Source organism: Balaenoptera ricei, chromosome 2 (genome assembly GCF_028023285.1).
Source record: "Balaenoptera ricei isolate mBalRic1 chromosome 2, mBalRic1.hap2, whole genome shotgun sequence".
Taxonomy (NCBI): Eukaryota; Metazoa; Chordata; class Mammalia; order Artiodactyla; family Balaenopteridae; genus Balaenoptera; species Balaenoptera ricei.
The window spans coordinates 180,059,579-180,203,757 of record NC_082640.1 but is presented as its reverse complement, the minus strand read 5'-3'; the positions used below and the strand labels follow the sequence as shown (position 1 = coordinate 180,203,757).

Genomic DNA, 144,179 nt, shown 5'->3' with positions numbered 1-144,179 from the left:
ACAGGAGTTTCACCATCTGGAACATTCTGCCTCTTCAGTCACCACGGTGAAGGGAAAGAGAGGAGAGAATCCCACGTGGGCTTTCCCCCGGCTGGAAGTCACACGCGCTGCTTCTGTCCACAGTCCTTGGGATAGAACGAGTCACATGACCGTGCCTACCCGCACGGGGGCTGGGACACGTGGAAAGAGAAATGGAATAGCAGAGGCTTTACCACCTCTGCCATATCCTACCTGTGACGACAGAATAAGGTCACTCTTCCATTAAATGCCCACTGTATCATGGCAAAAGATGAGAGACAGCCGAAGTGTCCTTCAGTAGGAAACTGATTAAATGAATCTTACACCCATCAATAGAATATATTTTAATTAGAAAAAAAGAGAAGCACTGTGTACCAATAGGAAATAATCTCAAATATATTCTGAGGTAAAGAAGTTAAAATGCAGAACAGAATGTACGGAATTGTGCCATTAGGTAGAAGGGGGAGATATACAGCTAACTGCATATGGATAAAAAGTCTCTGACACAGGAAGCTGGTAACATTGGCTGTCTTTAGGCTGAGAAACAGGCAGGTAGGACAATTTTCCCAGCTCCCCTTTCCTACCTTTTGAATGTTGAGCCATGTAAATGCATGACCTACTCACAAAATTCCTAAATCATTTTGTAAAGACCTTCATTGAAATTGACTTCCAGCATCCCCTACTCCTGCAAGAACTTGGACACACACACAGCCCATGAGCACAGCCCGGCACTATGAGAGGCTCCGGGCTGCCGTCTCATGCCTCTGTGGGTCGCATGTGCAGCCACCACGTCGCAGCTGCCAAGAGCCCTAAGGAGGTCACTCTCCTCTGAGCCCCTTACCCACGTGGTCACTGCTCACTTGCCCTGCCCTCCGGCCTTGGGGTGGAGCTGCTGCCTTGATTCCATCTGACACAGCCGATTCCAGGCTTTCGGCTATTTCAAGATGTCGGGGAAGCCTTGGGCGTAACAGAGAGAACTGAGCATCTGCTTCTAGATTTGGGGGCCTCGGGGACCACAGACGCTGCCGAACGCTGCGCCCACCTCCACACCCAGGAGCCGCTCAGCCCACACCACGGGGGTGCACCCCGCACCATTGCACCACCAAGTCCAGGCCTGGCCTCCGAGGAAGCCCAGAGAGGGAACTCCTCAGTGGGCAGCCCACCTCTCCAGCCCTCACTTCCTCCCCAAGGTGGGCGTCTCCACTGGATGACTGACCATGGGTTTAGCCACTCCCTCTGGTGGTGTGGCTTTGCCCTCCGGTCCCAGTAGGCCAGGAGCCCTGTGTGTCTGTCAGGTGTGCAAATGCGCGAAGACTTACCTAGGAGGCTCTCCCCGACTCAGAGGAAGTGTGGCAAAGAGTGGGCAGACGCACGTGACAGACCAGGGCAGCAGGAGAAACCTTGGGACTCTTGCTGTAGGCTTGCCAAACCCAGCCCTGGCAGGGGTGAGATTCCCACCGAGAGAGCGGCTCTCGAAGGCTCTGGTCCACCAAATTAATTTCGAGTGTTTGGGGAAATCAGAGAAAATTTGCTGAAGACAAATCCCAGACCTCCCATTGGGCAACTGCTGCCCTTACTCATTTCCCCCTTAAGTCTAGTTCTGATGCAAATGCACCCCCTGCCAGCCCCTCTCCTCCTGCCGGGCCCCCCAACCCCGTGCTCAATCTCCCCCCATCCCCTGCCAGGAGCATCCCGTGGAGGAGGTCTCCGCTGCCAGGCCTCAGACATGAAAAGCATGGCGGCCCCAGGCTGCCACCCTCCCCACGGGCAACAAGTGAGTTCCCGTATGTCCGTGGTGTGACCAGGTGTGGGATGGGTGTCCTTGGCCTGCGTGACTGCAGGGGTCCCCGCTAGGGGAGGCAAATACTGACTGCGTGCTGGGCACTGGGAAAAGGGCAGTGAACAGGACAAAACCCTCCCCCGTCATGGGGCTGGAAGAGGAGACACACCACAGAAAACAAGCGAACAAGCAAGACCGACGAAGAGAATAATGACAAACCGTAATTCACCGAACCCTGGAGTCGCTCAAGAGGAGGCAGAGGAGGGCATGGGCCAGAGCCGGGTCGGGTGGTGTCAGCAGAGGGGTGCTTCTGGGAGGAGGTGACCTGAGGGCAGAGGGCAGAGGGCAGAGGGAAGGGAGGGTATACACAGGTCGGAGATGAAAATGAGCTGGAATGTTCCAGAAACTGGAACAAGCCAGAGTGCCTGAGGCAGAGTGAGCCAGGAGAGGAGCCCAAGAGGCTGGAGAGGTAGGGAGGGGCCAGGGTGGGATTGTGCCCTGATGGCAGTGGGGAGCCTGTGCAGGGGGGTTAGCCCAGGGACAACCTGGCCATCGGGGCAAGTGTGGGTAGAGGGAACCCAGACGGCATTCGAACTTAAAATTTCCAGTCATCAAAAATGTGAAAAGACAGACCACAGATATCTGCATGCACATAACCAGCCAAGGCAGGGAAGGATATACAAAGAAGGTCTACAAATCAGTCAAAAATAAGAAAAAACAAAACAACAGAAACAATCCAAAGAAAAGACTGTGAACAGGCTTTTCACAGAGGAAGAGACACCAAGAGACCACAAACATATACAAAGATGTTCTGCCTTGCAAATAACTGGGAGATGCAAATTTGATGCCCATGGGTTCCAGAAGTTGTGCAGGGCCTAAAGGAAGCACACATCCCATTAGCAATCAATTGCGGTTATTTAAGAATAAAATCAGAATATATTTTTTCAATTTGTATGTATTATTTCTTTCAGATGGCTACTAAGACGTTAGGACATAAATACGCATTAGGTCATCTGGTCCTAATACTTAATAAACAGAACTGTGAGGTGTTTCTTTTGGTTGAGAGGTGTGTGAGAAATTCCTGAGACACTAAGGGTGCCCTGAGCTGAGAAAGTACGGGGGGCTCTGGGTTAGAGAAGGTGGGCTTTCCTGGAAAAAGGCCACGAGGCTGCCCCCCCAGGTAAAGAGAAGGCAGGACTCTGTGAGTCAGGGAGAGGGTCCTGCTAGGGGGTGTGATGGGAAAATTCCTTGGGGGCCGTAATAGTTCCTCTAACGATTCCTGCAAATGGCATCCCGCCCCTTCTTCAGGAGGGTGCAGGCACAGTGTGACTGGAGGCCTGACAGGCTCAGAGGCAATGGTCCAAGTCCTGTGTAGTGAGTTGCACGAAGTCCCCCCAAAAGATATGTCCCAGTCCTAACTTCCAGAACCTATGAATGGGACCTTACTTAGAATTAGGGGTCTTCACAGATAGAATTAAGTTGAGAATCTCCATATAAGATCATCCTGGGTTTAGGGTGGGCCCTAAAAGGCAGAAGGAGATCGAAGGCCCAGAGAGGCCCAGGGGAGACGGATGATGTGCCGACCGAGATTAGAGTGATGCTGCCACAAGCCAAGGAACGCCAGGAGCCGCCATTCACTGGACGAGGCAAGGAAGGTCCTCCCCGAGAGCCTTCCGAGGCAACGCAGGCTTGATGACACCTTGATTTAGGACTTCTGGCCCCCAGAACTGGGAGAAAACAAATTCCCATTGTTTTAAGCCACACAGCTGGTGGTAATTTACTGTGGCAGCCCCGGGGAAATTAACCCACCCTGTTGGGACACTGCAGAGGGTCAGCCAACACAGGACCCACCTACCAGCCAAAACTGGGGAATTCAGGATGGAGCTGTTGCATCATAACTACCAGCAAACCAACCAAGCGGGTCCAGGCACATCTCACGTACCATTAGCAACTCCGGCCTTGGCATAGCGGCCTTCCAGTGTGGGCTCACTTTATTATGATTATTATTATTATTATCATTATTATTATTATTATTATTACACACAGCCTTCCTAGGTATAAGGAGACAAAGAGCAGCAGGAGGGAGCCCTGTGCTGGTTCCCATCCTACCTTCACCATTCTGTGCTGGGTGGTCACGGATCTGTCGTTTCCCTCACTGGGTGCCCATTGGCCCATGTGCCGGTGGCCTTGCAGAGAAATGAGTTAGCAATTAGACCCGTAAAATCCATCTGCGAAGGACCCTAGTATGTGCCTGTTAGCCACAGACCACCCTGAGTCTTGTTGCCATGGTGATGGCATCTCATCCCTGGGGGAGGCAGGGTGGTTCCAGCGTGTATCAGTCAGCTAGGGCTATTGTGTTGGCCAGAAAGTTCGTTTGGGTTTTTCCATAAGATGTTATACCAAAAGCCAAATGAACTTTTTGGCCAACCCAATACCGCTCATTGAAGTAAACCAAGATGCATTGTCTCACAGCTCTGGAGGCCAGAGTCTGAGATCAAGGTGTCGGCAGTGTTGGTTCCTTCCGAGGATGTGAGGGAAAATCTGTTTCTGCTTCTCTCCCAGCTTCTGGAAGCTTCAAGTGTTCCTTGGCTTATAGATGGTTTTCTCCCTGGGTCTTCACATCGTTTTCCTCCTATGGGTGTCTCTGTGTCCAGATTTCCCCCTTTATATCAGGATGAGGGGACCACCCTAAGGACCTCATTTTAACTCAGTTACCTCTGTAATGACTATCTCGAAAGAAGGTCACACTCTGAGATACTGGGGGTTAGGACTTCAACCTGTCTTTTTAGGGGTGGGGGGGGAACAAGAGCCAGCCCATAACCCTGGGACAGCAACAACAGCAATGAGAAAATGTGTTGATCTAGCTCCTTCTCACATCTAACCAACTAGAGGGTGCGGACCCTTCCAGAGCTCAGTCCACCATTTACCATGGCGGGTGGGACCGGAGTAAAGAGGAATCAAGGGTGGTATTTGTCGGATCATCATGATAAGCGGTCAAGTGCACGGCCACACTGCCTGGGTTTGAATTCCAAGCTTCGTCCCTAAATAGCTCGGTGAACACAGGCAACTTTCCTAAACTCTGTGAGCCTCGGTTCCTTCTTCTGCCACGTGAGAATTAGAGCTGTGGTCCCCGTCCTATAGGGTGACTATGAGAATCTAGAGAACGCTCTAAGCGCTCAGTGCAGCGCCAGCACATGGGGCCTCCGGATGAACCGGAACTGTTATTACTGTTTGTGTCCCCAGTTTCTGGCATACTGGGGGGTTCCATTCGTGTGTGGGGATTGCAAGAATCAGAGAATATATAAGTGTAAACCAATATGTTGGCATAATTGTTTAAATTAATTTTTATTGGCGTATAGTTGCTTTACAATGTTGTGTTAGTTTCTGCTGTACAGCAAAGTGAATCGAATCAGCTATACGTATACATATATCCCCTCTTGCAGAGACACGGATGGACCTAGAGACTGTCATACAGAGTGAAGTAAGTCAGAAAGAGAAAAACAAATATCGTATAATATTGCTTATATGTGGAATCTAGAAAAATGATACAGATGAACTTATTTCCAAAGCAGAAATAGAGACATTGGCATAATTTTTACAGGCTTAGAAATGACCACTTACCTTGCTGATGGAAATAACAAATGTGCCTGGTGAGCTGGAAAGATCGCCAGTTGCCGGTGTGGGTTTCCACCAGGGGCGTCTTCCGAGGGAGACGCAGCTCCACGTTTCTCCCACTGTAGAGACTGGTAAATGTTTTATACTTATTTACAAGGCAGAGCAATTATGTATAATTATTCCATAATGCAAACACATTATGAATACTTACAGCGCCCCTTTTCCCCCTCCTCCTAAGGAATCTGGCTGAACTATGTGTGAAAGATATTTTGTGTAATTGAAATTTGGAACAGGTGTAGGAAGGAAAAAAAGAGCCTTCCTGATGGAGGTGAAGGGAACTGCAATAAGATCTCTCGTTAAAATCAGAAAGCTATAGTAGGAAGGATTGGGGAGGGGCTCTGTCATGGAGGAATCCCACATATGAGAGCATCAAACACGATGGGCAGAGAAGTCTCGAGAGCTCCAAGGAAGATGTCCTCACAGCCCCGGGCACAGCATGGTCACTCCTGAAAGTATCTTCATTTGCTCCCTTGTCCGTGGCCTACCTGCCCCACTGGAAGGGGAGAATTAGGGGTCTTGTTCACCAGTGTGTCCCTATAGCCACAACACCCCAAAGAGGGCCGGGTACATAGTAGGCACTCAATAAATGCCTGTTAAATAAGCAAGGAAGCAATGAATACGTCACTCGCTGGAGGGAAGCGGAAGGGGGAAGGAATTAGCATTAAATGAGCACTTACTGTGTGGGGCAGTCGCATGATCGGGTTCGTTCCTCACACACACACTTGGGGTTTGGGGTTTGACTCCCAGTGCACAGGGGAGGATCCTGGGGCTGGGAAACACTAAGATCACACAGGTACAAAGCCGTGGAGACGAGAGTCTCCCTCAGGCCTGGGCTCCGTCCGCTGCACCCCGGACCTGTCTCCTACAGCTAATACCAACACCCTGAATAAAGGGGGCGTGATGTCTGGGCGCCCAGAACATCATAAATCCCCCAAAAGAACAGCACCGCCGTGATCAAAGGAGCAGTCAGAAACAAAAGCTGTTTTCAAAAAAGAAAAGGGGATCCGAGTAGCCAGGGGAGGCCGTTCATCAGGGGAGCTCATTTTCCCGACAGCTGCATGGAAACTTGAACTTTGGCCTCTCAACCTGAACTTCGACTTGGCCTAATTCTATATCAAGCAACAACAGTTTGCCATCTGTCCTGGGTCTGGCCGGCAGAGGACCTCAAAGGGCAGATTTCATCTCCCCTCGCTTGGCCTTGACATTCAAACCCTGTCTGTTCTTACTTAAGAAACAATAAATGCATTTATGTCCCAGCCCCTCACAGATGGCTGGACAACCACCTGCTCCCTCGTCTGCCCTCCATCTGAGAGAGTCGGGAAGGGACGGGCACTTTCAACTGAGGATGAAGCCAACAAAAGCCCTCGTAGACAGAGAGCGTTTTAATTAGGATGTGACAGATGAAACTCATGCACCTTTGCCCTAAGCGTCAACTGGAGAAGCCCCATGGAGAGAACATGGACTTGGGAATCAGACTATTGTTGGACCCTGGCTCCCTCCGTACTAGCTGTGTGACCCTGGACAAGATAATTTACTTCTCTGTTCAGCTGTCTTAGCTACAAAAATAACCCCTTCCCTGGAGTTACTGAAGATTTAATTTAATAGGATAATGTATGTAAATCACCTCGGATCTGACACAGAAGGAGCTTCTTAAACAGTAGGTATTATTGTTCGTAGATTACTTAGGCTCTCAGCAAATGTGTCTTAAGCCAAGGAAGTCTCCAGGAACGCAGCTGCAAATCATTTTCTTTGTTGAACTAAGCTCTTCCCAGAACTTGTCCAGAAAGTCAGTTCATCACAGGGTTGTGAGAGACCTTAGAAGCCATTTGATCTGCCCACTTTACAGACAGGGAAACCAAGGACCAGAGAAAAGTGTTGGCCAGGGCCACCCAGTGAGACAATGGCAGAGCCAGGAGTGGAACCCCAGATCCCTGAGTTTTCCATCTTCACTTCCCCAGCTCTTTACATTCTGTATCAGTTACTGTTGCTGCATAACAAATATCCCCCAAATTTAGTGACTTAAAACAACAACAACTGTGTTCTTATCTGTATTCATTTGCTGGGCTGCCAAAGCAAAATGCCACAGACTGGGTGGCTTAAATGACAGAGATTTATTTTCTCATAGTTCTGGAAGATGGAAGTCCAAGATCAAGGTGTCAACAAGTTTGTTTTCTCCTGAGGCCTCTCTCCTTGTCTTGCAGACGGCCACCTTCTCGCTGTGTCCCCTTGTGTTCTTTCCTCTGTGCACACACAGCCCTGGTGTCTCTTCCTCTTCTTATTAGGACACCAGTCATATTGGAATTAGGGCCCCACCCTTATGACCTCATTTAACCTGAATCACCTCTTTAAAGGCCTGATCTCCAAATACAATCACATTCTAAGGTACTGGGGGTTAGGACTGTAGCATATAATTTGGAGGAGGTGGACACGATTTAGCCCATGGCAGTATCTCTCACTGTTTCTGTGGGTCAGGAGTTTGGGAGGGCCCAGAGGGTAGTTCTGCTAAGGGTTTCTCATGCTATAGCTGTCAGATGGTGGCTGAGATAGAATGTTGGAGACTGGAGCATGTGGGGACTGGCGGGCATTCCTTTCTCTTCATGTAGTCTCAGGGATTCTCCAGGGGGTCTCTCCAGGGGGACTAGTTTGGGTTTCCCCAGGTGGCAGGATGGTTTACATGGCAGCACAGGGCTCTGACCCAAGTGACCAGCCAACAAGCTGGCAGGTGTGCAGTCAGGCAGGGCATCACTTCTGCCCCCTTCTGTGGGTCACACGTCATGAGCTGTACCGGGCTGGAGAGTGTCGTCTCAAATCCATGTATGCCCAGAGCCTCAGCATGTCACTTTATTTGGACATAGGGTCTTTGCAGATGGTTAAAATGAGGTCCTACTGGAGTAGGGTGGGCTGTCAGTCCAGTATGATGGGTATCTTTATAAGGAGAGGGGGATTCATATCCAGAAACATGGAGGAGACTCAAGGGGAAAAGACCACGTGAAGACAGAGGCAGAGACTGGAAGGATACAGCCCCAAGGAACGCCAAGGATGGCCGGCCGCCACCAGAAACTAGGAAGAGGCAAAGAAGGAGTCTCCCCTAGAGCCTTCAGAGGGAGCGTGGCCCTGCCAACACCTTGAGCATTGATGTTCCTGAATAAACAACAGGAGAATAAATTCTTGTTGTTTTAAGTCACCCAGTTTGGGTAATTTGTTACGGCAGCCCCAGGAAACCAAAGACACAAGCCCACCCAGATTCAAAGGGAAAGGAATCAGACTCCACCTCTGGAGGGAAAGTAGTGAAGTTCTAGAAGATCACAGAACTTGCAGTGATCACCTTTCAACAGTACAATCTGCCCCAGACTCTGAGTCGATTAGATGACTGTGACTTAAGTCACAGGCCTCCAGACCCACCTGAGCCAATCCAAGCTCTCTGGGGTGGACCACCCCCAGCCTAGGGAGCTCCTGAACCATTAACATGGTGGCAAGAATAGAGGCTGGCTCAGGCGGGCAGAGAAGCTGGGGAGGAATGGCCTCTGGACCAGCACGAAACAAGCCAACTCCCCTTGAAGCCTGAAAAGGGACTTTCACCAGGCGACGCCAGGAGTCTGTCTGAGCTTAAGGAAGATCTCATCTGTCCAGGGCTGGCTGGGGCTAAAGAGGAGGGTCCTTTTGATTCTAGAGGTGCTCTGCCCACCTGGAGCTGTTCCAGGCTGCCAGCCCAAGCTGCTGTCCTGCCCTCTTACCACCACACACTTCACTGGGGCCAGCAGGACCTGCATTTTGATCTCAAATGCCAACCTTTAGGTTTCGGGGTGGGGAGGGAGACCTCCAGCTTCCTAGGGCTATGTGCTGAGACCAGTGCCCAGAGGTCTCAGCAGTAAATCCCAACCATTCAATCAGTTGGGATGCTGAGGGCTGCAATAAACCAAAGCTCTCCCTTGAGCTGCCTCGATCTCAAAGGAAATGTTTCACTTCCTAAAAGTGTAAGACCAGAAGTGGGGCAAACTTCAGGCATACTGTATTCGTTAAGGAAACCCTAGTGCAAGCAAAAGCAAACTCACAAGTGATTAATGGCTCCAGGTACCATAGAGGTTTATTTCTTATTCATGTAAAGCCCAAAGCAGGATTCTGACTGGCAGGTGTCTCTTCTTCAAGGTGTGATTCAGGGACCCAGGGTCCTTCCATCCCCTGGTTTCTGTATCTTCAACATGTGGCCTCCATTATCACCACGCTCGACTGCATCACTCTTGCAGAAAGGGAAAAAGCATAAATGATAAATGATGAGCTCAAGGGTAGGGAGTTGCTTACTTCCTGTCTCCCCAACAAGAATGCAGGCTCCATGAGGGCAGAAAGTTGAGTCTGTTTTATGCTCTAATGTGTCACCAGTGCCATGCAGTGCTTGGAACATTGCAGACCATCAATAAGTCTGTGTTGGACAAATGAATAAAAGGGCTACTAGGGCAATCAGGACTGCATGTCTCCTGACTCACACCCAGCAGGACAAGGAGAAGGGATTTAAAAAATAATGTTCCTCCAGCCATGAAATATAGGTTTTCCTTTTCTGGCTCTTGAATCTGGCCAGGCCAGTTTAGAAGGCATGCTAGCCCAAAACTAGGATCCACCACCCTCAGTGAGTTGGCTCTTGTTTTCAAGCTGGTCCCTCATGGTTGCAAGATGGCTGCCATAGCCCCAAGCATTACAACTTCACACTATAGCATCCAAAGAAGGAAATAAAAAGGAGGACTCTAGCAAAAGGAGCTCCCCATATACACCTCTCTTTTCTTGTCAGAGAAGAAAATCTTTCCCAGAAGCTTTCCTGTGCACCTCATAATCTAGAATAGGAAGACATGACCTTCCCTAGTGGCAAGGGAGCTGGGCAAAGGGAATATCAGGATTTTTGAGCCTCCAGCATGGAATGTGGGCAAGGGTGAGGGGTAGACAGCCAGTAGGGTTTGCCACACAGCCTTACGCAAGACCAGCTCAAAGTGGGGCCCTGTAGAAGCTGCATGGAGGAGGTATCCAGGCTATCCTGGGAGAGGTGTCAGGCCAGGTCAGAACCAGCACAAGCCACACAACATTCCTAGTTAATTAACTGGGGCAGAGATGGGTTCTCTGCCCGAGTCTCCACCGCCCAGCCCAGCATCCTCCCCCTAGCTCCGGTAAGCCCCACTCCATGGGAAGCGAGCAGGAAGGTCCTGGGAACAGCTCACGAGCAGGCTCAGAGGTACACCCCTCCCATAAGAAGAAGCACAAGGATGGAGATAAAGCACTTTGCTGCTTCTGATCAAACCCTGCGCACTGTAAGGGCTCCAAGGCAGAAACGCCAGACATCACTGTTCACACACCTCACGGAGTCCCTATGTCCTCCTGAAGCTGTTTTCCTCCGATTTAATTTCTCCCTCTTGGGGCCCCTACAATATACAGTACAATATATTTTTTCCTGGAAAGGACAGCTATTCTGTCAGCATTACAAAGGCACCTTCAATTCGAATTCAACTTGTAACCACAGCTGAGGACGATCTCACTTTTAGTCACTATTATGTGGAATGTTATTCATTACTTCTTCTTACTTCCAGCAATATATTTTCTATTAATGTATATCTTTTGCGACTCTTTTTCTTTTAACACGATTGAATTCTTCTCTACCGCACTATTATGTGAGGAGAACACACGTGCTGAACTCCAGAGTGTCTTTGACTTCTTGGGAGAGAAAAAGCAAAACGGAATTGAATTCAGGCTCTTTTCCCCGGGCCCACCCTCAGGACTTGCCGAGACCCCGCTTCCTCCACCCCCCGACCTGCCTAATGAGTACGGGGCTCTGAGGGGCCACAGGGCAGGGTCGGTCTTCTGGATCGTCCCGAGCTTTGGGGCTCAGTGGGCCATGCAAGTACAAGTCTAAGACAGAGAGGAGTTTGGTGACCCCGGACACACCCCCATCGGAGGGATAGCCTGCTCTGGCCAAGGGAGCAGTTACAAGTGATGACAAGTGGAAGCTGCCTTGGCATGTGGGAGAGTCAGGCTGGGAGCAGAGCAAGAAAGCCACTGAGCCCAGGGAGCCCCCATGAGCCTCAGTGCTGGTCTCCTCAACGTGGGCTCATCCCCCAGGGCAGTGGCAGGGTCGCAGTCTCCCCTGGTCACCGTGCGTGGTCACCTCTGAAGGGCAGGACTCTCTACCTGGGAGTCTTGGCTGGTCTTCAGAAGAAGAAGAACCTGCCAACAGGGGACGCTGCTCTCAGGAACTGACAGTTTGGGAAGGAAGAAAGGCAAGAAATGCCTCCTAACCTCAAGGCCTGTCCAATGCCACTTTCTCCAGGAAGCCTTCCTGATCCCTCCATCCCATCCCTGTTGCTCCTATCACATTATGCACTGGGGGGTCTGTGCATCTCTGCCACACCCAAGCTTTTCTCATTCATCAGTGAAAGCCCAGAGCCTAATTTCTACTCAATGCTCAGAAAATACTAGCTGACTTGATTGAGACAGCCAGGGATGAAGACACAGGTAAACGTAAAGTTCATCAGCGTTGGCCTTGGCAGCAGCAAGTGGATCTGGTGAGGGCTCCCTCAATACACAGCTCCTTGAAGAACTGATTTAGTGATTTAGAGGAAGGCAAGGCACATCAAGGGCCAGGTCATGGCCAAGGGGTCATTTGGAAAGCTGAATCCCATCATTTCCGCATCACATGGAGAGCCTGTAATTAACCAGCTCCTGGAAGGCACCTTGTCATTTACAAAGAGCTCTGGGGGACAGGAAGGAAAAATACATTTGAAATGCCTATGCCAGCATTGGTTTAGTATCTAGAATGGGTACGAAACTCCTGCAAATCAGTAAGAAAAGGAGAGCAGACCTAATAGAAAAATGGACAAAAGAAAAGCACCTGCAACATACAGAGGAAGAAAACGAAAGAACCAACAAGTAGGTGAAGAGGTGCTCAGGCACGTGAGTTTCAGGGAGATGCTGCTTAAAACAAATCTCGCACGGCACACACAGTAGACTGGAAACAGCCAGAAAGCCGAGTTATGCCAAGTGTTGGCGATGATGTGGGCAATGGCAACAATTATTCAATTTAGATTTCTGAGACTCAAACAATCCCACTTCCGGGTTTACAGCCCCAAGGAATTCTTACCCTGACCCAGAAGGGACCTTGAGGGCGTTCACTGCAGCATTACAATGTTATTACAATGTTTCACTGAAACAAAGGCTCACTGCACTTTGAGAAGCACCAGTGTTTTATGTACATCCAAGAAAGGGAAAAAAATCTGCCTGTTAAACAATGACAAAATGCTTTCTTATCACTTAGAATTTTTATACTCATGAAAAGGGCTCTTTTTAGACTTGTTTAGACATAACTCTTCTTAAAAATTATTTCTCACTCTTAGGCACACATAAAAAGGAAAATATACATGAAACTAATTGAATGAAGTCTTCCTAGCCTCCTTCGTGTCCAGAGCTCACTTATGACTCAGAGTTCTCGGTACCCATCTTTTTCCAAACTGCGTTGCTTTCAGAGAACTGATTGTGAAGCGTTTCTTAAATGAGTGCTCTGCTATTTTCTCCTGACTCTCTTCAGGCTTCAGTCGCCCTTGCACAAGCTCCAGCTCTGGTCCTGAGGATGTCTGTGAGGGGTGGGCAGTGGCAACTACATCACACCGGCCGATAGCGAGCGCAAGAGACTGCCCGATTTCAGAGACTTTAAACTAACTAAAAACGTGCATCTGAGAATCCCTGAAACTTGGTATCTGTGGACTTGGCGGTCATCTGGGAATGATGGGAGAGATGAGGTGGAGACCAGGCAGTGGCTAGAAGCACCAGGCAGGATGCACACACACGACTGTTTGTGTAAATCAAAACAATAATTCTCACTAAACCTGTTGGGATGGTCGTCTACTGGAGGGAAAGATAAAGAAAGAGGGGCGTGGGGAGAAAGTGGAGGAAGTAACTAAGTAATTAACAACAGGAACAACAGTGACAGAAACAAGAGAGGGGTCTTGAAAATATCAAAGGAGGTCATGTGTTCTGTTCATTTAATCCTCACAACTCTGACCACCTCCAGCTGGTGAAACTGAGGTTCTCAGAGAGTGGGATGGAGAACCAGGTCCAGGAAGAGGGAAACTCCCATTTATTGAGCACCTATTATATGCCAGGTGCTCATTTAGTCTCCTAACCATCTGCCCAGGTAGGCATGAATGTCCACACTCTATAGATGCAGAAACTGAGGTTCAGAGAGGGAAGCTTTCTTGCTTTGGGACATACAGCTCATAAGGACCAGGCTGAGATTTGAGCCTGGAGATGAGACTTATGTCTCTCCGCAAGTTGCCTATTTCACTGCATGCCCATTAAAGGCTCAGGGCAGGAGAGAGAGGCAGAAAAAATTCCGAGGAATTGGAGCCCAAAGCCACGTCTGCAGAGAGTAGAAGAGCTCTGTACATTGGAAGAGGATGGGGATGGGGAGCTCCAGCCAGCGGAGACCAATCGCACATCACACCGTGAAACTACAAGGTCAGATGGCTTCACTCACAGGGGGTTAACGTGCAGACAAATACGTGTGGCCGTAGCCACAGAGCAGGCTTGGTGGACAGACCACCGTGGGCGTCTCTGCCACATCCACACTCTGCCCGGAACTCCAGGCAAGTCTGAGTATCTGAGCCCTATGCATCCTTCCTTCCAGCCACCTTACACACACTTTTGTGCCCAGTCTTGGAGGCAGGTGGGGAGACTGGCGCCCAAGGGATGGTTCCGATACAACGGGGCTAGTATTAAATTATATGCAAGTTGAAAGTCAGGGGGGCTTCTTGGAAGAAGCGATCTTTGAGCTGGTGGGAAAGAAGAGTGACAGCAGCCCGCCAAGGGATGTTGACAGAGAGTGAACACCAAACCCAAAGGGCTGTGCCAGCATTGTCCTCGCACAGCCTCCCTGTGCCACAGGGAAGGCGTTGCCTGCATTGCACTGATGAGAGATTTGAGTCTCAGAGACACACAAGGACACACTCTGTGTACCTCTAAACCCTGCGCCCTTCCTGCTGTATCCCAACGCCCTGCAGATATTCGAGGTAAAATAACCACTGGGGCACAGGTGCCCGTCAAAAGGGAAGCAAGCTGGGGGGACCTCAAACAGTTGTCCGTAACTGGAGCTGAAGGCTCCAGTGGAGACACTGGTCATGAGACAGGTGGGGGGTGGGCAGGAGGCTTTGTTCAAAGCTCTGACAAGTCCTCCCCGACCCCCGCACATAAAATGCAGCCCCCACCCCCATCCTAGCATCCTCATTCCATTTCCAGCCAGGGAGGTAGACAAATCCCAGCTCACACCATGCAATCACATGCCAGTCAGGCAGCTTCACTGGCCCTTGGCCTTTCTTTCCTTCCAACGTACTAGCTATTTTACTTATTTACTTGCACTGTTTCTCTCGCAGGAGAAGGGATTTGGGTCTGCTCTCTTCTTTGCCACATCTCCTGGATCTAGAACAATGTTTGCATATAGGCAGCCTCAGTAAAAGCTTTATTGAATGAATGAAATCATGCCCGTCTTACACACATGCTAAGGTATTACGTAGTAGCTCCTTTCCCGAGGCCCCAGAGTGGCCAGTGGAGGGTCTGAGCAGGGCTGGGACATGCTCAGATCTGCAGGAGTGGGCAATGGTTAGCAGCCAGGCTGCCAGGGTGTGACTCTTACCCCTGCAACAGGCCAGCCTTGTAATTTTGTGCAGGTCACTGAATCTTAGCTTCCTCGTGTGCAAAACGGGGATGAAAATAATATGTCCTTCAGGGTGTTTTGTGAGCAAGAAATGAGTTAATACACGTGATGTTCACAACAGTGCCTGGCACTTAGTAAATGTTATAGAAGTGTTAGCTGTGTATCAGTTAGTGTTTGCTGTGTAACAAACTACCCAAAGTAGTGACTTAAAACGGCAATCATTTATTTAACGCACGATTCTGTCCTGTGGCAATTTGGATGTTCCTCAACTGCAAGGTCCTTCTGCTGGCCTGACTGGGCTCACTGGTGTATGTGCTGGCCATCAGTGACCTCACTCACATGTTGTTTAAAGGGGGACCTTGGTGTGTGTCTCATCTTCTGGCAGGCTTTTCCACGTGGTGTCTCAGGCTTTTTCATGTGGTGGCAGCCGTGGTGTTTCCAAGCTCCTGTTTGCATCATTTTGCTAATATCCTATTGGCCAAAATATAGTCACCCCAGCTTCAAGGAGTAGAGGAAGAGACTGTACCTCTTGATGAGAGGGCAGGAATTTGTGGCTGTTGTTGAAACCCACTGCTGCCCTTACTTGTTCAGACAGGCCAAAGGCATCTAAAGGGAACTCAGAAAACCTTTGCCAACGGCCAGATTTGATAGAAGACTGGGGGCCCTCTGGGGTGTGAGAAATGGGAAAGCAGCCTGTCCTACTCCTTAATCTTACTTCCCAGTCCTCTGTCATCAAAACCAGTTATTTTTAGGGGTAAGTGAGCTAATGCCAGAAATTGATTTCTGCTCTGTCTCAAATGGTCCTTAAACTTTGGGGGATGGAGATGGGGATGGGGATGGGGATGGAGTGCAGGTTCAGAGCAGACCCTCTTGCAGGGGGTGGTCCGCCTCTGCCTGAGCCATCCTTCTGAGGGCAGCGCTCTCATCCTCAGTCTACACGATCCAAGCTGTAAAAGCCCAATCTCAGCGCCTTCTCAAACAATAATTTGAAATCAATGAATTCTGCTCTAACGTACTCCCCCATGATTACTGAGCTCTAGACATGGGGAAACAGACATTTCTCCACTGAGCCCTCGGTCCGTGATTACCATTATTGCATAATTGGGGACATCAGAGGCAACAGAGGGCTGCAAGCTGCCAGGCCCAAGCTCCCGCTCAAATGACACCCTGAGTTCAGCTGCTGGGAGACAGGGAAATGTTGGTAATTGAGACTAAAGACTGTTCTGTGTCGCTTTCTAATTTTCTGCAGTTAGTTCTTTTTCATTCTGCAGTGGGATCCTTTCGGTAACTGACTTTCATATACTACTGGTTATGTATCGCACTTAAACGGGAGTGTTTCTGGCAGGGCTGAGCTGCATGATGGATCTAGAAGTGAATTTCATTAGGAGAGCCAGCTCTGCAGATCTGGCCACCCCCAACAGTGCCCGCCCCACGCCAGTGCTCAAAAAACATGAGCCACCAGATACGTTCACACAATTATCAGTGGGCAGAAATCATGGCATGATCCACGTGTGCGCAAAGCAACCATGCACATGATCACAGAATCCTCACGTCTTTTCTCTCACTTTACAAGATCTGGTGAGCTTAGAAGGACAAGAGATAAGTGAGGAAACTGAGGCTCAGTTTCAAAGTTGGATCAGTCCTTCCCAATGCACTTTCTTGCACACCTACTGTATGTCAAGCAGGAAATACAGACACGAATAAGGAAAGGTGTTCACAGCATGGGGGTGGGGGTGGAGAGAGAGAACAAGCAAACAAATTGTAGTAATGCATTGGGAAAGTCTACATGACAGAGATTCATAGAAATGCAAGATGGGGCAGAGAGGAGAGTAACTCTCCATGGGCACTGGGGAGGTAGAAGTCAAGTTAAGACTTGAAGGATATCTAGGAATCAAGCTGGTGGAGAGGGGGTTAAGGCACCCCAGTTAGAGCAGCAAACAAGTGTGCTGCCTATTTCAGGGAAGGGAAGAAATTCCCCAGGATGCATGTGCCACGAGCATGGCAGAGTGGACTGATCTCAAGTCCCTGGCCTTGCTTGACAACATCCACAGTTTTTGTGGGCGTGTGCTATCCAACTGTTTTGCAAATATGTCGCCCACTTCCGTGTTTACATGGAACCTTTCATGACACCCTCTTGGGAAGCCACCTACTCATTTCATTGGGGCTGTCATCACTCCAACCTCATTTGGAGTCTTATTTTAGAATTGCCACTGGAGTCCATTTGTAAGCCATATAACAATTTTGTTTATAGAGCAATACAATGTTTTTGATCCCAAGTGCTATATTCCTCAGCTCAACTATCCACTTTTTGCTAGATTTGGCTCCAAAGAATTCGGAACTATCTCCAAACATGAAATCCAGCCTCAAAAGTCGAGCATGGCCTCTGAACTGTGCACGCTCAAAGAAACGGGCAGAGGACCTGGTGCCCAAAGGCTGATGACTCTGAGTGTCCGTAAGTGTCTACATCATTCTGTGGGATTATTAAGCTGGCCCTGTCCCCACTCCCAACTTATTCACCCTTATCTAAACACACCCACTTTCACTTCCAATTCTTGTAGCTCAAGGTCAGCCAGAGGAGCCAAAGACCCCAAGATTTGGATTGGGGGTTAAAGAGCTATAAGAGGCTATGCTTACTTTAGGAGACAACATACCTATTAAGATACAAACAATACAGAATGTTTGTTTCCAAAAGTCTGATGAGTAATTAAAAGCTACACCTCGTATGCAGACAATGCTGGGGAGGGTAGCAAAGCATTTTCCATTAAAAACGTTAGCAAAATCTTTTTCAAGGGCACACAATCCTGAACCCAGATGCATGAAGCCAGAGCCGTTTCTAGACCAACGTGAGAGTCGCAAGATTCCCCTCCTGTTGTCATGCACGGGGGCGCCTCCCCACACCAGGCTGGTGTGTGAGCCCCCAGCCCAGAACCACCACCCCAGGAGCATACAGCAGTTCTAGGACGCCCACCTTGGCTCTCGGAATTACATGCTGTGGACTATTGAAAATAAAACCCTGGGACCACACAGAGCATCAGAGAGAAGGACTGGCATTTCCAGGCTGGGAATTCCAGATCGAGGCGCCTGGGTGGGGCCTGTGGTCCCCGTTCCTGAGGGCAACCGGGGCGGCTGGCTGCTCTGCTTTCCACGGGTGCTGACGAGCAGGATGACACCGTCATTCACCAGGAAAAGTTCACTTCCCAAAATACCACACGCTGTAGGTAAACGGAAGAAAGGTCAGGGTGATGTAGGTGTGCGTGTTATAAACCATCTCGTACACAAAAATTGCCTAATTACTGGGAAGATATGGAAGAGCACATACTACTCTGAGCAGCGAACCCTCGGGGCTGTGCAGGAGGGGAGAGCATCTCGGGATGCTGAGAACTTTAGATTTCCTCCAGCTGCAGAGAAGATGCCAAAATTCTTTAGGCCCCCACCCCACTCCCACATTATTACATAGAAAGCAACCTCTACAAATAGCAGGGAAACGTCATATATATTTGAATCTTTTGTATTCATTTCATACTTAAGTAATGTGACTAATCATTGCTTCTTACTCTTTGCTCTTGGATTTTCATTATGAAGATTCAAAAGGTATACATTTCATATATTAGGTTTGGAAGCATGCATAGCATGATACTTGAATGAATTACATTTTTTTGACTTCTGTCTATTTCAATCAGATTTTGAAATAAAATGTGTGAACATAGTGTTCCCCATCTCCTTTTATTTTGCTGGGTACCCAATCTCTCTGTGACCCAACTCAGCAAATATGGGTTCTTTACCATTCAAAGATCAAATCCCTTCTGAAGCAATACAATTCTTCTTTTAAAAATAAATTCATAATTCATTTATCCCACCAAAAAATCATTTATTAAGTGTCTCTTACGTTCTAGACATTGGGCTTCGTTCCAGTATTTCTGTGAGCTTTTTGAAAAAAGACAACATATAGATATGTAATTACAAAAATAGTTGTTTATAAATGTAAAGCAGGGAGCAAATAGGAGGGACATCTAAGCCAGGTTGATGGGATCAGGGAAGGCTTCCTGGAGGAAGTGAAGCCAGACTCTTATTAAAGAATTAATAGGAATCAGTTAATTGCAAAAGAGGAGAAAGGGCTTTGGGTGCAGCAGGAGTGTCCCATGCAAAGACACGGAGGTTAATGGCCAAGTAGAAGGACGTACTCTCACTCCCTCTTGTGACAACACCAGAATCACAGCTAGCTGGTGGACAGTCATCGACAGGAAGACACTGGAACTCACCAAAAAAGATACCCCACATCCAAAGACAAAGGAGAAGCTGAAATGAGACGGTAGGAGGGGTGCAATCACAATACAATCAAATCCCATAACTGCTGGGTGGGTGACTCACAGACTGGAGAACACTTACACCACAGAAGTCCACCCACTGGAGTGAAGGTTCTCAGCCCCATGTCAGGCTTCCCAACCTGAGGGTCTGGCAATGGGAGGAGGACTTCCTAGAGAATCAGGCTTTGAAGCCTAGTGGGATTTGATTGCAGGACTTCAACAGGACTGGGGGAAAGAGAGACTCCACTCTTGGAGGGCACACACAAAGTAGTGTGCACATCAGGACCCAGGGGAAGGAGCAGTGACCCCAGGGGAGACTGAATCAGACCTACCTGCTAGTGTTGGAGGGTCTCCTGCAGAGGCAGGGGGTGGCTGTGGCTCACTGTGGGCACAAGGACACTGGCAGCAGAAGTTCTGGGAAGTACTCCTTGGCATGAGCCCTCCCAGAGTCCACCATAAGCCCCACCAAAGAGCCTGTAGGCTCCAGTGCTGGGTCGCCTCAGGCCAAACAAACAACAGGGAGGGAACCCAGCCCCACCCATCAGCAGTCAAGCAGATTAAAGTTTTACTGAGCTCTGCCCACCAGAGCAACAGTCAGCTCTACCCACCACCAGTCCCTCCCATCAGGAAACTTGCACAAGCCTCTTAGATAGCCTCATCCACCAGAGGGCAGACAGAAGAAGCAAGAAGAACTACAATCCTGCAGCCTGTGGAACAAAAACCACATTCACAGAAAGATAGACAAGATGAAAAGGCAGAGGGCTATGTACCAGATGAAGGAACAAGATAAAACCCCAGAAAAACAACTAAATGAAGTGGAGATAGGCAACCTTCCAGAAAAAGAATTCAGAATAATGATAGTGAAGATGATCCAGGACCTCGGAAAAAGAATGGAGGCAAAGATCGAGAAGATGCAAGAAATGTTTAACAAAGACCTAGAAGAATTAAAGAACAAACAAACAGAGATAAACAATACAATAACTGAAATGAAAACTACACTAGAAGGAATCAATAGCAGAATAACTGAGGCAGAAGAACGGATAAGTGACCTGGAAGACAGAATGGTGGAATTCACTGCTGCAGAACAGAATAAAGAAAAAAGAATGAAAAGAAATGAAGACAGCCTAAGAGACCTCTGGGACAACATTAAACACAACAACATTCACATTATAGGGGTCCCAGAAGGAGAAGAGAGAGAGAAAGAACCCGAGAAAATATTTGAAGAGATTATAGTCGAAAACTTCCCTAACATGGGAAAGGAAATAGCCACCCAAGTCCAGGAAGTGCAGCGAGTCCCATACAGGATAAACCCAAGGAGAAACACGCCGAGACACATAGTAATCAAATTGGCAAAAATTAAAGACAAAGAAAAATTATTGAAGGCAGCAAGGGAAAAATGACAAATGACATACAAGGGAACTCCCATAAGGTTAACAGCTGATTTCTCAGCAGAAACTCTACAAGCCAGAAGGGAGTGGCATGATATACTTAAAGTGATGAAACAGAAGAACATACAACCAAGATGACTCTACCCGGCAAGGATCTCATTCAGATTCGATGGAGAAATCAAAAGCTTTACAGACAAGCAAAAGCTAAGAGAATTCAGCACCACCAAACCAGCTCTATAACAAATGTTAAAGGAACTTCTCTAAGTGGGAAACACAAGAGAAGAAAAGGACCTACAAAAACAAACCCAAAACAATTAAGAAAATGGTCATAGGAACATACATATCCATAATTACCTTAAACGTGAATGGATTAAATGCTCCAACCAAAAGACACAGGCTTGCTGAATGGATACAAAAACAAGACCCATATATATGCTGTCTATAAGAGACCCACTTCAGACCTAGGGACACATACAGACTGAAAGTGAGGGGATGGAAAAAGATATTCCATGCAAATGGAAATCAAAAGAAAGCTGGAGTAGCAATACTCATATCAGGTAAAATAGACTTTAAAATAAAGAATGTTACAAGAGACAAGGAAGGACACTACATAATGATCAAGGGATCGATCCAAGAAGAAGATATAACAATTATAAATATATATGCACCCAACATAGGAGCACCTCGATACATAAGGCAACTGCTAACAGCTATAAAAGAGGAAATCGACAGTAACACAATAATAGTGGGGGACTTTAACACCTCACTTACACCAATGGACAGATCATCCAAAATGAAAATAAATAAGGAAACAGAAGCTTTAAATGACACAATAGACCAGATAGATTTAACTGATATGTAAAGGACATTCCACCCAAAAACAGCAGATCACACTTTCTTCTCAAGTGCGCATGGAACATTCTCCAGGATAGATCACATCTTGGGTCACAGATCAAGCCTCAGTAAATTCAAGAAAATTGAAATCATATCAAGCATCTTTTCTGACCACAACGCTATGAGATTAGAAATGAATTACTGGGAAAAAAACGTAAAAAACACAAACACATGGAGGCTAAACAATACACTACTTAATAACCAAGAGATCACTGAAGAAATCAAAGAGGAAATCAAAAAATACCTAGAGACAAATGACAATGAAAACACAATGATCCAAAACCTATGGGATGTGGCAAAAGCAGTTCTAAGAGGGAAGTTTATAGCTATACAAGCCTACCTCGAGAAACAAGAAAAATCTCAAATAAACAATCTAACCTTACACCTAAAGGAACTAGAGAAAGAAGAACAAACAAAACCCAAAGTTAGCAGAAGGAAAGAAATCATAAAGAGCAAAGCAGAAATAAATGAAATAGAAACAAAGAAAACAATAGCAAAGATCAATAAAACTAAAAGCTGGTTCTTTGAGAAGATAAACAAAATTGATAAACCATTAGCCAGACTCATCAAGAAAAAGAGGGAGAGGACTCAAATCAATAAAATTAGAAATGAAAAAGGAGAAGTTACAACAGACATGGAAGAAATACAAAGCATCCTAAGAGACTACTCCAAGCAACTCTATGCCAATAAAATGGACAACCTGGAAGAAATGGACAAATTCTTAGAAAGGTATAACCTTCCAAGGCTGAACCAGGCAGAAATAGAAAATATGAACAGACCAATCACAAGTAATGAAATTGAAACTGTGATTAAAAATCTTCCAACAAACAAAAGTCCAGGACCAGATGGCTTCACAGGTGAATTCTATCAAACATTTAGAGAAGAGCTAACACCCATCCTTCTCAAACTCTTCCAAAAAATTGCAGAGGAAGGAACACTCCCAAACTCATTCTATGAGGCCACCATCACCCTGATACCAAAACCAGACAAAGATACTACAAAAAAAGAAAATTACAGACCAATATCACTGATGAATATAGATGCAAAATCCTCAACAAAATACTAGTAAACAGAATCCAACAACACATTAAAAGGATCATACACCATGATCAAGTGGGATTTATCCCAGGGATGCAAGGATTCTTCAATATATGCAAATCAATCAATGTGATAGACCATATTAACAAATTGAAGAATAAAAGCCATATGATCATCTCAATAGATGCAGAAAAAGCGTTTAACAAAATTCAACACCCATTTATGATAAAAACTATCCATAATGTGGGCATAGAGGGAAACTACCTCAACATAATAAAGCCCATATATGACAAACCCACAGCAAACATCATTATCAATGGTGAAAAACTGAAACCATTTCCTCTAAGATCAGGAACAAGACAAGGATGTCCACTCTCAACACTATTATTCAACATAGTTTTGGAAGTCCTAGCCACGGCAATCAGAGAAGAAAAAGAAATAAAAGGAATAAAAATTGGAAAAGAAGAAGTAAAACTGTAACTGTTTGCAGATGACATGATGCTATACATAGAGAATCCTAAAAATGCCACCAGAAAACTACTAGAGCTAATCAATGAATTTGGTAAAGTTGCAGGATACAAAATTAATTCACAGAAATCTCTTGTATTCCTATACACTAATGATGAAAAATCTGAGAGAGAAATTAAGGAAACACTCCCATTTACCACTGCAACAAAAAGAATAAAATACCTAGGAATAAACCTACCTAGGGAGACAAAAGACCTGTATTCAGAAAACTATAAGACACTGATGAAAGAAATTAAAGATGATACCAACAGATGGAGAGATATACCATGTTCTTGGATTGGAAGAACCAATATTGTGAAAATGACTATACTACCCAAAGCAATCTACAGATTCAATGCAATCCCTATCAAATTACCAATGGCATTTTTTATGGAACTAGAACAAAAAATCTTAAAATTTGTATGGAGACACAAAAGACCCGGAATAGCCAAAGCAGTCTTGTGGGGAAAAAAAGGAGCTGGAGGAATCAGACTCCCTGACTTCAGACTATACTACAAAGCTACAGTAATCAAGACAATATGGTACTGGCACAAAAACAGAAACATAGATCAATGGAACAAGATAGAAAGCCCAGAGATAAACCCACGCACCTATGGTCAACTAATCTATGACAAAGGAGGCAAGGATATACAACAGAGAAAAGACAGTCTCTTCAATAAGTGGTGCTGGGAAAACTGGACAGCTACATGCAAAAGAATGAAATTAGAACACTCCCTAACACCATACACAAAAATAAACTCAAAATGGATTCAAGACCTAAATTTAAGACCGGACACTATAAAACTCTTAGAGGAAAACATAGGAAGAACACTCTTTGACATAAATCACAGCAAGATCTTTTTTGATCCACCTCCTAGAGTAATGGAAATAAAAACAAAAATAAACAAATGGGACCTAATTAAACTTCAAAGCTTTTGCACAGCAAAGGAAACCATAAACAAGACAAAAAGACAACCCTCAGAGTGGGAGAAAATACTTGCAAATGAATCAACAGACAAAGGATTAATCTCCAAAATATATAAACAGCTCATGCAGCTCAGTATTAAAGAAACAAACAACCCAATCCAAAAATGGGCAGAAGACCTAAATAGACATTTCCCCAAAGAAGACATACAGATGGCCAAGAAGCACATGAAAAGCTGCTCAACATCACTAATTATTAGAGAAATGCAAATCAAAACTACAATGAGGTATCACCTCACACCAGTTAGAATGGGCATCATCAGAAAATCTACAAACAACAAATGCTGGAGAGGGTGTGGAGAAAAGGGAACCCTCTTGCACTGTTGGTGGGAATGTAAATTGATACAGCCACTATGGAGAACAGTATGGAGGTTCCTTAAAAAAACCAAAAATAGAATTACCATATGACCCAGCAATCCCACTACTGGGCATATACCCAGAGAAAACCATAATTCAAAAAGACACATGCACCCCAATGTTCATTGTAGCACTATTTACAGTAGCCAGGTCATGGAAGCAACCTAAATGTCCATTGACAGACGAATGGATAAAGAAGATGTGGTACATATATACAGTGAAATATTACTCAGCCATAAAAGGGAACAAAACTGGGTCATTTGTAGAGACGTGGATGGACCTAGAGACTGTCATACAGAGGGAAGTAAGTCAGAAAGAGAAAAACAAATATCGTATATTAACGCATGTATGTGGAACCTAGAAAAATGGTACAGATGAACCAGTTTGCAGGGCAGAAGTTGAGTCAAAGATGTAGAGAACAAACCTATGGACACCAAGGGGGAAAAGCTGCGGGGGGGGGGGGGGATGGTGGTGTGATGAATTAGGAGATTGGGATTGACATGTATACACTGATGTGTATAAAATTCATGACTAATAAGAACCTGTTGTATAAAAAAAAATAAAACAAAATTCGAAAAAAAAAAAAAGACACAGAAGTTAGATGGAGCAGCTCATTTGAAGAACTGCCAGCCATTTAAGACGCATGACATCACAGTGAACTATGAGTGGCAAGCCCTTTCTTTCCGGTTAGTTTTTCCTGTGCAATAAATAAAGCTCCTTCTTGAGTCTTTTTTCTTCTTCCCCTCAGGGTGTGATGATGAATCAGTGTCAAAAGTCTATACCTTTTTTTAGGAAATAGCCACTATTAGAGAGAATACATAAGCTAGGGTAACAGAGATTTCTAGGGAGATGGATGGGAGTTAGAGGACAGAGGGAACAGGGAAGCTCTTGGAAGAAGGGCTGGTGAAACGAGAATCCAGAGGCCACAGGAAGCGACCCCCTGACCATCACAGGAAAAATGGCAGATGCAAAATCAACCATGAAAACGGGCTGGGTTCTGCAATCCCATCTCCCCAACATGTGTGAACACACACACACACACATCTAGGGGTCATCTGGGATGGCTCTTGGGTCATTTGTTCAGGTAGAGGGTTGATTAGACCAGCAAAAGTGATTGCGTGCTTGGGAAAGGAACCCCAGAAATGAGGGCTACTCCATCAGAAAGGAACATTTGCAGAGCAGAGACTGAGCTGTGTACATGCCAGGACTCACCAGGATCCTAGTCACAGTATCAAGGGTATCCCCAAGATCCTATCTGTCCACTCAGGAATGAAAGTGTCGTGGCTATGGGTGAAGGGGACGACTTGACCTCTTGAGGACTTCCGGAAATGTTGACTCTATGTGATGCCCACCCACAGACCATGTCGTGCAAATATCATCCAAGGCTTTCTACTCACTGGAACTCCTTAACCTGGTGGTGACTTTGAGCTGTTTTCTTTTATTTTTTTAAATAAATTAATTTATTTTATTTTTATTTATTTTTGGCTGTGTTGGGTCTTTGTTGCTGCGCACGGGCTTTCTCTAGTTGCGGCGAGCGGGGGCTACTTTTTGTTGCAGTGCGTGGGCTTCTCATTGCGGTGGCTTCTCTTGTTGCAGAGCACAGGCTCTAGAGCGCAGGCTCAGTAGTTGTGGCGCAGGGGCTTAGTTGCTCCACAGCATGTGGGATCTTCCCTGACCAGGGCTCGAACCCGTGTCCCCTGCATTGGCAGACGGATTCTTAACCACTGCACCACCAGGGAAGCCCTGAACTTTTTTCTTAGTTTCTAATATTCCCATTTACCCAAAGCAAAGGGAAGTATCGCAACCAGAACTCTTCTGAAAGGTCAATCTAGCCAAGGGAATTTCCTTATCAAATGTTATCAATTATGCCTACACCCCACTCAACCCACCTCTCTCAATGGTGAGTGCTGGCGACGCTGCCGGCTGTGTGGATCACAGGAGGAACAGAGGGCCTGGGTCTGGTGCAAAGGAACTCATCATCCCGGGTGGGGAAAAGGGCTTTCACATAGGAAACAGCAACACACAACACAGTGCGGACAAGAGCCTGAGACGTGTGCTGAACTGGAGCTGTGGTCATCAGACCTTTAAAGTTCACTTGATCACTGGTTCATTCAACTCTGCATTATCTGATGTTTGCCAAGCATCTTCCAGGTACCAAGAACCGTGGGGGATGCAAGGGTGAGGCGGAGTGAACTGCTTCTTGCTGATGAGGAGCAACAAGTGAGAAGACTTGACCACCCCGCAGGATGGGGGCTTAGGAGGGCTGCACCCCCCATGCTGTGGAAACTTAGAGGAAGGAGAGCACCAGCCCGCCCTCACCCCAGGCAACCGACGTCTAATGACAGGGTGACACGGGGAAGGGCGTACAGGGGAGCACAAAGGTTCGGGCCTCACCCCCTGTTTGGGACTACCCTGCAGGATAGGCCAGCTTCCCCGGGGCTGCTGGGGCCTTCGTGTGACCGCAGCATGGCCTAACCTTACCCTCTGCCTCGCCTGGTTCCTTCACTCCCCACGCGCGCTGATGTGCTGGGGCCGATCCTGAGCACCTCTTCCCAAGTCTGCATCCAGTCACGTCAGGGCAACAGCTGGAAATCGGCCATGGGGGGAAATTTACACCATGGAAATTAGCAAACTGCAGATCAGGATTCCTCCCCACCAGAAAGTTGTGGTTAAACTTGTACCTGCACATGTGCCCAACTGTCAGTCCCCACTCTGAACTTCCTGCAGCAAGACCCCAGTTCAGCTCAGGATCCCTTCCCCAGAGACCCAGCTTAAGTCACCAGGTGACCTTAGGTGGGGCAGCTGTGCACCCCAAACCTGACTCAACACAGGGACGTCAGGCATTTCACCTAATCACATTGAGCCTTCTTTCTGCTTCTCCAATGAGAGGCTCGGCCTCGATGGGTGCGTTTTAGGCTGTGTTACATGGAGCACAGGATGCCCAGGGTGTCTGCAAGGTGGTGGAAAGGACACCTAATCCCAGCGAGGCCTGCCCCTAAGTCCCAAGGTCCCCATCTAGTAAACGGGGACGAGTCCCTCGGGTTGTTACAACAAATGGAGAAGACCAGCGCCCAGCCCAGGAGCGTCTCTGCACAGGAATGAAAGGCTCCCGGACAGTGCTCCCATGAGGATGGAATTCGTTATTCTCCCAGAACCCAGAGGCTCAAAAACTTGCCAAGTAAGTAGATGAAATAGCCGAGGCCCCTTCTCTGCAGTGCAGCCCACAGCATAGAGAGAAACGGTAACCAATCAATCCGAACGCAAGATTTTCTCTCCCATCTTTTTCTTCTCTGTTGCCGCTGTATGCAGAAGACAGAATTCTAGGAGAGGCTTTTAATGGCCAAAGAGGTCAATAAAACCACCTCTTTAGAACCACTCTGTTTTGCTTCTCACTGTCAGGCCACTGGCTAGTGCAGTGGAAAGGCCTGCCTTGGGCTTTGGCATCACACTCTTGCTTCAGAGAGGGGATTAGTTTTACCCCCATTTATCCACATCCAGCTACAGTTGAGGGTTCATTGTTACCTTGCAGCGTGTTTGCTGCTGTGGTTCTCTCCTTGTGGAGGGTAATCAAGAGGATTCCTAGTAACCCAAGACGCAGTATCAGGCCTTTCTTGGAAGCAGATGAAAGCCATTTGTCTTTGGCATTCCGTTGTGCACCTGATTCCCAAATGATGTGTTTGGGAAGATGGTCTGAGATGTTGCTTCCGTGCGGCTATTTGGCAGTGTGCCTTCCCAAGCTCTGTCTCACATAATTTGAAAATTAGCAGCAGTTGCATTTCAGGTGGGGTGTAGCAGAAACACAAGACCCCCAGTTTCACTGGAACTTCAGATAAATAATGAATCATGTTTTTAGGAGAAGCACATCCCAGGCAGTATTGGGGAGATATTTACACTAAGAAGTTATGTGTTATCTGAAATTCAAATATAACTGGGCATCTTGTATTTTATCTGGAAACCCTCATGTTAGGGAACTTTCAGAAGTCAAAAAGAGTTAAGAGAAATCTGTGAGGTTCAACTTGACACAGCTGCAGCCAGTTTTCTGACTCCAGGTTATGGAAGATGTGCTTCATGTCCATTGTCTCCCCTGGCCAACACTAACTCCTTGTATGCAGTAGCTAGAGGAGGGCCATCTATGAGAGAAGGTGGAGCATGGCAAAATTCTCATGACCTGAAATGAGAACCTCCTAGCTTAGAAACATCATGAACTTTAGAGGTATTGCTGGAGTAGTAGGGAGAAAGCAGAGGAAAGAGTCCTCCAGACTCCACACACGTTGAACATGGCTTTGGCCATCTGGAATGTCTTCTAAGTGATTTTAATTACTGCCCTGTGAGCAATTCCCGCCACTTTGTCCACCATTGCCATGTTCTTCTGGAAACAGAGGGGAGCTATGAGTTAAGAACCTCTGCCCTTTTCAAAGTTGGTTTATTTCTGGATTTGGTGCTTGATTTCCAAACAAGGACAGTGTACCACGTTATACCTGAGAAGTCAGCAGTGGGATAGGGGGTGGGGGGAAGGGGTAGAGGAGACTGAGAGCCAGAGCTAGAGAGATGGAGAGAGAGGGAAAGAGAGACAGAGGGGGGAGTGCAGAGAGAGATCTGAAACTGTGTGTAGCACAGGACTTGCCCTCAGCTATAGACAGAAGATGCTTGACGGATTCCCACCTGTATTCCTGGACCAACTACCAGAAGAGATGGCGGGGGGGGCATCCAAAAGCTTCTACACTTCTGTTGTCTATAGAAGGAGTGCTATCATGGCTCACTTCTGCCACCAAGCCTTGCACCCAAGGGAGCTAATGACTGAGGCCGTTCTTGCAGCCCATTGGTAATTATAAAATAACAAGATCACTTTCCATAAGCTACAAGGAAATTCAAGTCTCATTACTTAACATTGTTACCATTTAGGTCATGATCTGACACCAATAATTTATTGTTATTTTCAACTTCCTCCTGCTTAGGTATGAAAGCCATTCATGTTCCTCACCAAGTATTCCCAGTTCTTCTTCCCATTGCAACCTGGGTCATGGAAGCTGGAAAAGAACAACAACAAAACTGTGGTTTTTAAGCCACTGAGATTTTAGAATTGTTTAGAGTTGTTTGTTACCTGGCCAACACTAACTGATACAATCAGGGTTGAAAATATTTTGGAGGTGTGAGGGCCAGGTTGCAATGGCTGAGCACAGCACCGAGTTACCCTCAGAGACTGTGGCCACGGGGGACAGTGGCAAAAAGGGTGGCTCGGGAGGCAGACAAGTTTGGGCTCATATCACGTTGTATAACTCATTAACTGTGTGACTTTAGGCAAGTCATTTGACCTCCTCTAAGCATCAGATTCCTGGAAAATCAGAGCAGCCTGATTTTCACTATGGTCACTTGTCACAAGGTCACTATGAAGATGAAATGAGATAATACATATAAAAGAGCACCATGCCTGGAACATAGTAAGCACTCAATAAATTAATATTAATAGTAAAATTTTATATTTATTATTACAAGATGGAGGCTCTAGGATAAGAACCCCACAACGATATTATTTAACAATCTTTCCCTCTCTCTCTTTTTCTGGCTGCAACACACGGCTTGTGGGATCTTAGTTCCCTGACGAGGGATCTAACCCAGGCCCCCCGAAGTGAAAGCGCCAAGTTCTAACCACTGGACCGCCGGGGAAGTCCCATATTTAGCAATCTCTGCTTGAAGCTTCCAGAAGTGAGGCGTTTACTGCCTCATTAGGGCTGCTGGTTCCCTTTGGATTTGAGAGCTATCAGTCACTTCTCTGCGTGGTGCCGTCTCCCTTTAACTTCCACCTCATCAGGCCTGGTTCTGCCTTCTCCAGGGACTGCAGTGACTCTTACTCTTCTTTCACATGACAGATTTTCAAATATTTTAGACACCAACCTTCTCCACCACACTCCCCATGACCACTTCTGTCCTCTTCTCCAAAATAAATCATCCCAGTTTTTTCAGTGTTTCCTGGTGTGACATGGTTTCTTAACCATTCTCCATCCTTCCCATCCTCTTTGGAAGCACCTCACTTTGTCCAGGTCCATGCAAATGGGGCACCAAGATGTGGTCTGTTGTGTGCAGAGTGAATCAGCCAAGCAGCCTCGGTGTGGACATCACCTTCCGTTGACCTGGCCCAGAAGATGGTCATCAGCTCAAGCCTCCTTCCTTTCCCCATGACCTGCTGCTGGGCCATGTCTTCTTCACCCTATTCTTGGGTAACTGATTTTTTTTTTTTTCCTGAATATTAACACTTGGCAGATTAATTTCATTTCCCAGTTTTCCTCATCTTCCAGCCAGTCATTCATTCATTCAGCAAATATTTATCCCACATCAACCATATGCCAGATGCTGCGTTTACTACTGAGGCTCAAAGACCAAGACAAGAGGTTCACAGGCTGCTAAGGGAGACTGACTGATAATCAGAAAGACATCCAGACTCTTCTGACTCTTGATATCATCCAAAGTATAAGCTGCTATTGCTAGTAAATTATTTCATCTGCAGACATGATAAGCAGGTTTCTATGTCTTTATATAAAAGACAATGGCAATGTGGACAGAAGGACTCAGCATGACAGGACAGAAGGGACTCGTCTGGGGGACCTCTGCCAGCCAGCTATGACTCCACCTGAGGATACAATGCCCACCTTTCTTTTCTTTTTTTTTAAACAGGAACATAAACATTTAATCATATATATACTACAGAGCTTTTTAGAATACCCATATATACAAATATTTACTTCAAATGTACCCTTTTCTTTTGCGAGTGTGAATAGGTAACACATTTCTTCTTCTTATATATGGCATGTACATATTTTTATGAATAACTAAACATATTCATAATCTTAGACCTAAATTGTATATATATTTCTTTAATTTTTAAATTTTATTTATTTTTTATACAGCAGGTTCTTCTTAGTCATCCATTTTATACACATCAGTGTATACATGTCAATCCCAATCGCCCAGTTCATCATACCACCATCCCCACCCCCCCCGCGGCTTTCCCCTTGGTGTCCATACGTTTGTTCTCTACATCTGTGTCTTAACTTCTGCCCTGCCAACGGTTCATCTGTACCACTTTTCTAGGTTCCACATATATGCGTTAATATACGATACTTGTTTTTCTCTTTCTGACTTACTTCACTCTGTATGACAGTCTCTAGATCCAACCATGTCTCAACAAATGACCCAATTTTGTTCCTTTTTATGGCTGAGTAATATTCCATTGTATATATGTACCACATCTTCTTTATCCATTCGTCTGTCGATGGACATTTAGGTTGCTTCCATGACCTGGCTATTGTAAATAGTGCTACAATGAACATTGGGGTGCAAGTGTCTTTTTGAATTATGGTTTTCTCTGGGTATATGCCCAGTAGTGGGATTGCTGGATCATATGGTAATTCTATTTTTAGTTTTTTAAGGAACCTCCATACTGTTCTCCATAGCGGCTGTATCAACTTTCATTCCCACCAACAGTGCAAGAGGGTTCCCTTTTCTCCACACCCTCTCCAGCATTTGTTGTTTGTAGATTTTCTGATGATGCCCATGCTAACTGGTGTGAGGTGATACCTCATTGTAGTTTTGATTTGCATTTCTCTAATAATTAGTGATGTTGAGCAGCTTTTCATGTGCTTCTTGAATGCCCACATTTCTGTACATTCTCCAGGACCCTTTGCCTTGCTAAAATAAAGTTTCACTCTTTTTATTCCTCCTAACTATTGGCAAAGTAAATATACCAGGGAGGGAGGGAGGGAGGGGGAAAGAAGGAAGGAAGGGAGGGAGAGGGGGGAAAAGAAGAAAGGAAGGAAGGAAGGGGGGGGGAGGGAGGGAAGGGAGGAGGAAGGAGGAAGGAAGGAAAACTCAAAAATTAAAAAAAAAAAAGACTTAGGTTAGCATCATTTGTTTAAATAACTAAATCCAGAATATGGTGTGACAATGACATTTGAAGATTTGCCCATTCCCAGTCACTGGCATTTTTAACTTTTTCCATGATTACTCAAAAATCACCATGTTTCCACCACCATATGCCAGCACATTCTGGCTGTCCCCTAGGGTGCAGGAGGTCAGTGCTTGGACACCTGGATTCATAGGCCATGTACAACTATTCCTCCCAACTCCACACTTCTCTTGAGCTTTGAGCATCCCTTAGAGAAGTATTTTTCCTTTAATAGTTCTGCTTGTCTTTTCATCTGCCAACATTTACACAGTGCCTGGCAGACAGTGGGTACCCACTGACCTAGCAGAGCAGAGGAAGCCCCTGAAGGGCTTCCCTGAGCAGCACAGGACTCCAGGTTCCTCAGGGAACTGGAGAGAGAGCCGCAGGGGCTGAAAACGAGGTAGCCCACTTGGACCCTAGCCTTCCTTCCCCACTCAGCATGACCTAAAACATTTAAAATCATCTCTAAAAATGTTTAAGGATAAAATGAAGGAAACATCCCCAAAACTGGGATGAAAGACATAGAGAAAAAACAGGAGAGTTCCAACAAGTAACTGCTAGGAAGTCCAAAAACATAAAACAGAGAAATTGGAGGGAAGGAAATTATCAAAGAATACTTCTCAGAACTGAGAAACAAAGTCTTCTGGTAGGAAAGGGGCACAGAGTCCAAGCCACATCATGTGAAAATCTGAAACAGCTTCCTCAGTGGTCACCGCTGGTTTCTACTCCTGTTCCTCTGCAGCCTGTTCTCCCAGAACAGCTCAGCTGGTCTTTTAAAAGGGGAAAGTGGAGCCTATCACTCCTCTGCGTGTAACTTTCCAAGCGTTTTTCATTTCAAGTAGAATAAAATCCAGACTCTTTTCCATAGTCCTATGTGATGTGATATGCCTTCTGCTGAACTGTCCAACTTCATTTTTGCCAGTCTTTTGTCCACCACTCCAACCACACTCTAACCCCTGCACCTCAAACGCACTGAGCTCAGGACCTTTACTCTTCCATTTGCCTCTATCTAGAACCGTCTTCTCCAGGTGGCCCCCTCCTTCTTGCCCTCCATGTCTCAGTTCTGACATCATCTCGTCAGAGGGATCTTCCCTGGTCACCCTGACTAACATAGCACCTGCTGTCCAACAGACTTTCTCCAAATTCATTTTTCTCTTTTATATTCTTCACTGTACTGTCATAATCTGAAATTATTATCATTATTTGTATATTTCTTATCTTTTTTTGCCTACGAGATTATAAACTCTGGAAAACCTCATCTGTCTTATTCATGCAGAGCCTTCAGAGTTTTGAACAGTGCCTGGAACAAACTGAATGTTCAATATTTGACAAATAATTGAGTTCCCAGTACAGCAAATGACAAGAAGCCTCGCCAAGGTTTGAAATATTATAACAGCAAGGGTAAAGAGAAGATCCTAAGAGTCTGAGAGAGAAAAGGGAATCAGAATTCATTGGAATTCCCCTAAGCAACACTAAATGCCAGGAGACAGCAGTGCAACATTTTAAAATATTGAAGGAAAAGACCTTTCAAACTAGGCTTCTATACCTAGCCAAACTATCAGATGGGAAGAGAGATTAAAGATATATTTTTTCAGACGTGCAAGGATTAAAAAAATTAATAACCTCCAACACATGTTTATAAAGAAGCTTCTGGAGGATGTACTAGTGCAAAGTAAGAGAGAAAATCAAGAAAGAAGCTATAGAAACCAGGAACAAGAGATTCAATACAACAAAGTGGTAAAGAAGTTCAGTATTACAATGAGGGGGAGCCCTAGGTGAAGAGCTCTGCAGGAACTCGGGGACTAACTGGTATTCAATGGAGCAAGAAGGAAGGCTCCAGGAGGGAGGCCTCGAATTAGAAAAAGAAAGAATTTGATAGATTTTTTTGATATGATTGAAATAAACAATACCTACCTAATTGAAATAATATAAACACTGACTACCAATTTATCTAAAAATATATAATTTTATTGAGATGATAGGAAAGAGTAGAAGAGAGCAAAGATCTCTCATTTTTTTTAACAAGAACACAATACTTGAGTTTTAAAATTGATAACTAGTAAGTTCATTGATGTCACAAGATTCAAGATCAACACAAAAAACTTAAATACATTTCTTTATACTAACAATGAACCTGTGGAAACCAAAATTAAAAACACAACACCATTTACAATTGCTCCAGAGGAAATGAAATACTTAGGTATACACTTAACAAAATAAGTAAAGGATCTGCATACTGAAACTTAAATACTGATGAAAGAAATCAAAGACCTAAATAAATGGAGAGACATACTGTGTTCACAGGTAGGACGACTCAACATAGTAAACATGTTGATCTTCCCAAAATTAATCAAAGTTTTAATGTCACTTCTATTAAAATTCCAGCAAATTTTTTTCATAGACATGAGTTTATTCTAAAATTTATTATAGAAAGGCAAAGGTTCTAGAATAATTAAAACAGTCTTAAAAATGCACAAAGTGGGAGTAATCATTCTACCTAACATTAAGGCTTACTATATCTTACAATAATCAAAACAGCACACTGTATTGACAGAAGGATGAACATAGAGATCAATGGAACAGAAAAGAAAATCCACAGATACACCCACTTACAAATATGTCCAACTAATTTTTGACAAAGGTGCAAAAGCAATTCAACAGAGGAGGGACAGTCTTTTCAAGAAATGGTTCTGGAACAACTGGATATCTATAGGCAAAATAACTGAATCTTGACTTAAAACTCAGACTTTAAACAAAAATTAACTCAGAATGGATGACAGACAAACGTGAAACACAAAACTAAAACTTTGGGGAAATATAGAAAATCTAGGGCTAGGCTGAGTTCTTAGACTTGATACCAAAAGCACAATCCATACAAGGCAAAATCCACAGTGGATGGGTGTTATAGAATGTTTGTGTTCCCCCAAATTCATTATGTTCAATTCATACCCTCAATATGATGGCATTAGGAGGTGGGACCTTGGGAAGGTAGTTAGGATTAGATGAAGTCATGAGGATGGAGCCCTCATAAATGGGATTAGTGCCCTTATAAGAGTCCAAGAAAACTCACTTCCCCTCTCTGCTCTCCTCAATGTGAGGATAGAAGCAGCTGGTAGTCTGCAACCCAGAAGAGGGCCTTCATCAGAACCAGACCATGCTGGCACTCTGATCTCAGACTTCTAATCTATTTCTCCGGAACTCTGAGAAATAAGCCACCCACTCTATGGTATCTTTGTTATAAGCAGCCCAAGCTAAGACAAGGGAGATCTCTTAACTTTAGCATTCGTAATTCAACTCTCTGGGCAACAGAAACTTCTCTATGGAAATGGAGTAGTCCAAGCAGAAAAAACCTTAGGATAATTACATGGTAGTGCATCGCTTCAAATCCTCTCTCATTCCAGCCCAAGCTGCAGTGACAGACTCCACACAGGCTTCCACCAGCTCCTGAGTGTAACCTGATGGCCCCTCTTATATTTCCTTCTTTGGGATTTGTATTGGAGATGCCTGCCAGGAATAGTGGACCTTCCACATGTGCAACTCAGAAGTGTGGGAAACTCCACACCCAAAGGAAGAGAGATGGGTTGGAGATTGTGAGATGCATTTCATTGGGCTCTTTGGAAGGTCCTGCAGGATGTGAGTGTCAGTCACTCTCAGGCGTAGCCAACTCAACGATGCATCCCTGTAACTGTGCTCCCTCCTTCCCTGTTTCCATTCCCTTGTCCCTCACCTCTGCTCCCTGTGACCACATTCACAAATAAATGACCTGCACATAAGCCTTCATCTCAGGTGCAGTTTTCTGAAGGTCTCAGGGTAAGGATGGGGTTCTTCTAAAAATGGCCAATTCAAGTCGCTCTCCATGGAAGCCCCAAAATGCCAGCTCTAAGCCCTTCCCCCTCACACACACAGACTCAGAACTTCCATTCACCTTTTAATGGCTTGCACTTATATATAAATAGACAGCCAAGGAAGTGCCAGACATTTGAGGAAACCATCTAAAATAAAGTACAGGGACTTCCCTGGTGGCGCAGTGGTTGAGAATCCGCCTGCAAATGCAGGGGACACGGGTTCGAGACCTGGTCCAGGAAGATCCTACATGCTGCCGAGCAACTAAGCCCATGTGCCACAACTACTGAGCCTGCACTCTAGAGCCCATGAGCCACAACTACTGAGCCTGAGTGCCACAACTACTGAAGCCTGCGTGCCTAGAGCCCGAGCTCTGCAACAAGAGAAGCCACCGCTATGAGAAACCCACACACCACAAGGAAGAGTAAGTTGCGCTCACCGCAACTAGAGAAAGTCCTTGCGCAGCAACAAAGACCCAACAACAAAGACCCAATGTAGCCATAAATTAATTAATTAAATAGATAAAATAAAATAAAATAAAGGACAAAGATCCAAACAAGATGGGGGAGTGGGAATGCAATTTGTAGAAACAGAGACTATGTAGGGACAAGAAAGCTTCCAAATACTATAATGAAAATCCTCAGAGATATAAGGAAATCCTGCACGCACGAGAGAGGACATTTGGAGAACAAAAAGCTCTTGGAAATTAAAAACATGACAGCAGAAATTGTAAAAAATCCTAAGAGTTAGAAGAAAATATTGAGGAAACCTCCCAGGAAGTAGAGGGAAAAAGACAAAAGAGACAGAAAGTAGGTGGGGGGAGAAGGGAAAAAGCTTAGAAGATCAGCCTATGATTCCCAATATCTGAACGGAAGCTCCAGAGAGAACAGAGTAGCTTCAAGTGTGCTCAACAGCAACTCTGGAACTAGAAGGTATCAGAGTAATGCCTTCGAAACATTGAAGAATTATTTCCAATCCATAATTCTGTACAAGTCAAACGATCAGCCAAGAGGAAAGGTAGAACAAAGACATCCTCAGACATGCAAGAATTCAAAAAACTTACCTCCCACACACCTTTTTCTCAGGGAACTAATGGAGGATGTGCTCCTCCCAATAAGAGGGGTAAACCAAGGAGAAACGCACTGGGCCAGGTAACAGGTGATCCAACATGGAAGAGATGCAAAGAGGAAACCCCAGGGTCTGGGGGAAGAAGCGACCCAGGAAGACTGCTGCGCAGGTGGGTGAGGCTTTGAAAACCTGTGCCCCAGGCCTGCACTGGGTTCTAGAGCCAGCCACTTGCCTCCAGCATAGACAGGCAAAACTGCAGTCTCTTCTACTGATGGAATCACTAAGAGATCTTCAAAGATGATAATATAAAACCGACTGAATGATGAGATGATACACGCCCAAACATTGTGAGCAGTTACATTAAAACAGGTGTTTGACCTCATAGCTTGGCTACAGCCTTTATCCCAATAAATTGCAATATAGAAAAAATAAGAGTTTGCATTTTTTTTTCCCCTTCCCCCCCACCCCCATAAATGGATATGCAGATTGTGGCTTTGGAAGGCTATCCAAACCTGTAACAGTTTTTATTTCTGGGGAGGGAACCTAGGGCTATGGAAAAGGAAAGGTTCTTAATTTTTTTGTCATGGATTCTTTCAGTTTTTCATGAAACAAAAACAGGATTATCTTCTATCCAGATTCCTCAGTGGTCCATAATCTTAAATTTAAGACTTCACCATTTACCTTTTTTTAATGAAAGTATTTTTATATATTCTTGATGCTGAAAGTTAATTTTTAGCATATATATTTAATATATATAATAGGTTCCCAAATGTGATATGCTATTTTAAAATTTCTGCCAATTACTTTCTTTTTTTTCCCATCATCCTCTCTATATAGTTTTTTTTTTTTTTGCAGTTGATGTAAAATACTATATGAGTTACAGGTGTACAATATAATCACTATTTACCTTTGTTCCTACTGATTTTTATATCATGTACCATACATGTATTACCTATGAGTATCTCCTAAAAATTAGTTTAAAATAAAGTATGGGTAGGTGACGTCTAACATATATTATAGACATTCACTTAAAGCCCACAAAGGCCATCCATCAACAGCTAGAGGGTCCCCTGAAAAACCACGGTAGGGCTGTTCCTGCCTTAAGTCTTCATGGGAGAAACCACCAACCCTGACCTCTTAGAGAGTTTGTGACCCGATTTTCAAAGCCAGTTCCATCTTTATAAAAGGCCAATTCGTTACCTATACATTTTAATAGTATATTAATTTCACTGCATATCATCTAACACTGGATAAAATGATCTTGACCTCTTCCATCAGCTTCTGACAGAGGACAAAAACCACCAGAGAGGCCCTCCGGTATTTCTGGTCCTTTGTTAAGACAGGTGAAGCTCTTCACCTCTGTCAAGGAGGCCACACTCTCACTGATGGCAACCCAGCCATTTAGCCAAAGGCTAGAGAAGCAAATCCACACAAAAGATCATATGTGAATGTGAGCTACTAAACATACTTAAAATGGAAATATAATTATAACGAACGCTTGGGTTTCACTAGAATTTGTCTGCCAGGTGGCCTTCGGTAGGGAGGACAGCACCACCAAAGCTACAGCTTGACAGCAGTTCTGAGTAAGAGAAAAGCTAATCAGAAGAATGGCCAGACACTGGGGAGTGCAAAGTATTCCAACCCGCTTACTGCTTTAAAAATTAAGATGAAACTACAATTCCTAATATCTTCTGAATGGGGAAATAGATAAAGCCACCATTTGAAGCTTAAGAAAAAAAAAAAAAAAAGCCTGTATATTTTTGAGGTGGATAAACTATTCATTTCAAAATAGGACATTGGCAAATTCGACAGGCTGGGGGTGGAGACGTTCTTCAGAGGCACTCAGCTGAGTCAGGGTGACAGGACCTATTTGCCGAGTACTCTCTCTCCACGTCTTCATTCCCAGGGTCCTGATGATTCAGAGAAAAAACGTCAACCGAATGTGCCTGCACTAGTCTAATTTCTTTTGACAGCCTGCTTCACAAATTCTAAAAAATTTTGAAATTAAGGATCTTTGAAAATGGAAAACAGACCCACTGTCCCAATATGGAGGGAGAGGTCACTCAATGTAGAAAGTAAAACCTTGGCAAACCAATTTGCGAAGGGTTGGGGTGCGTGTGCGTGTCAGTGTTAGAAATGATCTGAATTAAAAACCACGAACAATGGGGACGATCAGTTAGGCACGAGGGCTCTGAGCCTATGTGCTGGCTCGTCTACAATTTTTTTTTTTAACGTCTGGCAGAATGTTTTACAGACTAAACCCAGCAAGACTACAATTCTACCAGAAGGTGCCTCAGATGGTTTTGCTAATAATTTTGATCAGCTGAAATGGAGAAAAACATCATTTCAATTATTCACTTTTCAAACCCGTCAACTTTAAGTTGGAATATTAAATGCCCCTCTTCCTCCCTGTACCGCCATCAACCAAATAAAACCAAACCCCAAAGAACCCTCACGGAGAGGAAAAGGAGGCTGGCAGTGACAGTTTTGGATATGTTCATGTACTAAAAATCTTGTTGATGTTAATTTCTTGCCCCTCAGGAAGTTGAGTTCAGCTTACGTGTAACTTTGGGGAGAGAAAGTTCCTTTAGAGAACTAGGGGGGAGGCTGGCATTGCTCCTACTGCAAAGATGCAAGTGCGAACACCATATATTGGCTTTTGTTTTAATAGCCTTTTAACCAACTTTGTTAATGGACTGAGTGCAATTTAGATATGGAACTTGGCTAAAACGTAGCTTCAACTGGCTATTAAAATTTAAGAGCCAACTAAGATAGCTAATTACAAAAAAGCTCCAGTGATAATGCTAAGCAGAATTAGTAATAGCAAATGACAGTCTGTCTGGTCTTATTCCCATAGGGAAAGAAACTCTTAACTGAAGTCAACCAGACACTGTGCAGCCAACCTAATTGCATTACTGGTATTATGGGATACAAATCCGGCAGCTCGCTGGGACAAAACAGGGAGGGAAGTCTGTCAGACTCGAGGCAGAAAGCAACTGACCCTCTTTTCCATACCAGTTACAGCAGGTTCCGGGAAATTTTATTTTTATTCACAGTTGATGGGGAAGTGTTCTTTCCTGAGGAAACTCCCTCTAAAACCCTAGGGAGGAGTGAGGACGACAGGAAACAGACTCCAAAAAGCAGTTCAAAAGGAAAAAAGATCCTTCCCCGACACAGGATGAGATTCTCCCGTTAGATATTTAGGTCTGAAAAAGACAACAATAAATATCTGACTGCTAAAAAGTTGAGCTTGTTGGGGAGAAAATGTTTCACTTCTTTGCTTCATTACAGATACCCTCATTACGGCATCAGTGGAAGTGCAGACTAGCTCTCCTGTGAAGATTTATCATGTGTGGTGGCCACTTTGAATCGGAGGTGCCGCAGTCTTTAACATTCCCTAGTCAAGTGTCTCCCCGCTGTGCCTGTAAATGTCAGTCCAGTTCTTTCACGGCTGTGTGCACAGATTAGAAACAGCGGGGGAGCTGGAGAGGAGGACTACAATACCAGTCAGGACACTTGTCTTCGCGACACCGCTCAACTGATTCTTGGAATGCAGGACCCTGCTGTTTTCTAATATTTACACACAACTGGAGTCATCAAGAGCAGTAAATGCAGTCTAAAGGCAGCTTGCTTCTTTTGTTAGGGACTTTACATTCAAATAGGGATATCAACAATAATACCAAAAGAAAAAAAAAAAAAAAACACCCGCGGTTTAAAAAAGTTTCATATTCCTCCCCCCACCCCCAATTTTGCTGCTAAAAGACCAACCAGGTATTATCATGACTGTTCGTTTAGCTCGACCCCTCCCTTCTGAACATCTTCTGTGCGCATCACACAGTTCATTGGGAACAGCAGGGGTTCCGGATTCTTGACCTCGAATTGTGATTCTGCAGGCTGTGGCTCCTCTGACCTCGACAGGAACAGACAGGGTCTTAGGAACCATTTTGATATAATTTCAGCCACCTTTGCTTTCTGAACACTTTGCATGACAAATCAAAGACTTATTTTGGGCCTGTAGCACCTGGAACACAGATGACTTCTTTTTCAAAAGCATAGTTAGGAAGTTTAACAAAAGGTGTGTCGGGGGGAAGCCCACCGTGAGTGCATCTCACGTGTGTATCTTAAGAAATGTCTAAATGATCCTTCTTTAAATTATAAATTATAGGGTAAGTTACATATTCGTCTTAAGCTCTTAAACATCTGCCAAGGATTTTTACAGGAGAAATTTGAGGGGTGCTATTCACCTTATTAAACTTACACAGTGATGTTTGTCAATTATTTCTCAATAAAACTGGAAAAAAAAAAAAAAGAACTTCAGGGGGCTGGTAGGAGGCGATGGGGTGTTACACAGGGACCACATCACACACCTTTGCAACCAGTGTTAAGCAGGTCAGGATGTGCACAACACTTCTCCGGCTGGACTGACTCATGCATGCATCAGCACCAGAATGTTCTACAAGAGTTAACGAAATAAAGGAAGACAAAAAAACAAAAGCTCTTTTTTGGGGGGTTGTGGGGGGAGAACTAAAACGCTTGGAACATGAAAGTCTTCTTAAGGATCTTAAAGGCACATTTCTCTATCTAGAAAAGTTCAAGACGGAAACCATGACTCTCTTGGCCAGGCAATCTAACAGAATCAACATGTACTTCCAATTGTAACCTGCCCTGGATACATACTGCCCTAGAACTTCCCAGTGTTCAGGCTTAGCAGACCCTTCAGTCGCTTTACTCTTTTAAGTTCATATCCAACCCCTTCTAAGGAAAGTTTGAGGTATCTCTCACATCTGAGAATTATACCGAGAAGGCGCAACATGAACTTCTGTACTGTGCTTTTTATGTCAAGGTCAGAAAAAATATTAAATACAGTAATTTTTTAGTTATTAAACAACCTGTAGTCCAGGTGTTATAAGGTCTTCATTTACATAACTGTGATCACTTTTCACTTGCTTGTAAAAGATACCAGAAGCAGAAAGACAACCTACAGAAAAATGGAAACAGATTTCAGACTACTGTCCCACTTCCTCCCCAGCCCCCCACCCAAGGCGGGATCCGTGCCTTTAATATTCCTTCCTGCCTCCGTACTCCAGGCACAAGGATTATCTTATAGACCAACTCCACTGATAACTCAGACCCCTAAAAAACGGTTGACTTAACCAAGCCAAAAAGAGGAAAGAGTTTTTTGAAGATCCTTTGCGGTGGTTCATAAATAAAACTGTACTTGCTTAATGGAGAAATTTTACAGGTAACTTCACGACGAGCCAAAATTACAAAAATTCAGGAACACTACTCATAAGTTGCAAAATACTACTGCTATAATAAAACTCACCAATATATGAATAACACATCCTTAGTACAGTGAAAATAGTAAGCATTTTATTTGTAAAGTAACACCCAAGTGATAAAGAGAGCTGCCTAAACCATCTGGTCAGCAGTATACTGCAGAGAATCACTTCTTCAGTGTGTCTTGTATTCTTTATACCAGTAGAGCTTAATGAATCAGGGGTATATATAGAATAAACTGTGGAACTTTAAAAGACACACACACGCAAAACTTCACCAATGCAACTATTACAACTAGGAAAAATTATGTAAGCATGAAACAGGACTGAAAAAAAACACAGCCAAAGGACAAGCGTTTGATTTTTGTGGTGGTGGTGAGATCATAAATGAATTTTTTCTTTCATTTTGATTTCTGTTAATGTGGTTTGGGCAGTAAATAAGAATTAATAAGTAAAATGGCACTAATTAAATCAGTGTGGTGCTGGCATAAGAACAGACAGACAGATCAATGAAATTGAACTGACAGTCAGAAACAGACCCTGGTATAAGAACTTAATCTGTAATAAAACAGGCAACACAAACCAGGATGGAAAGGGGGTGAGGAAGAGAATTTATTTAACAAATGGTAGTGGAGCTACTGGTTAGCTATTTGGAAAAAAATCCATTGTGGTCCTTACTTCATGGCATACATACACCACATTAAATTTCATATGGATTAAAAATTCAGAAGCATTAAAACACAAATCCTAGAAAAAGCCCTGGTAAATATTTCTGATATCAGGATGGGAAATATTTTAAAACAGTAGCAGAAATTACAGTGGAAAAGATCAACAGATTAAAGAGATAAAAATTAAATCGTCAACAAAAAATAAACTGGAAAAAGTCAGCAACAAACATGACAGAGGTTAAGATCATTACTATACAAACAGTACAAACACACACATCAAAAAGCAAATAGAATGATTAGTTTAAAAATAAAAAATTGCTCAGGTTCACTAGCAATTAAAAAAATTTACCTTATCAAATTATAAAAATTAGTAGCACTCAAGGTTGACAAAAATGTAAGTTGAGCACTGATTTCTGGGCAAAGTGTTAACTGATGGAGTTTTGCAAAGCAAGTTGATAACGTGCACCAATAACCTTCCATTTTCATAGTCTTTCACCCAATGGTTCCCTTTTGCAAATCTAAGGAAATATTTGTACATGTAGACAAAGACTTATGCCCAATTTTATTCAAGAATATTGTTTATAATATCCGAATACTGAAAACCACTTAAACCTCCAACATTAGGGAAATGGTCATGAAAGTATCACGAATCCATAAGAAAAAATATTATAGAAACATAAAAACTATATTTAGGAAGTATTTGTAATAACATGGAAAGTATTTAAGGTTCACTTTAAAGAGCAGAAGATAAAGCTTTTATAAAGTATGATATTTAAAGATAAAAATGCATAGAGAAGGCTGGAAAAAAATGTGTCAAAATATTAACAGTGGTTGTCTGTGGGTGGTAGTAATATGGCTAGTTTGTCTTTTGACACTTTTCTGTATATGGTAAATTTTCTACAATGATCAAGTACTATTAATACACTTTGATGACCAGATGAATATAGTTTTAAAGGATAAACAAGCATACACACACACGCACACAAATACATATAATGTATTTATATTTCCACCACTAATTTATTGCTATGCAACTTAGCTCTTGATATGCACATTTAAGTTAGTAATTCAAAGAAATAATTGGGGTTTTGTTGCCCTGGCCTATTAGTGTTTGATTTGTCTTAAAAGATCACTATTGAAGAACACCCAGAAGATATTTTACATCAGGGCTTAGATGGTTATCAAAGATTTACCAGCTGCTGTCTAGAAAATATAGCGCACATGTAGCTCCCATTGTCTGAAGGACAAGAGCCTGCACAGGTGTGGGTCCTCAACAGACTAGAAACCCTCAGCTCACTAAGGACCTAAAAAAATGGCAGAGAAGGCAGGACACATGGGGCCAGGAACACGTCCATACGGACGTTGGATTGTGAAGGGAGGATAAAGAAAGGCAAACCCACTGGATGCAGGGATTGGAAAGACAACAAAAACAACACAAGATAAAAAACAGAGTGTATGGAACTGAAAAAGGCAAGGGAAAAAGCATAACTCTGACTGACAAGGAGGTTATTAAACCACTTCTTTTAAATAAGGGGGGGGGGTAAGGAAAACCAGAGTAAGGTAGGGAACAGAACAGCAGAACAAGGGGATGCAGCCGATGAATCAAACTGGCTACTACGGCTACTAGTTTTTCATTTCTGCAGCCCTGCCAATAGAGCAACATTTGAGAAAATGCCAGCACTTATTAAAAACAATATGTGAGGAAATGTTTGTTTTCTTAATATTTAACCAACAGGTTTTGCTATGTTTTTGTGTTCTGAAAAATAAAAAAGGCTAAGGCACATACACAAAAACACACCACACACATTTTATCCTATTTTAAGCGTCAATGTGTTTGAAACAGAACTTGAGAGTTGATTTAGATGTTACCAATAAACCTGGGACCATAACACTGATGAGGACTAAAATCCAACATTCTACAGGAACCAGGAGGAGGCTCTGCCCAAAATCTAGTTCTCTATTCTGTAAAGTCACAGGGCCCTAGAACTTCAGGAGGCATTTAAAAGATTAACCTTCAAAGGAAAGTCGGCAGATCTGCTTTGCGTTTTTCAGTATCCGACCACTGCAGTGATAAATGCTTCGTGTGACAACTGAATACCACATCAGAGAGCCAAAAGGTAAAGTCTTTGTGTTGGTTCAGAGTTGCTCAAAATTGGTACAACCCTGACAGTTTCTGACATGTCTACATCCACCTGTACTATTATTTACTTAATATTTTCTTCAAATCAACTTGCTTTTTTAAAAATTGACATACCTACTTTAGGCCTGTCCTAAGCAATAGAGAAATCACCAGTTTAATGTGCTATTTATATTCTAAATACATATTAAATAAATGCTTACATATTTAAATAAAAGTGTACCTATACACCATCTAAAAACATTGTACAGGCTACAAGTGGTAAGGTGTACCACCCCTAGAAAATCCAATCCAATCCCAATTTCTCTAACAAAGTACATCTTGAAATTGTTCATGTTGAAATTCCAAGCTTTTGTTCCCAAGGCAACTATAAAGTCTATATTTTAAAATTTCTAATCACTAAAACTCTAAAGTGCTTGGTTTACTGTACAATATCATACCATACAAAAAAAAAAAACTTGGAAGAAAAATAATCTCCTGTGAATGAATGAACAATAAGCCAAACATATATATATATATATATATATATATATATATATATATATTTGACAGTATTTCCTTAAAGGAAGCCAGTCTAAAAAAATCTTTGATCCGTCCGCCACTTGATAATTGCCTGTTTTCTTATCATACAGCTTGCATACTTACATAATTCTCATGTAATCTTTCAAATACATGTATTTCATCTCTCACAGATATACTTACTACTCCATTTTTTATTTCATAATCTTTTCTCTTCTTTGTACCTCTCATTTCCTAGAGCAGGTGCTTAATAAATGCTTGTGGAACTGAGCAAGATCAATACAAAACAAATCTTATGCCCACAACAAATTGTGTATTTGTATCAAGCAAAAAGAGACGTTTATTTTAAGTTGTGTATTTCCTTAAAAGTAAGGATTTTGCCAAACATTTTATACACTCTAGGAAATATACAACGATTAGAAAAGTGCATGTCATAGTAATATTTCTTATATGTACCCCAGAACCTCAAACACACAGCATGGGACAGCTTAAGGGGTATAACTTTAATACTGTGAAATTTTATAAATTAGGCTTTAGTAAATTCTACAAAGTATTTAAAAAAAAAGTCTGCTTTTCAAAGACATAGGTACTTCATTGTTTCCCCCACTCCACAAGACTCACATGAAAATAAAACACTTAATACAGAAAAAGAGGAAAGAGTCAAATGAAAGGAAAAGAAAAACTGGTTCACAGTATTTGATTTACTTCTGGACTCTCTTCCTGGTTTTCGAACCTTGAAGAGAAAACAAAGAGATTTAAATCACTAGCCATTAACTTACAAAAGCAAAAGAACAGAAATATAAGTATTTCCATATATGGTTATTAATATTTAAAAATCTAATTGACTAGGATGATTTGTGGAGATGAAATTGATACACAAAGTTATAACTGTTAATACCCTAAAAATCTTAGGAAATTGTGTTAATTTTTTAGTGTGTCAAAAAATATGCTAACAAAGCCTACCTTCTAGTTTGAAGTTATACAGAATGCATCCACTGGTAAAAACATACCCCATTTACACTGGTCCTGAACTTTCTCCCCCAAATTTTTATTGTACAATTAAAAACATTAACTCCTAATGTAAACTATAGCAACAAGATAGGTATTCCATAAGCAACACGGACCTACTGTATAGCACAGGGAAGTGTGCTCAATATTATGGGAAAAATATTTGAAAAAGAATAGATATCTGTATATGTATATATACAGATCACTTTTCTGTACACCTGAAACTAACACAACGTTGTTAATCAATTACACTCCAATATAAAATAAAAAGTTAAAAAAAAAAAAAGATAGGTATTCCTTGCGGGGAAGCACTGAGGTTATGCCTATTATGAAAAGCAAGGCATCTTTTCTAAATGTGTTGCTTTCTAAAGCCTGATGCCTCTACTCTTCAGGCAGGAGAGCACTGGGCTAATCCAAAGTGCAAAGTCTTGTCCGCTAGGAATTAAAGAGATCCCAACTGAGTCGCCTTCTAGAAAAGTATCACATCTGATACTGGCCTAAGTGCCTTATGACAGTTCCTCTCCAACTATTCCCTGCGCTGGAAGAATGCAGTGCTTCTCTACCAGGGGCACGTGGATCCGCCTCCCCAAGGAGACTTGGTCTCCCACCCCACCCCAGGCCACCTCCACCGCGAGCACAGCAGAGTCAGAAGGACAAGCTTAGGCCCGGTCACAACTGCCTGTGCTGGCAAGAGGAGTGCGCCTTCCACAGCCTCAGGCTTCCCTCTGCCAGGAGAGAGAGACGGTACCAGGGTGAGGGCAGCGTGGGGCCCACAATCAATCAATGAACACACTGAACAGCAAAGAAATCAGTACTTCTCTTCTGAAACATACAAAACATTCTTTGCATCTAGGACAAAATATCTACCACACATGTCTAATCATAAACAGTTTCTAAAGGCTTTCTGACTACAGGTTTATTTAGGTACTTAACTGGAAGATCAGTTTGCTTGTTATTTTTCCAAGTTCTAGTTTTTATTCAATTGCCATACATTTCAATTCATGCAAACTGCAAAGTTATATGAGTATCTTTTTTTCTCTGCCACTCATAGTGCATGGCCTATACTATGGTGGGTTTAAACTTTTGAGTTTTTTCTTCAATTTTTGTGATATAGCCTTCTTTTACAAATATCCCATGGTAAATTTTTAGGTTTTTACTTCAACAATTTTGAAATTAATTTTCCATAGAAAACTGAGAATGCTGTGATTGTCTGAAATTGGAATAACAGGATATCGCAAAATCAAGGTCCATAATCAATACTATAGTATATCTCCCTTTCAATAAAATTTGAATCTACAGTCACATTAAAAAGGACACTAAAGTCAACGATTATCGCTATATTCTCATTAATGTCCTAATTTGACATTTTACTCTTAGAGTAAATACCATTGCTGCTTATCCCCATTCAATCTAGATTTAAAGTTTTTTACTGCAACTAAGAATGCCATCACCACCGCAACTTATGATATAATCATATTATGCAACTTAGTGACTTTATCAGTTCAGTATTTTTCCCAATAATCAATTCTGACTGTTGCAGAAAAAAATCTATTTCTCCTCCCGTCCCATATATACTCATTTTCATAATACTTTACTAGTGGTAAAATATATACTCATTTTCATAATAGTTTACTAGTGGTAAAAGGCCCAATCATAAGACTAATGTGTAAAACTTAATATTTGAAAAATAATATGAATATACAAGGTTGGGATACTCTTCTATGATTTTATAATGCAGAAGGAAAAAAACAAGTGGGAAATTTCTTTGTAGGGTGCCTTAAAAATACCTCTTTCTTGACTAGACCGTAACTGTTCAAGGAGTAAACATAAGTCATGCTTTCCTCAAAGAACCCTCAAGAATGGTCCAAAATCCAAGGTACTTCAAAAACAACACCAAGAGTAGGCTGTTGAGTTCTGTCTATTGTATGAACGGTAGGGACAAAGTATACTGGCCATAAATATCATGGCTGTATTAACTAATTTTTAGTACAATTCTGAAATATTGGCATGGTTTTGAAATGCCAGAATATGTGTGGTTTTTAAAGGTTTATCATTTTGTGGGGAAAAAATTACTTGCAGCAAATTACCAAATTTTCTCAATTGGTAAAAATTATGCCTTGCATAAAAATAAAAGGATTAGAGGTCTCTGTTGTTCTTGAAAACCACCCCGTCACCCCATCTCTTTCTTTGAGAAAACCTACACAATACACATTTTGAGAGCTTTCAGAATGTGTTCTTACACAATAGACCCCCAGCTAGTCAAAATGAGTTTAGGTGTATCAAGAAAATTATACCCGTTTTTTAAATGGTCTAAATAGATATTAAAGGAAAGTTGCTCCCATTTTGCTAGGCACAGCATTCTGAGAGATCACACGGTGAGAAAAATCTCTTACCATATGTAAACCATAAATCGTGTTTGAAAATAAAATTGTTAATGAAGAAACTGACATTTCTAAAGCAGCTGTTAGAGGTAACCATTCTTGAAACATGTTTCTGACACAAAATCTTAAAGCTCTAAAACACAGAATTCACTGAATTATATTTCTTTAAAAAACTTCAAATGTAATAATGTGCCTTCTCATTCAAGTTACTTTAAATTGATGAATACAAATACATACATTTTCATGAACCCTTGGATTGCTTTAGTTTTCTTTGCTAGAAGCAATAACATTTTACTATCTCAGGTAATATTTCTCTCATTTATGAATATTTAGATAGTAAAATACCTTAACTAGCCTTATACTTGAGGGGGGAGAAAAGAATTACAATTGGAAAATAACAGTATTTAATTAAAGCAATTTAGAGTTTATATGAATAAAAGAGAATTTGATTATTTTTTAATCTTCATTTTTTAATATCAAAAAGAAATCTGGATTATTCTCCTTAAATTAGTGATGGGGTCTACTCTCTTCTTTTGTCATTAATAAATAAAACAAAAATACTAATATATTTTCTCACAGTAAAAACCATCAGTATAAGGACCTTAAATTAAAATTTTAGGTATAAGAAACATTTTTCGTAATTACAGTCAAATTTAAAATCACGTATGTATCAAAACAAATACCTCTGATGCTCATTAAGCAAAGTTCAGATAACAAATGACCTCCGGGCATGAAGGGACGCATGAGTCTTCCCTATGCACAGCTGGGAACTGGCTTTGGTCTAAATGGGCATCAACCTTACTATAACAATGTAGGCCCTTTCCTAAACTAAAATCTCCCGTTTTAAAATGTAAGGGATTTTCTTAAGTAAGACTATTACTCTATCTTTATAAATGCTCCTTAATTTTGCTCCCACTCACTGTCATAGCTGCTGCTGCTAGCCTCTGGCTGAGACATGCTTTGATGTACTGCTCCCGGGGACTCCTCACCTCCAGATAACGGAATGAACGAGACAGGGGAGGAAGGGGAAAAACAACAAAAACAGGAAGGAATGGAAGACCGGCAGCAGAAAAGTAAGAGGGACTATTTCAAAACCTTTAGCTTCCAGAGTGACGTTATACACTCGCTCTTCAGCTATCCCAAGGATTCTCTTGGGTAAATTCAGATAAACCTAAGGACGTACTATCCATAATATATAATGAAGAAAATGTTAATAAAATCAGGGTGAAGATGATTCTCTTTGAAAGTCAATTTTTGCCTTCCGCAAACATGCATGGCTACCACTGTCAAAGGGAAGGTAAAAATACATCACTGGCCTAACTCTACTGGGCACTTACACTTTGATGAAATTTTTACCAAAAATAAGCCTTTTCTATTAGAAATCAGAAATATTTCAGGACCAATAAACTAAGAAATAAACAAAAGGCAGACAGACAGAAGAGCTCTCTGGCCGGGGGCGGAAATGGTACTGCAGCCAGCTCTGAATCTCTCCTCACTGAGGCAAGTAAACCATCTCTCATGAAACCTGGAACACATTTTCCCATCTTCTGAGCCCCACAGGTGTGCCTACACACCACAGACTGGCCATTTATTAACCAGACCAAAGTCCAACCTAGTCTTGCCCTTTGCAGATGCGGCCTTTGCTAATGTCTCTCCTGGAACTACTCCATACTAGAAGTGCCTTCAGCACCAGTACATGAGCCATTGAAGAAATGACTTTATACCTTGCTTTTTGCTTCAAGACCTTTGGGAAGTGATGATTCGAGGTTTTAATTCCTTGCATCCCAACTTGCTGAGAGAAAAGAAGAGTTGGCGGACTCTGCAGTAAGCCATGTACTAACCACCTGCCTCGTGACGTTCCCTCTCACGCCCAGAGTTCGGTGGTAAGTGCGGGGAACCGGAGAGATAGTAGCCTGAGAGGTAAGAGTTCTGGTCTCTACGTCTAACCCTTTCACAACAGTTCTGTCACTTAAATGCTCTGTGTCTTGGGCTCCATATCTGCAAAATGAGAGTAACTCCTGGTCTCAACTTCATGATTATTGCGAACATGATTATAGTAAATAACACAATGTGAACAAAGGACATTGTGATACATACTGTATAAATATAAGATCTTCTCCTATATTTTTTTAATTATAAAATGAGAATGTTATAACCCAAATAGTTAACCCCTTATTCAGTGGGAGGAAATGAAATGTGTGTTTATTATATATAAGAATAGAGCTAATAGGCAAGACTGTTCAACTTACGGGTTTGTGGGGCCTCGAATGTCTGTGTATCTGAGCATTCCATATCTTCAACACCAGGTTCTGTGCTCCGCTCTATTTCTTTCTTTCTCTTCTTACATATAAAAATTAAAAAAAAAAAAAAGAAAGAAAGAAAGAAAGAAAGATGTGGCATGATGGTCAATTAAGAAAATACACAAACTTATCAGATATTAGCATATATATATGAATCCATACACGTGTGGGTGTGTCAAAACATACAGGAAGAATACACACAACTTCATGGTGGGGGTCACTAAGGAAAGGGGTGGGGGATGAAAGAAAAGGGGATTAAGGGAAACTTCAACTATACAGTTAGTCTGGAAGTGGGTATATTTCTTATATCCACCTCTAACTTTTTATGCCTCATATAATTTATTATTGAAAGCCATGTTTTAACCATCAGGACTGATCATACAGAAACTCTCTTTGAAAGCTGATACTTGCTCAGGCCAATGATACTTATTTTCCCCATTTTACGCTGCATGTGTGGGGTGGGGTAAATGTACTTGATAAACAGGAAAGTATGTGCCTGGCCCATGTACTGCATCAGTGGTTATGCCCTCTAAACTGATGGGGAAATTCTGTGGATCAATAATGGCAAACTTCCAATAAATGTTTTATAATTTAAAGTTTAAGAGGGCCATAAACCTTACTGTAAAAGAAGAGTCTTAAAAGTAAAAAGCTCTCCTAAAATCTCAAAAACAGGTTGGATTTTCCACCACTCTCTCAGGCCTTTCCCATTTTCTACATATTTTTCTAGTTGAGTGTTACTTAGGAGTTAATGCCTACGTTCTGTCACCATCCATTCTTCCCAAATGTTCATACAATTTCTTTTTCTTACTTTCTATCACTACAACATTTCCTAACTAGCTCAGTCCTGTGTAAAGTTTTAAAATACTTAACATCTCTATATGTAGGTATAACTATAGAAGGACATTAGTAAGGAATTGAAAACTTTGCACTTTTCATACAACTTTATGCCATGTAATCTCAAATCTAAATGTGTTAAAATCTACATCAGAATTCATTACTTCTCTAGGTTGCCTAAAATAAGTCTGTAGCATTTAGGAAATCATCTGATACTTCCCAAATTTCACAGATTCACGACACATCAGAATGTCCTCATTTATATCTTCCTAACAATATTAAGTTAAACTTTGCCTAAGAATTTTCCTCACTTCGGGCCATTTTGTGTACAGCTATAAAAGGGTATAATGTCTGCTGACAGGACATTGTTCTTTTGCCTAATGCTAACCATGGGTTCTGTTCCAAAGAGAACTACATGGGAAAGCACAAGTCTACTCAAGCCCCGTTATGTTAAAACCTCTGAATGGTCAGAACTGTTATTATCTATGTATTACAGTTAATCCCACTGTTTCAAAATATTCTTACGGTGGCTGTGGAAAGATTAAACCTCAGAGATTCCCATCATGGTCCTGAAGAAAATGCTTCACATATATAAACATAACATCTTGACTAAACCTTAAGAAACTTTCAAAGGCATTCATTTAGCAGATTTGTACATGGAGGTATTACTTCTCAAAAATAGCTGGAAAAGTGGCTGTAACTTCATATAACTGATGAGAGAAGGGGAGAGTGCCTTACATCTTTCTTTTCCAAAGTGTTGCTTCATGATTACTATCTAAACCCTGCTGGGCTGAACAGATTGGTTCGATAATTACATACAATAACTGCAGTGGGCAGGTAACCCTCAGCTGGCACAGGGCAGCTCCCCTGTGAGAACTTCCATATGCAAACTGCACTGATGGAGTGCATTAGGTACATCTTTCCTGCCGGTGCACAGGCCTGATTAACGCCAGCCAAGACTCCAAGGTTAGCATGTCAGCAGATTTGTGATGCATTAGGCAGGAATAAACACAGACACTTTTGTTCGTTCGGACCAAAATTAAGGAGGAATATTTCAGTACTATATTGCTTTCCATACAGGAGAGAATGCATTTTCCAGTTTTAGGAGGGCAGATTTTTAAATGCTCATTATAAAGGGAGCTATCCAATATGTTCTACCTAAGAACCTAGTGCATTCATCTTGTTTTCAAGCTTATTTAATAAAAAGGAGCTTTCTTAATCTCCGTGCAGGTAAATTACATAGGAATGAAAATCAGACAGTATTCAACCAACAAAAGAAACACCTGTATTTCAGCAGTATGTACTGGGGAAAGCACTGAATTTCATTAATCCACACTTCAGTTGGGTATCTCTTGCCCAACTTTTCTGACAATGTATATATCAATAGTTTGGATAGAAAGGACCAACAGTCTACAGACTAAGACCAATTAACAACAACCTTCAAGTTAAAGAATATCTAAGTCTGTTATTCATTGCATAAGGTGATGAGTAAAATTCCAAACAATTTGCTGCCAGCTTCTTTCTACTGATATCACCAAATGCTTCATTTTGTTATTTGACAACATTTTAGGCTTCAAATAGTGCATAGTTTGGTTCTCTTTAAACAGAAAATGGCTTCACAAAGCGCACTAATCTCTGATTTTGTCATATGCCATACCAGGTCTCACAGGTGCCTTTATTTACATTTATAAATGAAATCAAAATATTGCATGACACACAAGAATAATTCATCAAGTTAGGATAGAGTTTTCTTTTAATTCAGCATGGCTAAAATATCTTTAAAAACTAGGTTTATTTTAAAGGGCATTAGTGTATATATTACACATTGTATTTTTGCAGTGCTCAGATATGCTAGGCTAAAACTTAGTTAATTAGCAGCTTCTCACTTCCAATTTAGAAACAGGAAGACAAATCAGCTAGATGCATCGGACTGATAATTTACTAACAATCTAAACACTGACTGGAGACTAGTTATAGACTTAAAGCTGTTTTAATGGAAAAGAGAATAAAAGTCTTCAGAGACAAAAACCAAAGACAATTCTTCGCATCCCAACTCAAACATCCAAAGATAACCTCTAAATGCTTTCAACAGCATCTAAGAGAAGCCAATCAGATTCATGCTTGTATCAAAGGAGATGAGTACTGAAGAACTGTTGTTGGGTTTTTTCCCCCTTATTACAAAAGTCATGAATGTTCATTATAGAAACTTAGAAGGTACAGCCTAAAATGTTTAAATGGTACTGCACATGTGTGTGTCGAAGAACAAAGAACAAAGAACTCTAAACACAAACATGAGACTGCAATACACAGTTAATCTTACTGGACTTATTTGATTAAGGCCACTGAAATCATCATGCAAATGTATACCCTTTACAAATTACTAATACGTTCCTTAATAGTAACCAAAAATAGAATATTTGTTACTCAGTGGCAACTAAAAAGGACATATCTTCTATGAAGGTAAAGAAACGCATGTGCTACACCACAATATTTACAAAACCAGTGGATTTTAGTTAAACTTCCCTATCTAGACAGAAAAAACTGAGGCTGGGGACAAAAGAAAGCTGGGAGAAGCTGCTCCGTGTTTCCAGCTGCTGGTGGTGAGAAGACAAGAGCTAAGGGCTCTTGGTTCTTATTAGAACTTCTTTCCACAGAACCACGCTGCCCCCCATGGGACTTTTCGGTGTGAAGTGGCAGTTGCCAGCCGTGGTGCTTTCGTTGTAACGGATCCCCTCCTAGAGAGCTAGCGCGCACACACATACTTGTGTACTTGGCAAGCCCAGGGCCACACTCTCCTTTCCTTCTCTCCTACCCTGGACACTCCTGGAGGGCAAGGACCGGGGTTTCCCCACGTGCTATCATGCACCTCAGACACACACAGATATCTAGGGCTCTGCACCTGCTGAGGAACTAGTCCATTACTACTGTAGTAATAAAGAGCTGACTGCGTGTTCTACCAAAAGCCCCTCAAAAACTGTGAAATGTTTAAATGGACATTAAGTAATTACAGAAATGTTTTGAGAAAAAGCAGGAAAAGGTCAGACACGACTGAAAAGGGAACAGATGAAAAGATGGGAAGTGGGTCAGGAAATGAGTAAGTGACTTAAATGAGGGATGAATTTGAAGAATGGTCTAAAAAACTGTTAACGATACACTGAAGTGATTTATTATTTTAAACAAGTTTCCATGGTAAAGGTTGTGATAAGAATAACGCACACTACAATTTCCTTCCACAGTAACCCTGATTCTATCGGAACAGAGGTAGGAATCCCATCATGTATTTTCTAAGCACCTAGTGTGTGCTGGGCACTGTTTCAGGCTTCATTCTCATGGAGAAAAACAGACACTAACAAATCATTAAAGCAAAAGAGTAATTTTAGCTTTTATAAAAACATTAAGCACACACAAGTTAAATTTCTAAAACTGTTTGCATTTATGTAAGCCCTATAAGAAGTCATTTGAGAGTTCCTTAAATGAGTCTTTTTGAGTAAGTGACCAATGTAATCCCACACACATGGGATTTCACTCTGTGAAATATCAATCCATCTGTAAATGTAACACAGGCATGAGTGTATGGCCAAACCCTGATTTTGTTTTTTGTTTAAACTTAGATATCTCTCCTGTCCACACTTTTAATTATCTATTTTGAAGGTAGTTAATAATTAACATATTACTCAAGTAATTTTATCATTTATTAGCAGGTCTGGGGGTTTAGCAAAAAAAAAAAAAAGCATGACTAACAAAATGTGGAATATCTACGTCCTTCACTAGTTCAAGCTATCCCACTCTTATGCCACGAAGAATGAAGAATTTGCTGTAATTATCTGAAAATGGTGCACCAAAGATTATTGCTAACTCATGAGTTAGCAAATGATACCGATGCATTTGTAGACTCTGTCAGAATAAATAAACAAATGAAAAAACTGCATCTAGGTGGCAAGCAGAATTGACTGCTTGCTCCATGGGCAGCACACTTTTTAGCAAAAGCACTGCTTTCACAAAGTAGGCATATTTGTCTACTTGCTTATCTGGAGCGAATGTGTGTCCCTTCTGAAGTTGGGCCTACTGAGGATCTAGAAACAAGCTGCTTAACAGCCTTACTGTCACCCATCCTCCTAGAAAAAACATAGCCACTGAGGAGATAATGAGCTGAAAAAAAAGTTGAACCTGATCACATGATCTTCAGGAGTACTACATGACTGAGAACTTACTCTCATCGAATTTTCATATAATAATGGCAATCAGAGACTGGAAAGGTCTCCCAACAGCACTTCTGAAAACAGTAAATCCATCTTCCAAAGTTGGCAACAATGGCCTTTCGTGACTCTAATATCATTCATCTCACAAGGACCACGAAACTTCCAATACGATCAAACCTGTAGTCACTTAACAACTGAGAGATGTTTTCAGAGATTCAATAAACAAAGGTCTAAAGGCTAATGTGTCACTGTATTCTCTTCTATGTTGGAATTAATATGACACTTCTTCATGCTTATTTTCCTCTGAGGGTTCCATGACCTGCACCGTTAATGTCAAACTTTTTAGCAAAGTTAAGGTATTTCAAGGGCCAACTTATGGGGAGAGGCAAATGGGTAGCTAGTTATGGTTTAATTGTCTTTAATATTTATACCTAAAATCACTAGGAGATTTTTAGGGGCCTTGAGCTCCTCTGAGGAAAAAAAGCTATGTAAATGCATAATAATAATTAATGGTTGCATGGCCCTGGACAAGTCATCTAACCTCTTCTGAATTTCACTTTCATCATTTGTAAGCAGATGTATCTCATATCAGTGCTGTAAAGTATATGTAAAATAATTTAATATTGACAGACTACAGAATACTATCAATCCATAAATGTTCAATGATAACCTAAAGTTTAAAGGGTTGATATCCTATTACCAGCACCGAGCACCATCAAGTCCCCTGGAGAATTGTCAAACTTAAGAATTAAAAGCACAAGACTCTGAAGCTATAACACTGCAAACTAAAGAGGTCAATATTTATAAAGATACATATTTCAATGAAAACCAAACCCTATGTATGTACTAGTGGGGAATTAAATGCTCTCAAGCCACACTTGAGCAAGTTTCTTACAAAATAAACCAGGCTACATTAGAGTTCCTATTAAAAACAGTCTGCCTCACCTCCCCCCAATAAGGCTATGTCCACAAAATACATAATTCCTAAACACATAGGTAGAAAACAGCGAACATAGAATTCTCTGGCACTCAGAAGTCCTCTGCTTTATGTCCACTACCTATGGTCCTTTAGTATCAATCAACAGCTTCAAGGAAAAAAGTTAACTTCAAACTCATTAATGTGATTTATCCATTTTTAATATGAGTAACTTATGGAGCTGCATTTTGGAACCTTTATTTCACAGTAATTACCATCTTGTCTTTGTTGCAAAATCAACTTTTACCAATTCCCCATCATTTACTATTCAAAACAATCCATTTGAACACACATACTCACCAAGTGAATGTAAGCCAGTCTTCATTCACATCTGCCCAATATACTCTATTTCATAAACTGAATTTTTAAGGATGTATGACCTTAGTTCAAAAGATTCAAATGAAAATGTTCTGCTATTTTCTTGACATCAAGAAACCAGAAAGACGTGAGAAAATGTAAAGTCAGTGAAACAACAGCATTAACAATAATATTGCAGTTAACATTTACTGATTACTTATTATGTGTTCAGCACTGTTCTAAGCACTTTCTGAATCTCATTTAACCCACACAACAATCTTATGAGCAAGACAGATAACATTATTTCCACAGAAAGACAGCTTTAAAAAAATGTATCCCTTATTAAAAAGAAACTCACACAAATGTTTAACATAATTCCTAAAAACTAGTCATGATATCAAAGAAAAAGGGAATCCTGCTCTAATACTGTCCTTTGTGATCTAAGTTTTGAACATATCTTATAAGCATATCTTTTTGTTATGTCAAAAAATAAATCCCCCTGGGTACCATTCAAGGCATTTATATGATGCCAAATTTCCTTCTCTATCTCTTACAATAAAGATCACAACATGGCATGTGTGAATAATTGCCTACATACATACATTGGTCATGTGGCTGATAAGTACTATTATTTAAAGTCTTTTAGACTTAAATGCCCAATATCTGCTTTCCCTATTTGCAAAAGGGTTGTTTTCTACATAGAAGCTAGAATTCCAAGGTAACTCAAATTTTGGTTTGCAGTGGTTCTCATCTATGTCTGCACAATGTAATCACCTAAAAATCCTGAGGCTCAGGTCCACCCCCAAAGCTTTTGATTTAATTGGTCTGGGGTGCAATCCAGACAATGGGATTTATAAAAGCTCCCAGGTGATTTTAATATGCAGCCAAGGATGCCACCCCTGCCTTTCACCTACATTAGAATCACCTGAGGCACTTGTGGTACGGTGCCCTCCCAGGTCACAACATGCAAAAAACAGCTGAAGACTCCACTCTGAAAGAAAACACAGTCCTCCCCTCAAAAAGAAAATTTTATAAAATGCATTGGAGGCTTAAAAAAAAGATTTAAAAAATTGAGGAAATGAGAAATGATAATTTTGAAAAACCCAGAGATAAACAAGGAAACTGCATAGCTAATAAATAGAAAAATAATCATTATAGAACTTATAAGTATATTAGAAACATTGAAAAACAGCAGACTGAGCTGACAACTAAATGACATGAAGGAAAGGTTTGGGATGATTACAGATGATAAAAAGCAATAGACTAAGAATTAAGCAGTTAGACATGGAAGATGTATATGATCTCTATATAGTCAGAGACAACTACAAACATCACTGAGATAAATGAAAGAACCTAAATAAATATAGGGGTATACCATATTCATGGAACAGAAAAGAATACTGTGAACATGTCAGTTTTTCCCAAAACGACAGTCAGTGCAATCTCAATCAAAATCCCAGAAGAATTTCTGTGGAAATTAATAAGCTGATTCTAAAATGTATATGTCAAGTCAAAGGGCCAAAAACAGCAAAGACAATCTTAAAGAAGAATAAAGTTGGAGAACTTATACTATCAAATATCATTATGAAGCCAGTAGTTCAAACAGTGTGGCACTGACCCAAATACAGATAAGCAGGCCAATGGCACAGAACAGAGTGTCCAGAAACAGACCCAAACACATATGGTTACCTGAAAACCAGCTACGTGCTGTGGGGACATTATAATCTTTTCAATAAATAGTTCAGATCAACTAGATATCCACAGGGGGTAAATAAACACCGACTCACACCATGCGCAAAATCAATTTCTGTTAAACTGTAGACCTAAATGAAAAAGATAAAATTTCTTGACAAAAGATTGTCTTCATGATCTTGAGGTAGACAAAATTTTCCTAAAATAGAATACACAAAGCACTAGCCATAAACAAACAAAAACCTGATAAATTACGCTTAATTAAAGTGAAGAACTTCTGTTCATCAAAAGATACCGTATTAAGAGAGTGAAAAGATAAACCACAGACTGTAAAAAAAAATATGTGCAATACATATATTGTATATATATACAAAGTGCTTAACTCTGCAAATCAAAGGAAAGCAGACAACCCCAATTTTTTTTAATGGACAAGACTTGAAATGCACCTCACAAAAAAAGGATAATCAAGACTGACAGGCTATGAAAAGGTGTTCAAAATCAATATTCTCAAGTAGATCAAATTAAAACCATAGAGAAATATTAGTAAACATCTACCAAAATAGATAAAATTAAACATAATGCAATAGCTAGTGTCAGTGAGCAACTGGAACTCTCATAAGCTGCTGTGGGAGAGTAAACTGGGCAAATTGCTTGGCGGTATCTACTAAAGCTACTAAGCATATGTAAACCCTATGCCCCAGGAATTCTACTATGTATACACCAAACTTGAAATAATTATATATGTTTCCCAAAAGAATTTATAAGAGTGTTCTTAACAGTATTATTGCAATCACCAAAAACTGGAAACAATGCAAACATCCACCAAGAGCAGAAGGGATAAATGAACCATGATATAGTCATATAATGGAGTACTACACAGGAATAAAAAAACAAAAGACTTTTGTTACTTGTGACAGCATGGAAATTCAGAAATGCAAGGCAGAAATAGAGACACAGATGTAGAGAAGAAACGTATGGACACCAAGGGGGGGAAGCGGTGGGGGAGGGGGTGGTGGAGTGATGAATTGGGAGATTGGGATTGACATGTATACATCAATATTTATAAAATAGATAACTAATAAGAACCTCCTGTATAAAAAAATAAATAAAAAAAATTCAAAAAGAAAAATAAAGAAATACAAATGAATGAAAGACAGACACAAAAGTGTACAAAACGTATGGTGCTACTACTATGTTTTTCTTTAATAGCAAAACTAATTTATGGTGTTAGAAGTCATAAAATTGGTTACTCTTACTGAAGGGGTAATGGCTGGGAGTAGGGCATGAGAAAGGTTTCTTGGGTTCTTGCAATGATCCATATTTTGATTTGGGTGACATCTAAATGCATACGTTCACTTTGTGAAGTTCAAATTCCACAATTATTTGTGCACGTTTCTGTACATATGTCATAATCTCACTCAAAAATTTAGGGAAAAAAATACTTGACAAAATTCAACCAAATAAGACAAGATTCAAAATAAAGAACTCAATAATGGGGTATCTAAGGAAAGGAATTCTTAGTAAACACTGAATCCACTTAGATACAGAACTAAGGCTAAACTACCATTAAAAAACAGAAAGAAATGTATCAACTGCAACAATCTAAATTTACATAATTAAAATACAGTTTCTATCATTCTATCACGCAAAAACAGCTAGATAGATCTTCACCAAATTTAGATGGTATATTTGGGGCAATCTGACCTTAACTATAGGCTACATGGTATAAATTTAATACTACATTAGGTGTGATCATCTCAAAGAGATAGGAAGTTGTCCACCAGAGGAGCTGCAGGCCACTGATGTGCATTGGAAGACCTTTCTCTGCTCTTGTTCAACTCTTTGTACCATGTTCCAGGCTGAATGCCAGCAGGAATTTATTTATTATTTACTTAACAATGATTTTTAAGGGCATGGTGATACTTAGTGTCTTTCCACTTCAGATTTATGTCATCCCCAAATTCTGTGCTTTAAATAATACTCTTAGGTTATTGAGACTAAAAACAGTTCAAAGTGGATACATTCATATTTCACTATAGTTTCCGAATTTACTATACCATAATCAAGCATGGCTGTAAAAAAATGGATAGAAGGCTTGCTTCATTCCACTATCGATCAATTCTTATAGGTTTTTTACCTTATCTCTTAGGAATATAAAGAGAAATATACATTGAATTGATTAAACTTATCCCTTTCAGAGATATGAGTGTCCTAAATACAAAGAACACATACTTTTTTTTTAAAGTTTTAAAAAATTATGACAGAGGAAAAGAAGGAGCAAGTATGCAATTATAAGGATTAATACAGTTTCTAGGATGAAGCATTATATTCAGCTCTGAACTTCCTAGTAACCAGAGCAAAAGAAAGAATCTCAACTATATACTCCTTCCTAAAAAAGAGAAGGAATACTAATGTCTCAAGGAGGAGAGTTTTCTCTTGTTGGGAGCCTCCAGACTGAAAAGTTGGATGGAGCTCTGCTCTTATCTGTTTTAGATGTGGCGTATTTACAATTTATTTGAAGAAAATGTTCTGATGCTTTAAAAAGAAAAAGAAAGAAAGCTTAAAAAAAAAAAACTGCTCTGGTCCAACTCTTTCACTTTACAAACAAAAAACAAAAGGCCAACAAAATTAACAACTCACCTACAGTTACATGGTTATCAAGGAGCTTCATGATCTTACCTAATCTTAACTTTTATTAATTTCTTTTTAATACAAAAACAGTCCTATATCAGTTCTGAGGGGAAAAAAAGCAGCAAACTAATGAAGGAAATCTAACAGTTTAGCTTTTTATTCATTTTCTCCCCCTAAATGAAGCTTTATACATGTAGGGGATGATCTAACAAGAAATTTCCAGCTTTCTGAACTACCCAAGGACACAAGAGAATTATAAGGTCACAGATGTTAGCTCTGCAGCAGACTGACCTATTCAGCTGTAAAGTCAGCCAACCCGCAGAAACCAAATTTTCTCTAGCATGTAGGTACAAACAACAGCGACTTGCAAAGGAAAGGGGAATGGTACTAGACAAGTTCTTACCTCAACAGAGATCTTTACTTTTCAATCAGCAAAATTTTAGAGAAAAACACTACAGAAGCCAGCTATAAATATTAACGTACAAAAATCTGTCCTGAGCAAGAAGATGCATGTTGTATGTTTATATGTGTACGCAAACTGTAAGTTTACCACCTTACTGAAAAATTCCACTCAGCCTTCCACTTGTCCTCTTCACTTAAAGCTGGATATGGCTTTCCACACGGTTGTTGACCACAAAAATGGAGCAGGTGCAATTAAGACAAAACTTATGAAAGCAAAAACGATGTATATATAGATGCATATGTATAATTTCAGATTCTGTGATGAAATTACAAAGAGACGTACTATTAGCCCAAAAAGTCAAATTCATGATCCAATGTCAAAATTCCTATCTTCTTTGTAAGTTCTTTTAATATGCTGCTTCTTATTTTAAAGGGAGAAAATCTGTTTTTAACTCTTTATCTCATAGTTTGGAATCTAAGATTTCCAAAGGAATCTACTGGAGTTTACAGAGTTGACAATTAAAACAGTCAATAACGTAAAAAAATTTTTTTCTTCTAAAAGCAGTTTTCCTTTCCCATGTAAAAGCAACTAGCACATTTTAGTAAACAATTCCAGATTAAAAAGGAAACTAAGTTGATCAATAATTATTAAAAATAACCAATAAGTTGATGTATACCTGCAAAATCGAAATTTTAAAGTAATACCAGGAGTTATTTACATGCCTGCGCAATATTTCTACCATAAAGTTTATTATTTAACATTTCTTTCCAAAAAATTAATCCCCTTATATACAGATACACAGCTTCACATAATGAGATTTCTGTAAAGAGCAAAATAATGTTCAAATGGGAAACACAACACGACAACAAACAAGGAAACTTTCCAATGTAATTTTCAAATGGTAATTTTTCAAAACCAATTTTCAAATAGTAAATACTTGGACCACACCAATGAACAAGGAAAAAGTGAAAGACAAGATCAACCCTAAGGGGTGACGCGGGAGAAAAGAACACACAGACTATGAATTGAATGCCCCACCCAAATCCCTCTGCCAGACATTAGTATCCCGAGTTAGAATCTCTTTAGGAATTTCCTAACTTGCTACTGGACATAAGAAACACATAAATATTCATTTTTCTACCACCCTCTACATATTTTTCTATATCATAAAGAGTTTGCTTTTACATCATGATGATAAATATTTAATTGCGTAGCAATCTGTTATTAGTTCCTTTACTGAGCTACTGGTTCTCTTACCTAAAATTAATATTTGCTGCAATTATAGTCACATGACGCCCAAAGGAAAATTCAGTAACAAAACTCACCTTTGTTATTGCTTTTGCTTTCAAACTTCCGTTCTCCACAACACTGAGGTCCAGCCTGCTGTCATCCTCACTTCCTACAGCTTTCAGTCCTTGCAAAAGAATATCTCGTAACTGTTGATAAAGAGGTTTTTCGGCATAATCCAGTAATTTCACTGTTTCCATGTACTTAGCAATTTCATCTAAAAGAATAACACAATTATTTTGTAATTTTTTGTCATAAATACAATGTACTTTTCTAAGAAAATGATACATGGTTATACTAAAATTAGAATGCAAATGTATAGCTTGTTAAAGATGTTTTTTTCAATCACTTCTTCAATGGAAAGTATGCTTTTGAATTCAAGAATTGTCAGATAAGTCAAATAAAAAACATATTTTGAGAAACAATGTAAAAAACATTTTTTAATTGTGAGAGATAGCAAGACAGAAGACATGCTTAACATTTAAATATATACAAAAAATAATTGCTGTAGTTTTAAAGCTATTTTTTTAAAAGGACCTAGAATAAAGATTATAAAGTAAAATGTGCTTAAGTATACAATAAATATCATAGCCAGTATTTTTTTTTTTTTGCCACAGAAGCCATTAGTTCTACAGAAGACAGCTGCATTCTTTGCATAAATAAGAAATAAAACATATGAAAAACAGGTTGAAAAAAAGAAAAAGAAGCAAGGCCTGGTTTTCCCATAAAAGAGAAAAATCGACTTCTGAATGATGAAAGGTTTACTGTACACTGAGGCAGAACCAAACCCATAAAAAGAAATCTTACTAGTCAAGATCAACACTTTTCAACATCCATCTAAAAATCCATCTTTAGGCTAATGACTCATACATGTTATATCCCCAGCCCAGCCTTTCCACTGCTCTCCAGACTTTTATATCCACTGATTTCCACTGACTCATATCAAATCCCAACAAATGCAAATCCAAACTCCTGACCAACCCCTAAAACCTGTTCTCCCTGTGGTTTTCCCTGTCTTGGTTACTGAAAATTCCATCCTTCCAGCACCTCAAGCCAAGAATCCTCTTCCCACACCCCACATCCAATAAATCAAGAGATCATGTCAGTGCTACACACACACATGCATATACACATTCATTCACTCAGGTATTCATTAAGCACCCACCACATGCCAGGCATGATTCTAAATACCTGGGTACATGAGAAAAAAGAAACAAAAATCCCTCCCTTCAACTTTCTTAATCTGAAAAAGGGGATCTATAGAAAACCTAAAGCAAACATCACCAATATGGTAAAATACTGAACACTTCCCTAATGAGAGAAGGAAATGGCAAGGAAGTCCACTTGCACCGCTTCCATTCTGCCTGAAAGTCCTGTAGCTTTTAGCCAGTACAGTAAGGCAAGAAAAGAAACAGAAGGCATCACGAGTGGAATGGAAGATGTAAAACAGTTTATTCACAAACATGACAGTGTGTGCAGAAAATCCTAAGGAATCTATAAAAAAACTTCTAGAACCAATATGTAAATTTAACAAGGTCACAGGATATAAGGTAAATATTTAAAAATCTATTTTACTTCTATATACTACCAACAAGCAATTAGAAAAACAAATTTTAATAAAAATATATCACTTAACAAGAGCATCAAATACCTAGTAACAATTATAATGAAAGATGGGCAAGATTTTTTCCAGATTAATACTATAAAACACAGGTAACACAGAAACTGAGACCAAATTAAACAGAAGACAAAGTATCAATAGTATAAAGATGCCAATGCTCCCCAATTAGTCCACGGAGTCCATGCAATCCCACTCAGAATTCCAGCAAATTGCAGAGGGAGAGGGTGTGTGCAGAACTGACAAGGTGATTCTAAAAGGTACACAGATATACAAATGATCAAGCAAAACAGCAAAGTCAAGTATAAAGAAGAAACAGTGCTAGAGGACTTAAACTACCATGTATCAAGACTTTAGATAAAGCTACAGTAATTAAGACAGTGGGGCCCAAGAAGAGAAAAAAAGAACAATGAAAGAGCCCAGAAACAGACTCACAAATCCACACCTGATTTAACACAAAGGCGGCATCACAGGGAAAGGCTGGTCTTTTCAAGAAAGGCTGCTGTTAATTCTGTTAACTATGCAAGGTGATAGATGTGTTAAATTATGTCCATCTTGGTCATCATTCGCCCATGTGTACGTACAGGCAGGCACACCTCAGAGACACTGCGGGTTCAGTTCCAGACCACCACAATAAAGTATCACAATAAAGCAAGTCACTTTAATTTTTTTGGTTCCCCAGTGTATATAAAAGTTATGTTTACACTATACTGTAGCCTATTAAGTGTGGAATAACATGATGTCTAAAAAAATGTAGGTACCTTAATTAAAAAACACTTTATTGCTAAAAAAATGCCAACCATCGTCTGAGCTTCAGGGAGTCATAATTTTTTTGCAATAGTAACATCAAAGATCACTGATCACAAATCACCATAACAAATAGAATAATAATGAAAAAGTTTGAAATATTGTGAGAATTACCAAAATGTGACACAGATAGGAAGTGAACAAATGCTGTTGGAAAAATGGCACCAACAGACTTGCTCGACTCAGGGTTGCCACAAACCTTCAATGTGTAAAAAACACAATATCTACAAAGTGCAATAAAGTGAACAGCGATAAAACGAGGTATGCCTGTATATCAAATCATGTTATACAATTATATTTTTCAGTTATTCCTCAATGAAGTTAAAAAGTAAATAAAAACATCCAAAAAATGCAACAGTGGGAATTAATTTCACAAATGCAATACTGAGTGAAAGACAAAGAACTCCAATAGAAACTAGAACATTAAAAATCCCTGCCCTCATGAAACTATCTATTTTGTTCACTCTATGATTCCACTTCTATATAGTTCAAAAACAAATCCTTAGTGTTGGAAGTTAGGCTAGTGATTCATTAGGCCAGTGGGAGAGGCTCGTGATTGGCAGGAGGCACCAGGGGGTGTTTCTGAAAAAGCCTATAACATTCTATTTCTAGATGTGGTTGGTAGGTTGCAAGTTTAAACGGCATAAGGTCAGGGTAGACCTCCCTGAAAAGGGGATAACTGAGCAATGGCTTGAAAAAGACTTCTAAATATATCCAAACCGACCACTCCTCACTACCTGCACTGCTACTTCCCTTGCTTGGATTATTGCAGTAGCCTCCTACCAGCTCCTGTTTATACCCGGCCTTGCTTCCCTAGCAGTCGATCTTCAAAACAGGAGTTGGAGAGAGTTCCCTTAAAGATAGACAATTCACGTCCCTCTTCTCCTCCAAACCTCACGTGCTCCTGCTCAAAGTAAAAGCCAAAGCCCTATGATGGCTTAAAAGCAGGCAACCCTCAAATACACCTGGCACTCACGTTCCTTCTGCCTGGAAACGCTCTTCCCCAGACTTCCCCAGAGCTCGCTCCCTATCTCCTTCCTACAGCTACTCAATTGTCATCTCCTCAGTGAGGCCATTCCTGGCCACCCTATTTACAATTCCAATCCACCTCCTCGCTTCACTCCCCCACCCATCCCCACACCCCCTAACTCTACTCACTGCTTTCTTCTTTCTGCCACAGTACTAACCATGCAATATACTGTGAAATTCACTCGTTTGTTTACTGTCTACCTTTCCCAACTAGAGCTTCATGAGGATAGGAATTTTTATTTATTTTGTTCACTGGTGTATCCCTAGTGCCTAGAATGGTCCTTCGCACACAATAAAGCCTCAATAAAAAAAATAGTTGAATTACTGAATGAAATTTGGTTCCATTACTGAAAGCACTGAATAATAACTGAATCAGGCCCACCTGTGGAAAGGGAAGCGCCTGTTTCACGAGAGCAGGCCGCAGTGCACTGATTACACTTCACAGTGCCCGAGCTCCTACATTACGGGGTGGTCCACAGACCTCAAGACTGTTTTTCTTGCAGAAAACAAGATCCCTAGGAACACTCAAGAAGTCTTCTCTTGGGCTTCCCTGGTGGCGCAGTGGTTGAGAGTCTGCCTGCCAATGCAGGGGACACGGTTCAAGCCCTGGTCTGGGAGATCCCACATGCCGCGGAGCAGCTGGGCCTGTGAGCCACAACTACTGAGCCTGCGTGTCTGGAGCCTGTGCTCCACACCAAGAGAGGCCACGATAGTGAGAGGCCTGCGCACCGCGATGAAGAGTGGCCCCCGCTCGCCGCAACTAGAGAAAGCCCTCGCACAGAAACGAAGACCCAACACAGCCAAAAATAAATAAATAATTAAATGATTTAAAAAAAAAAAAGAAGTCTTTTCTTACCTGGCTTGCTCTTCTCAGGAAAACATTTGTCCATCAAACCTGCAATATTTTCTCTGTATCTGTTAAAAATTAAAGGCTGAGTCACTGTTTGAAGCTTGATGCCACAGAAAGTTATTAATATTTAATAACAGTAAAAAGCACATTAAGCAGTATTGTGCTACATCCTAAATACGCTTACGGACATTCTTCTAAAATAAATTCAACAAAAGACCAAGGAATCTTACTGTTTAACAAGTACTTTCTCATTTCTACACTAGTATCAGTTAAAACTAGAGTCCCCATCAAGAAGTTCTGACTAAACATCTGCCTGATCATGATTTTGCCCAAAATAATTTATTATCAGTTTTCCTTTACCTAATTTTGGAATCTCTAACATAGTTGGGATCTTTCAAATTATCCTCCCAAGGAAGATGGCCGCTAAGCCACTGGATCATGCAATAACCAAGGATTTCCAAGTCACCGCGTCTTGATGGGGCTGTGAAACAAAGAAGCAGATTCAGCACACTGAAACAATGTTTAAGGTAGAATTTCAGGTACATCTAAAGGAATAAGGTAAAAGGGTCAACTCTACAGTCTTGTTTTTCATCATCAAATCTTGACTCCATTTTGAAAAAAGCACCGAACACTGGGCAGTATAAAAGAAATAATTTACCTCCAACTAATAATTTACTTTAAAACCCAAATTGGCAAACTCTACAGTTTCACACTGAGACTATTAGCCTAGGAAATAAATTATAAAACAATGACACATTAAATAGTGCCCTTGGAAAATGTGAAGATATTAAAAATGCTATAAGCTATTAAGAAGCCCAGAGAACTGGGGATTTTAGCTCCTCCACAGTGTTGGGTACAGAAAAAAAAGAAACGACTGCTGAAGAAACAGGCCAACTTAATAGGTGACAAAATAAAAGTCTACCTGTTACAAATTTGTAGCTGCGTAAGAAACTTACAGACTTTTAGGGGGAAAATACCCCAACATTCCAATTAAGCTAAATAAAAACAAAAGAAAGCCTTATTGCAGCTGACTGAACTACCTCCACCACTGAAACCCTGGTGATCTTTGAAGGGTGGGAGGAAGACAGGGAGGGAACACAGGTGCCCTCACATTGCACAAATGTAGGAGCCTAAGCTCTCCCTTCTTCCCCCATCCTATCCTGCCTCTTCAATTCTGATTTACTTGTCTGAGTATTTATTGCAGAAGAACCGTGTAGGAATTCAGTTGAAAGCACTGGCAATGTGTCTCTTGTTCAGGTGCCGCTGACGTACCCGCACCATTGTGCGCATCGATGCTGGTGAATTCAATCGTGCCATCGTGACATCTTTTGGGGTCTTCTTTGTATTCTTTATGAATTCCTTCTGGGCAGTACCGATAAGCAAGGCCATAATCTACCAAGTACACCTATAAATGTCCAAACACCAAGACAAATTAAAGGCAAAATGACTACACATATACTCCTTTAAAGCCCAGAAACAGAATACTGTCACCTGAGGGTAGATTCATCCACAAGGCCATACTACAGCACCCCAAACAAGTTAGATCCAACACGCAAACAACTGCAAGCACTTAATTCTGAAAGACTTACTATTTAAAGAAAAACGTTAAATGACCATGTAGCTACAGTGCAGATAATATCACCTGACTTCTTTAGACAAGTATGTGTTACACCTGTAAATAATCTTGTCTCCTCAATTTGAGCAAGGATTATAAATCTTACACTTTTTCTTACAGCATCTAAAACAAAACTGAGCACAGAGTAAACCATCAATACTTGTTGCAATACAACTGCCACACACTGTAAGACTCCTAACTTAGTTGACACATGATATGTTAGTTATTCCCCTCTGTCTTCACGTATAAAATAATCAAGTATCAATTCACTTCATAAAAATATTTCACAGATTATAATAATGATCTGAAGAACTTTTAGATGAGGCTCTTAGCTACATTTAAATATTATAATATTAAGGTCAAGTCTTCATAATTAGAACTAAATTTTAGTATTATATATACACATATCTATGGGATGTATGTGTATATCTGATTAGCATACAAAGCTAATAAATTTGGCTTTCCTCTATTCCAGAGCCACATATTACATCTCTAATTCTGGGTAACTGTCTCACAGATGTATGTATCTGGTCACAGGAGGGAACTGAAGTAAAAATTTGGGGCTGGATCTAACACATACATCTAATACTAGAAAAATCACCCTATCCAAAACATATGCCCAAAGGATAACCAAGCTGCAAAAATACTTCCATCTAAACAAAAGGCAGCATGTTTTAACCTAAACGCATCTAAAACAAGTTGCCTGGAAATTTTGTGATTGCCTTTAGGATTTCTCCATTAGCCTGCTCTAGACCAGAAACTTGCTTCTGTTCTGCGTATACAGATCCCTTACAGCCACTGTAACAGAGATGGGGAAGGGGAGGCAAATATATGAGATGACAGGAAAACAAAGGGGAGCCAAAGGAAAAGGGAAAACTAAGCAAGAGGAAGTCAAAGTTAGGTCTGAGACAAAAAAGAATAAAGTATGGCATATCGACATACACAGTTAAAATGTTTAAATATTCCTTTCTTATACAAGATCAAGTAAGAAGTGAGAACACACATGAAATGGATTAAATACAGTGGCCCAACTATGAGTGTCAACGAAACCTTACTTTTACCAAAATCATGGAATCAGCTTCAAGAAAATTATGAATCCCTCTACTCTAACTAAACTGACCCAAATAAAGGTATAATAACATTAGCTTTTCTCCTTTCCTTAAAAAGTGAAAATTACAAAGTGAATGTAATAAGCTTAAAAAATGCACATTTGAATTCCAAACCCTACAAAATTTAGACAGCTAAGATATTTCTGTAAACCAATTGATTCCAATAATCAACATGTTAAAGACCAAATTCTCCAAGTAACAGAACACTTACATTTGATGGATTTCTTGAACAAAGGAAATTTAAAAAATGACAAAGCAGAAAGGCAAACATAATTCATTGGTGCACTATATAATTTTAAGCTTCCACCCCCAAATAGCTATTTGAAATTCATTTTGTATCACAAGTACTTCTTCTGAATATTATTTAGGGCAAAATAGCCAACTTGATAAAGTGCCAACAAATCGCATCAAAAATGTAGAATGTTAACTAGATAAAAGTGTCAAGAAGAAATATTATTATTACCATATCTAGTTGAAAAAGTTAAACTTCTGCAGGGGTTCAAAAGTTCATAGCAACCATACTTGTTTTCAAACAACAGGTTTTAAACAGTAAAACTTAAAGTTACAAAACTACCTGGTCAGGATTCTTGTAGCTGAGAAGAAGATTTGAGGCCTTGATATCTCCGTGTACGTACTCATGCTCGTGAATGTATTCCAGAATATCCAGCTATAAAAGCATCATATAGAATAAATTAATGCAGTACCTAACACCAACCAGCAGAGGACCGAGCTTCAACACAACTAGGCTTTACTGGATTAAAAACGAGAAGAATGTAGCTCACATACAATTCTTAAGCTTAGCTGCAAGACAGTTTTCCGAGAAAACCTTTTGGCATTTGCTTCATATATTTTCTGAAGGTCACTCCCAAAGCGATCCATTATCATAAACCTGTAACTAAAGACAAACAAGAAAAGTCAATGAACAAAATGTAACTCAGGAAAACCTATTTTGCAATGAGTACTCTCCTTTCAAAGTAATTTTTTTCAAGGCAATGTTTACTAAGAAAGTAGATAGACAAGGCAAGGAAAGAAAGAAGGAAGGAAAGACAAACATTTGAAACAAGTTCTTCCAACTAGAAATCTCAAGAGCTGTGAGAGCTTTCCTGTCTTGACTTTTACCTTACGGGCCTCCTAGTCTCAGCAAGTTACATGAGACAATATTCAATGTAAGAAAACACCCACAGAGAGAAGACAACAGATACTTCACAGTAAAGATAAAATAATCTGAGTAAGATTGATGTCACTAATTTTTGTCACAGTTAATGTTAATTTATGTTTCTGTATATTAGCTTCCTGCCTGTGACTGTTCTCTTTTTTTAAGGCACATTTTAGCAGTATTAACATTCTGTTAAAATCAGGACTGTCAAGACATGCTGTAACAATAGCTAAATGCAGTAAAACTGCTTAAATGGTGTAAAAGAACTGTATACTAAGTACTCAACAAATAAGATTTGGGGAACAGTATATGTCCTGGAAAAACATGAAGATTTTTGGTTTTGCCACAAACCAACTCTGTCACCTTGGCCAAGTCACGTTTCTTCTTTGGGCCCCAATTTCCATAGGTGTCAAATGAGAGAGTAGGGCCTCATGCTTTCTAAGGTCTTTTCCAGCACCCAAATTCCAAGATTCAATAACCATTCAATAACCAGATTCAATACACACATATTTCAGTGTGTACTGAAAAACATCACCTAGTTGCAGTAACATGGTTCACCTTTTGCTCTGTGGACCACTTTTATCTTTATAGAGTTTTCCAGATTCTGAGTTGTCTAGTTAAACCATTCAATAAAATCAATAAAAACCAAGAACACACTCAAAATGTATCAAAATATCTTCAAATGGGGATAAGATTAATAACCATCCTAACAACTACAGCTGGCATTTGTTGAAGCCTTGGTACGAGAACAGCACTATTCTAAGCACTTTAGATGTATCAGTGCATTTAAACCTCACATCACCCTTATGAGGTAGGAGGTCCCATGAGCCCCATTTTACAGCAGAAGAAAACTGATCATTAGTAACTTGTCCTCTAGGAAGTGGTGGATCCATGCTCCTGACCACCACACCAAACATATTGATATAAATGAACATAAGTAGGACCCAAAAACCCCACTTATATATTTTAGGTTTCTAAGATAAAAATACAATATGAAAAGTTCAGTAAGGAAGGAAGAGCTAACATTTAAAAGACAACACGCGAAATAAAAAATTCAAGATTCTACCTATTTTTGAAGTGGAAGAGAATTAGAGATCTTTTGAAACATCTTTTAATAAATTAATTAATGTCTATAGCGGTAAATTGATTTGTCCAAAGTCATAGAATTAGTCAGTGGCAAAATGTCTTCATTCTTGCAAGATTTTCAGTACCCTGACCTCTAAAATATTAGAGGGAACAGTAATTTTGACTCCCTGATTTCCTCTGTACAACAGGTTTTGAGAGGTTGAGGGATGAGACCAAGGACAAATGTACACATTTGTTTTTACAAATAAGTGATGTGATTGTGTAATTATTATGAAATAATATGTAGGTAACAAGAATACAATCTCTGCTGTTACTCTGAAAGGGAGCTAAAGCACACTTGGTTAATTCAACCAGAGATCTATTAATATATCACATGAAGTAGACCTTTGTTTTTATTCACAGATCACTCCACCACTGCTCTCAACAATCCCTTAATCGCCTCACCACGTCTAAATTATACACATCAAGTGAAGCATGATTCTGAATACTGCATATAAATTTTTACCACATTCTTCTGCAAGGATATGTCTACCACTGAGTACTAAAAGGAAAAGCTACTTTAAATAACTCTTCTAAAGTAAAACCATCGATGTGTACTTTCCTGGGGACTTGGATAAAACAATGCAAACAATGGGAATATATAAATCAGTATAAATGATTTAATAATGATAGCAGCTAACATTTTTATGAGCCTAACACTGTTCTAAGCACTTATATTCATATCACTTCAGATGAGTTACAGGGGAAAGTAAGGATTTCTGGCAGGGGAGGAGGGCTGGAAGGACAATCTTACTTTCTATTTTTTTACTTTTGTAAGAACTTAAATGAGGGAATTCCCTGGCGGTCCAGTGGTCAGGTCTTGGCACTTTCACTCATGGGGCCCCAGGTTCAATCCCTGGTCGGGGAACTAAGATCCCGCAAGACGTGCAGCACAGCCAAAAAAAAAAAAGAACTAAGAGAACTAAAATGATTATTTTTAAGAGCTTCAACCTAAGAATTAAATCAATATCTTATAGGTGATCAACGTTCCCGTTTAGGAAATACTTCTAGGCACTCTGTGTTACAGAAGACACAGGCCGAGTTGTAAGGTCACCACAAGTCAATGGTGAATCAGCTGTACCTCGAGGGTGTCTGTCCCTCTGTTCAAACACGTGCAGTAGCTTCCAACTACCTACTGCACACAGGCCCCAAACAGGCCTTTCCTCCCCATCTTCATTACCTGCCTCAGCCTCTTTCTCCAAGTTATTTCCTTCTCTTTCTCATGTGTGTGCAAGTCCTCCCTTTCTTTGTTAAAGAAAGATGGCCAATTACGCATAAAATAATGTCATGTCTGGAAAAAAAATTCATTAAAAAAAAAAGAAAGATGGCCAAGAGGCCAGCCAGCAGGCCAGAAGCCTATTCTGACCCTGTGTTCATGTTACTCCCCACTTGAGATGCTATTCCTTCTCTACAGTGATTTTTTAAACCAGCAGTTCTTAATATTTAAGGGATTAAAGACCCCTTTGAGAGTAAAAGCTAACACACATATTCTAAGAGCTTTACATTTAATACCCCTTATTATGTGGATAGGTGTTACTCTATTTCACAGATGAGGAAATTGAGGCAAAAAGAAGTAACTTACCCAGTCACACACATTTTAAGGGGCAAAACACAGATTTGAAACCAAGTGTCTGCCTCTAGAATCCTTAACTCTTAACTTAATCCTTGCTCTATACTATTTCTCCAGAAAATTTCTGAAAAATAAAGAAACTTGTCCCAGCAAAACCACATATAACAAAATGTTCTCTCGTCATTCCAGGGAGTTCCCACGCTCCCTCAGGTGCCTGGGTTCCAGGATAAGAACTTCCTGGTGAACAACGCTGGCGGCCCCCCCAGCAGCTCCTCTGCTCTCCCTCTTCTCCGACAGCGCACCACTCTGGTTCAGGCTTCCCCCCACCTCATCACTGTGATCACTCTGCCCTTGCCAGTGGCTGGTTTAAGAATGAGCAGCGATAAAACTCTGACCAAGAAAACATGGGGGAAGTCTGCCACGAGACCCCTGGGAAAGGTTTCCCTGCCAGGAAAGTGAAACTCGCAAGAAGCAATCCCATTTTCTGCTGCTGGGCACTGTGTCTGCAGGCGAAGCCTAGAAATGGGCAGCCACCTGGAGACCATACAATGGGGAATTAATAGAGAACAAAGCCAAGAGGGCAAAAGGGCAAGACAAAGGAAGCTGGGCACTTGACAATTACTTAAGAGAGCTGAGTCAGTTTTATCTTTACCTGCAGCTGAAAGCATCCTAACCAATATACCCCAGTTCCAACTAAATCTACTCTTCAAATCTCAGCTACCAGCATTGCTGAATGATGCTCCATTCACTCATTTAAATATTTTTAAAGTGTCAATTATGCATCAAAAGCATTGGAGGTTTTCTCCAACTCCACTCTGCCAGCAATATTCTCTCCGTTCTGAACTCGTAAGACATATAAGAGTCAGCACCACACAATTTGGCACTTAACTGGCGTCTGGTTGTTTCATACAGCCTTGTTTTTTCTCTTCAGCTAGACTGAAACCTCACAAAGGTGGGCAGATTATGTATCTAACAGGAAATGCCAAATTGAAGCCTGTGGGCTCCCTTTTACATAAATAACATGGAATTTTCTGTGTGTTTGCTTATTCATTTTTAAGGGAAAAAAATAATGCAGGCAAGTTGGCTTTGTTCCTACTTGTCAGCTGGGTTCCAGGCAGCTGCTTCCACTCGGTACAAGTCCCCCAGACGAGACAGAACACCTTGTTCATCTCTGTTGAATACATTCCACACAGCCCAGGTGAAGGCCAAGCAGTACTGTAGGTAGGTGCTCAGTACATAATTGTTGACTAAACAAACTGAACTGCGAATGCTCAAAAAGGGAGGAGAAAAATAAAACATGCATATTTTTACCTTTTTCCATTTTTGTCATGTAGACCAGACCCCCAGTACTTAGGGACACCCAGGTACTTCAGTTGATGGGTACGAATCCATTTCTGAACTACAAATTAAAACACATGCTGGTGATTTCAATTTTTTTATCAGCAATTTTTCTCAGAAAAATCAATAACAGAATGCCTAACATATACATGCAATAAGATTTCACCTTTATTCATAAAAAAAGAAAGTGAACAATACATTGTACCCAACAAATGAACAGTATTTTACAATCAAATCATTTTTATTAACCCACAAAATTGTGTTATCCTGTCCTAAACATTGTCTTTAAAATGAAAAATCTGCAAAAAACATTTTTTAAAAAGTCAAACCACATGCAATTACAATTAATATCTCCAATTATGTAAATGTTTACTTGTTTCCACAGAAAGACTTACTTTTTACACCTATCTAAAAGTTTTTTTACCTCATTCTAAAAGTTCTCAACCAGGAAATCAAGCTCCAGGAGAGACAGAAGCCCCTCGAGAGATTCCCAAGCCTGATACCATCCTACAAGGAGATTCCGCGGATTTTTAGAGGGGACGAAAGGTGAGAAGGGGATTGGAGGACAGGAGGACAAGGGTAGCTAGAAGAGGTCCTGCTCTCTCCCTTGATAGTCTTCTAGTTCATATGTGATGGAATCTCTGCCAGTTATGGTCTCCAGAATTTAGAAAAACACTCAAAAAAAGACTTGGAGATCCTTGAGCCATACTCACGGATTAGGGTTAATTCTCAACTTTTAACAATATTTCCTAAATCATATATTATTTATTAACTCTATATTATCAATATAAGTGAAATCTTATCATAACAAACCTGTTAAGGGATCAAATTAAGGGATCAAAATTCTTTCATACAAATCTCATTTAAATAGAATTTATCTATGAAGTAAAAAATAACAAAACATCATAATATAAGATCCAATGTTCTAGTCTTGGCTTAAACAAAACAAAACAAAACAAAACCAGTGGTCATTTTAAAAGCGCAAACATATGTGTACTGTATTTCTTACTTTGCTCTGGTTTGGCAGCTCGCTGGTAGAACTTTAATTCAGTAAAAAGAGGTCCATTGTCACTGGGTTCCTTAAAACAGAAGAGTTCATTAGCACAAGCACAGTAGTTAAAATTACTGAGTAATTTTCAATGAACCTTCAAAACAGATTAATAAATCAATTTTCTTTCCAAACAATACGATTTTGATACTTCAGTTTATAAGATATGTTTAAGATTAAGTAAAACTCTTCAAAAATGTTTCAGATAGTCTCAGAAGAGTCCGTAAGTCTTGTATTTCTCTCAAGTTCCATTTCTACATGTGATAAACTATACAAAATCAGATATACAGCTCAGTCTTTGCAGAAGTTTAAGAAAAATTGTTAACCTTATCTTCATCATTATTAAGCTTTCTCTTAAGTAAAGATCAGCAACCATGTTAACTGTTTCACCAAAGGGCTACAAGATATTTCTGAGATTTAATGAATAATAAAATTTCAATACCTGATTTATTCAATTAGTGGCAAAATACCATTCCTTTCCTGTTTCTCGTTACAATTTTATCTATTATCAAAACTGGCAGAAAACCAACCTTATCACAAAGAAGAGTGTTCTGGAACTCCCAGAGCAAACGAGCACTGTCCATGTAACTGTATCCTTTCCTGACACTGATTCTCATGATTTTCAAACTAAGGAGCCCTACCATTTACTTCCCACATGATAATTTAAAGTCAAGAGGAAAATAAGGCTCGATAAGAACTGTTTTCCATCAACTTTACTAAACTACACTTGTTTCATATCCTTAAAGGATATTAACAGTTAAAATTATTTGCAAAGAGTCTTATATTCACAAAAAGCTATGTGACAAATGAGAAACATCAGCCTGCCGGGAGTTCCGCCTTGTGAAATAAATCTGGAGTGGCGAGAAAGATCTTCTAATTTTGTGGACTTTTTATACAGTAAACTTTGTCTAAAATTGATTAATATTTGTTTGATATTTTATGTTGATATTATCTTGTTTATTGAGAATCTGAGAAAAATTTTGAAAAGTAGCAAAAACTTCAAGTAAGGAAGCTAACATTTCTAAACTAATTTTGGGGCTGCTTTCCTTTTAGGAAGTACGGGAAGAAAGTTATTTTGGACAGAATATCTGTGTAACTGGAGTTCCAGGGTCAGTGGAGCATTAGAAGTGATAAAAGAGGTCTACTACCTTAACTGAGAGAAAATTTGTGAAAATATGTAGGTTTCTGCTACTGGAGATGCCTTTTGCAAATACATAAAATATGTTCACCTTTTTTTATTCAAGATACTCTCACTCTCATAGAAGTTAATTTTGCTCCTTAAGGTTTAAACAGAACTACTCTAAATGCACAGTTCCAATATCTCAGATTTCTTATAGTTCAGAAAAATAGGAATCCCTAGTTAAAGTACTTATAGGAAGATTGATTAGGCAATATGCAAAGAGTCAGGCCGCAGCCAGTTAAGAATATTGGACAGCAAGAGAGCAACATATGTAACACTGGGATCAGAACCTGAAAATAAGTCAGCCTTGATTGTTACAAGTAAGTATACTTTACAGCCCAGCCTTGGAAGAGAATGGTATACAAGGATTTGGCATGTCATTACCCCTTAAGAAGTAAAAAACTAACCAATGTACTAAGGTATGCCAAATCTCTAATTTGTGGACTCATTACCTTGAGTTTCACCATAACCTGTGGTTCCTTTCCTTGCAGCAGTGGGAGCTAGACAGACACTTGTGAATGTTTAGAGCCCATGGCTGAGAACAGGCCTTCAGCAGGAGTAACAAACTCAGTGTAAGAATGAAAAAAGAAATAGAAATTCAGGAAAGGAATTTTGGTAAAGTTACTCTCCAAAGGCTAACTTTTAGAGTAGCTCATTAACACAATTCAGGTTTGAAAGGGGTTTTCCTAAGACTAATCCTGGCTTATTACCATCAGTATAAAAGTCTGATTTATTCAGTTTCAATCTATGTCATATCAACTTTAATTCTCAAGCTTTCCTTCTGGCAATAATTTATTAAACATATAGTAATGAGAATCAACCTATATAAATCAGGCTATTATATTGAAAGCCCCACTACAATGAAGGCTCTTTGAGCTCATTTCATACTTTCTCTAATCCAATAAGATTCCATTATAACAAAATAAAGGAGCTACTTCCTTGGCATTGCACTCGAGCCAAAGCTAGCTATTTCTGTTAAAGAAAATACCTTAACTCATAACTAAAATTTTATTAACATATTTCAAATCTAAAATACTTTGCCAACTCTGTAATAGCCAAGATTTAGAAAAGAAATTGGGACTGACATTTTAACTAGAATATCACTAAACGTTTCTTTAAGACTTCTAAGTGTCAAAATGAAGATGACAACAGAAAAAAGATTAAAATGTGATATATTTCAATGGCACCATCTAAAAGCAACTGGCTGCCATTTAAAAATGAAGCTGTATAAAGTTTCTCCTTCCTACCAAAGAATTATGAGATATGAACTGAAAATTCAGGTCACTTCTCATAACATCAACGAGGGAAATTAAACATCAGTCTGCAAACTTTTTTCCAGAGAACTTCGGAACGCAGATTTCTATCAGTACATGCTGGGAAAGGACTATGATATACAGAACTGTTAGAACATAAGATCCAGAAGCCTGGCCTCCACCTCCAGTTCTGCTACTAGCTCACTGGCGTGACCGCAGAGGGGGACTGAGAGAACTAATTCATTATACAATCCATTAACCAGAAATCACAAAAGGAAATTTTTCTCCTTGCATTATCCAGTATTTTAATGATCAATTTACCATTTCTCTCTGCACATTTACTTTCCTGAACTAAAATACAGATAGTGTCTCCCAGTTATCCAGAGGCAGAGAATACAAGTTTGCCATCTCTTGTGACCCAGCACCACGACTCCAAGGCTGCTCCCATAAATCAGTAAGGATTAAGGCCCTAAACAAAACCAGACACAGTCATTTGGGAGGAGAGAAAATGTACTTAGTATGTACCGAAACACCTATCTTAAATATGTTAGTCTTAACTTCATTTCAAGACCAAATGTAAGAAATGTGTGGGTTAATATTTGCAGCTCTTTCACAGAGCAGAGATCCGTATTAGAAGCAACCAAATGTTCTAACAAGTCTTCCACATTAACATGGAAGCCCTACCAGAAGCACAGGGTACCTGGTGCCACTACTGAGTAAAAGGATCCCCACACAAAGGTAAACAGGAGCGTGCGCACAGGAGTCCACTGGAAATAATTAAGGTGCTCTGTGCGACAGACTCTACCAGTGGGTCTCAACCTTGATGCTCAAAAGAATCCCTTGAGGAGACTTAACTAAAAATACCAATAACCAGGCCCTGTACCCAGAGATTCTAATTATCCTGTAGAGCCAGAGCTGAGAACCACTGTTTGATTTGATGTGCTATTACACTATTAAGTCTAATTTCACATTAAAAATCAATTTGCCTTTGATTATTTCTTAAATAACATTTGCTGAGTTTTTTTCTTTCTCTAAAGATAAAATATATGCTCACTTTAGAAAATCTGAAAATATTTTGATATATTTTCTCCATATATAGCTATTTTATAAAATTACCTCTATACCATAAATAATTTTGTATCTTGCTTCTTTTGGTAATTAATTATGAAATTTCCCCAAAGAGTAGTATATGTTCTTTGAAAACATGATATTTAATAGCTTCTGAGGTTAAAATGGCAAGTGTTTGTAAATAGTTCTGATTTTAATACTGGAAAGAAGTCATAATCATTTTATATATTTGGTGAACCATTTTGACTTTTAATACTACAAAGCTCTGAGAATATAAGAACTGCAGAATAGTAATGGACAGAGCTATGGCAACACCTATCAGAAGTGAAGGTAAATCATGCATACAGGCCTGCACTAAAAGGCATAGACAAGAGGCAGAAGCAGGTGGCATCAGTAAGTTTCAAGGCGGTAAGCAATTATGCCTAAAAAGTTTTCAAGGCATTTAAGGGTGGCATAAAGAAAACAAAATTTAAAACAAGGTCCTTATCATCAAAAACTTAAAATCCAGTTAGGGAGATAAAATAAACACATAAACTAAAACAAGTAGTGGCCTGAAAGGATATTAGCAAGTGAAATTGTAAAATAAATGGAAATAGAATGAGTGCTACAGAGGTTTAAAGGAGTTCAGAAAAGACAGGTATTAGGGAAGAAACAAGCAAACAGCAGTCACTAAACGGTCCCTTAGAGAGGAAAGAAAAAGTCAACATTGTTTTGTTTATGGCATTCTTCCAGGATCACAGAGAAACCACAACTTTGAAAATGTTACTGAAATATTAAATGCAAAAGAGAAATCAACTGAATGTTTATCATTGTCCTAATTACAAAGAGAAGGAGTAATATAGGCTAATGGAAACAGAACTAAATTAGGAGACAGGAGACACAGAGTACTGAACTAGGGTTGGTAACAAATGGCTTTAAACTTAGAAATGTAAAGTAATTTGCTACCTTAAGCGGTTAGGAAATACTTGTTTCTACCCATTCTCTTTCATAACTCTGTAAGTGAAAAAGATTGTAGAAGTAAAGCTACATATATTGAATAACAAATAAAACACTTAGGATTACTCATAATGAAGAAGAATATTGTCATTCTAAAATAGAACACAATTTAAAGAAGCTCAGGTTATACAGAAGAAAAAAGACATGGTGACACAGCAGCCCCACCTATGAGACACGGCTTGGGCACACTTTCCTTCCGCGACACAGAAACGACTGTGCAGGGGAAGCAGCTGCCGCGTGGTCAGAGGGAACTGCGTTTTCTGAACCTCATGAGGGTGAGAAGTCATAAGGGGACTAGCTTTCTCCTCACAATGGACACTATTTAAAGATCCTAAAAAAGAAACTAATCTTACCCATAGATTTTAATATTTTAATCTGTCATATCAAAGACAAATGCAGATAATATTCCATGCAAATGACCCAATTTAATAGTAAGAACTTTTGTTCCTCTGATATAGCAGAAACTAAGTATTTCAAAAGGAATGTTAGTCACTACTTCATGAAAAGGCATGAAGAAAAGTGAAATAGCAGGGGAAAAAAACCAATAAACCCCCCTACTAAAGTTACCAGCATTACTTCTACCTACAGGCATGTGGAATAGCCGGCATCCAATTAGCCCTCCTACTGTAAACAAATACAAAAATTGGACAAAATATAGGAAATTACTATTCTCATACATTAGACAAAATAGGCAGTATAGGACTGTGACTTCTAAAGACAGGAAACAAGCAAAGTGAGCCCCATGACAGGACACTTAGGATGCTGTGTGGCCAGAAGGGGAGACCAAACCCAGTGCACCAACAACCCTGACACCAACACCAAACAATGAGATAAGAAATGTTTTAATCTTCAGAATATTAGAAAAAAAACTAAAGACAAATATCCCTCATGAACAAAACATAAAAATCCTTAACAAAATATTAGCAAATCAATTCCAGCATTATGTAAAAAGCATAATACATCATAACTAAGTGGAGTGTATGTTAAGAATACAAAGTTAGTTCACCGCTCAGATATCAATCAATATAACTGCCACATTAACAGAATAAAGGAAGGACATCCTATGATCCACCTCAGTAGATGCAGAAAAAGTATTCAGAAAGTAAACAGGCAAACTACAAACTGGGAGAAAAGATTTACAACATATATATCTAAGAAAGAACTTGTATCCAGAACAACTCTCTTACTACCAAATTATAAAAAGCAAAACAACCTAGTTATTAAAAAAAAAGGGGGGGGGGGTTGACCACAAAAGACTGAAGAGGTACTCCACAAAGGAAAATATACGAATGGCCAATAAGCACGATGAAAAAGTGCTCAAAATCAGTCATTAAGTAAATATACACTAAAACTATGAGACACTACTGTACTCCTGATATCATGGCTAAAACAAACACACCCGACAGCTCCAAGTGCTGAAGGGGGACACGGAGTAGCCAGAACTCTCATACGTTACTGGTGGCTATGTAAAATGGTAAAAACCACTTTGGAAATCTGTCTGGTACTTCTTATAAATTTATAAGGTATTGATCCAAGAAAAACAAAAATACTTGTACAAGAATGTTTATAGAAGCTCTATTCATAACAGCCAAAAACTGGAAACAATCCACATGTCTATCAACAGGAGACGGAAAACAAACCCTAGTATGGATATGATATAGTATTCCTGAGCAGTAGGACAGACCAAGCAACTGAAGCGCCAACAATATAAATGAGCCTTCAAAACACTATGTTGCATGTAGTAATCAGAGACAAAACAGTAATGTACTGTATAAATACCATTTATATGACATTCTAGAACAGGAGTAACTAATCCACAGCAAAAAAAACACAAAAAAACCATAAAAAACCTCAGACAAACGGTTTCCTCCAAGGGTGTGGGAAATTAGGGGTTTGACCAGAAAAAGACAAAAGTAATATTTTGGGGATGATGGAAATGCTCTATATTTTAATAGGGGTTGGGGTACATAGGTATATGCATTTGTCAAAAGTATTCAAATTGTGTTTATTTATTTCCTTGTAAAAACTATGCCTGAATAAAAAGTTGGTGAAAACAATCACTAAAACAATTCAGGCCCAAAAGAGTTATTAACTCATAAGAGATCAAATATATTCTTTTTTAAAAAGAGAGTAAAATATAACAAATCAAACCAAAAGACCTTGGGGTGATTCTAATTCGAAAATCTGTAGCCTTTAGGAAAATAAAGCAGGGTGAGGGGACTTATGTGGTAATTTGCCCAAATAACAGACCCTGTTACCTCTTCTATTTAACAAAAACATGTTCGTCACATGTATTAAAGAACTTTGAAAGAGGGGACTTACAAATGTTGGCAAGCAAAAAGATGCATACTACCTTGCATACTAACAAAAAAATAGTAGTTAAAATGCCGTTTAGTGCACCAATATATAAATTGACCTGGCTATTCAGAGTATGCCTACGTTAGACAGGATACTGTCTACCTTCACTCGTTACAAACTAATTTCAACGTCAGTATAGCAAAAAGAAGTTTCAAAGTGACCACAAATAAATAATTTCATTTACTAAAATGAAAGGGGAGGAAAGATAATTGGAAATAAAAAGAAAAAACTGACCAAAGGTAAGTTCAGAAGCAAATGCAAGATGAAATACAATAAAATTTCATTAAAGTAGTACAGTCTTGCAGGATATAAATATAAAAAGCATCTCATCTGTTGTAAATATAGCTGAAATAAAAAGAATGAGCTGAATATTTTTATTCCACATCTGCAAACCTCCAGGCTTTCATTCATTTTTTCCACAGATACTAGTGCCACTCTAACTCGAGAGGGGAGAGAATTTTTGAACTCAAATTATTTAAAACTATAAAGCTACTTTTGTGTCTCATTTAATATTTATGAAACATTACTAAAAATGTAGTACCTTATGGTTTAATTAATTCTAGTTATCAAAAAGAATGTTTTACAAAATAAATACTACAACGAAATCAACAGAAAAGAAAACAATCAGCTGAAATATTTCCTTACCACTTTTACAACACAGGGTGCATCGCTGCCCACCGATTTTGAAGACTTCGTATCAGCTGTTTGAAAAAGTGACATATGTAATATCAGAACACGAAGTAGCATTATTATAAATAGCCTGTTACTAACCCTTTATTAATATTTAGATCTGTGTATCTATAACCTCTTAATAGAATAAATTTCAGTTCCCAAATATGTGTCTCAGGATATCATTACTGTATATTTCATCAATTTTAAAACTTTTTTTCACGATTTAACATGTCTGAAATTGGACGGCATCTTACAATTGCTATCTTCAACATGATCATCAATTAAGTATGAAAAACTGAGTTAAAGATTTCTTTAATTCAAAAGTACTCATGGCCTTTGATATGCTGATGTATGCTGTGAATTCCCAAAAGGATGATAACTGATACAATTCTTAAATTTAACAAACTAGGGAATCCTTTTAAGAAGGAGCATTAGGAAGGAAAGAAAAGAGGGAGCTAAAGCTCTAAAAAACATTCGTTTGGGAGAAAAGAATTCATCAAGATCAACAGTTCAGGATACTGGCACGAGAACTTTGAACTGCCATCCAGAATAATTTTAATGTGGTATCATTTTACTTCATGCAAATAAAGATGCACAGTTGCCCTGAAATGCTGAGTTAGGAATATAAGGTTCCCATATTCATTAAACACATATTTTTTACCAGATACCTACTACATGCCAGTTTCTAGGAAATGGATTTAGCAGTGAACAGGAAAAAACAATCTCTACTCTTATGAAACTAACATTTCAGTGGTAGGACACAGACAACAATTAAAATATAAAGTATGTTTGATGGGAGTAAGTGCTAGAGAGGAAAAATTAAGCAGGAAAGGAAGGTAGAGAGTGTTGCAAGTTAGTAAGAGAAACCTCACTGACGGTGTCATTGAAGCAGTGGTCTGAAGACTGTGAGGGAATAAGCCACGTAAATACCTGGGAGAACACCCCAGGCAGACCAGCACAAAGGCCCTGATGTAGCTGGAGAAGAGTAAGTGAGGTGGAAAGTAACAGGGGTCAGATCAGAAAAGCAGCAGAGAACAAATACAATGAACTTGATAGGTGACCTAAAGCTGTTGCTATGCATGAGATGACTGGAAGGTTTTGAGAGAGGAATGGTAAGCTCAGACTTTGATTTTCTAAAGAATTCTCCGGGCGGCTTTGTGGAGAATGGAGGGTGGAGGGCAAGGGCAGAAGCTGGGAGATCAGTTAGGCTACTACAATACTCGGGGTGAGAAATGGTGGTGGCTTGAACCAGAGTGGTAGCAGACAAGGCAGTGGTAAGTGGTCAGATTGTGGATGTATTTTTAAAGAAGAGCCAACAAGATTTGCTCATGAATTAGTTATAGAGGATAAGAGGGGAAAAAAGAGATAAGGAAGACTCCAAGTTTTTGGCCTGAGCAACTGGAAAGAAAAAGTTGCTACTCACTAAGACAGAGAAAATTGCAGGAGGAGCTGGTGCTTTGGGGTGTCTTAAGTTTGAGATGCTTATTAAACATCCAAGTTCAGGTGTTAAATAGGCAGCTGACATACAAGTCTTGAGTTCAGAAAAGTGGTCCAAGTTGGAGAAAGAAATTTGAGAGTCATCAAGATAGAAATGCTATTCATTTAAAGCCATGAAAATGGAAGAGCCCCTAGGGAATGAGTGCAGACAGAGAAAAGAAGAAATCCTAGGACTGAGCCCTAAGGCATTCTCACATTAGAAGCTGAAGAGATGAAGAGGGACAGGCAAAGGAAACCAAGAAACCACCAATCAGCTGGGAAGCAGCAGTACTGTGAAAAGGCTGAAGCTAAAATACTTTAGACTACAGAAGGAACACCAAGTCATAAAAATGGCTAAATGGGCAAATGAATAAGTCTGAGCTCCTTAAGAAACAGCCCCAAGGAACACATCACTTAGATACTGAATTAATAATAAAGTAAGGTTAAATTTTTTAAAATCAGCATTTAGTGCACAAAATATTAAAATAAGGATAGCATCCCAATAATACTGCAAAATTCGAATGAGGAAAGGGGGAAAAGGGAAGTTCAATAATTCATTCAAACAACACATACTGCAAAATACGCCAGGCACTAGGAAAACAATAAGAAGAACTGTCTCACTGCCAAGGAGGACATGTTTATTCTGGAAGAAAGAAAAGTAATTTCAGGGCAGCATGGAAAGTACTATGAAAGGGTTAACAGAGGGGCATTATACACAGATAGCACCTGCCCTAAGCTCAGCTTTGGAAAAATGAAGCAAAAGAAGAATCACACACAAAGATCAAGAGGCAAAGGGCAGCATGATAGTCAAAGAACAGATTTTGAGGAAATAAAAGGGATGAAGAGAAAAGTTACATAGGGACCAAACTACGTGAAGGGTCTGGTATGCCATTCTCAAAGTTTGATACTTTATCCTAAGGGCACTGGGGAGCCATTAAAGAAGTTTAAATAGACTAGATCACTCAAGCCACAGCGTGAATAATAGGATGCAAGGGGGCAAAGCTGAGCAGAGAAGATTCACAGCCATAGTGAGAATCCAGACAAGACATGAAAATGACCTGCACTAAGGCAGTATCAGCAAAGAGAGAGAGAAATCAATGGATCTGAGAAGTCAGACAGTTAAAGCAACAGGACCAGATGAAGTACTGGGAACATGAGTGAAGCAATACTTGAGAATGCCTTCCCAGTCTGGCTTGAGGGGTGTCATTCATTCAGATACTCCTCTCCTGATCATAAGAGAATCACGAGATGAAAGAGGATGATATAAATTTTAGACATGCCTGTGGGTCATCCAAATAGAGATTCCTTATAGGCCACTCACTGGCTATGGGCTTGGACTCAGGGGATCACGTCCTTGGCTACAGATAAAAGATCTGGAAATCAGCAGTAAAGAGACAGTAACAGAAGCCAAGAGACTCCATGAGATCACTCAGAGAGACTAAACAGAAGGAAAAGTGAGCGAAGGAAGGAAAGCTGGAGAACACAGAAGTACTTACAAAGATGACTTAGCATATCCAGAGAGGTAGGAGAAAAACAGAGGTGAAAGTATGTTATCATGAAAGACAATGGAAGCAATTTTTATGTGAAAGAAAGATAAACAGTATCAAATGCTGCAGAAAATATCTAAACAAAATTCAGAAGCAACCTTTTAGCAGAAAATTATCATTAGAAATTGCTGATGATCTTGAATATGGCTGTTTTGGTGTCAGTGGGCACAGAGAGATAAAGTGGAGGCAGCAGTATTAAAGCAAATCCCTTCTCCAGGTTGATCGATCCAGTTTTTAAAAAGCAAAGTTTTGTCCCAGAAATTTGTCAAACCATTAGATTTAAAAAATATTATTAGGTGGCACTTTCCGATGATAAATACAAACACAAATAAAACAGCTAGCACACATGCAAAGCAAGCTGCAAATTTGCCAAAGGTTACAAAAGCAAACTAACTAATACAAAATGAAGAATTTACTTGCTTTAAGACAAGTTCCCATCCCTAATATAGGATGTCCTAAGTCCACACATCCTGTGGTAGGGACAGCTTATATAATCTGCCATCTCTAAATCACAAGGTCAAAAATATATATACCTGGCTAATATAGCCCTAACTTTTCATGATTTATGAGGGCTTTCGGCTTAAGTCAGATAGCCTAGTTCACTGGAATGGGTTTGGTTCCAAACAAAACTAAAGAATCAACAACTATTTCCCCAAAGACAGGTGCCACTAGCCTAGAGAGATTATAAAATACAGTAAAGCGCTGGTTTTTAAACTATGTTTCATGAACATACCTCTAGAGACTGCAGCTAGCCAACTATAGCCCATCGGTCCCGGTTGAGTCAGACCCCTCTTGAGTAAGAGCTGCTGCTCTTTCATCTATGTCAGCAGTTCTCAAACTTTCCCAGGCATTTGAATCCCCTGGAGGGCTTGTTCAATCACATTTCCTACAGGTGGGGATTTGTAGGTCTGGGGTGGGACCCGAAAATGTACAGTTCTAATAAGTTTTCACATGACGCTAATCTAGTATTAATATTAGTATTCTAAGTTAAGATGTTGCTTGAAAATAAAAAAGCGTTCACTGCTAAAAATAAAATTTTATAAACCGCATGGCAGAAATCAAATAATTAAATCAAGATTAGAGGTGGAGTAAGAATATATAACGGAAAAGTAAGAAAGAAATATCAAAAGCAATCATGAAATGCACTGTATCACTACTAATATTCCTGGTGAAGCAGACAGCTTTAGAAGTAATCACGTAAAATATTTTTTAAATCAACCAATTAGTTAACTTACAGAATCCCAGGGTTCCACGATGGGTCCCCTCAGATTTCAGGGTAAGTATGCTAATTAAATAGCACATTTCAGGCCTAATATGCAACTTCTAGATCATTCTCCTAAATTCCACTATGATGACTATTAGGGTTGTATAAAAAGAAAAGGTAAATCCATACCTATTAAAGATCTGAAAATCTCCGAATTAAACCAAAACAAAGGGAATACATCCTAATTGGGTGGAGGTGGGGAAAGAAAGGTATGGCTTTCTTTGGGTCTCAAAGGAGATTAATATTATATAGAATATCTTAAAAATCTAAAGTCATATGCTCACTAATGACAATATTACAGATATTTTATCCTCTGTTTCTACTGTGATTAAATCAACTGTCTTCTCCACTCCCAGGTCACAGATGCATTTTTGCCTAATTATACAATATTATGTTGACCGTAGATTATTAGAAGCATTCTGTAAAAGTATGCAATTAAGAAACTATCAATATTTTGATAACAAAGCATATACATCTTCGGACTGACAATTAGAAGTAGTCATACACTTACCAAGATATATACAACCAAAGCCACCTTGGCCAATGGGTGATCCTAGTTTCCATTCCTTTTTGTTCATGTCAGTGATTATCTCCCCGGCTGCAAAATGTTCTGCAAGATGTCTCTTTGCAGGGCCCTGTCTTCCAGCTTGAGCTGCTTTTACACGAGGCATTTTCACTATAATACAAAACGAAGCAACATTCAAGATTATAATCCTAGAAGTGTTGAAAACCTTTTCACTAAGGAAAGCTTCTGTGCAACAAAGATGCTATTCAAATTCCTACTTACTCCAAAACTTAAATAAAGGACATCTGTTAATTCTAATTTATAAGTGCTCAATCCTTTTGATTATCTCTTAACTTAGGAGAGGAAGCAATAAATAAAATGATCCATGCAATTACTTTCAAGAAAATATTTAAAGTTCCAGTGGTCTAATATCATCTATGACTAAAAATGCTATTTAGCAACAACAACAAAAGAATTGCTCTATGAAGCTGAGGGGGAAAGGTACATCCAATTAGAATGCACACTCTATACAAATGCAATGAGGAGTTTACGAAGGTCAATGTTGATGGGATAAGAACACAGTAGATACTGAAAACACAAGACAGTTAACATGAGAGGAAAGGGAAAGAGTATTTATGGCAAGATAGTAGATGCTTTACACATAGGCTTCCATCCATCCTCACAACTCCATGAAGATTACATTATCATCCCCATTTTACAGATGACGAAATTAAGGCTCAGCAAAGTTAAGAAACCTGTCCAAGGTCATATACCTACTAAGTGGCCGAACAACAGAAATCTGCACTGAGGATTCCCTGGCTCCAAAGCCTCACCAACATGACCCACAATTACAAAAGTCACCATAATGAAGGAGTGACCAGGAGAAATTACGGCTGTTTATAGTCATTTGGGTTCACAGAAAAGGCAAAGCTGGTGATATCCAGCATTTGTATGTTTCCCTTCTCACCAACTATCCTTTTGGAGATGAATTCCTATTTACTTTACTTACTAACAGAGAAGCTTAGCATAGCATTCATGGAGAGCAGTGTTTTACCGCGAAAAGAGCACAGGACTATAATGAAAGACCTAGATTCGAGTGTAGGTGTGAGGCCAGTTTTGGGTTATCTTGATCAAGTCACTTCTCTCTGGGCTTTAAGTGCCCTTAGACATAACTTACTTCACTGAGTGAAGGAAGGGTGGGTGAGGAATGGTGGCCAGCAAGGCTAGCAAGCTGTAGAGTAAGGGCCAAGTTCTTGGGCAAGGGTATGAACTCAGTGGCCCAGAAAAAAAGGAAGTAACACACTTAAGACTGAAGAAAAGAAAGCATGAACCAGACTGTGTGTGTGTGTGGTGTGTGTGATTTCAAACTCTCAGATTAATCTATTAATTGAAAAAGATTTAAAACAAATAGTTTTTAGGATCCTATAGTTCCCTAAAACTGTATTAGAGATACAGTAAAGAGGGTGATAAGAGTTGTAAGGTAGCCAGCAACATTTGAAATGGCTATTCAGCTGAAAGATGTCTGTTAAGATCCGACAATTTACATAAGTAGTTTGGTTTTGAGCCTAGATATTCTAAATACATACATACTACATTAGATTGGAAATTTTTTAAGCAAATATCCACCCGTATCACTCCACATACACAAACTCCATTTATGCAAATGCTCTTTATTAATTTATTGGGGATTTTTAAATTTAACTTTTTCCTACAGAATACTGATGCATCTTCATTGTCTAAATCTTCTCTAAGTTAACAAAAGAATCTTCAAAATGAATGTGTCCGTTATTTCTTCATATCAACTAATTCTCTTAATGTTTGTAATCATCATAAAACTTTCCTGAATGGAATTTCAGTTGTAACCATGACAGCCCAGACTCAAAACACCAAAAAAGGTGACTTTTAAAGCTACAGTAGATTGAGTAAAAGAAATAACTAAGACACACAGTACTTCCAAATACTAAAATGAATGCCTTCTAAATTTTATCTAGCTTTATCAAATCATCAGAGTAATCTCCTATTTGATGATTTCCTTATTGTAAGAAGGAACTGTCTTCCTTATTAAGACAGTTTAAATGCTTTAATTCAAGAAGACTTTCCTGAACTTAAAAAAAAAAAAAGTGAAACCCCAAAGTGAAAGATCACACCACATACTAATCAACCCAGAATGACCAACACTGAGACACAGCCTAGTCTAGTAAAATCACTGAACTTAATAGTAAAAGAAAATATTCTTTGTGCATGCAGGCCAAAAAAAGATAGTTTGTAAGGAAAGTAAAATCATATTGTCATCACTTTGACAGCAACATTTTATGTCAGAAAAAAAAAGGAAGTAACATATTTAAGACTCAAGGAAAGAAAACCTGAACCAAAGAGTCTACACTCAGTTAAATTTCAAATCTAAAGACTTCAAAGTGTTATCAACATGGAAAAGGGAAAAGGGAATAAGAATCTACTAGAGAACAAGCCTCAGGTATCTAAAATGACTAAAGAAAAGCCACTATAAGAACTGACAGTGAGCAGTAAATAGATACTTATTTGTAGAACTGAGTTTCAACAAGGGTTATAAAGGAGAGGCTAGAATAGATAATGGGTATATGTTCTGACAATGTGGACACAGTACAATCGCAAAAAATGGGAAAACATGCAAAAAAAAAAATCAACTTTCCAGTAATCATACTGTGGTGATACTTAGTTTTGTTAACTACAGCTATTGTGGTCACAGATGTGGAATAATGCAAATGAATAATTATGTGATGTTTTAATTCTATCATCACTGTGTCCTTAAAAATCAGGATTCAGATATGGAAGAAAAAGGATGCAGCTGAAAGAAGAGGTAGGATTATATTTGGAAGTATTTCTTTAATTCAGAAGGTACTTTATCTTTTACAGAAAGAATATATATACATACACACACACCCCTTTGTATTTCCTAGCCCCATTCACAAAAAAAAGCTTAGAAACAATAAACAACCCAGTAGCAATGAGCATCCCTAGTACCCAAACGGTATTCCTGAAATACCATTTCCTGTTAAAAGAAACCAGGTTCCTTGAATAAACGACTGATTCCAGGTCTGGAGCTGGAAATGTACAAGATAAACCTGGAACACCTCGTCATTTCTAGATGTCAAGGAAGCTATCAAAAACTACTAGAGTTATGTCAAATATGTCTAAGGAGTCAACTTGAAAGATGTTCCCACTACCAAAGATGAGCCAATTTGAGTCAATAAATATAACCATAATGGACTGAAACACACAAAATGGGTAAATCCAAGAGTTCATAATAGTAAGAAAACTTAAGTGGTCACCTCTAGAGGATAACAGGAAACCGCTCAATTTTGAAAACCGGTAAATAAAGGGAAAGAATCCAGCATCTGTCCTTTCTTTCTTACATGAATTGTACCACTGGGTAACCAAATAGAAGATGAAGAGAAATTTCTCCTTATAGAAAAATTTCAGCTAATAAGTGAGTAAGAATGGTTTTAGCTTAATGCTAATTCCACCTCCTAATGCATTAATGGATCCAGACATTGAGCAACGATAGCTACTAACATCAAAATATGAGATATCCAGACATTATATGCCTCCTGATAAAAAAACACGCCACTACCCATAAAGTTATCCTGCGAAATAAGAAATAAAAAATAAACGGATCCTGAATCTGATTTAGCCTATCAATTCACAGGATATGAAGGGAACAGAAGAACATGATAAACTGTGACACAGGAATGTAATCAGCAAACTCCTAACTGTGGGAAGCACTACAGTGCATATAACACCATTTCTTCAACAAATAAAGGGGGAAAAAGAAGAGATGAGGGAGAAGAAAACTAGATTTAAAAACACTTAAAACAACATATCTAACAAAATCTGGCAAATCTAAACCACAGTGTTTAGGGATGCACATTTGAGTGCTAAAACTATAAAGAAAAGAAAACGATTACCATAAAAGCTAGAACTTACTTTGGGGGAACATAAGAAAGCTGTGATTAGGATGGGGCACATGGTGGGTTCAGTAATATCTCTTGACATAGGTGGTGGTTATAAAAGTACCTTCTAATTCATTCAGTCTATATTTGCTTAATAAGATTTTCTGTACTGTGAAATACTTTATGGTTTTTAAACATTAAAAAATTACTGCTCCTATAATTAACAATCCCCAAAGGATCACAATTGGAAATCTTTTCATACTCCATGAGCTTGTCCAATCACACACATCCAAAAAAAAAAGAAAGTCTCCAAAGTAAAATCTGTACTTCATTTCCTGTGAACTATTAGTAGCCTTTTGCTTTTTTATTTATAGGCACCTTCTTATATATTCTATATATATTAAACAAATTAGCTCTTTACATTGCAAATACTTTTTCCAATTTATTTATCTTTTAATACTGTTTATTTTTAGCTTTTGGGTTTTATGTCATCCTTAGAAAGACCTCTCCCAGTCAAATTTCTTTTTTCAAACATCTCCATGTTTTCCTTTAGTTATTTTACGGTTTCATAAAATTTCTTGGTAAATTTTTTATCTGTCTACACTTATATTGGTATAAGATATGAGGTCGGAATCCAGTTTTTTTTTTTTCCCTTTTAGTCAGCCTTCCATACACATTAGGGAGATCCACAAGTGTTTGAGGAACTTAAATATATCAAACCAACCCAAGTAAACTAAGTACAGAAAAAGTTCATATAAACTGTTACAATGTGGGTCCTAGATTACCTTTCTTTGGAATGGAATGGAATGTTGGTTTACTAATTACTATTTGAAACTAACTTTATGCTTGGGTTAAAACTTCCCTCACACTTCTATCTACTCCACATGAATGTGAAGAAGTCACTGAAATATACTCTGCTGCTCTGGTAGAAAGAGGCCGCTACAACACAAAATTTTCTTTAAAATGCCCCTAAATGAAACTCCCTTCCTCCCTTTCCACAAGTGGCTTCTTGTGGAAAAAAGATGCGGAGGCCTCCCTTCTGCCAGCCCTACAATCTTAGGCTGGCCACGGACAACCGACAGCCGTGTCAGTGCTCTGAGGCTGGCTTCTGCTGGATGCAAGGGGGTGGCAATGGCAGTGGATTAATAAATAAGCATTTGGTCAATAACTCATCTTTTAAAATGTACAGAGACACAAAAGACTTAAACAAATGCAGCTGGAACACCACATAGTTATGCAGGGCAATTTAACATGATAACCACCCTTTAAAAAAACATACTACCTGATTAAGGTTATGATTCTTAGAGTGTGCTGCTGGATTCTATTTACGAATATTTTATTTAGGAATAAAATTGATATTCATAAGTAAGACTGGTCTGTAGTTTTCTTTTTTCTAACATATTTATTTGTTTTGATATCAATATTATGCTCACTTCATAAAAACACTTTTGAAGTTTTTCTTCTCTTACCACAATATAAAGAGTTTAAACAGCATTTGAATTACCTATTCCTTAAAAGTTGTGAATATCTCAACTCTGAAAGCCTGACAATACTGAGTGTTGGTAAGGATGTGGAGCAAATGGGCCAATGTTTCAGCCATTCTGAAAATCTGTTTTGCAGTAGCTGCTACCTGACCCAACAATTCCTCTTCTATGTACATACCTGAGAGAAATGAAAACATGTCCACCAAAAGGATTAACAGCAGCTTTACTCAAAATAGCGAAACACTGGAAACCCCCATGTCCATCAACAGGAAAATGGACATAATAAAATAGATGAACCTCCCAATGCTATGTTGAAAAAAGAAGCCAGACACAAGACGAGACATTCATGATTCCATTGCACTAATCTGTGACAACAGCAGTCAAATAGCAGAAACCACTGGGGGGAGGAAATGACTATGAGTTGGAAGAAGAAGGTTTCTGGGGATCTGGTCATGTTCCATACCCCAGTCTGGGGGATATCTAAACTGTATGTTCACGTCACTTATGATTTATTTCATTCTATTTCTTCATTTATGTAAAATTAACACAGTAAATTACGCAAACCTTAAGTGTTGTAACAGGGTCCAATCAGGAGAAAAAAAAAAATGCACAAGTAACTTAAACAAGAACACTTAATATAAAAAACTATTAATTTCTAAAAGGTGGTTGACTATTAAAAGGGGTAAAAGAGAACTCTAAGGAATAGAAAAGGCAGGGAGCAGATACTATCTACAAGGTTAAGGGAGAGAACACAGAAATGAACTCTTCACTGGAAAGGCTGTGGCTACAGCCCACCGAGTGGCAGAGTTCTCTGGGGTGCCAGCTGGTCCACAGGAATCCACCCGCCGGGGTCCTGGGGGAAGCAAGATACTGCCTACCAGGGTACTAAAGAAAAGTCACAGAGAGTAAGCACGCTGGCATCCATACCTTAAGAGAGAGAGAAAAAAAAAAGCACGCTACAACAGCAAGAGAAGCCCCTTCCCCACTCTGCCTGGCAGTGTCTGTCCCTCACCCTCTACTGACTAACCTAACCTTGTGCCAGAGAGGAAAACATGTTTACAGGGTCTAGTTCAAGTATCACCAACAGATCAAAAAAAAGTGTATTTGGAGTTGAGAAGCAATAAATTGATAACCTGCACAAATGTATACACAGGTTGACAAATGTTTGCACATGCATACACACTTGAGCACCACCCACCCTGATCAAGATACAGAACATTTCATCATGCCATCAAGTGTCCTAGGGCCCTTTTCTGCCAACACCCATTCCTGTTCTCCCCAACAAAGGCCACTGGTTGTGCCCCTCGGGGTGGGCCACTTGCTTTGGAGAACCCTACTCTGCCAGTTTTGTCTGAGATGGGTCTCAGACCTGAGAGGGCCACCTTTCAGCATCCTCCCACAACCCTATCTGACCTTCACTGCACTTGGCAGCCCCTCTTACTTTCTGGTTCAGAGTAAAAGAAGTCTCCGAGTTTCAGAGAATATGAAATCGATGCGTCTCAATCTCCTTGTTCCTTTTCAGAGGATTTCTGAAAAGAAGAAAGGAGAATTATTTAAAACCAGAAGTCCTTGCTCAAAAACTATAATAAATAACATGACCATAAACATTTACCTCAGTAAAGAACTTAAAATACTCATTGGAATTAAACGATTGCTTTAGTACATTATAGGTTTCTCCTAATAATGAAACCAATACCTACATTAAGGTTTCTATTAAAGAATAAAATGGAGGGCACAAATCTCTACCAAATTAAATCTTTCTGCATAATTCCTGCCCACCTGGAGCAAAGCAGGTTATGACGGCCAATCCAACAGAGAGATTTCAAGCAAAAGAAGTTTACCGTCACTGACCATTACATAAACTGACCACTTCTTTTCCCACTGATATTAAATGAAATTCAGATGCAAGTGAAAAGCACATGAAAATGCAAATCAACACTGCCCTTTACTGAAATCACTCACTGGTATATCCCATATTAGCATATTCACCAAAATTTAATTGTAAACAGAGTAATTATGGTACTGAAGTTATTAAATACACAAAGCAAGCTTGGAACTATACATATTCAAATAGAATTTCAGTGGCAGATCAACTTTTATATCTGAAACAATACCCTAATTAATAGTCAGCTCTGGTAATAAAATGGTCCTCTGTTTTTCAGATAACATTCCAAAAAAAGTTCTGCTGTGAATATTAAAAGTTTTGTGAAAAGAGTCTTAAAATTCCAATAGCTATATTTATCACAATATGGTACTGTATTTAGACAACTGGCATTTTCCAAGTCCTGGATTCAAGTTTGGAATATTTTTTTTTAATCTTCTGCTGAGGAGAGAAAAAAGCTTGAATGAATCAAATAATGCCACTTACCCTTAATGAGCTCTATGAATTCATCATACCCAAACTGGGAAATTACAATGCTGTATAATCCTGTCACATACTGGATGACTAGTCATAAATTTTCCCTAAAACAGGTATGCACATAAGTTCCTTTGAGGGGGTCATATATTTTTATGAAATTTTCTTTAAAGTCATAAGCTTCTCTGATGTTTTAAAACTGTATAGAGACACAGTGATTCAAGGATAATTTTCACCATGCCATTAACATGGTACCAGCATATTCTCAGCTGCACTCTTTGTAGTAGAAAGCACTTTCTCACCCTCCCCAATCTACACTTGGTGAAATCTTTTCCATATGCAAAGATCTAGCTCTTCTCTCTTTTTTTTTTTTTAACATCTTTATTGGAGTATAATTGCTTTACAATGGTGTTAGTTTCTGCTTTATAACAAAGTGAATCAGTTATACATATACATATATCCCCATATCACTTCCCTCTTGCATCTCCCTCCCTCCCACCCTCCCTATCCCACCCCTCTAGGTGGTCACAAAGCACCGAGCTGATCTCCCTGTGCTATGCGGCTGCTTCCCAAAAAAAATGCTCATGAAGAACCTAGGGGCAAGACGGGAATAAAGGTGCAGACCTACTAGAGAATGGACTTGAGGATACGGCGAGAGGGAAGGGTAAGCTGGGACAAAGTGAGAGAGTGGCACGGACATATATACACTACCAAAGGTAAGATCTAGCTCTTCTGCAGTCAGATAGGACCTCTGAAGCTTCAGCACTGTTCTTACCTCTTATTGCATTTGATAAATGTTCCCTGTAAGTTTATGAGCTCACTAGGTAAGAGAGCTGTCTTACAATACACTGCACTTGGTAGGATTTCAATAAATGCGTAAAATTATACAGCAGAAAGGTTAAGTTTCTTTTCCTCAAGTACCTGACATCTAACTTTATCCTTAATATATAATGCCATTCCTTTTAAAAGCCCAGCAATTGAAATCCATGTTGAACCCTATTTATTCTCCTCAAAACTGTAATTCCCCCTCCTAACTCATAACTCTCAACAGATGACCTCATCTGCTGTTTTAGAGAAAAAAGCCACAAACTTCAAGTGGGAATTCCTTTTATCTTTCCAAGACTCAAACCTACAAACCACCTGCACCCACTTCAGGCCTAACTTTACATCCATTCTATCCTCCTTCTGTGATCACAGTTTAGGGAAGCCCTCCTCCTCCATCAAACATCAGCTCCTTCTTCACCTGCATCCCATCCCCCGCAACGTCCTGACATAAACTATTAATTAACCCCTCTGTCAAATATTCAACATCTCCCTCAACTAGATCCTTCCCATCAGCTTTTAAATATGCTCATGGCTTGCCCATTGGGGAAAAAAAATGTTTTTTAATCCCCCTCCACTATCATCCTAACTTTCTTCTCCCTTTCAGTACCAAAGCTGTACTTATGAACACGTCCTTTCTCCTCAGTCTCCCCACAACTCACTCCATCTGGACTCTCCTTTCACAGGTCCACTCAAACTACTCTTGCTCAGGGCACTAAACCCGACAACCTGACGAATCATCTCATTGGCTCCGCTCATTTCCCAGCAGTGCTCAACACTGTTGTTAATTCTTTCTTTCTTGAAACATTCTCTTCCTTTTGCTTTCACAATACAACACTCCACTGGTTTTCACTCTACTGTTTCCGGCCACTCACAGTCTAGGTATTTTGGGAGACACAACAGTGAGTAACAGCTCATTCTTTCAAGCATTTTGTCCCACTTTTTGATGTATAGTTTTCCAGGATTGTATCATGCTAAAAATGCAGACCATCGTACATGGTCTTACACCAAATACATCAAAATACACATTCTATAAGAATAAATTACATAAAAGAAAAACATGCCATTAAATAAAATTAAGACCTCTGGAAATAAAATTAATAGCTTTAAAATTAAGATGGAGGCATATACAGAAAATATAATTGATTGATAGGAATATTCCTTTAAGCTAACAGATCTGAAAAGAGTTGAGTGTCGAAGAGATATGTGCACACCCATGTTTAGAGCAGCACTATTCACAACCACCAAAATGTGGAAGCAACCTAGGTGTCCGCCCACGGGTAAATGGATAAACAAAATGTGGTACAGATGTACAACACAGTATTATGCACCTTAAAAAGGAAGGAAATTCTGACTCATGTTATAACATGGAGGTACAAATACAAGTGGTATTATTTCAAAGATTGTTCTTATACATGCTAATTACATAAATCTACTTGTTTTCACAGCAGTAAATAAAGGTTAACTGTGAATTATGTGAACTTATGAAGAAGAGTAATGATTTGTTCATTCATTCACTCAGCAAACATTTATTGATAATCTGCCACAGGCCAAGCACTTGTTCTAGGCACTAGCTATACTTCAAGGAACAAAACAAAGGTCCTACCTTTTGACACTTATATTCTAGAAGAAAGACACAGATAATAAAAGCTAACATAATGGGTAAGTTCCAGAGAATGGGTAATATTTTAGAGAATGTAGATGCTATGTTTCAAAAAAGAAGAAAGTAGAGCAGGTTAGGGGGAGGGGATAGAGGATGGGGAGTGCAAGGTGACCGGGGGCAGCGTGCAGTATTAACGGAGAGGTCATGGTCAGCCCCACTGAGGAGGTGAGATCTGAGCAAAGATGGGAAGGAGGCCACGTGAGTATCTGGGGCAGATATCCTAGGCAGAGGGATGAGTGGTGCAAAGACCCTAAGTTAGGAGCGTGCCCCACAACCAGAGAAGAGTAAGGATGCCAGTGTGACTGGTGTGGACTGAGCAAGGGGAAAGGAGGAGGAGAAGTCAGAGAGGGAACGCGGGAGCAACAGATCAAGTGGAGCCCCGGGAGCCACCATAAGGACTCTGACTTCAGCAAAAGGGTAAACATAATATTTGGAACGAGTTTATACTTGCATTTTAATTCACAGTCCTTCAAATGAATCAGAATGAAGTCAAAATGAATCAAAATGAAAATCATACTCTGAACACTCAAGAAGAATTCTCCCACTGACCAATTTCTCACCAAAATTTTTACTTTTTTTTATATTTCTGGCTAACGTGTATTATTCCATCCTCAAAATCCATTTCATCTATAGGTTAAACTTGATATCACGATTACCAAAATCTTAAGTGCCACTGTCACTAAAGTCACCTCAAGGTAGGAATGGTTTTATAATGGATCAGCTTCCATTTCTCAAAAGTACAGGATAGGACTAGGCCCTGTTCTCCCTTTAAGTTATTTGGTAGTGCTACTAGATTAGATGGTTGCAACTTTTTGACAAGAAATATAAAACTTTTACCATTCTATGCCTCCTTTTAAATTTAAAATAAAAATAATACTCAATCCCACAGAATTCTATATTATTACAATTCACAGTGTCCGCTTCATTAATTCATTTACTCAACAAATATTTATTGAGCACATACTCTGTGCCAGGAACTGTCTAGAAGATGGGAATAAAGCAGTGAACAAATCAAACAACAATCTCTGCCCTCGTTGAGCTAATACTTTGTTTAGGAGAGACAGATAATTTTTTTCAAAATTAAAACATGAGCTACGTCCAATGGTAATAAGTGCTAAAGGAAAAAAATAATAAAGCAGGGACAAGGGTGGGGGGGCAGAGATGAAACCGAAAAGATGATCTGGTAAAGCCTCACAAGAAAGTGACATTTAAGCAAAGACGTGTAAATAAAGTGAGTGAAGTCAGCCATGCAGTGATCTAGAGGAAGAGCACCCCACACTGAGGCAGCAGCAAGTGCAAAGGCCTAAGGTCAGGACATGCCCAGCCTGTCCTAGCAGCAGCAAGGTGGCTGGTGCATCTGGCAGAGAATGAGCCCGGGGAGAACACTAGCTGGTGTCAGAGACATAAAAGGGCAAGGTGTGGCCAGCACGTCCAACATGCAGGCCCCTGTAAGGACACTGACTTTGAATCTAAGTGAGATGGGAAATCGTGGGAAGGTTTGGAGCAGAGAAGTGGCATGCTCTGACTTAGGTTTTCAAAGGATCACTCTGGTTGATGCGTCAAACAGACTGGAAGGGGGCAAGGCAGAAACAGCTACCAGTTATTACAATGGCGTTGCTACTGGAATAACCGCTGACTGCATTCATCCTTACTGAATAGTAAGGATGTCAATTTTTTACAAACTGAACTGATTTTAAGCCGCTAAAGAGAGGAGTACAGAAGAACATAAGAGGTTTTTTAAACGTTTTTTAACTTTACACAAGCTACTCACCCCCAGAAAAACAAGTCTACAGTGCCAAGTAGAAACAATCAATATTAGTGACAGATGGTCTAGGAAACATGCTGATCATCTCATATTCTAGATTTTCTAAGTTCTATCTTTATGGCAATTTAGTTCACCAGGAAATTAAATATTTGAACTCATTTATTCCAAAGGCATTTATAAAACACCTCCAGAATATGTGCTGGAAACTGTGCTAGGGACTGGAAATACAAACACAAACAAAACGCAACCTTTGGCTTCAAGAAGCTGCACTTAGCTTCATGCAAAAACACCATCACACAGTTATGATTTAATATTATACCATCAGCTTCAAACAAGGGTCAATAAAAAGCCCTCCAGGTAAAGAATGTTTCTGAATCCTCTGATAAAACTATTTATTAAAGACAGTGAGCGGTTGTACACATCAACTCTATTTGTTTCAGGGTGGGAAAAAAGTGCCTCTTCCTGTGATGCAAGTTTTTAAGATATTAAGAGCTATGAAACTCCTGTTTCCCCTTTTTCAGTGAGTGCCTGGAAGTTCAGAGCAAAAGCATAAACTCGATTACATAACTACGCGTTGTCAGAGGCAGTAACTCTCGATCCTGGCTGTACATCACGGGTACCAGCGGAACGCTGAAACAGTCAAGGCCCTACTCCACAAGAGCCCCAGCATCTTCTATTTTAATCCTGCACAGGGGGTTGTGATGCACAGCCTGGACCACTGGTCTAGATACAGTCATCCCTCAGTATCCTCAGGGGACTGGTTCCTAGACCCCCTTGGATACCAAAATCCACTCAAGTCCCTTATATAAAATGGCAGAGTATTTGCACATATTCTACGCACATCCTTCTACATACTTTAAATCCTAACTAGATTACTTATAATACCTAACACAATGTAAATGCTATGTAAATAACTGTCCATGTGGCAAATACAAGTTTTGCTTTTTGGAATTTTCTGGAAATTTTTTCTCAAGTATTTTTGATCTGCAGTTAGCTGAATTCACCATTGACTGAACCTGTGGATGCAGAACCCACAGATATAGAGGCCAACTGTATTCTGGTACATCTTCCTTTCTTCATTAAGTCATTCATTTTCAATGTAAGGGCTCTATTACATACAACTCTATTGTATTAGAGGATTTTAGAAGTTGGGTAAAAAATATAAAATAGTGATGAACAATTCAGAAGGATCCCCCCAAAAAAACACCCTTTTCCCATCCCATCATATCCCAGGCCAAAAACATTTATTCATATTTCAAACTAATTTGAAAATAAGAAGTAATTACAGGGCTTCCCTGGTGGCACAGTGGTTAAGAATCCACCTGCCAACGCAGGGGACATGGGTTCGAGCACTGGTCTGGGAAGATCCCACTCGCCACGGAGCAACTAAGTCCGTGTGCCACAACTACTGAGCCTGCACTCTAGAGCCCGCGAGCCACAACTACTGAAGCCCGCGTGCCTAGAGCCCGTGCTCTGCAACAAGAGAAGCCACCACAATGAGAAGCCTGCACACCGCAACGTACAGTAGCCCCCGCTCGCCGCAACTAGAGAAAAGCCTGCGTGCGGCAACGGAGACCCAACGCAGCCAAAAATAAATAAATTAAATAAATAAATTTTTTAAAAAAAGAAGTAATTACATATTTTGGTGTAAATGGCTTCCTGCCTATCTACAGTAAGTCAAAGAATAAAATCAAATAGGAGATAATCAGTCAATAAAGAACTTCATCGCCTCTTTTGCTAAATTACATTGTGAACAATTTGAAAGCAATACATCTAAGGACGGTCCTCTTACAAATGAGCCAGCTAATCAGAAGTTGATTAATGCATTGGATTAGTGCTAAGAAATCATATGAAAAATAAAATACAGAATCTTGAGTTTATATAGCCACTTCGCAACAATACACAGGGCCTTCTTCACATATTTACTTCATTTTGTCCCCACAAATCCTACAGTTGAGACAGAACTATAAGGATGACCACAGGAATAAAAGTAGAGTTACTACCAATACCATTTAACACAAACAACTGAGACACAGGAAGGTTAACTCTGAGTTCTGTTAGGGACACCCAATCAGTCCCCTGGTTTCACTCAGAGAACCAGGCATATCAATAAAAGTATGAAAAATATTCACAGCTGTATGGTACCCTTAGTAACACTAACAAAATAAGAGTCAAATGTAACACAACAAACCATGAGAATTTAGAAGTGAACCTCCAGAGATAATGATCCCATCAATTCATAGATTTATTTCTGAAAAACATTAAGCTAAACTCAAACTGTGATACAATCTTTAGAAGCAATTGTCACACTAGTCATGTTTGCACACCTAAGCTGGAAAGAACTAGGTGAAGACTCAAACTTCTAACTTGGAAAAATACAGTAGATATCTTCACAGGAGAAAAATTTCTTCCTAGTCAGATTTTTTAAACTTGTATTAAAAAAATGATTAACATTAGATTATAAAAAGTTTTGGTATAGTGAATAAAATGTTTAAAATACAGTATCAAATGTACTTCTTCAACTTTTATTTCCTTTAAATGATTTCCAAAAGTTCTAAGAGGAAGACTAACTGCAGAATTAATTTTTAACTGAGAACACGTAGTATGGTACAATTTCAAACACAGTCCCAAGATACCTCACTGCCACCACTTCCCCCAAAAAAGGAACGATTTCATGAAGTTTTTGCTGTGCACTTCTTCTGACTTTTGATGCAGTGATTAAAAGATCCATCCATGGAGTCCTAACAGGTCTCCACGAACCAACCATGAAGAAGACACTACAGTAATATTTAGAAAACTTCCTGCTCTGCCCAGGCAAAGGCATCAAATCTAAGAGAAGAACAAGCTTGAAGATGCCGACCTCAAAGGGAGGTGGGTGCCTGGCTCCTTGACCCATAAGCCCTACAAAAAGAGATTAAAAGGAACGCTTTTTTTTTTTTAACTAAATTTATTTATTATTTATTTTTGGCTGCGCTGGGTCTTTGTTGCTGCGTGCGGGCTTTCTCTAGTTGTGGTGAGCGGGGGCTACTCTTTGTTGCAGTGCATAGGCCTCTCATTGCAGTGGCTTCTCTTGTTGCGGAGCACGGGCTCTAGGCGCACGGGCTTCAGTAGTTGTGGCAGGCGGGCTCAGTAGTTGTGGCCTGCAGGCTCTAGAGCGCAGGCTCAGTAGTTGTGGCGCACAGGCTTAGTTGCTCCGCGGCATGTGGGATCTTCCCGGACCAGGGCTCAAACCCGTGTCCCCTGCACTGGCAGGCGGATTCTTAACCACTGCGCCACCAGGGAAGTCCTGGAACACTTCTTTATGTAAAGCAATTACAGGAACTTTTCTAAAATTAGAAATTTTGAACTATATTGCTAATATTTTTTATAACATTTAGCACACTTTGACAATCTTGTAAATGACAGATTTCCCATTAGTTCTCCTATTTGGGTGGGTGGGGGGTTGCAAAATTAACTACCAAACGTTGCTCGTGGTTAATTCTCCGGGTGTTCAGTATTAAATCTCCGCAAGATAGCTACTGAACAACATCTTTCCTTATATATTCTTGCAGCAAGGCTCAAAGGAAGACTATTTCTAAATATTCTAAAGGAAATTAGGATGACCAAATAATCAAAGTAAATCAGAAGAGTACTACAGACATTAAAAAATTCTGCATGAAAACATAAAAGAACTTTGCAGAATCTCAGAAACAAGAAGGGTTTTCTAAGCAACACACAAAATAAAACACATAAGGCCTAAAGAAAACTGATAAATTCGACAAAAATTCTCCACAGGTTAAAAAATACCATAAACAAATTCAAAAGACAAATAAAAAATACCTACAGGACATATGACAAAAGGCTAATTTTCTCAGTACATATTAAAGAATCCTTTAAATTATAAGAAAAAAAAGACAGAAGCCCAACAGAAAAATGGGAAAGTGACACAGAGAGGCAAATTCATGGAAAAAGAAATACAAATGACCTAAAAATAAAATCTTATTAGAGAAATTTTCAAATGCATACAAAGTAGAGAAGTGATATAATGAACTCCCATGTACACATCACCCAGTTTCAACAATTATCCACACATCGCCAGTTTGTTTCCTCTGTATAAACAATCCACTAGCCCCTTCCAAGATTAGTTCAAAGCTCACCTCAAACATATCATTTCATATGTAAATTTTTCTAACAGGGACTTTTTAAAAATACACTCACCATATATCATTGTCACACCTAATAATATTAACAATTCCTTAATATCACCTAATAAAGTGTTCAAATCTCCCCAACTTTTTTTTTAAAAAAAAGTCTTAAGAGTTGATTTTTTAGTCACTGTAACTAGCTGATGTGTCTTTGAATCTCTTTAACGGACAAGTGCCACCTCTCTCTTTTATTTTTTTTCCTTCCCCTTGTCATTTGTCCTGTAAAATTTCCCACACTTTGAATTTTGCTGATTATCTTAAAATTGTCACATAACCTTTTCTCCTGTATTTTTTGTTATTGCAGTTGCTCAAAGTGTCCTATCTCTGGTGTCTGCCTTTCAGCAATAGACCACCAGGAACAAACCTGCAGTTAAGTAAGTTGGGAGAACACACACCACAGGAACAGTGGGGCATCTCTTAAAGAGAATGTTGTAAAGAATCTATGATAGGATTTGGGCTTTGGTTGGGTAATTTGGGGGAGGGCTAGGGAAGCAGGAATTTCTCTAGTTTCTCTTGGATGCGGTTAGAAAGTGGGGTAACTCTCTGTTGGGTATCTCAATAAATCTTATCTGAGGGGAGACTAGAACCAAGATAAAGCAGTAACTGGTAAAGAAGCTGCGGTCACTCATTCTGGCCAAGTATTTTGTGGGTGGCAGCAACCTTGCTTTTGTTTGTGCTCTGTCTCATTTTTCCGTGCTCTCAGAGAAACTTTAAGGCATTCTGTGAGATTGTCTATGTTTAAATGGAGAACAGCGTGGCCTAGCGGTGACACCAGGCCAGCTTCTGAGTGCCAGGGCTGCCCTTCTCCTTTTTCTTTTGCACTAGACAATGAAGCCCTTCAAGTTGACCACCGTGTCCCTCTTACTCGACCCCAATAGTGCTGGATATTTTCCTTGCCTCACAACCGTGGACAGGTAAGTTAACAGGGCCAAGATTCAAAAAATATGTATGGCAAGTGTAATTTTTGCAAAAATGCCTTTTTTGCTAATTAACTTCCAAGTATTGAGAGTGTGCATACTGCAGAATCATTTGCAAAATGAAACGTCTTAAGGTGGTAAAATATTTGCTTTAATGACTAATAATGTAAATGTCATAAAAAGAGTATAAAAGACAAAACAGAAACATATTCAATGTTACTATAAATACACAGCCTAATTATTAAATAAAAAGAAGGATGACTTCCAATGATCAAGAGGACAAAATAATGAAATAAATAACTGATGTAAAGCTCTTCAGAAAAAAGTTTTTAGTTGTTGTTTTACTAATACAAAATGTTGACAAAAATTCAGTTGAAAAACCTTGATGTGATAAACCACTGCAGAATATATGAAAAAATAGTTAAGAAAATAATGTATAAAAATAGTACCATTATGAGACTACAAAAGGATCTATTCCAATAACTAGCAGATGTACATTTTCCCGTCTAAGGTATTCCACAGTTATGTGTTTTGCCAATGGAGGCTGCTGCCAAGAGAATGCAAAAGGGCTTGAGAATACTCTCAACCCTCCTGCTCATTACAGAAAGAATGAATGGTCCCTGAACAAAACGGAAGAAAAACAAAGGAAGGAAAACCAAGGAAAAACATGTTTCTAGTTGAAAATAAATCAAAGTGAACATTAAAAGGTTACTGAACTCAATAATAAAAAGGCAACCCAATTTAAAAATGGACAAAGGATCTGAATAGACACTTCTCAAAACAGATAAACAACTGGCCGATAAGCACACAAAAATATGCTCGACCTCACTGGTCATTAAGAGAAATAAAGATCAAAACCACAAAGAGATACCACTTCACACACGCTACCATGGGTATAAACAAAAAGACAGAAAACCACAAGTACTGGGGAAGATTTGGAGAGATCTTCATTGCTACTGAAAATGTAAAATGGTGCAGTCACTTTGGAAAACAGTTTGGCAGTTCCTAAAAAAAAGTTAAACACAGAGTTACCACATGACCCAGCAATTCCACTGGTACGTATATTCTCAAGAGAAATGAAAACATATGTCCACACAAAAACTTGTGCATAAATGTTCACAGACAGCAGCATTACTCATAATAGTCCAAAAGTGGAAACAACTCAAATGTCCTTCGACGGATGAGTGGATAAATAAAATGTGACATACCCATACGCTGGGATTTTATTCAGCAATAAAAAGAAACGAAGCACTGATTCATGCTACAACATGGATGAACCTTAAAAACATACTAAGTGAAAGAAGCTAGTCACAAAAGACCGCATATTGTATGACTCCAATTATGTAAAATTTCGAGAATAGGTAAATTTATAGAGACAAAAGCGGATAAGTCGTTTCTTAGGGCTCTGGGGGCCGGGGGGCAGTGGATGATGGCAGAAAATGGAGAGTGACTGCTACTTGGTAGGGGAGTTCTCTCAGGGTTGATGAAAATATTCTAAAATTAGATTATGGCTACAGTCCTTTGAATATACTAACACTGAACAATACCTTTTAAATGAGTGAACTGTATGATAAACGAACTGTATCTCAATAAAGCTTATTTTTTAAAAAAAGATTAATGAGAGGGGAAAATGTGATATCAATGACAAAGGAAGGAACAATAGCTATCCTGAAGTTATGACATTCTGTGTAAAGAAACTATACCTTCTGAAAGAAGGGTAGAAATCACCCCAACGCAGGCTACTAAGAACACAGAGGAACCAGCAAAGGGTGCACTTTGTCATGTTGCCAGTGTGGTTCACGGACTACTCCACTGAAGAGCACAAGTACAGCATGCAGCCACGTGGAGGATATGCCACTTTGCAGAGCACACATGCAACGTGAGAGAGAACTCACTGAGACTAGAACTCATTTGATCATGAATGACTTCTGCTGATTCCTGAAACTCTGCATTGTTATCTGTGATTCTCAGAAGTTCAAGTAGGAAACTGAAGGAAAGGATAAGCAAAATGAATAGTACATGTATATGACATTCAAAAATGGAATTGGTGTCCTGAGCCATGGCTTACTAAAACAGAACGACGAGCTCCTGGCAAGGGACAGAGAAGATCAGAAGAACATGTGCGGGGGCGAGGACTTGCCACCGTGATCAAGAAAGCTCTTTCATCAGTAGCTTAGATGACAATCTAGATGGCATACTCATGATCACTGGTGATAACATACAGCTGGGAGAGATCAAGAACACATCAGATAACAGAAACGAGTTCCAAGAAGATTCTGCTAGGCCTAAATAAAACTGTAAACTAGGGAGAATAATCTAACAAACTAGAGCCAGGATGAAAATCAGAAAACATTTCATTCAAATCCTTCATTTTGCAGGTGAAGCTGAGGCCACAAGGGTTTAATAACATGCCCAAGTTCAGAAGGTGCATTAAAGGTAGATTAAGGCTGAGAATACAGGAACCCTAACTCCCAGGCTGGTGTTCACCTGACCCAGTGCTACCTGCTACTACTCGTATAGGTAAGCATATGGGGAAAAAGGGAACCTTGACCCTTACCTCACAACACACAAAAATCAACTCCTGAAAACTGAGACCTAAATGTGAAAGGTAAGATGATAAAACGTCTTGAAGATAACATAAGAAAATATCTTCATGACCACAGAGTAGCAAAAACTTTTTAAACAAGACACAGAAAACACTAGCCATAAAGGAAAAGATGGGTAAACTGAAATTGATTAAAATTTAGAATTTCAGTTCATCAACAAGACACAAGAGTGAAATGGCAAGTCATAGATGGAAAGAGATTTTTACAATTCATATTTTCAACAAAGGATTCATATCCAGAATATACAAAACTCCAACATTTCAGTAAGAAAAAAGACAGCCCAGTTTGTTAAAAATGGGCAAAAGCCCTGGAACAGGCACTTTACAACACAGGATACCTAAAAGGCTAATAGCATATGAAACGGTGCTCAAGTCACTAGTTATCAGGGAAATGCCAATTAAACCACAATGAAATCAACACAACCACAGAATGGTTAAAAAAATTTTTTTTAATGTTTAAATGACAGTACCAAGTGGAAGTGAAGTTGCAGAGCAATGGGAACTCTCAGTTTGCTGGTAGGAATATGAATTGGGACAATCATTTTGGACAATTGTTTGGGAGTAACTACCTATTAAAGCTAAAGATACATATGCACTATGACTCGCAACTCTACTCTTAGATCTACACTCGATTAAAATGAATATATATATGAAGCAAGAGATATGAACAAGAATGTTTACAGCAGCATTATTCATTAACTGCTCCAAAGTAGAAACTATTCAAATATCCATCTACAACAGAATGGATCAATTGTGGTCCATAATTTGTGGTGGTTTTTAAAAATGGTCACAAATTTTTTGACACACCTTCCATAAAGATGTGAGGTCTAAGTTCCCTCCCCTTGAATCCAGCCAGGCTTGTGTCTATTTCAACCAACAGAGTATAGTGGAAGTGATGTTATGTGACTTCCAAGGATGAGTCACTCTCGGGAAGCTTCCTCTGGGAACCCAGCCAACGTGCTTGAAGAGCCAAAGCCTCGTGGAGAATCTGCAACCAGGGCACAGCCACCTTTATAGCAACCACTATACTAGTGATAAGGTGATAAAACTTAGTCCCAAAACAGAAGAGGAAGAATATGCACTGAAGAAAATAAATATAACACCAACCTAGGCCCCTACACATGCAATGTCCAATTTAAGCTTGGTTTCTTATTACAAGGGCCCAGAATGAGGATGCAGGAGCTCATCTCCAAATTGTTGTGATTTTATCCAATACCAGAGAGACTGTGCTCACTGGACATTTCCTAAACCTCCTCTCCTTCTCAAAGGAATCTCTGCTTCTGGAAACAAACATTGACCTTCCTCTGGTTATATATGATCATCAACCCCATTACAGCCTTTTCAGCAGCAAAATCTGAACACTATCCAAACAGTCCACCATGGACTCAAAAGTGGCAAAGAAGCAAAGCAAGTTTCAAGTAGAAGTTTCTGATTCCATTCGAACTGTTTTAGATATACCACTGGAAAAATAAAATAGCCACTTTCAAAAAAAACACAAAAAAACAAATTAGGTGCTCTGATCAACAATCCCAGATGAGGACTTCCCTGGTGGCGCAGTGGTTAAGAGTCCACCTGCCAATGCAGGGGACACGGGTTCGAGCCCTGGTCCGGGAAGATCCCACATGCCGCGGAGCAACTAAGCCCATGCGCCACAACTACTGAGCCTGTGCTCTAGAGCCCGCGAGCCACAACTACTGAGCCCACGTGCCTGAACTACTGAAGCCTGCGCGCCTAGAGGCCGTGCTCCACAACAAGAGAAGCCACCGCAATGAGAAGCCCGTGCAGCAACGAAGAGCCAACGCAGCCAAAAATAAATAAATAAATGTATAAAAAATTAAAAATTAATATGGTTGTTGTTTAACCCCAACTAAGTTTGGAGTGCTGTTATATAGTAATCAATAACCAAAACTAATGTATTATGCAATAATAGATAACCAGAACTACAGAGCTATTAAAAAAAAAACACGTACACACACAACATACTATATGCAACAACATGGATGAATCTCAGATACAATGTTGAATAAAAGAAGCCTGGTTAAAAGGAGTACATAATATAATTCCATGTACATATAAGTTCAAAACCAGGCAAAACTAAGCTATAGTTATAGAAGTCAGACGAGTGGTTTCCAGGGTGGGAATAATTACTAGAAAGGGACACAATAGAGACTTCTGGAGTGCTAGAATAGCAAATGTCTTGATCTTGGTGGTAATTATAGTGTGTTCACTATGTTAAAAAAAAAAGAAAAAAAAATCATTGAGCTAGCTAAGATTTATGCACTCTTCCCACTATGTATTTTTTTGAATCAGTAGAACTCGGTAACCTAACAGTTAGGGGTATGAAGGCAAAATAAAGAATGACTCTAAGTTTTCAGGCATAATTGACTAGGTAATGCCATTAACTGAACAGTTAAACCATGGGGCAAATAAAAACAGAAGCAGAAAGCAGAGACAATGTCCTATTCATTTTGTATTCAAGTACCTACCCCAGTACTCAACACTCAGTCACTCTGGCTTCCAAGATACTCTTCTCATTTCCATCCTACCTTTCTGCCCACCCCTTCTTGGTCTCCTTTGTTGCCTCCTTTGTGTCCAGCTGCCTCTTAATATTGGGATTCCTCAGGCTTCCGTCCCCAATTCCCCTTTCATAGACGTGCACACGCACAAACACACACACTTTTCTCCTGTATTTTCAATTTCAGTTGACAGCATCGCATCACCTACTTGTTCTTTTGAACTAGAAACTTCACAGTTGACCAAGAATTGGGATTGCAATTAGCTAAATTAAAAAAGAAAAATTTAACAGGATAAACATAAGTTCTCATGCTTGAGCACCAAAACTAATGCACAAAAACAGAATGAAGAAGATATGGCTTAAACAGATCTAGGGGTTTAATTCAACTCTAGGTTCAACTATGATGTGGTTATCAAAAGGATAATAGCTGATAATAAAAATGTAGTATGTAGAAGAAAGGCAATATTTTTTCCTAGCCTAATAGAAGAAAAGTGTTGTATCTAAAACAAGAGATGCAACTCAATTTTTTACTAATCAAGCCCTGCCTGGAGTACTGCATTCAATTTTAAGCAGTACAGTTTAAACAGGGGATTAACTCAAAGGAAAGTCACCAATGTGGTGAAGTGACATGAAATCATGCCTTGTAAGGAACAGTTAATGAACTAGATGGAGGTGTTTCAACTCAAAAAGACTGAGGAGACTAGATGACGGTCTTTGAGTATTTGAAAAACCATTACGTGGAACAGGAATTCAGCTTGTCCTACGTGTCTCCAAAAGACAGAATTGGGTGGGAGAAATAAGAAAGTAGACTTCCACTCAATCTAAGAAAGAACTTACTAACAGTCAAAACTTTATTAAAAACAGGGACAATTTTGCCTCCCTGGCCAGGGATGCTAAACACCCAACAATTCAGAGAACAGTCCCCTACAACAAAGAACAACCCATCTAAAATGTCACCAGTCACATGGTTGAAAAACCCTGTTCTAAAAGTAGTGAGCTCCCTGTCATCGGAGGCATTCCATTATAGACCAGACAATGTGATGATATCCAATATATGACTTTCAAGAATGGAGGGAAATGAGTGGAATAAAGATTTTCTGTTTCGATAACTTTCCAGAGAAAAATACCCTCAGGCATGTTACAGTGATGATGATAAAACACTTACTGAACACGTACAGTGGACCAGACATGATACCAAGTGATTCACTGTACATATTTCACAGGTCATTCTCAAAACCACCTATGAAATAGCTACTATTTCACCTTGATGTGACGGTAAAATTAGGTTGTCCTGATATCATACAGCTGTCAATCTTTGAACTCAGATCTACCTGATTCCAATTACGTACATCACTGTCCCAACCATAAATACTAATGACTTCAAAGCTTTCATACTCTAGAAAACAAATGAAACAGCACATATTCTAGAAGTATCAGGACAATGTCTGAACAGGTTTGTACTCACTGCAAACCTAGTTGGCTGGGAGAAAGAGGAAAGGATTATTTGAAGTAGTCCGGTGATGAAGGAGAGATCAATTATACTGATTGTCCCCAACTGCCTACTTTTGTAAGAGCCAAGAAGCTCTTATATACCCATGGAATCTCAGTCAGAAGCTGAGATTAATGATGACATCCCTTTATCCATAGGCGTGAAAGCTCAGGATGGACAGACGTTTGAACATCCCCGACTGGGAATCCTGCCCTTAACAAATACACTAGATGCAGATACATGGTTTCTTGGCTGCCTCTACGCAAGCCCATCTGTCAGGATGGCAGTGTGCCTGCTCACATGTTGGTCAAACTGTCACTAGGGCATAGGTGCCAAGCAATGATAGTTTTAAATGGGCAGCTTGCATAGCACTGTAAGAGCTTGCTCTTCTGCAGGGAAAAAAAAACCAAAAACAAAAAACTCCGCTTTAATACTGAAGGGCTGCAATCACGAGTAAAACAGTCTTGGTCAATCTGAACATTTCAGTGGAAAAAAGATCTAGACTTGTGGAAAAGAATCAGACTAAGGAAATTAAATCAAACAGAAAAAGTGCTTTGAAGGCAAATAAGTGATTGCACTAAAGCTTTTCACACTGCCGATCTTTCATTAATACACGTCACGGTAATCTCTTATGCGGTAAAATCCTTTGCTCAACAAGTCATCATTGATGTTTTATAAAAATGGAATGATACGGCTTTCCATGTTCTAAATTAAAAAGTAGAAATGCATGGATATTTAGTAGTTTGACATTAAATAAGTTCTATTTGTTAAGTGGCTATTTTTTAAATGACAGAAGTCTAATCTACATCCAAGATATCTTTTAAATGCACAAAAGAAGGCAGAAACCAAATGAGATTCCTAAAGGTGAACAGAAAAAGAAATATAATTTCTTCGGGGAAAGAAATCAAGAATGGGAAGTGGATGTTAAGAAAAAGAAACTGAGTATTTTGGGTCACAAATTAATAAATTAGGACTCGGGGGCTGTCACGTATCACATCCCCCTGACTATAAGCAAAATGTCCCTAAACTACATCTAGGTTCCTATTCTATCTCTAAAGATCCTTTGGATCACTGCCATGAAGTAGCTAACACTCTTATTGCTTGGAAATTCTTCCCTCAGACTAAAACTCTAATGCTGCAATTTGAGCTGTTTGTCCTTGTTCAGTCCTCGGTGATTTTGAAGAACAGCTGGTCATCATCATTCTCCATGTGGTTCTTCATATACAAGTATCAGGACATACTGATTAAATAACCCCTGAGTCTCCTCTTAGCCATGATAAATAAAAGTGATTCCATTAACTTTTCCTCATTGGACCAATTTATCAACTCTTTATGTTTTTATCATTTCAGTTGCTCACCCCTTGGACCCTTTTTAGGCCTGATAAGAAATGTTACCCACATCAGCAATGAGCCACATGTACAATTTACTAAAAGAAGCATTAAAATGAAGGAGTTTGAAAGTCCAGCAGAGTTCCCAGTATCCATCACTGAGGACAGTGGCAAAAGTCTGAAATCTACCATTATTCTTCTAGGAAATACAAAGGACTTATTGTTATAAAGTGACACCACTGTTTTGGCTTTGTGGTAGACGTCTGTTACACCAAGTACTAAGTCAAGTTCAGGGTCATGGCTATAACCTGTTCTTCCTACCAACCTATTTCTGTACTGCTATACGTGCCCCTAAAACAACTTCTCTTGAAGACCATCTCTCCCATATCATTTTTCCTGCTCAAGAACCCACAGTACATTCTATTGGCCAATGAAACTGATTATAAACTGGCCAGCAGTTTTCTAGACTCATGAATCAACTATCCTCCCCTTCACTCCCATGAGTCCCCAGAACAGCCAGTTCTTACTTATTTTCTCTAGGACCTAACTTTGCTCATGCTATTCTCTAAAATGTTTTCCCACTTCCTCTCAAATCTATACATAAATTTTTTTCAAGACTTAAGGCATGAGTCTTCATACCTTCATAAATCTGTATTAATTTTCATCCTTACTTGCTTACTCATTTCCTCCTATCTTCATTTTGTATGCAGTTTACAGTGTACAGCCAGCTGATTTTTGATAAAGGTTAAAAAAAATGATTCAATGAAGAAAGGGTAGTCTTTTCAACAAATGGTTTGGAACAGTTGGACATCCATAGACAAAAGAAAAGAAAAAAAAAAAAAGAGAACCAAGACCTAAACGTCAAACCCTCTGCAAAAATTAACCCCAAATGGATTCATTGATCTAAATGTAAGACATAAAATTGTAAAACAGAAGAAAACTTGGAACATCTACTTGACCTAGGGTTTGGTAAAGAGTTCTGAGACATGCATGACACCAAAAGCGATCCATACGTCGGTAAGTTGAACTTCATCAACATTAAAACCTTTTGTGCTGCAGAAGACACTGTGAGAGAATGAAAAGACAAGCCACAGACTGAGAGAATATATATACAAATCACGTATCTGGCAAAGGACTTGTATTCAGAATATATAAAGGATACTCTAAACTCAATAATAAGAAAACAAATTAGAAAATGTGCAAAAGATTTGAACAGACAAATCACCAAATGAGATATGAATGTGTGGGAGTGAAAAAAAGTTTTCCACTACTATTGTAGGTTCTTTTGGCTGGTATATTAATTAAATTGACATATGACAGATTAGCAGGAGAAAAACAAATTTAATTACACCCCCATAAAAATATGGGACCCAAGGGTAAGTTGGGCAGTTGAGGCTAATATACCATCCTGAGCTAAGGAAGGGGACAGGGGCCTGGGACTTCAAAGGGGAGGAAGGTAATTCAGACAATAAGATCAGATGTTTTGTTATTAGATGCCAAACAGATAGGTCTTTCAGATAAAAGTTATCTCTGGTAATAGCTCCTTCTGAGCCAGGCTCCCTATCTAAATTCATTTGGCAGTTGAGGTGGAGGTAAAAAGCTCTTGAGTCTTTTGGGTCTCCACTGTCTTTGGCTTAAGATAATCTGCATGCCATAACGGCACATTTGGGAGAGGCTTTTTCTGAAACCCTTCAAATGGCAAATAAGCACATGTAAAGATGTTCAACATCATTAGCCATTAGGAAAATGCAAATTAAAGCCATTATGAAATACCAATACACACCTATTAAAATGGCTAACATAAAAAATACTGCTAACACCAAATGCTGGTAAAGATGTGGAGAAATTGATCTCTCATATAGTGATGATAAGACTGTAAAATGGTACAGCTCTGGGAAAGTTTGCAGTTTCTTAACAGTTTAAACACACACTTACCCCTACAACCCAACAGTTGCACTGGAGTATTTATCCTAGAAAAATGAAAACTTATCTTCATACTAAAACCGGTACATGAGTGCTCATAGCAGCTTTATTTGTAATAGCCAAAAACTAGACAAACCACGTCCTTCAATGGATGAATATTATGTGGCAAAGCATACAAAGGACGAGCATAATACAATGATCAAAACTAGGAAACTGACATTGATAATGTTAGTAATAAAAGTACTTACTCAAATTTCAGTTTTTACACTGTGTGTGTGTATGTGTGTGTGTGTGCACGTACACACACGTGTATGGTCCTGTGACATTTCATCACCTATAAAGATTCTTATAACCGTCACAATAACCAGGACATACAACTGTTCAATCATCCCAAAGAAACTCCCTCATGCTCCCCCTCTATAGTCACACCATACCCCCCAGCCCTCACCTTAGCAAAACTGATCTCTTCTCCATTTCTATAATTTTATCATTTTGAGAATGCTATATAATGGAATTCTAATCACACAACCTTTTGAGGTTGGCTTTTTTCACTCAGTACTATGCCCTAAAGCTCTATCCAAATTGTTGCTGGTGTCAGTAGTTTGTTCCTTTTTGTTATGAGTGGTGTTCCACTATATGGCTATACCACATTTTATTTGACCCACCGAAGGACGTGTTGGGTTGTCTCTGAGTTTTGGCTATTATAAACAAAGCCGCTAGGAACATTCACATACAGGTCTTTGTGTGAACATAAGTTTCTATTTTCCGAGGATAAATGCCCAGGGGTGCAATTGCTGGGTCATGTGTTTGGAGTATGTTTAACTTTTTAAGAAACTGCCAAACGAATTCCCAGAGTGGCTGTACCATTTTACATGTGCAGCAACACATGAGGTAATGAAAATTTGGAAGTCACAATTTCTACAATGCTTTCTAAAAGCCTGTAAAACAAGTAAGATTAAGTCTCTTAAATGTTATAACCTGACCTTAGTATTTTTTAAATGAATTTTTAAAACTTTTTTCCTGATTCCCAAAAAAAGACTTCTTCTTTATTACCGCTAATGAAGAGTGTATAATTAGATATAATCTGTATGTTGATAGCTCTGTTGCCGTATTACATAATAAGCTGCAATAAGAAGTGGAACAAAAGCAACACGGCCAATACAAACAGCAAAGTTTGTTTCTCTATGTTCCTGCCGCAGTCTATGAAGACTAAAGGCTTAACAGCACTTTCTAACACACAATGTGATCACAATGCATTTATACACAGTATCAACAATGGCGGTTTGTTCAGCTGTTACTTGGTAAGACAATCTGAGGAAAGCAATTAATCTGAAATAAAGCCATAGTTATCTTAGCCATAAGATTCCTGACTTCATGACTTTTTTTAAAATTTTGGATATAATTGACAATTAGATAGATAATGGAGTCTCTTTGGGATTCTTGAAACAGGGAGCTAGATCTGAAGCAGACATATCTATCCCAAATGTAAACAGCAATAAGTCTGCCAGTCTGCAGAGAAAACAAAATAAATGCACAGAAAGAAACTATAAAGCCGTGAAAAGAGTGGAATGGTGCTGCCCTTGTGCCCACTGACTTTCCGGTTCTCTTCCAGTCCCTTTCAGGACCAACTATGTAGTTCTGGATATTGAGCTCCATTAAGACAAATGTGTCCTTACAATATGATAGAACATTGTCAAATCTCAAATTAATAACCTTGCAACTTAATTACATGACTTCCATCTAGTGTATCTTCCCACTTAATATATGTGGTTTATTGATAAACATTTTAGTATGTGTATATATTTAATATTCATCTTAAATATTGGCCAGTGTGGACAGCATCTATATAATTTTCAAATCTGAGAGTACTGGTTTCTATCCCTTGGAGAGATAGGCGTTATTGCAAAGAATCATCAAAATCCATGTACCTACACTAAGACTAAATAAATAATACAATTCAAACCAAGCTGACAAAAATGTTGTGGCTAATAAAATTCCCTTTTTTTTTTTTTTTTTGGCCTCACCGCACAGCATGCAGAACTTCCCTGACCAGGGATCGAACCTGTGCCCCCTGCATTGGACGCATAGAGTCTTAACCACTGGACCACGAGGGAAGTCCCTAAAATTCTTAATAAATTTACTCACCAATGTTACTAGAAGTAGTTTCTTGTCATTAGTATTTACTGGTGAATATTAAAAATCAAATTGTAATTATGGGGGGAAGGCAGACTTAATACCTCTCCAGACTCTCTAGAGAGCTTTTCTTTCATCAAGTGTTGTCCATATGTCATCCAGAAAAGAGCAGAATGTGCCCGAGTTTGAGTGTAAAGATTTAAGATGCCATTGGGAGAGATGGAGCAGGAATAATTGGGCAAGTGCATGAAATTATTTCAAAACCACCACCTCAGAACGTTAGGTACTTAAATATCATTCAGAAGTTAAGGGGACAAGATATTAAAGGGCACAGCCCTCTTTACATCTTTCTAATGGCAAGTACGAACATATTCACAGGAATTCGGGTCAAAAGGGCCAAACATGCCCTAGAGTATAAACACATCTTGGTTACACCATCTAGCTAAATGCTTTGTCAGGATTCTATCACCTTTCTAAATACTACACCTTATTAAAAATTCCATGTTTTCTACATTTTATCACTAAGTGTAGTTTTCCAAATGTGCCATACACATTTGACTCCTTGTGTGGTGGTGGCCAGACAAGCGAAGTCAAAAAGAATGACCTCTATTAATTTAAAAGAAAACCTGCTTCAGCGAAACGCTACAATAGCAAGAACAGACTCTGCACCCAGCACAGTTCCTGACATACAGCAGCCACGTGACATCTGGTGAATAAATGAGTCCACCTCTGCTGACTCTGAAAAATAACCTCGGCAAACAGGTAAAATGTCCTACCAGTCTGAAAAATATTCTCCAGGCCTATTCAGTTACCCATCATTCTTAAAACCCATCAAGACCAATTTCCATGAAAGCCTCACTCACACACAGAGGTAGCATTTACTTTCCATTAGGTTCAGTGCCTGATACATGGAGATATCAACATTTGCACACTTGCATAAATTCAGGAGTCATCCTTCTTCGTTTGATATAAGGTAAATTTTTAAGCTTTGCCTCATTTCCAGTAAGTTTTATTTATCAGATCAAAAATACTTTCAAAGTTTCATTTTTTAAATCAAAATTCTATTCATAGCACATTATATCTTCTTAGGGATGGCTTTAAGGAAAAAAAAAATACATATAGCTGTCAAAATAAAAATCTTGTTTTTCTTTCCTAGACATCTGGGACATTGACTTATGTATTTATTATTATTTCACAGTAGTTCTCAAATTAAAAAAAAAAAAAGCTGGCCTATTTAAGAAATTTAATTTTAGGGTCTGTCAACATTTTTAATGCACTACTGTTATTTTTAAAATATACACTTGCATCCTGGAATAAAACTTAGCATAAGCTTTCCATAAAACCATTTCCTGGGCACTAACTAACTTACTATATGCCAGGTTCTGTGCTTGACACATTCCTCCATTTTCTCATTTGTTTAACAAATATCCTCTCGCGTTTTTTGCAGCGCTGAACATTAAGAAGCCATTACACTCTAAACCTGATATTTGCACTAGATACTAGTACTAAACGGACAGTAATGCTTAACACAAGTTTACTGTCATTGGGTTCAAGTTGTGTTACCATATTAACTCAGAATCTGATCAGCAATGTTGAGATGCACAGAGAATAGCACCTGTGGCAGCTTCGGCAGAAGCTAGTGTTAGTGACAACTTAGGTTGCATTCCCTTCCACAGGTAGCTGATGAACATCACCTTATCTACCCAGAAATTTAATTCCAATTGCTACAGGCCACTTTGAACAGCACAAACATAATTTGAATAAGATGCTTATATAAAGAACCCCTGCCCCCCCTCTGAAACTACTTTAAAATTGTAGATTAAATTCTCCCCAAAAGTATCACACTCAGCATATCATGGAAAATAAGGCGCCTTTATTCTGAACTCTTAAAAACAAATGCTGCCCTACATTTTTTTTTAACTCTTGCAAATTTCAGACTCCACAGACGGGCAACTGCAGTTTAAAAAAAAGAAAAGAAAAGAAAAAATAATAATGAATGAGACTCTTTGACAGTTCCCTGAAACCACCACCCTCCCAAGAGCAAATCTGGTATTTCCAAGTTGTTCCAAGAAGGCGAGACGGGGAAGGGAAAGGAAGAGTCAATACAAAGCAAAGGGGGGAAAAAAATGGGTGACTTGATAGAAAACAAGTTAGAAAAATGGGTGGCCTCAGTAGGAACCTAGTGTCTGCTTCCCCTTCCTCTCTCTCTCAACCCAGCGACGCTGGTGCTGTTCGTCGAATTTAAATAAATCACCTATGAGTTTTAAGACCGGAGCCAAAAATTATTTCGACAGAAGGAAAAACTATTTGCTGCCCTTGAATACAGCTGCATCAGCAAAGGGTGCCACCCTGCAGCTACGGAGAGACAACAAACGACAACTGTCAGAAGGATGCGAAAATAACTCCCCTCGGAGCTCCACCGCCTTGAACCCTGCGTTAAGTGCAAGCTCTCACCCGGCCTCAGCCGGACACTGACAGGTTAGAAAGGCCTGGAACGCTATCCTCCGGGGAGCAGGCTCCTTCCCCCATCTCGGATCTCAAGACCAACGTCACCTCCCCTGAGATGCCCTACCTCACCCCCACCACTCTGGCCCACAGTCGCCTGTCCTCATTTTAAGGGAGCTTTTCAGCATCTGCAAAATGTCATATTTGCTTCCATTCCGTTTCCTCTGAAGAGGGTGAGCTCCAAGACGGCGGAGGGAGCCCGGCGGTCCAGGCTGGCCTACAGAGGTCATCTCCCAGACCCAGCCCGAGCAACCAGAATGCGGTGCAAGTAGGACCAGCCTACATGCCGTCCAGAACCGGGAACTGAGCCTGGGGAACCGGCCTGGCCGGTGCAGGCAGCCCAGGGCCGCAGCGGGGCCTGAGGGAGCCACGGCGGGAGAGGACGCCAGCGGCGCGCCGTCCGCAGCCCACTGCGCCGCCCAAGGTCACGGCCGCCCGGCCGCCCCGCGCCAGCCCAGTTCCCGGCCGCCCCCTCCGCTCGGCGCGTGGCCGGCCTACCCCGAGCCGCAGACCCGCCGCCAGCTGCTCAATACGAACTTCCCGCCGCTTTCGCCGACTCGCAACTCTTCAGCGGCTCCGGCCCCATCACACCCCGCAGTATGCGGCCTTCCCATTGGCTCAGGCGAGCGGAAGAGGCGGGGCGAGTGGGACCGCGCGGAGCGGGGCGGAGCCCACGCCGGCCCCCTCCACCTCCCCAGAAACGCCTGGAGCCGCGGGCCGGCGCTCCCACTGCATGCTGGGAAATGGAGTCTTTTACTGGCAAAGCGAGATCCCGGTCTCTCTGCCCCCGTGGGCTTCTGGGAAATGTGGTCTATAGCCTCGGAGTCCGTCCTTCTGGTCAGATGCTGTACCCGGCAATGCTGTAGGAACTGAAATAAATATTGCCAGTGTTCGCAGTAGCTTTATTTATTAAATAAGTGTGTTGACAAAGAGTTGGATGTAAAAGAAGTCCTACGTTCTCTTTTGGCCTAGTGTCCCCTCTGCCTACAGGCGCTTGCGTTTTCCCACCTTCTGGTCCACACCCTGATGCTCATTCCACAGCAGCTTGGTTCAGTATGCTGTGGCCTGGCTCTGGAAGCAAACAGCTCGCGATCAGATCCTAGCTCTTCCACTCTGTAGCTTTGTGACCTAAATGACTTAACCTCTGTGAGTCTCGGTTTCCTGTTTCTGTCGTGATTAAATGAGTGCTTTGTACGTAGAGACCGTGCTTTGTACGTAGTAGATGCCCAATAAATCGTAGAGAGTATTAATATTATTCTGTCCATTCACAGCCATGAGTCGAAATCCTACCTGTCTGTCAAAGCCTATGCCAATGCCTACCTAACCTTCTGTAGTATTCCATCTGTAATTCTCTTATGTCATGGTTTGCTTTGTAATTCTAATCAGTTGTCTACGCCTCCATTACCCATGAGACTGTAAGCTTATTGAGGGCTGGGATGCTGTTCTAGGTCAAAATCACCAAAGCCATAGGCAGAGGGAGATTTACAATGAAACTACAGTAATGAAGCTTAAGCACAGGTCTCTTCCAAAGCCTTCTGTTAATAGCTTTGGGGGTTTTTTTTATTTGCCAAGGTAAGATATTTTTGTATGCTTTTCTTTGAGTGGACCCCAAAATTGTGTGAACTCTGTCCATTGGACAGTGCAGTATTGTGCCTGATGACCCACATTTGCCCCTCCAGATACCCCCACATGCTCCAGCTGCTCCTCCAGCCTGCCCTCAACCCCAGGAGGCTGAGCTGTACAAACCACTTCCAGGTTCCTGTGCCCCTGGCTTCTGGTGGATTTGGCCAGTAGAGAACCCCACAGAGAAGTGGAAGGGAAGAGAGTTGTTGCTGAAGGTAAGGATTTCCCTGGATCCTTGTTGACAAGGTCACCTCCAGTTGGCTGGGGCCCTCAGCTGAAGGCCACTGCTGCCTGGCCCTCCCCTGCAGCTTGCAGTGACAGCTCCCTCCCTTTGTGCCTCAGACCTGCAACTGATAACACCACAACTGCTGCTGAGACAAGGTTACTGCCCCATCCCCGTGGTTCCCACCCTCACCCTTTGGCAATACTCTCATTACAAATAAACTCTCTTCAAATAAACCCTGTTTCAAACATGTCATCTGCTTCTTGTTGAGACCCTGATGGAAACACATGCACAAGGTGAGCCCTCGATGATTAATTGTCAGCAAAGAGGTCTCAAGATTCACACATCTCACAGGTGTGGAATTCCCCAGCAAGAATCTGTGGCCAGAATCCATTGAGAGAAAGATATTCTTCACTCACACACACACACACACACACACACACACACACACACACACTAAGAAGACTTGGAACAAGACTTATCTGTCACATCGTGACCATGTTCCCCTAACCTCACCATACACGTGCAGAGGAAATGTCCCTGATTCCACACTGGGTTGACAATTGGCTGGCCTTGAAAGACACTTAAATCAGCAACAGTGTCTGGAGTTTTCCAAGGTGAGAATGGAATGTATTTATCCTGGAACTCATGGCTCCCTCATCCTAACCCAGATGACTTACTGTTAAACGATGCTTAAATGCAACCATGTTCCAAGGCAATTGCCAACTTCTCTGGCACCACGCACACGTGCTGAGATGCCCTACCAGTGCAGAGCACGGCAGGACACCATTCCAAGCTGCTGTCACAGAGACTGTGTATCTGAGGTGCTGTAGGTGGGGATACAGCCCTGGGACACAGGAGGCCCTCGATGAATGTTTATGAGTTGATAGCTTGGTATCAACATCAGGAGTCTGCAGAAGATTGACCTGTGAGGACTTGCTGGGGCTGGGCTTTAGAATTTAAGAATTGAACTTGGGAGGAAATATTCACGAGTATAGTCCTGCCATATATTCAAAAATATCTATACAGTCCAAACAAATGTTTACTGAGCACTTACTGTGAGCCAGGGATTGGGCTAACCTCTGGGAAATCTGGGGGTTCTGGTTTAACGAATGTTTAAGGAGGCCTTACTATGTATTACACACTGTGCTTTTTCACATACGCTATCTCAATTCTTAAACAGGAAAAAAATTCAAAAAGTTTAAATGATTCCAGGCCCTCAAATCTACTTCCAAATGTTGTTTTTACTGCCTCTTTATGCACAGCCTCAGTACATGAGGATACTTATAGCATAATAATGTCAATACTGTGATAGAGATTTGTACAAGATGCTGGCATAGTCAGGTAAAGGGATTCTTTGACAAAGGATTATCATGGATAAAGCAGGGTGGCCCATGAGTGGGTTCAGCCCAATTAATAAATATTGTTCCTGCTGCCTAGCAAGGGCAGACCAGCTGAGAATCTGTGCATGGGATCTGTATTGATCTGCCACATAAGCCCTGGAGTGTCCTCTTTTACTTCCAGGAACTCTCCAACCCGAGTATAAAGGCACAGAATGGGAACAGTAATACAGGGCACTTTGGAAAAGGGAGAGGAGGTTGGTAGTAGCTAGACCATGGCAGAAACTCAGTGTGTGAAATTCAAACAAGCATGATAGTCACTAGCAAGCAACACTGCCCAGGCAGTCTTCAGCAGACACTGGATCTACCAGTGAGTCAGTTCATGAGTCCGTGTCCTTGTTGTTTTCATCTGTAGAATGGGCGCAGTCATCCTGGACCAAAAAGTTCTGCGCCTCCCAAAGCTGATGGGAGGTAATGAGGTCGTGTCTGAGAAGGGCTTTGATCCTCCTGGAACAAAGCTGCTAGGGTGTCGTTGCTCAGTGTAGGCATCCTAACAACAACCCAAGGAATTATTACCTCCTGGGAGGAGGGGAAAGAGAGAGGAATGAGGAACAGAATATGTTCGGAAGTCTTCTGAGTACCCTGGCCCTGGTTCCTACTCATCCATTGCCTTTTGATGTCTCATCTCATTCCAGGGGCCCAGAGCCCCTATTTCCATTTTAGCAAGGACTTTTGAGCACTTATTATGTGCCAGTCACAGTGTCCTTACAGATTCATAATCCAGTGGGAGAGCCAGACATGTTCACAAATTCTAGTAACTATGATTTTTATGAGCATTTATTTATTATGTGTTGGGAAAACCATTTCATGTAACCCTGAGAGGTGGGTAATATAATCCCCAGTGTCCAGATGAGGATACAAAATCCCAGAGAAATGAAATGATTTGCTCAAGGTCATACTGCTAGTGGCGGCCGATAGAGCTGGCTGACTCCAAATCCATCCTGATATCAATCACAGCTGCTGACTTTTGGAAAATGTAATGAGATAATATGGTGGCACTTAGACTCCGTGCAGTGAGAATGCAGGAAGCAGAACAAATTGTTCTGCCAGGCCTCATAGACAAGGTAACACTGACCTAGTTACTCTGCTGAACTTATCTAGTGACTTCCACAATAGTAGAGATAGGTTCTTTTGGATTTAATGATACAATAATTAATGATTATAGATTGTTCTGAGGTCAGAAGTGGATGAATGAGGTTTTAAAGTCCTAGGCAAATGTTTCCTGCTTGTCCTTTTCTTCGTCCTGATAAAGATGACATTAATGATGATGATGATGATGGTGATGATGGCAGCTTCCATTTATTAAGTTTTAAGCACTTTTCAGGAATTTACTAATAATTTACAAACAGCATTTCAAGAAATCTTCACAATAACCCTTGGCATTTGATATTATCCCTCTCCTGACTACAGAGATAAGGAAATTGAAGCTCAGAGAAGGTAAGTAACTGATCCAAGGTCACATAGCTAGTAAGTGATACATTTGGGCTTTAAGTCAAGGCTTAGGCTAATTCAGAAGACCAAACAACCACTCTACATGCAGTGCACCAACCGTTCATTTCATGTGTTTATATCTCCTGAGCATGTTTTCAGGATGCCATAGTTATTTGTCTTCCCCAAGATTTGAGAGATTAATGGTACAGAAAAATTTAATGTGCGAGCCTCCAAGAATGACTGAAATGTTTCACAGTGTACTGGTGAAACTCCCTGAGCTGAGAATGATGTGAGCTGCCAGCGGATGGGTTGCTTTCTGCCCACTTGTCGGGAGGAGTGGCAGATACGGTCTACTGACACTCACACACATTTCTACTGCCTTCTATTGTCATTTCCTGCTGCAGAGGCTGCAAAGCTAAAACCTGCATTTCCCAGGCACCCTAATGCTTAGGACTCTGGATGCAAATTAGGTTCCACCAGTGAGATTCCTCAAGGAAGATTTGGGGGCAAAGTGAGGTGTCAACACAGTCATGAAGTCTTGGGATTTTTCTGCAGCAGTGTTCCAGTGCCATGTGTCTAATGCCATCAGTGTCAGAAGGCACTTGTGTTGGTGGCAGTAGGAGCTTCCTGATCCCTGGGTGGCAGGTACAGTTGTGAGTTTGTGTAGTAAAGAATTTAACCTTGCCCAAAAAGGGCTCTGGTCTTTGTCCTCAGCAAGGTGATCTCCAAGACCTTGGAATGTCAGATAGGAGTGTCTTTGTTTCCAACAATATGACACAGGGTGGAGGCTGGCCATGCTAGAAGGACCAACAATGCAATTTACGATGGGTACTTTGGGTCACACAGTGTAAGTCAAACTCCAGAGGGACTGGAGACTGAGTTCAGCCTGTGGGCGATGAATCATACTTTTGCGATGGAGTCCCAGTAAAAACTCTAGACGCTGAGGCTTAAGTGACTGGTTGGCAATTACTCCACATGTATTGTCACACACCGATGCTGGGAAAGTAGCACTGTCCTAACTCCATGGGCAGAGGAGCTCCACATTCCAAACCCTCCTGGCCTCTGCTTCTGCCCTTGCAATTTTAATCTGCATCCTTTCCCCATAATAAAACGTATCCATGGGTATAACAGCTTTCAGTGAGTTCTGTGAGTTCTTCTAGCAAATTGTCAAAACTGAGGGTGGTTTGGGGAACCCTCTACTAAATTTGCAATTGGTGTCAGAAGTGAGAGTGGTGGTCTGTGTTCCCTCTAACTGTGCAAGTGACGAGAATTCCTAAACTCTCTAGTCCCAACGGCAGTCTCCTCATTCTTCCCCTTTTTGATTGTGGCAGAGCTAGTGGCTTCCTAGGTAAGGCAGTTCTCTGTTGCTCTCACTAGTGCCTGCTAGTCTAGCCCTTCAGTGATTTTACAAGTACCTAACTCCCTATATTAAATCCCTTTGTACTTAAAATAGCTAGAACGGTCACTGTGTCCTGCATTAAACTTCAGCTAATACAGGAGAGGACCTGGCCTTGCTAAATGACATTAACAATTCTAACATGCAAGCTTTTCACATTTTAATGTCTCTGAAATCAGAGTATGTCTTACAACCAATGCCAGTTGTAATTGGTGGTGATTTTATTTTTTCTTTATTAGTAGCACATAAAATAATGGGGCATCTTAGAACTGATGGAGTCTTAGAATTTATTAAATTCTAGGATACCTGGTGCTTGCTTCCTCAGAACTTCTCTCTGGATCACCTCTCCCCTTCATTCCACTCCCCACGTTGCATACTGGATCTGACACTCTCAAACACCCAAGGATATGGAGCTTTCCTCTTTTTTCCCACTCCACACGTTTTGGAAGTGAAGACAAACATCCTGAGAAAAAGAGGGAAGCAGTGTGGTAATGTGATAGGAGGAGACAGACCTGAGTCTGGAACCTCCCTCTGCCATTTAATTGCTGTGTGACCTTGGATAAGTTATTAACCTCACTGAGCTTCCTCCCTCATCAGTAAACGCTAGCAGTTGTTGGGATTAAATGAGATAGCATGTGTAAAATTCCTGGCCCCTGGTAGGCACTCAGTAAAGGTTTTGCCTCCCCTTCTGCTCATCCCTCTCTTATTTTCCTCCTTCCAAACACCATGAGGTCCACTTCTCATGTCACTCTGTCTCCAGGAGCCAAGCTACAAGCAGCTGTCATTATGTATTGTCAGTGGTTTGCCATAGACCCAGGTCAAATACATATACATGTTCACATCCAGCTGCCAAGTTGTAAACTACGAAAAGGAGAGCTTTTCCAAAAACAAAAGCAAATTGTTGCTTTTATCTTTGCAACCATCCAACTCGTGTTATGTTTTGATTTCAGGGCTGCTCCAAGATTCTGGGACAAAAGGCACTATATATAAGCATTATTATGAGACTCAAAGGGGCTCTGAGCAAAACAGAATCCTTTTATCACAAGAGAATTGGAGAGAATCGTTGCCAAATATAGTCACTGTGTGGAAGATGCATTTTTCCTTTATTCCACACATCCTCACCATCACTAACTCCTTGCTTTAACTAAACCCATAGCCTATCAATTAGTCTATAGGCAAATATTTTTAAATAATAGCAACCAACATATTTTGGCAGTTACCATGGGCCAGACATGATCCCCAATACTTTACATCTAGAATCTCCTTTGGTTTTTCCGGCAGCTCTATGAGGTAGGTACCATTATTAGCTCATTTTACAGGTGAGGAAATTAAGTCTTAGGGAACTTAGGCAACTTGCCCGAAGTCATATAGCCAATAAGTGGTGGAGGCAGGATTTGAACTCAGCTGTATGATGTCAATGATTATGGTCTTCCTTGATGTCAAAAGGAATGTGGGATTACACAATGAAGAATACACATGGCCCCAGATCTTCAGAAATCTGGGATCTGATCATGAGATAAGTGTCAAGCTCAAGTTTAGATTAACAGAATTCCTAGAAAATAGCAAAAGGGGACAGGAATGAAAAAGCAAATCTATTATGGGAAGCCTTGAGAGGACGCTGACTTATTTAATCCTCATTATCAACCCTGAAAGGCAGGTCTGATTATCATTACCTAACAGGTGAGAACAGGAGATTTAACTGTGGTTGTGACTCGTTAGTGACAGAATGGGGTTTTATACCCAGGACTGTCTGACTCCAAAGCCATGATAACTCCACACTGCCTACTAAAACTAGATGAGTGGACTTTTTTACCCTCTTTTTCTGCCTATTTGTCTCTGGCGAATACTTTGAGAGAGAATGAATAATCAGGCTGTTGATAAATTATACGCATGTCAAGCAAATAAGTCAATTGTTTTGCCTCTAACAGGTGTGTCTTGATTGCAAACCATTAGTGACCATTAATAAAAGAAACCCAGGTTGTAATTTCCCAGGATTTACATTTCACACCAGGGAGCTGAGCTCAGCCAATATTTTCATAAGCTAACACCTGCAGCAGAGGCAGAAAGCATGACCTGAGGTAACATTTATCTTTGAGAATTAAAATATAAGCCACAGGACAATTTGTGAACTTGATCATTCTTTCCCCTGTCATTGGTCTTAGCTTAGCATAGAGATAAGGCCTCAGGTGTTTTAAAAATCTGTTAAGCAGCTTTAAGAGGATTCAGGACATAGTGCAGAGCCCTTCAAGGCATCCGCTAGTTTAAACTGAAGTTTATTCATTTACTGTTTAACAAAGGTTTACTGAACACCTACTAAGGCCCGGGCGCTGTGCTAGGTTCTCAGGATAGGGATAAACAAGACAAGATTTCTGTTCCACCATTGCCTATTCTCTCTCCTTAAAGCACTTTCTCCTCCTGGCCTCTACAACACTATTCTGCCCAAGGTTCTCTTTCCTTTTCTGAAAGCTCCTTTGCGGTGCTTCCTGCTAGCACTTCTTCTTTGACTCCAACTTCTAGGTCTTCAAGGCCCTTTTCTCTACCTTTATGTTCACATCTACACAGATTTCAGAGGGTGGAGAGAAAAGCTTGGGAATCATCAGCATAGAGTCAGCTTGTTGTTACAAATGAGAATGGATTATCCATGAGACAGATGAACTAACCCAAGGAGCAAGTGTGGACTAAAAAAAGAAATCAGAGCATTCTGGTGGTAATGGTGGAATTGCTTATTCATACTCACCTCCCACAGGACAGTAGCCAACAGCAGGCAGAAACTGAAGGGGATTTGACCCTTGAAAAAAGGGAGCCACCCTGCAGGAGATCCATGTTTATCTGACTTTTCCACTGAGGACGCTCCCCAGCCCGCAGGCCACAGGGTGGCTAGAACTCAAAAAGAAAGCCACAGTCCTTTTAGCCTGAGGAGTCAGAGGGTGGAGTCTGAACAAACTGGAAATTGGGGAGGGGCCGAGGATCTCAGAATGGAGGGAACCACAGGGCAGCCCTAAAGCCTCCATATAAACACCCCTAAAATCTCTGGCTGATCAATGGATTGCACCTGCATGAGCAAAACTCCAAGGCTGCCCAAAAGGGAAACAATCATTGGAAGGTTAGAAGAGCAGGCAGAGATTTCAGCTGCTAAGCGCTGCAAGGGAGTTTGCAGTCTGAGCCCTACCAAGTCAGAGGAGCTTGGTTAATTTCTAGTTAATTTCAGGCTGTCCAATGAAACGCACAAAGTACCAGGCCTGAAGACGTAGGGCTATGTCTAAGGATTAGGGAACTAAGAAAGGGAGGCCCAACAATGTCAGTAGCTTATTTTAGGCATACAGGTAATGAGTGGCAGTGCTGGCATTCAAATCCAAGGGCTCTGCCTCCAGAGCCCATGCCCTCAACCCCTGCATTCAAATTCCCCCCTCTCAGCACCCTGCATCCTTCCTTTAAAGCACTCACCACCAAAGTCAACAACCAACGTCATTGCACATTCAGCTGTTTGTCTCCTGCACTAGAAAGATTCCTAAGAGCAGAGGGCTTGCACAGTGCCTGGTACACAGTCCAGTAAAAATTTGTTGAATGAACAAATGAATCGTTTGGGATGGCTGACTCACCAAAGCCTATGCGTGTATAATTTATTAATATATTTTCTATTAGTAAACACGTATCATTAAAAATGCATTCCTGCCATATAATTTCACCCCCTCTTATGATCCTGGAGGGAATTAAATCACCAATAATCACTCCAGTTTGTAGTTGGGTTTATTTGTACATATCTGTTACTGACAGTTTTTAAGCACGATCAGGAATTTCTAAGTGTGATATGAATGACTCAGTATTTTGATTAATCAGCTCAGTAGGGGAAATTTCCATGGTTAATCAGACTGAACATAAAGATAGGGCACATGCTGAGAATGAATAGAGGGGAGGGGAAAGAGAGAGAGAGAAAGAGATGAGAATTTTCTTGTAGTCAGAAAGGCAGTTTGAGTCAATACCACAGAACTTACAAAGTTTCTGTTTTCTCATAAACTTTGGTTGGTAGCTGCATTAGTTTCCCGTGGCTGCCACAACAAATTGCCACAAATTGTGACTTAAAAGAACAGAAATGTATTCGCTCATAGGTCTGAAGACCAGAAGTCCAAAATCGAAGTGTCAGCAGGGCCAGAAACTAGGGGCGAATCTTTCCTTCCCTCTTCCAGCTTCTGGTGGCTCCAGGCATTTCTTGGTGCTCCTTGGCTTGTGGCAGCATCACTCTAATCTCTGCCTCTGTCTTCACATGGCCTTCTTCTCTGTGTGCATCAAGTTTCCCTCTCCTTTCTCTTTTAAGGACACCGGTCTTTGGATTTAGGGCCCACCCTAAATGATCTCATCTCAAAATCTTCAACTTGATTACAGCTGCAAAGACACTATTTCCAAATAATATTACATTCACAAGTATGGGAGTTAGGACTTGGACATATCTTGTTGGGGACAGGATTCAGCCCACAACACCAGAGATGGTAATGTCACTGCTGTAATTTCCTCTACTGGAATACAGAGAGGGGGCTGTGCCGACAATTTCCCATTGACCCCAGGTGTTGCTGGGCCTGTCCCCTGCTGTCACGTGCCCTCCCAAATTGGAGCCTGCTCTGGCCCAAGCACAACCACTCTGAAAGAGCCCCACTCTCCAGAGATGGAAACAGAGGCTGAAAACGTTAGACCAGCTGCTCAAGGTCACACACATGGAGGAGTCAAGATCTGAACCCAGGTGTGTCTTCTCCAGAGCCGGACATGTGGCCATCCCACACTGCCTGAAACACTCCCATTATTAGAGAGCCACTGTACTCTTTCAACTCCTTTGTTAAAATACAAACTCTTCCTGAGAGGGGTTAGCCAAGCCTTCACAGAAACCCCGATGGTGGAGGAATGTATTAGATGACCTTCTAGAACACAAGAGATCCCAGGGGTATCTATGGGGAGAGAAGCAATAAGGAGGAACTCGATATCAGGGTAAATTTACACATTGAGAAATCGGTGCCCAGAGAGGTTAAGTGACCTGACCAAGAGTGCACAGCAAATCAGTAGCATAATCAGAAATCACACTTGAGATTCCTGACACTGCATAAGGAAACTTGGAAGGCATCAGTCACCCTGAAATACCCTAAATTGGCTGGGCCAAAGGGTTGCTGTCAGCGGAAGCAGGTATAAACAGCAAAGCCCTAACCAGACATTGAGAAGAGGCTCCCTTGGGTCAACCCTTCTCAGGAGGCCTCCCTAGCTGCATAGTTCAAAGAGGAGAGTTCAAGAGCATGGGGCTGAGGGTAAGAGACCTGGATTTTTGTGGTAGGCCTGGTACTGAAGACTCAGGAGACCTTGAGTAAGTCACCTCTCCCCCCTGAGCCTCAGTCTCTTTAACTTGAAGGAAAAACATTGGATTTAATAATCTCAAAAGTGCCTCTGGCACTAAGCATTTATTATTCATAAGCTTCTAGAGCTTGAGCAAGCCTCAGGGCCAACTAGAACTAGTTCTAACCCCAAATGGATTATCTGTTGCTTCCTCCGCCCGACATCCTCTCCCCCTTCCTCTATCAGCAGCTTCCCACAGTTCCAAAGGGAACCATCCTCTATAACTTTTACTTCACAGTTGGAACGCGCTGACACCACTCCCTGCTTCTGCTCTAGGTTGTCATGTGACCCAGGCCTGGCCAATTAGTGTAGCTGTACCTGAAAATTGTGATTGGCTCAGGAATAGACACGTGATCCAATCCTAGCCAATGAGATTCAACCCAGGGGCTTTGGTTGGAAATTTTGGGAGAAAGAAGTTCTCTTTCTACTGACTTGGCCAAGCCGCCAGAATGTGAACCTGGGACAAAGGGAGGGAGCATGACTGACCACAATGTCAAGAGACAGAGGGGAACCAAGTCCTGGTAACATTGCTGGATACACCCATGCCTGAACCTAGAACACTCCTGAGATTTGTAGTGACATGAGCCGAAAGAGTCACCTTTTTTTTTTTTTGCTTAAGCCACTTTGAGTTATCACTTGCAAATAAAAGTGTCCTGATTGATTCAAAAGCCCTCATTTTAAGGATGAGGGAATGGAAACCAAGAGTGGGAAAATGGCTTTTCCATGTAATCTGACAGCAGGAAGCACCTCGGAGCCCATCAAGTCCAATTCTTACTATTAACGGGTAAAGAAACTGGTGTCCAAATTGAGATGGAACTTCTTATGTGTATACAACACATACACACACACACACAGAGCGGTGTGAGTTGTCTTATTACAGTACTGAGAAACTCTGTTTATCGTCAAACATTTCATACATCCTATTACACGTGAGAGAATAATTATCTAGCCTGGTGCCGTGAAATGCTTTTTCCCATAATGGAATTTTACTCTGGAAGTGTATTTTGGTATTAAAAGGTTCCACTTTATAATGTCGATGGTTCAATCTGTGATCTAAAAGGCACTTAAATGCTTTGAACAAGAGGCATAAAAAGCTTTTATTGCAAAAGTCTTGCTGGATCTACCAATTTTCCCATTGATCCTTTTCCCCAGAAGGCTTCTCTGGAAGCAGCCCAGGCAACAGCTAATCCCATGGTGGGGCTGGACCTTCAGCTAGTGAGTAAGACATGTTTCAGAGGGCTGCACTTCCCATACACCCATTTGCGGATATTGAAACCATTTCTGGTTGGACTGCAACAAGCCTCTTCAGGCATGTGACTCAAGCAAAGACATCCAAGCCATCCAGAATTTAGAATTAAGCCCAAGGAGCTTAATTCTAACTCCCTTTGTTACTCCCAGTGTGTGTCCTTGGTTGTACTTCAACAAAGTACAACCTTGGTTGTACTTCATCTGTGACATAAGTTCCATAACATCAGCTCCCAGTGTTCTTGGGAGGGGCTGATTTATTACAGTTGCTAAGAAGCCTGATACATAGAGGTGCTCGGTGAACATAGGTTCCCTGTCCCTGGTTGACCAGATTCTTCAATAACTGAGGGATTTGGGTCCCACTGAGAGCAGTGGAGCAGTGGAAGAAGCCCACACTTAGAGCACAGAGACCACTGATCTCTCAGCTTCACCCTGGGCCAGCCATTCACTTCTTGAAGCCTCCACTTCCTCATTGTAAAGGGACATTTGAATATGTCACAGAACTGTCATGGTAAGATGCTCAACATCGCTATGCATCAGGGAAATGCAGATCAAAACCACAATGAGATATCACCTCACACTTGTCAGAATGGCTATCATCAAAAAGAACACAAATAACGAATACTGGTGAGGATGTGGAGAAAGAGGAACCCTCCTACACTGTTGGTGGGAAGGTAAGTTGGTGCAGCTACTATGGAAAACAGTATGGAGGTTGCTCAAAAAACTAAAAATAGAATTACCAAATGATCCAGCAATCCCACTCCTGGGTATATATCTGAAAAAACTAATTTGAAAAGATACCTGCACCCCAATATTCATAGCAACATTATTTACAATTGCCAAGATATGGAAGCAACCTAAGTGTCCATCAACAGATGAATGGACAAAGAAGAAGTGGTCTATATACATAATGGAATACTACTCATCCATAAAAAGAAGAAAATTTTGCCATTTACAGCAACATGAATGGACTTGGAGAGTATTATGCTAAGAGAAATAAGTCAGACAAGAGAAAGGCAAATACTGTATGATATCACTTATATGTGGAATCTAGAAAATACAACAAACTAGTGAACATAACAAAAAAAGAAGAAGACTTACAGATATAGAGAACAAACCAGTGGTTACCAGTGGGGAGGGGGGAGGGACAATATAGAGGTAGGGGATTAAGAGGTACAAACTATTGTGTATAAAATAAGCTACAAGGATATATTGAACAGCATGGGGACTATAGCCAATATTTTATAATAACTATAAATGAAGTATAACCTTTAAAAATTATGAACCACTATATTGTACACCTGTAACTTATGAAATATAGTTCATCAACTATACTTCAATTTTTTAAAACAGGGGAAAAAAAGAACTGTCATGGTCACTTATGTTGTGCTTGGACCCATATGATTGCCTCCATCCCCAATTCCATGTGACCTTTCAGCTCAGTCACCTGCCATGGAAAAGAGCATATCATGGGCACCTCTTGGTAACTGACAATTGCCAATAGCTGGGTCCTGGGACATTTGGTCCCCTGCCGGGTGATCAGAAGCTAAATGCAGGAGTATCCCCTGAAAAGGGCTGTGGGCAGAGCATCAGTGGGAAGCTGGGATGATAAAACAAACTTCCCAGAGTGTGGACCATGGACCAGTGGTCCTAGTAGGGTTCCAGAGTAAAGTAAGTTTGGGAAACATGGCATCCTGTACTTTCTGTTAGGAGGTTTTCAATGCCCATCAGCGCATTTTATTCGATCTTGGGCTTCCCAAACTTATTCCACCACAGAACATCTTTCCCACAAGCAGCATCTATCCTCATTCCATGCCACTAATGGGAGGCAGAACACACTTGGAAAGCAGGGCTCCAAGATTCCAGAAGCTGAAACAGACTTTTCACCTATTTCTTAGTTCTGACGCTCCTGTTGATGCTTCATATGCTATCACTCAGAAATTCTAACATGAAGCCGTTCCTCAGGCCACACCAGCCGCCTGTTCTCAAAGCGTTAATTCCTACACCCATTCCACATTCACAAAATGCACACTGCTTCCGTGTCCTCTCCCAGGCAAAGACAGCCCCCTCAGAAATACAGCTCCTGACTGCCAGGAGCTCATTGTCTAAAAGGGAGGAAGGACGCCTGAACAGATATTTACCATGCAGACTGACGAGGTGCATAAGATAAAGGTGCGCCTTGTAGGGCGGGTCGGGGCGGGGCGGATGTCAGAGAAGCTTCGTCTGAAAGATGAGTTGCTGCCAGAGGAAATCGACCGAGGAGCAGGCATGGTACAGAGGCAGCACATGCAAAGGCCCTGAAGGAAGACAAGGGGATTTCTGGAATTACAAGTACAGTTGGCCCTTTGTATCTGTGGGTTCCAAGATGATTGAATTCGTGGATCTAGAACCCATGGATATGGAGGGCCGACTGTACTAGGCCATTATATAAAAGGGCCTTGAGCATGTGAGGATTTGGTATTCACAGTGAGGGTGGGGAACAAGGACCAATTCCCCCTGTGGATATGGAGGGACCAGTGTAATTAAATTAGGGTGGAGAACAGGGGTTGAGGGAGAGGAGTAGAAAGGTAAGTAGAAACCAGGTCATGAAGAACTTACTGAGCCATGAATGCCAAGAGCTTAGGTATCCTTCAGAGGCGATTGAGGAGCTCCATATTTGTGAGTGTGTGTGTGCACGTGTGTGCATGCACATGAGTGGGTGTGTGCAAGGGGCAGGAGAATGACATGGTTAGATCTGTGGTTAAGAACAGTAGTTCTGAGACCCCGAGGAGAAGGGCTTGGAGAGACTACCTGGAGCATTGGTCAACGGCTGATAGTCAGGATGAGCTTTAAAGCTTAAATGTGGCTGCAAATTCTGTCAATCTTCTGGTGGAGAGGTGGCGTTTGTTCCCTTCCTCTTGAATCAGGACTGGCCTGAGTGACTTGTTCGGCCAATACAATGTGGGAGAAGGGACACCGTGAATTCTAAGTCTAGGTAATAAGAACCCTTGGAGTTTCCGCCTAGCCCTGGAATATTCACTCTGGAAGGGGGCCAGCTGTTCAATTCACCTAGGACCACCATGCTGTAAGGAAGCCCAAGCTAGCCACTTGGAGGTATGTACTGAGAGCAAGATGCCCAGCCAGCCCCAGCTGTCCTAGTCATCCCAGCCCAGTCATCAGACATGTGAGTGCAAACGCCCCCTTGGATAATACAGTCCTAGCAAACACAAGGTGGAGAAGCATCAAGAAACGCAGCCAGCAGCCAGGACCAAGTCCCCAGAGACGCAGACTTGGTGGAGAGGCTCAGCCATCTCTGACTGTTCAAGTCATCTGAGCTGAGGCCAGCCCATCGTGGAGCAGAGATGTCTCACATTCCTGCCCCCATTCCTAACTCACAAAATTGCGCATATAATGAAATGGCTGTTGGCTTATGCCAATAAATTTTGGGGTGGTTTAGTGCCCAGCAAGAGATACACAGACCACTGGACAAGCTCAGAGCGTCAGATCGAGTCAAAAAATAACCTGTGAAAAGATAGGAAGCAGTGTGTGTGCACACACGTGTATACACACACACACACACACACACACACTTTTCAGGCTCGTCTCCTAGTTCCTAGTTCATTCTCACCCTGTCTCCTGCCCCAGCAGGTGTCACTTCATTTAGCCACAATTCTGAAGTCACAGGAACAGTGGCCCATTTGAGAAAGAACACAGCACAAATACGAAGAACATCATTGGTAGGTGGGTTTCGTTAATTAATGAGAACTTCATGCAACTCCAGGAGCCAAGCAACAACGCCATGTCAGTCGGTGTTTCGTTCCCACGCAAGATCATCTCTGTGGCGAGTTTTTATGTTCCTGAGTTAAATCCAAGACCTCACGGCAAAGCCAGCAAAAATCTCCGTTTGAGGAAGGCATTCGGGGAATTTCAAGCCATTCATCTCCTCCCAGGGCTCAGAGTCTGCCTGGTATTGCTAAAGGTGAAGCTTGGCCACCCCTTCACTTTCTGACTGGATGTGCCGTGGCTGAGAGCCCTTGGGGAGGGGAGCCCATTCCCCAGAAGGAGAAAGAGAGTCCTGGAGGCCTAGAGTGAACATCTTCACCAGGCCACTCCTGGAGAGGCCCGGGCCCTGCTCAGGGAGGGGAGACCGGCGCTCAGATCCTGGTTCTGAACCTAAGAGTTTCTGCAACGTGTGGTTATCTGTCTCAGGGGGTGTGTGGGGTCATAGTGACCTTGCAAACTGTCTGTTAGGTCTGGGAGAAGGAACCTTGAGACCAGCTTTCTAAACAGTTGCTATGGGTTGAATTGGGTCTCCCCAAAATTCATGTTTAAGTCCTAACTCCCTGTACCTGGAAAGATGGCCTTCTTTGGAAATGGGCTCATTGTAGATGGGATTTAAGTTAAGATGAGATCCTACTGGAGTAGGGTGGGCCTCTGCACCAGTGTGACTGGTGTCCTTATAAAAAGGGGAAATTTGGACACAAACATGCACACAGGGAGAACATCATGTGAAGAGTGGAGTTCTGTGACCACAAGCCAAGGAACTACCAGCAGCCGGGAGAGAAGCTTGGAACCTATACTTCCCTAGAGGCTTCAGAGAGAGCATGGCCCTTCTGACACCTTGACTCCAGACTTCTGGCCTCCAGAACCATGAGACAACAACTTTCTGTTGTAAACCACCCAGTTTGTGGTACTTTGTTACGGCAGCCGTAGGAAGGTAATACAAGAGGTCATTTGTTTAACAAACATGCATCCATCAAGCTCCTTCTATGTCCTGGGCCTTATGCACAGAGGTGAGTGAGACACAGTCTTTCCTTGCACTCAAGAGCCTTCTTGAGAGAAAAACTCATTACAGAGAAATGTGCTAAGTTCAAAACAATGGCAGTGCAACAGTGCAGAGAAGAGGCTCCTAACCCAGTCCAGGGAATCAGGGAAGGCTTCTGAGAAGAAGTGACATCTAAGATTTGGGTGATCCCCAGGGCTGTGAGGGACCAGGTTCCCGTTTGATAAGTGCCACGGTTGTGTCTCACCCGGAGAATGTGGGCACTTGACTCCTGCTCTCCACTTAAGATAAAACCCCAAATGGCTGGATGTGGCCAAGATAAGAATCCTTTTTCCACATAGGGGTTCTTGTTAGCATAAGAACAGCTAAAACTATTGGAGAAAGTCAGTGAGGGTTTCCTGTGTCTTCACAATTCTGTATGAATTCCATGGGGCAGGGAAGGGTTGTAATTTCATGGACTCCAAACCCAGCAGGGTCCAGATAAGAGCCTGGCACCTGGTAGGTTCCCTGAAAGTGCTCATTGAATGGAAAGGAGACAGGACTATACTCCAGCCCAGCCCATGCCTGGGGTCACATTGACAGCTGTGACCACCTGCTCCTTCACATCTGGCAGTGGACCTACTCATCAAGTCCACCCATCTGTGGCCAATGCCATGGGTAGGAGATGAAAGGGAGGAAGTCGCATCATACAAAACGGCAGCCAACTGGGCATCTGATTGGACGTCTGACCCAAGGTGAGCTAATAAATTCCTTCCTCCAAGGGTTTTGAATTGAAAGATGGGGAAAAGAGATGATGAAAGAGAGACAGGTGGACACCAAGAGAGCCTGAGACAGAGAGTGAGACAGAGGGATGGAGAGAGAATTTAAATGGTCTCTGTCCTTGGTACTAGCCCCTGAGGCTGGCAAAGTTCACCTGTAAGAGACAGGAGATGGAGATTCCTTTTATCCCTACCTCCAATCCCATTGGCTCCTCTAAGGAAGACTATGAAGGATGCCTACCACCAGGTGCCTTGGAGGGTTATTTCATAATAACACAATGAAAACCAACAGAAATCTTGGCAAACTTTAAAGAAAATACAGTTAATTGCCACTGACATTCTCCCTTTAGTTACACAAGCAGGCCCTGGGTTTAATCACATGCATTATTTTAATCAGCCTGCCAATCACATTTTGAAATCTTTCATTTTTAACATAATTACAGTAGAATACCCACAACCCATCAATAATATGGATAAGGCAAGATTGATATTGTGTTTCCAAATGGGGCCTGACAAAGCCATCACTGCTTTTGTTCAGAGGAAGAAAGGTAGGCTGGCTAACATCTCCCTCTCACGTCAGGACTGGGTTGAGTGGGCCTGTCTAGCCCGTCACTCACAAGAGGCTAGAAAACCTCACTCGTCGGAACTGTAATTGGGAATTTTCAGTTATTCAAGCCTCACACGTGTGATTCTCATTGAGTAACAAATTCACACGAGTGCTCCAACCAGGGGCCTTTTTGCATCAGTACGGTCTGGTATTGTGAAATGGAGGCCTATTGTGAATCTCTGTTTTATGTTAATTTGCCTCATTTTACTTATTAGTTCCTTGCTGTAGATCAGTTTATCCGCATCTACTACTCCCAAAAAATAAAACCTGAGTGCTAGAAACTGTAAACTTTGAACCTGCGACTTTTCCAGGTAATTCGGTCATGACCACCTCCTCCCTCGCCCACCTTTTGGGTCTTATCTTTTCAAGGTAGAGCTTTGCCTTTATTCCCAACAATGAGTGTTAGAAGCTCTAGACAAATTGGCAGACAAATTGTTAAAAGAAGGACTTTTTTTTTTTTTTTTGCATACAGACTTCTGTTCCTTCAGGAGAGGGAACCTGATGCACTTGGCTAAAGCGCTGAAGATGGGAGAAAAGAAGGACATTCAGGTCTTGGGAGAGCGCGTTCTCACTCAGACCTTTTTTTAGAAGCATCCTTCCTTAAGAACATACATTGGGTATGTTTGACCAACCGAAGCGGACGTGAAATAGCTTAAAAGCAAATCCTGGGGGCTTCCCTGGTGGCGCAGTGGTTGGGAATCCGCCTGCCAATGCAGGGGACACGGGTTCGAGCCCTGGTCTGGGAAGATCCCACATGCCGCGGAGCAACTAAGCCCGTGAGCCACAACTACTGAGCCTGCGCGTCTGGAGCCTGTGCTCCGCAACGAGAGGCCACAATAGTGAGGGGCCCGCGCACTGCAATGAAGAGTGGCCTCCGCTCGCCGCAACTGGAGGAAGCCCTCACATAGAAACGAAGACCCAACACAGCCAAAAAAAAAAAAAAAAAAAAAGTTTGTGTAAAACAAAGAAGAAAAAAAAAAGCAAATCCTGGGGGTCTAGGACGGAGGTTCAGGGGGTCAGCAGTATGGCTCTGACGCAAGCAGACCTCAAATATTTTCGCACAGCCCTGACCACCCACCCTGGGACTTGAACCCTTTTCAGCAAGGCCAGGGCACCGGCAAACCTCCCCTCGGGCCCACACCCTGACCTCAGACTTCTAGCCTCTAGAACTGTGGAAGAATACATGTCATTTAGGTCTCTCCATCTGTGATGCTGTGTTACCACAGCAGTCCCAGGGAACCAGTACGATCTTTATGCGATGTGACCTCTCCCTTTCCTGCCTGGGCTCCAGCCACTTGGTTCTCCCAGCTGCGTCCACCTCAGGGGCTTAGCACTGGCTGTTCCTTCTGTCTGGGATGTTCTTCCTCCAGGTCTCAGTTTAAGTGTTATCTTAGTGATGAGGGCTTTCCTGACTACTCTTTTTAAAAAATAGCAATACCTGCCCCCCACACTGCCCCCCCTTCTCTTCCCTTCCTGCTTTATTTTTCTCTAGGATAACATTTACCACTCTGACACACTGTATCATTTGCTTATTTATCTGCTCCTTGCCTGTCTAGCCCCTCCTCCCATAAAATGTAATCTCCTTGAGGGCAAGGACTTTGCGTCTTCTGTTTACGAGTCTAGCAGTCCTTGACCCGTAGTAGCTACTCAAGTAATATTTGGCAAATAAATGAATATATAAAATACTTGCTATAAAAGAAAGAAGAAACCCTGACAGAAAATAGACAAGGTGTGTGAATTGTCAAAGGCAATTCACCAAAGAAATAGAAATGATCAATAAATATATGAAAGATGCACATTACTGTTATATAACTAACAAGAAGTAAAACAACAATGAAACATCATTTTTCACCTAAAAGCTTAAAAACTTTTTTTTAAGATTAATTTTTTTGTGTGTATTTTGTGTCGATGGGGGAGCAAGAAAAGGCACTCTTGTCTCCTGTTGGCTGGAGCATCAGTGGTAAGACCAGTAGAGGACCCCTGTGGACGTATCTACCAAAAGTCTCATGTACATAGCCTTTAACTAAGCAGTTCCACTTCTAGCACTTCATCCTAGAGAAATATGTGCGCATGTGCACAGAAACATACCTCATAAACATGTCCACAGTAGCACTGGAAACAGCCTGCCTGTCTGCCAACACGGGAGGGTAAATGATTGTAACTCTGTACTATTGGAATAGTATGTAGAGGTTGAAAAGAAAGAGATAAACTGGAGTTGCTCACAGAGCAGATTTTCAAGAAAGATGCAAAAACAGGGTCACAGAATAATACACGAATATGGTCCCATCTATGTTTTTAGAAATTTTAAATATTTTCACGTGTATTGTATATGTTTATAAATAATTGTAAAAAGGGCCAGAGAGATAAGTGGGAAATTGAACAGACGGTTGTCTGGGGAGGGTAGTGGTAGTGAGAGGGCATGGATGGAGATTTTAAAATTGTACTTGCTAGTTTAGCAGCCCTGGACAAATACTTCACTTGCGCGTGATTACACAGCTAATCCATGTGGGGTCTGGGACAAAACTCCAGGTCCCTGGATTCTTAGTCCAAGGGGTTTTCCCTGTTCCACAATGCTTCCCCAGAATATCAACTTGAACAGCAGTGTTAATGAAAAAACTAAGTGAGATGCCACACCCTTCCTGCAAAACCTATAATAGGATAGGTAAGAAGCATCAAATGCCAAATACAACCAGTTATATTTTCTGTACACCAAATGAATTCCTTGAAACAACTATTGGGTATCTTCAAGGCTGTCCATGCAACATTCCTGAAGCTGACATTTTAAACACATGCCCCTTTATCGGCAGTTACTTCTTTCACGGGAGGCCATGTTTCAGTGGACAGGATTTGGACATCTGAGCCAGAAAGACATCAGTTTAAGTCTCTGTTCCACCACTTATTAAGGCTTTCTGAGCTTCAAATCCTTGTTTACAAAATGGGGATAATAGTTCCTCATAGGATTATCATGAAGATAAAACAAGAAAATGATTGGAAAATGCATAGCACCGTGCCTGGCATATAGCTGTCTTTCAGTAAATACCTTTCTTCCCTTCTGCTTCATTCAGCTATAATTGGGAGCTTCATGCATCTCTCTATTACAAGAGAAGGAAAGATTTCTAAGGCACATTGCATTTCTGTGCTGAGGCAAAGCTTTACAGGAAAATAATGGAATAGGGGCTTTCTGATTGGAAGAAACCTAACAGATTAATTTGTCCAACAACCTATCTAGGTCCTGAAGTCTCTTCTGAATGCTTCGAATGCCCGAGAAAGCGTTATCCTCTAGGAGGATCTGCTCCTCCATCCACCAACCCATCCATCTATCCATCCATCCATCCACCTCATCCATCCATCCCTCCATCCACAGTACATTCCACAAATACTTATTGAGCAAGTATTATGGACCAGGCATGGTGGTAGACACTGGAGCTTTTGAATTGAACATACCACAGTTGGACTGTCAAGGAACTCAAGAGTCTAGTGTGTGTAAACAGATAACAATAACACACTGTGACAAGTGCTATCATAGACTCCTCTTTATTTATTTATTTAAAAGAATCAATTTTATTTATTTATTTATTTTTGGCTGCATTGGGTCTTCAATGCTGTGTGCGGGCTTTCTCTAGTTGCAGCGAGCGGGGGGCTACTCTTCATTGCGGTGCATGGGCTTCTCATTGTGGTGGCTTCTCTTGTTGTGGAGCGCAGGCTCTAGGTGCACGGGCTTCAGTAGTTGTGGCATGTGGGCTCAGTAGTTGTGGCTCACGGGCTCTAGAGTGCAGGCTCAGTAGTTGTGGCACATGGGCTTAGTTGCTCCACGGCATGTGGTATCTTCCTGGACCAGGGCTCGAACCCGTGTCCCCTGCATTGGCAGGCGGATTCTTAACCGCTGCGCCACGAGGGACGTCCCTAGACTCCTCTTTAAATTGCTGTGGGAGAACGGAAATAATAACTTCTGGGGGGTATCAGAGAAAGTTCCCAGCAGGGATGGCATTTTAGTCAGAAGCTGAAGAATGTCTAAGAGATATTTCCTAAGCAAAGAAGAGAGAAAAGACATTACAGACAGAGGGAACAGAAAACTG

General features: G+C 40.7%; 1 protein-coding gene across 3 annotated transcripts; it reads right to left on the bottom strand.

Moving 5' to 3' along the window:
- Positions 1–46,384: 46,384 nt before the first annotated feature.
- On the bottom strand, positions 46,385–121,900 carry VRK1 (VRK serine/threonine kinase 1). Of its 3 annotated transcripts, none has more exons than XM_059915854.1 (14): positions 121,787–121,900; positions 96,524–96,611; positions 89,676–89,840; positions 84,851–84,906; positions 77,312–77,381; positions 76,276–76,363; positions 71,900–72,008; positions 71,688–71,780; positions 69,662–69,794; positions 68,750–68,870; positions 68,396–68,454; positions 64,124–64,302; positions 51,716–51,806; positions 46,385–46,810 (listed from the first exon to the last, which is right to left on the bottom strand). In XM_059915854.1, coding segments are annotated over exons 2-14 (1,197 nt in total). In that variant the 5' UTR covers positions 96,525–96,611; positions 121,787–121,900; the 3' UTR covers positions 46,385–46,778. The 3 variants fall into 3 exon arrangements, with proteins under 3 accessions (XP_059771837.1, XP_059771838.1, XP_059771840.1); XM_059915855.1 differs by having other exon boundaries at positions 51,716–51,803; XM_059915857.1 differs by lacking the exon at positions 96,524–96,611.
- Positions 121,901–144,179: the final 22,279 nt, after the last annotated feature.

What these genes read in the sequence shown, in the direction of transcription:
- VRK1 (XM_059915854.1), bottom strand. An exon ending in CATGACAAAAATGGAAAAAG is followed by an intron (nt 72,009 to 76,275) that starts GTAAAAATATGC and finishes GTTTGTCTTTAG; the next exon opens with TTACAGGTTTATGATAATGG. An exon ending in TCCTGAGAAGAGCAAGCCAG is followed by an intron (nt 64,303 to 68,395) that starts GTAAGAAAAGAC and finishes TTATTCTTTTAG; the next exon opens with ATGAAATTGCTAAGTACATG.